General features: G+C 53.5%; 2 protein-coding genes and 1 non-coding gene across 6 annotated transcripts; 2 read left to right on the top strand and 1 right to left on the bottom strand.

Annotated features, from left to right (window-relative positions):
* The first annotated feature begins 4,715 nt into the window (after positions 1–4,715).
* On the top strand, positions 4,716–4,788 carry TRNAG-UCC (transfer RNA glycine (anticodon UCC)). The gene has a single exon. It is a non-coding gene; the product is annotated as a tRNA-Gly (tRNA).
* Positions 4,789–20,958: 16,170 nt separating this feature from the next.
* Positions 20,959–86,044, top strand: PACSIN1 (protein kinase C and casein kinase substrate in neurons 1). 3 transcript variants are annotated; one of them, XM_061397961.1, is made up of 10 exons: positions 20,959–21,182; positions 77,439–77,562; positions 78,491–78,647; positions 79,782–80,017; positions 80,415–80,570; positions 80,666–80,841; positions 81,176–81,296; positions 81,400–81,527; positions 82,638–82,825; positions 83,337–86,044. In XM_061397961.1, the coding sequence occupies exons 2-10, from the start codon at positions 77,455–77,457 to the stop codon at positions 83,444–83,446; spliced, it is 1,380 nt and encodes a 459-aa protein (XP_061253945.1). In that variant the 5' UTR covers positions 20,959–21,182; positions 77,439–77,454; the 3' UTR covers positions 83,447–86,044. The 3 variants fall into 3 exon arrangements, with proteins under 3 accessions (XP_061253945.1, XP_061253947.1, XP_061253946.1); XM_061397963.1 differs by lacking the exon at positions 20,959–21,182 and adding an exon at positions 56,456–56,530; XM_061397962.1 differs by lacking the exon at positions 20,959–21,182 and adding an exon at positions 56,591–56,822.
* A 2,891-nt stretch (positions 86,045–88,935) lies between these two features.
* Positions 88,936–106,338, bottom strand: SPDEF (SAM pointed domain containing ETS transcription factor). Of its 2 annotated transcripts, XM_061397964.1 has the most exons (6): positions 105,901–106,338; positions 95,914–96,372; positions 93,480–93,677; positions 91,755–91,802; positions 91,493–91,639; positions 88,936–89,606 (listed from the first exon to the last, which is right to left on the bottom strand). In XM_061397964.1, exons 2-6 carry the CDS (start codon positions 96,347–96,349, stop codon positions 89,428–89,430), a joined length of 1,008 nt encoding a protein of 335 aa, XP_061253948.1. In that variant the 5' UTR covers positions 96,350–96,372; positions 105,901–106,338; the 3' UTR covers positions 88,936–89,427. The 2 variants fall into 2 exon arrangements, with proteins under 2 accessions (XP_061253948.1, XP_061253949.1); XM_061397965.1 differs by lacking the exon at positions 91,755–91,802.
* Positions 106,339–134,427: the final 28,089 nt, after the last annotated feature.

Genomic DNA, 134,427 nt, shown 5'->3' on the forward strand with positions numbered 1-134,427 from the left:
ACAGTCCATGGGGTCACAGAATCAGACCCGACTGAGCACCACCATCCATATCTTTTATCTTCTTGGCATGTCTTCTGATATAAAAATTTTCCCTCCAAAGTGTTAGCTGGTCTCTCAGCATCATTTCCTCAATAAGCTATGCTTCGTTTTCTCTGGAATCTCACTGAGTTGTTTATGAGAGATGGATTCAGTTTTAGATTTTGTTGCATTTGTGCCTGTGAGACACACTGATGAAAAAAATCCAGGATTATTTTAGATAAAGAGCTCAGAATTTGTCCTGTGAGAGAGAGCTGGGTTAGATTAGGTCAGGGAACCATCTAAGACCCTGTGAGGTTCTGAGATCACCTAGAGAGGATGTGGAGTGAGGAGAGGATGTGGAGGGACCCCAAAGCACCCCCGCTTGCTCTTGTTCCCCGCTCATCCATCCCTGGATGCAGCCTTCTCGAGGGCAGGGGCCATGCCCTGCTCCTCTCTGCATCCTCTCTAGCAGTTAGCACAGTGTCTCTCATGTGACTGGGGTACTTAATAGCGTTTCAGGAATAAACAGCAAACTCATGGTAAGCAGAGGAGATGAGAGTTTAGTGAATCAGGAAGGAGGACGAATAACAATACCCTCTGGCACTTAGAGAAGATTTCTCAGATGACAGCGGATCCTTGAGTTCACTGAGTTTCATTCAGCAGCAAGGCACTGAGCAGCTGGGGCAGGTGGTGGGGCAAGAATGGGGGCAAAACATACTCCCATCCACCAGGCAACAAATACCTCTGTCATGTGCTGGGTGCTATGAAGAGAGGATCAGGGCATGGTGACCCAGATCTTGGGTTGAGAAAAGCCTGGAGGAACACTCAGTGAAAAGCCCTGCTTCAGAGGAGGGCTTGAACTGCAAGGCAGCCAGTATGGCCACACGGTGAGCACGGTGAACCCGGACAGCCACAGTGGCCTCAGGAAGGAGGTAGGACTTTCTTCCAAGTGCAGTGAAGAGCTGGAGAAAGGTTTCAGGCAGTCAGGACAGGATCAGATGGATATTTTAAAGAGATCACCTTTGTGTGTGTGTGCTTAGTCACTCAGTCATGTCCGACTCCTTGCGATCCCATGGACTGAGCCCACCAGGCTCCTCTGTCCATGGGGATTCTCCAGGCAACAATACTAGAGTGGGTTGCCATGCCCTCCTCCAGGGTATCTTCTCAACCCGGAGATTGAACCAGATCTCCTGCATTGCAGGCAAATTCTTTACCAGCTGAGCTATCAGGAAAGGCCGAGATTACCTTTATCAACACAAATACCATTTTTATCCCTCCTATGCTGTATTGAATCGGACACGACTGAAGCAACTTAGTAGTAGTAGTAGTATGCTGTATTTCGGAGAAGGCAGGGGCAACCCACTCCAGTGCTCTTGCCTGGAAAATCCCGTGGATGGAGGAGCCTGGTGGGCTGCAGTCCATGTGGTCAGTAAGAGTCGGGCACGACTGAGCGATTTCACTTTCACTTTTCACTTTCATGCATTGGAGAAGGAAATGGCAACCCACTCCAGTGTTCTTGCCTGGAGAATTCCAGGGACAGAGGAGCCTAGTGGGCTGCTGTCTATGGGGTTGCACAGAGTTGGACACGACTGAAGCGACTTAGCAGCAGCTGCATGCTGTATTGAATATGAGATATAGACCTATCACTGGCCTCATGTTAAAGACACACACACACAAAACCCCCAAAAACAGGCTTAGAGAAATAGATGTTTTTTGTTCAAGGTCACAGGACACAGAGGTAGGAAGTAATGGTGTAACCAAAAGTGGGTCCTGCTTGCTCACCGCTCAAGGCCACTTAAAAGCCATTAAAGAGGCCAGGTTGGTGGAAAGGAAAGTTTGCTTTATTTTCGATGGGTAATTGTGCACCTGTCCAAAGGCCAACTCTAGCCACCCCATCCCCCTGCCCCCGGAAATCAGTGGGCAATAGCTTTTATAGGCTGAGTGGCTTGCAGAAACAGTCAGCTCTGACCATCATCTTAAAATTGGCCATCTTGATTGTTTTAAGTAGTTAATCTTCAGTTCCAGGGTTGGTTTGTTTCCATTTCTTTGAGGCCAGTTCTCAGAACTGTGGCAGCTTATGTCATGGCTAGAGTCTGGTCATCATGTAGCTGACTTTTCCACCTGGGGGGGGCTTCAGCATCTATAAGACAGCTCACAGGATATGGCTCAGAATATTGTCTATAGCCCTGGAAAAGGAATTAAAGGTTCTTGACTATGCTTAATGACTAAACTGTTATTATTTGGTCTCCTTTGATTCTTTTTCTTTGTTCCTGCATTTGCTCACTTCTCGGATTAAACTTGTTCTTTGGTTAAAGTTTTTCTACAGACAAGGCAAGCAGAAGACCCGGGAGGACAAGGACCATAGGGTCTTGCTCCATTTCAGTGGGACTGGACTCTGCAGAGCCTAAAGCCTTCCTGCCATCCCAGGCTGCCCTCTGCATTGGGGTCTTGCCACTGGGGCCGAGGTTGGGGGCAGGAAGCCAGAGCCCTGGATTCAGAGCAGTGAGAGGCGGGGCTCTGGCTCCCCACCCCACCCCTGTATTCTTACCCGGAGAATCTCACGAACAGAGGAGCCTGGTGGGCTACAGGCCGTGAGGTCAGACACAACTGAATCGACTTAGCACACACTGCAGCCTGTTAGAATGCTTTGAGAGGCTTTCAAAAATCTATTTACCCAGGCCACACCCCGGATCTGTTAAGTCAGACACTCAGTCGAGGGGTGAGGGGGAAGGCATTAGTCTTCTGCTTCTTAATTTTTCTTGATGTGTGTGGTATACTTCACAATGGGTTTCCCTCATGGCTCAGATGGTGAAAGAATCCACCTGCAATGAGCAGACCTGGGTTTGATCCCTGGGTTGGGAAGATCCTCTGGAGGAGGGCATGGCAACTCACTCCAGTATTCTTGCCTGGAGAAGCCCCATAGACAGAGGTGCCTGGCGGGCTACACTCCGTGGGGTTGCAAAGAGTCGGACACGACTTGAGCGACTAAGGATATACACAGCACATACTTAACAGTGCAGGGTACAAATCTTAGGTTACAACTCCATGTATTTTTACGCATGTGTGTAAACCCATGTTAACTGCCATCCAGATTAATAGAGAGAATACGCCCACTGCCCCAGAAGTCTCCTTTTCTGGTCCACGCCCCACACCCACTCCCAGATGCAGGCGGTTCTGACTGACGACACCACACGACGTTTTGATTTGTGTCTGGCTCCTTGCCCCCTCCGTCGTCAGGTCTATGAGAATCCCCATCTCAGTCATCTGAACATGACTTGTTCATCCATTTACCAGTTGACGGACATCAAAGTGGTTTCCAGTGTTTATAAATAAAGCTGCTAAGAATAATATTCTTAGACATGTTTCCTGGTCCCTGGGCAGCAGCAGTTTTAAAGCCACCAATGTTGGGATCCACCGACTCTGAGGAAGCCATAACATCCTGAGGGCTGCTGCAAGAGATGGAAGTCAGGGTCTAGGACCCCCGGGGGCCCCCTGGAGTTCCCCCAGATTGGACAATAATAAACCATGGCTTGTAGAGATTTTCTAGTTGCTGTTCTTTTCCTTTTGAGATTCCAGAGCCTTGAATAAAATCTCCTGGGTCAGAGGGGAGAGAGGGAGTCCTGGGGAGCAGTCCCCTCTGTGGTTAGTATACTAAATCGCTTCAGTAGAGTCCAACTCTTGCGACCCCATGGACTGTAGCCCACCAGGCTCCTCTGTCCATGGGATTTCCCAGGCAAGAATTTTGGAGTGTGTTGCCATTTCCTTCTCCAGGAGATCTTCCTGACCCAGGGATCGAACCTGGGTCTCCTGCATTCCAGGAAGATTCTTTACCATCTGAACCACCAGAGAAGCATGGTGGCCTCTATTTCTGCAGCTCTGGAAACTGGGTGGAGGGCATCCTCTCAGGGCCCAGGCACCAGGACAGCCCTCAGCAGACGCCGTCTAGAATAGCTCCCTAATCCTGTACATGGCACCTCCCACTCCAGCAGAAACCTCCTCAAAAGAGCCATCTGTGCTGCGAGTTTTCATTTATAGCTCCCACGGCATGTGTGAGTTTGTGATCTGTGACTAGATGGCTGCTGACACATTTCTGGACACACACACACACACACACATGTCACCCACATCTGTTGTCTTGAGGCTGAGGGTGTGATTTCTCCTCTAAGTGGAGCCCAACCCTCCCCTCCACCCGGGCAAACCTCTCCCACAGTGCCTGCCACCTCTTTGCCTGTCATTGTTGGGGCAGCTCCTCTGACCTCACTTGCCCAAAGCTGCCGTGATTATATTTCCTGCATTATCTTATAATGACCAATGTGGAGGTAAAAACAGCACACAGGGTTCAGGGAATGCCACCTGTTGACAGCCTGCTGGATCTGTGGCCTGCGGAGGTGATCCATGCTGCTTATCAAATTGTCACCTGTAAACCTCTAAGCATTTCTTCTGCTCCCTTGTTTTCTTTTTCACAGTCTTTGAGTATCCCTTTTACAGCTGGAAAAGCAGAAGCATGGGAAGGTTTGGAATCTCAGCTCCACAAGGGCAGGGATTTCTGCCTGAGGTGCTCGCGGCTAGAGCCCCAGCAGCCTGGGACAGTGCGTGGCACGCAGGAGAGGCTTGGTAAAGATTTCTGAAGGGAACAAATGAAGCTTGTGATGCATTTTGCTTTGGAAATGCCTGTCTCAGTATCCTCTTCCTGGACTTCCCTGGTGGTCCAGCGGTTAAGACTCTACACTTCCAATGCAGGGGGCACAGGTTCAATCCCTGGTCGGGGAAGTTCTGCATGCTGTGCCATACAGCCAAAAAATCCCCCAAAGTAAAATCAATATCCTCTTCCTGCTGGACCTCCTTCCTCAGCACAGTCCATCAGGACCAGCAGGGCAGCCACACTTTCCTTCCCATGGCCCATCAGAGCCTCTTTACCTCTGCAACTGAGAGCACAGACTCCAGAGCTACACCGCCTGGTGCGGCCTCTGCCACTTTGTATCAGTGGGGCCTTGGGCAAATCTCTTAGCCTCTCCGTGCCTTGGTTTCATCCTCTCTTTGCTGGAAATAACAATGGTACTAACATGGTGGAGTTGTGGGGAAGACTAAAAGAGTTTGTATAAATGATGCATTTGGAGCTGTGCCTTTTGCACATGGCAGATGCTCAAGAGAAGTTACTTATCAGTATTACTTTATTTTTTTTAGCTTTGTTTAAAAAAAACTTAACTGAAGACTCTTTGGTTTACAGCGTGTGTTGTGTCGGCTTCTGCCAAACATCAACAAGTATTGTTTTAAATAGAAAATAAACTTTCCCCTTTGCTTTAATGAGGTATGACTGACAAACAAACATTGTATATATTTAAGGTTTGTGGCCTGATCGTGTGGTATCTTTTCTGAAAGTTCTTTACAAATCTTTTGCCCATTTAAATTTTAAGTTGTGTTAAATATATACACCATACAATTTACCATCTTTTTAAAAAATACATTTTAAAAGATATTTATTTTTTTATTAATGATTTATTTGGCTGTGCCATGTCTTTGTTGAGGTACATGGCATCTTTAACTGCAGCACTCGAACTCACAGCTGTGGCATGTGGGACCTAGTTCCCTGACCAGGAATCAGACCTGGGCCCCCTGTGTTGGGAGCACAGAGTCCTAGCCACTGGACCACCAGGCAAGTGTCTAGTTTCTCTGTGCTGTGTAACGTGTTATCACAAATGCGGTGGGCGAAAACACACGTGCATTATCTCTGAGCTTCCATAGGTCAGAGGCCTGGGCACCCCTGAGCTGATCCTCCACGCAGAGCCTCACTCACAGCTGCAATTAACATGTTGTCAGGCTGCATTTTTGTCTGCAGGCTCGACTGGGGAAGAATCTACTTCTAAGTTCATTCTGGCTGTTGATTCATTTCCTCGCAGCTGCAAAACTGTGGGCCCCAGTATTTCCTGGCCATTGCTTTAAATTCTAGAAGCTACCCCAAATTTCTTGTCATGTGGCGCTCTCCATAGGTTGTTCACAGCCTGGCTGTTTTCTTATTTAAGGCTAATAGGGGAAGGACTTTCCCTGGTGGTCCAGCAATTAAGGCTCCATGCTCCCAATGCAGGGGGCCCAGGTTCGATCCCAGGTCAGGGAACTAGATCCTGCATGCCACAACTAAGAGCCCACAAGCTGCAACCAAGACCCACCAGCAGAGTCAAGTAAATAAATATCTTTAAAATAAATAAACAAATATTTTGTAAGACGACCAATAGAGGAGTCTCCCCTTGCATCTGCTAAGATGGAGTTTTAGATAACAAAAGATGGTTATGGGGCTGCCATCCCATCACCTTGGCCATATTCTATGACCTGCAAGTTGCAGGTTATACCCACCCTCGGGGGAAGGGATTATATAAGGGCACAACTCACTGGGGGGTCAGTTAGGGTATGTTGACCATTCTCCCCATGTCTCCCTGTTTACAGTTAATTTGTTGGACTATCTGGGCTGTTTGACCGGTGGAGTCTCCTCGGTCTAGATTTTGCTGACTGCACACACAGTGCAGTTCAACCTGCTCCTTCGTCGCCTGCATTTCTGGCAAACTGGCAGCTGGGCCCAGAGTGCTGACCGAGCTCTGGTTGGATCCCTCAGGCCACATTCCAGACGGCGGTGCGGGCTTCCCTCAGCAGGCACACCATGTCTGGCTGCCTCTCTTTTGGTGATGTTAGCAGTCGTGGCTGCTCAGTGCTTGTACCAGTTAATTCACAGAGGGTAGCAAAATGGTGATTCTATTATTTCATTTATTGGTGGAAATCATTTTTAAAGCAATGCTTCCTGTCATCTTTATTTGGTTACCCGGTGGCATAGGTCATATAAGGAAGACAGGATAAATGCTTGATTCATTTCTTTTATTTACCAGTTTCTAAGATAATAAATAGCTTTCCTATCAAGAGGACCAAATTAATTTTTAATAGCATTATGAACTTATGGGCTTCCCTGGTGGCTCAGTCTGTAAAGAATCTGTTGCAATGCAGGAGATGCCGGTTTGATCCCTCGGTTGTGAAGATCCCCTGGAGAAGGTAATGGCAAACCCACGTCAGTATTCTCCCATAGATGGAGGAGCCTGGCAGGCTACAGTCCATGGGCTCACAAACAGCCACAACTTGGCGACTAGAGCACCGCCAGCAAGAACCTATAGATTAAAACATATTTGATTAATTTGAATCCCTTGCCATTGTTATCATAATTAAAGCTCACATGGGCCAGTGGGAGTCGCTTCAAACTGGTTTCTTTTTGACATCCTGCTAGTCTTCAAGCACTTCCTGCTAGCTGCTGCATCAAGGTAGTCCAGTCTTCTTTTGTCCTTTAAACCTTCCTGCTCTAGACTTGAAACCAGGCATTTTTCCAAGAAGCCCTGACTTTAAAAAAGTTTCTTCTTTCTTTTTTAAAAATATTTATGTCTTTGGCTGTGTTGGGTCTTAGTTGCGGCACTTGGGATTTTCCTCATGTCAGGCAGGGTCTTTGGTCACGGTGGATGAGTACTCTACTGGCAGTGCTGGGTTCCAGCCCATGTGGGCTTAGCTGCTCGACCAGGGATCAAACCCACATTCCCTGCGCTGCAAGAAGTCTTAACCACTGGGCCAATAAGGAATTCCCCTTTTCCTCTTTCTTTTTTTTTTTAAATAAAATTTCCCGACTTCTTTTCATAGGAAATGTTATTTCAAAACCACAGTTTGGGTTCTGGGGTGCTCATTGCTGTAGAGTTGATCATTGTGTCTTGCTTTCTGGCGACCAGAACTAGCAAATGTATAGAATTCCTTGTGAGCTCCTCTGGTATGAGCAAAGAAAGCTGGCGTGCGGGACCTGAGAGGCAATCAATTCATCACTGGCACAACTAAGGTTTTCTGGCCCTTCCCTTTCCTTCATTTCTGCAGCTCCATTTCATTCACAGTCAGCAGTTTCTCCCTGGTACAGGGAGCCTTGGAGGGGCTCTTTCAGGAGTTTATAGCAGCTGGATGGCTCAGCCCCTCCAAGCCCCTTGCTCTGAGACACACCCCAGTGTCACCTGCTCTTCCCAAACTGGCCACCATGCTTTACCAGAAATATCTGTTGCTTATTTTGGGGTGTTCCTGTTCTCAGGTCACCAGATGCAGCCCCCCGCCCCTGCCCGCCTTGATCTTGTTCTGCTTCTGCCCTCACAGATGCAAGTCTTGCAGCTCTCCCTGCGTTGTCTCCACCCTTGTATTTTAAGCTTCATGGAGACAGCTTATCACCCAATGTGTTGTTAACCTTGCCTCTGGTTTTGGGCCACAGGTCATTGGCTCAGCTGGTGGCTGGGCTAGCCTGGAAGGTCCAGAGGACTCCCCTCGGCATTTCCCCCACGTGGCCTCTCTTTCCCCACGTGGTGGCTCACATTCAGTCACTTAAGCTTCTTTAAACCCACTCCAGTGTTCTTGCCTGGAGAATCCCAGAGACAGGGGAGCCTGGTGGGCTGCCATCTATGGGGTCGCACAGAGTCGGACACGACTGAAGCTACTTAGCAGCAGCAGCAGCAGCAGCAGCAAAGCATCATGGTGGCTTCCCAGAGAGAACAGAAGCAGAAGCTACTAGGTCTCCTAAAAGCCACTCCCATCCCAATGGCTGGATCAAAGCAAGTCACAAGACCCGCCCAGATTTCAGGGGAGGGAGACAGGCCCCACCCCCGATGGGAGGTGCCTGTAGGGAGGAATGGATGGGGCCATCTTTGGAGATTCCGAGTCAGGCTGGTCTGAACTGGAGCCCAAGCTGATGCCTTAGGAGACTGGGACCAACTAAAGTCTGCACCAGCCGCTGAGCGGTGGAGTGGGGCAGCGGGGACGGGTGAGTGGCCTCCAGTCTCGGGAAGGAATTCCAGTGTTTGACTCTGCGGAACTCCACCCAGTATTTAGAGTTTCCACCTGGAGCTGCAGGGCACAGGGGGATGGGTGGTGCCCTCCTTCGCCCTCAGGGTTGGAGCTGTGGAAAGAAAAGGGATTAGCTTTTTCATCTTTCCGCCCTGCCCCTGTCACTTGCAGGCCCTGGAGGGCTGGCAGGACATATGGCCCTGCCAGCGGTAAATTGAGCCGGGAGTCCTGCCAGGGAGGGCCAGATGGAGCAGGAAGAAGACACAGATCAACCCTGCGGCGAAGGCTCCCGGGTGGCATTGCAGCTCTGCGGGCCCATTCCACTGGCCTTGGAGCATCCACGCTGGGCCCCCTCCCTTGCCCAGGCCACCTGGCAGAATAGCCTCTTGCAGTCTGCAGGGCTGAGACAGCTGAAGGGGAAGGCGGATGATTCAGAGACCTGTAAGGGCCTCTCCAACAGTCACGAGTCTGTTCCCACCTTGCTCCTCTCCCCGCGTGGGGCTGAGCCTCCTGGCTGAGTGTGGAAACAAGTCAGCCTGGAGCTCTGACATTGTGATGGACAGAAGGCAGGGCATTTTCCCCTCTGATGCCTCAGCGTTTTTTCTGTGGCTGGCTGGAAGTGCCCGCCAGCCTGATGCCACGTGGCAGTTCCACGGCCTCAGCGATAGAAGTGGATGTCAGCAAATCGGAGAGCTGTTCCAGCTGTCTTCCTTGCCTTCAAGGTGAAGATTTGACTTTCTGCCTCCAGGCAAATTCCACAGGCTCTGTTTCTCATCCTTAAGAAGCAGAAATGGGGAGTTCCGCCTGCCAGAACTCCCCAGATAGCTTTGCTGATGTCAGGAGGATCTGAGGGTGCAAAGATGAGCGTGGATGAGTCCCATGAACTGTGGCACCTCCATGCTCCCTGTGTGTGTCATCTCGTGGGGCTTGTTCCCTGCCCCTCCCCCGTACCAGGTGTCATTGAGTTGTTTTGAACAGGGAAACATCTTACAGCTTTGATTCTCACAGTGTAACCCAGGTGCCACCAGGGAATCACATGGGGAGCTTTATAAAATGTCAGTTTCCAAATCAAAACCACCAATGAAAGGGATAGAATACAGGTAGCTGTAGAAGTCCCAGTAGGGGACTAAGAGGGAAACCTAGGGAACTTTGGGAGACCGCTGTGAGTTAATGGTCCCTTAAAGAAAGGTACAGGAATGTTGTGGAGTGAAGCAGGCTTGCTTAACTATAATATAAAGCCATAAATAAAAGCACGAGATATGCCCCAGGCCATTTGTTGTTTGGGGCTTCCCAGGTGACTTCCCTGGTGGCTCAGACAGTGAAGAATCTGCCTGCAGTGTGATAGACCTGGGTTCGACCCTTGGGTTGGGAGGATCCCCTGGAGGAGGACTTGGCAACCCACTCCAGTATTCTTGCCTGGAGAATCCCTATGGACAGAGGAGCCTGGAGGGCTACAGTCCATGAGATCACAAAGAGTTGGACACGACTGAGTAAGTAAGCATAGCACAGGTGGCTCAGTGGTAAAGAACCTGCCTGCCAGTGCAGGACACACAGGAGACGCAGCTTCAATCCCTAGGTTGGGAAGATCCCTTGGAGGAGAAAATGGCAACCCACTCCAGTATTCTTGCCTGGAGAATCCCATGGACAGTGGAGTCTTGATGGTCTGTAGTTGCAAAGAGTCGGACACAACTGAGCGACTGTGAGCGACTGAGCACGTATTTTTTGTTCTTTCATCTCAAAGGTGTTTCCAGTTCTTTTGTGACCCTGTGGACTGGGGCCTGTCAGGCTCCTCTGTCTCTGGGATTCTCCAGGCAAGCATACTGGAGTGGGTTGCCATTCCCTTCTCCAGGGGATCTTCCCAACCCAGGGATCAAATTGGCGTCTCCTGTATTTGCAACCAGATTTTTTACCACTAAGCCACTAGGTAAGTCCCATTAGGTGAAAGAAAAATGTCACCACCTTTCTAATGATTTGAATAATTGACCTAAGGTCAGACACCCTCCTGCCCAACACAAAGGAGGAGATAGTGATATAAGCCTGCATGCACGGGTGTTAAGTTGCTTCAGTCATGCACGATATTTTGCAACCCTATGTAGCCTGCCATGTGCCTTTGTCCTGAGATTCTCCAGGCAAAAATACTGGAGTGGGTTGCCATACCCTCCTCCAGGGGATCTTCTAGACCCAGGGGTCAAACCCACATCTCTTATGTCTGTTGCATCAGTAGGCAGGTTCTTTACCATTAGGGCCACCTTGAAAGCCCTATGTAGGCCTGACGTCTACTCACAGAGGTAGTCTTTCCCCCTCCCACACATTCCTTTTACTGTAAAATTGCAGCCCACATAATCCTCGGAGCACAGCTCCCTCGCCTGCCTGCTTGCATCTCTTGTGAGAGTCTTATACTAATAAATCTACTTTTTGCCTGTCACTTTGCCTCTTGCTGAGTTCCTTCTGCACTGAGACACAAAGAACCTGAGCCTCAGTCAGTCCAGACATCAGGTGAGTGATTCTAATGAAAAGATCATGAATTCAAGACCCAGTCCGAGTTTTGGCTGGGTTCGAGTCCTGGCCCATGGGTTCAAGTCCCTATGTGAGGTATGCGATTTCACCATGAGATAACACCTGACACCCATTAGGATGGTTACTATTTTAAGAAAAATAACAACAGTGTGTGTGGAGTAATGGGAACCCGGGTGCATTGTTGGTGATGATGTAAAATGGGGCAGCCCCTATGGAAATACAGTATGGGGGTTTCTTGAAATATTAAAAATAGGATTACCCTATGATTTAGCAATCCTATTCTTGGGCATATACCCAAAAGAATTGAAAGCAGGCTCTCAAAGAGACGTTTGTACACCCATGTTCATTCCAGTATTATTCACAATAGCCAAGAAGTGGAAGCAACCCATATGGTCATCAGTGGATGAATGGCTAAAGAAGAAGTGGTAAGTATGTATGTGATGGGATATCATGCAGCTTTTAAAAGAAGGAAATTCTGTCACGTGCCACAGCACAGATGAACCTCAAGGACATTAGGCCAGTCACAAAAGGACAAATACTGTATGATTCCTCTCATAGGAAGTACCTGGAGTAGTCAAAATTATAGAAACAGAAAATAGAATGGTGGTTGCCAAGGGCTTCCCAGGTGGCGCAGTTGGTGAAGAACCCACCTGCCAATGCAGGAGACTTGGGTTCAATCCCTGGGTTGGGAATATCCCCTGGAGAAGGAAATGGCAACCTAACCCACTCCAGTATTCTTGCCTGCAGAATCCCATGGACAGAGGAGCCTGGCAGGCTACAGCCCATGGGGTCACAAAGAGTTAGACACGACTGAGCTCACACGCACAGGTACAGAGTTTCAGTTTTGCAAGATGGAAGAGTTCTCGAGATTTATTGCACAACAGTGTAAACATACTTAACACTACTGAACTTAACACTTAATGAAGATGGTAAAGTTAATGTTGTGTGTGTGTTTTTACCACAACGTTTTTCTCTCTCTCTCTCTTCTTTAAAGGGAGCTAATTTCCATTTGGAAATACAAACATTAAAAAAAAAGCGGGGGGAGGGGCAGATTCCTGGGCTTTGCCAGATCTTCAGAATCATAATCCCTACAGAAGACCCTCAAGAAGCTGCCTTTTAAACAAATCCTCAAGTAATTCTTAAGCCCAGTAATATTTCTTGTCTTAGAGGTCATGCTTAAGAAAACTGGCTCTGAAGGGAGCTTCCCTTGTGGCCCAGTGGCTAAGCCTCCATACCCCTGGTGCGAGGGGTCAGGGTTTGATTCCTGGTGAGGGAACTAGATCCTGCAGCTGCAACTAAAGGTCCCACAACCTAAGACCTGGCGCAGCCAAATAAATAAAAATAAGTTTATATTTAAACAAAAGAAAACAGGCTTGAACTCAAACTGTCAGGCCACCAAAGCAACCCTGGAAAAACACCTTGCTTTCTCTGTGCCTTGGTTTTCTCACCTGCCTAATGGGATTCACGGGAGTGTTGTGAGGATTCAATTAGTTAATAATCACAAAGCTTTTGATCCACGTGTATATCATGGTTATCCAAATCAAGTGTCCCCTTTTGCCTGAATGGAACTGAGGCCAGGGAGGTGCCCGGTCTAAGCTCTCTCCTCTGTGCAGCGCCAGCGTCAGGAGGAGCCGCCTCCCAGGCCACAGTCACGGGGGCCTCGGTCCCTGGGGGCCGGGCCCAGGGTCGGGAGTTCTCAGCTCCTTCCTTGACTCGCTCCGTTGCATGTGGGGCGCAGGGGACAAAGTGGGGTGAAGGGGACAGATGAGGCTCCGCCACTGTGTCCTGCCCAGTTGCAGGGCCGCTGCAGCTTCGGCCATCGGGGAATAGGACCCCAGAGACAGAGCGGAGAGAAGGAAGTGCCACACTCTCCTTCCCAGACCAGACCCCAAGTTTCCAGGAGAAAAGTCCTTCCCTTCAGGAGGTGGAGGCGCCTCCACCCACTGTTTGTGGAGCCCCGACTCTGTCCTCCTAGTATTGCTCATCCTTCTGACAACACAACAAAGTGACCCCATTTGGCCCATTTTTCAGATGGGAAGGCTGAGCCTGGGGGGAGTCCGCTGGGGCCCAGGCTCCCTCTCACGCAGTCAGCCCATGGCAGAATTGGGGTGAGGGCTCAGAACTGCCTGGGCCCAAAGATGTGCAGGCTTATTATCCTGGAGGGCGAGCCTCAAAGAGGTAAGAAAAGGCACTTCATGATAAACAGATCCAGTGCAATCCCTATGAAGGGCCCGACTGTTTTTACAGAAACAGAAAAACTCATCATAAAATTCTTATGAAATCTCAAGTGATCACAAACAAACACAAAAAGAAATCTTGAAAAAGGAGAACGAAGTTGGAGATCCCACACTTCGTGATTTCAAAACATACTATGAAGTAACAGTAATCAAGATGGCACAGTAACCAGCACAAAGTGCGTGTGTGCTCAGTCGCTTCAGTCTCGTCCTTCTCTTTGCAACCCTACAGGCTGTAGCCCGCGGGGTTCCTCCGTCCAAGGCAAGAATACTGGAGTGGGTTGCCATGCCCTCCTCCAGGTGATCTTCCTGACCCAGTGATCAAATCCGCATCTCTTTAGGTCTCCTGCATAGGTAGGCAGGTTCTTTACCACTAGCACCACCTAAGAAGCTCACTGGCATAAAGAAACAGAGCCAAGTGGAACGGAGTAGAGAGCCCAGAAACGAACACTTGTAGACACGATCAAATGACTTCTGACAAGGGTACCAAGACTGCACAGTGGAGAAAGGACAGTCTCCTCAACAAATGGGGTGGGAAAACTGGATATCCACACACCAAAGAATGAAGCCAGACCTCTACCTAACACCATGTACAAAAGTTAACTCAAAATGAATCAAAGACCTAAACGTAGGAGCTAAAACTAGAAAACTCTTAGAAGAAAACACAGGGGAAAATCTTCATGACATTGGATTATTTGGCAGTCATTTCTTGGCTATCACATCAAAAACACAGGCAACAGGAGAGAAAAAAAAAAGGTACATTGGCCTTCATCAAAATTAACAACTTTGGGGAATTCCCTGGCTGTCCAGTGTTAGGACTGCGTTTTCACTGCCATGGTTCAGTCCCTGTTTGGGGAACTGAGATCCCACAAACTGTGCAGTACAGCCAAATAAATGAATAAAAATTAAAAACTTTTGTGTACCAAATGACACTATCAAGAGAGTACAGAAGGGAGAGGCAATATAGGGGAAGGGATTATGATGTGCAAACTATTAGGTATAAAATAAGCTACAAGGATATATTGTACAACAGGACCAATATTTTATAATAGCTATAAATGGACTATAACTTAAAAATTGTGAATCACTATATTGCACACCTGTAACACAGGAGAAGGGGCTGACAGAGGATGAGATGGTTGGATGACATCGCCAACTCAATGGACATGAGTCTGAGCACACTTGGGGAGATGGTGAAGGACAGGGGAGCCTGACACGCTGCAGTCCATGGGGTTGCAAAGAGCTGGACACAACAGAGCGACTGAAGAACAGCAGCTTAGGGGCAGAGGGCATGTGGTCAGCATGACCAGAAATGGTGCTGATGATGCCACCAGGCCATCAGGACAAAAGGAGAGACTAGGAAATTTTTTTTACCACATGCTATAGAAAATTGCTCGAGAGATGATCTTGTCTTAATACCATTTACTCCAGAAAATATTTTCTCAATGATGTTGAACTTGGCACCCAGCACTTGCTTAGGTATTCTGCCTGCATTTAAGGTATAATGCCACTAGGTGGCAATGGTATCAGATCCTGAGGTCCCTTCCAGAGCAGATTCCTTAAGGATCATCGCAAACGTCCTTTTTATACTTAAAGCTGCCTCACCAAGAGAAGGCAGTGGCACCCCGCTCCAGTACTCTTGCCTGGAAAATCCCATGGATGGAGGAGCCTGGGGGGCTGCAGTCCATGGGGTCGCTAAGAGTCGGACACGACTGAGCAACTTCACTTTCATGCGTTGGAGAAGGAAATGGCAACCCACTCCAGTGTTCTTGCCTGGAGAATCCCAGGGATGGGGGAGCCTGGTGGGATTACGTCTATGGGGTTGCATAGAGTCGGACACGACTGAAACGACATAGCAGCAGCAGCAGCAGCAGCCTCACCAAAGGACCCACAGAGCATCAGTTTCCTCACTGGTATAATGAGATAATAGTACTAAGATCATGTAAAATACTCATGTGCATAGTAAGATACTCAGTTACAGTTTGCTTCTTTCCTAGCTGAGTGATTATGAGCCTGCCTTTTGAAACCACTTTGCCTGGGTTTGAATCTCAGCTCCACTACTTACCACTTGTGTGACCTTGGGCAAATTATCTAGCCTCTCTGGGCTTTAGTTTCCTTGTTGGTAAATGGGGTTAGTAATTGTACCTATCCTTGGTAGTTTATAGGACTTCTCTGGTGGCTCAGATGGTAAAGCGTCTGCCTACAATGTGGGAGACCCGGGTTCAATCCCTGGGCCAGGAAGATCTCCTGGAGAAGGAAATGGCAACCCACTCCAGTGTTCTTGCCTGGAAAATCCCATGGATGGAGGAGCCTGAGTTGTACATGACTGAGGGACTTCACTTTCACTTTGGTAGTTTGTATGTCGTGTGTGTAAGGTGCTTAGAAGTGCCTGGTCCAGGAAATGTGCTCTGAGTTTGCCATTGTCTATGTATATGAACATAGACACATACTAAGGGTGAGACACATACTCACCCTTCACCCTCTCTCAAGCATAGTCTAACACTAGGCACCTCCTTGTCAAGATCATATGTCTTTGGGGCATTTTTAACTCTCCTAGCATGAGTCATGGGCAGAGAAAGCCACAATTCCAAGACTCCTGACACCCTGGTCTCTGGATTTGAGACACAGCTGACAACAGCCTCTGTCCACCAGGCAGGTGATGGAAATCAGTTTGCAAGTGTGAAGCCAGTTGGTGGGAAGATAAGGAGGGGAGGATTTTTGTCCCTTGGGGGTGTCCTGCTCACCTCTGTCTATTGTTGGGAGGCAGCTCAGAAAATAAAACACCCTGGGGCTACTGGGCCAGTCACTTTTCCCAATTCATGGGGCCCCACCTCCATGCAGATCTGTGGGGAAGGTAGAGGAATCTGGTGACCACAGCACCTGACCAGAAGTCAGATCTGTTTTTAGCCCAGCTATGTCACTGATGTGCTGTGTGACCTTGAATAAGTCATGTTTCCTCTCTGGGCTTCAGAGTCCTGCTCTGCCAGAATTGGGACACACTTTCTGCCCTTCCTTTCTAACCAGAGATGTGGTGAGACGAGAGGAACTCTTCAAAACATCACCTCCTCCTGGAAGCCTTCCATAACGGACAGAACAAAAGGGAATTCAAATCCTCCCCACTTGCCTCCATCTCTTTCAGGCTAAACGTGTTATTAACCACCAGTTTGCTCATTCATTGATTTCCACGTTCATGTTCAGTGCTGGTCAGCCTTTCTGTCTACATATCCTTTCTGTTTTGCTTGCAAAACACCTCTGCAGTAGACTATGCCTGCCTCCTTGCTCCACATGAAGAGTCTAGCAGAGGAAGCCTCTGAGGGATGGTTTGGGGCTCTGGGTGGGAAATGAGAGTCCCATGGAATCCCAGATGGATCAGAACTTAATGAGACTGAAAATAGCAAGTTTTGGGGAAGATCAGAGAAAAGCACTTCGGAAAAAGCACTTTGAAAAGTGAAAAAGAGGGAATTCCCTGCTGGTCCAGTGGTTATGACTCTGGGCTCTCATTGCTGAGGACCCTTGTCAGGAAACTAAGATCCTGCAAGCCTTACCGCAGGACCAAAACAAAAAAAGAAAAAGAAAACTGAAAAGAACTATGAAAATGGGAGAAAGTCTTAGTCTCTGGATGGGGCACAAAACAGTAAAAGAGGAAGATGGGGAGGGGGTTAGTTTAACTTTGATGAACCTAAGTTTTGTGATCAGAAAATCTAGAAGGAAGCTAGTTTAATTTTAGGAAGCATGGAAGTTCTGTGTCAGTTTCCAAAATAACATTTTATTTTGGATTACACATGAGCGAGAGATGCAGTGTGTGTGTGTTCGTGCATGTGTGTGTGTATCTTCCACTCATTTTTTTCAGGGCTTGGGGCTGCTACGGTCTTCATTTAATGCATACTTTAACTTCAAATGGAGTAAGTCCAGCTCATCCACTCTGTCATCCCCTCTCCCCAATAGCTCCCCACCCCCCATAATCTGCCTGATCAGGTCTCCCCCTCCATGACCCTTCCCATGACTGCTCCAAGCTGGTTCAGCTTCTGTGACCATCCAGTCTCTCTGAGCACACCTCTCCAGAATGCCAGTGCCCCTCCCACTCTTGCCATCCTTCACCAAATGCCCAGCTGCCAAGGGACATTGAATGTTCCATGCTCTGGACTTCGCTGCCTTTTCAAAACTTCCCCTTTCTGGGCTCCATCTACACCAGATCCCCTAATGACACGGGTACAGTAGGGGAGGGGGCAGATGTTCTAGTCTTTCCATCCTGGTTGTACTTTAAGACCCTCTTGGGGAATTAGCCTCTCATATTATGAAAGTTCTAACAGGAATTTCATAGCCCTGGAGGAGACCAAAAGGGAGAGATTTGAGGGTGCGTGCAGTTAGAGACAATATAATAGTCACCAATTATGACACAACTGTTTGGTTCTAGGCGCTTATGCGAGGTGCTTCACATTTTTATCCAATTCCAATTCCAACTGGATATTGAATATCCAATTCCAATATTGAATTCCAATTCGACCAGTGAGACAAGTGTAATTATAATAAAGAAAATAAAATTAACTAAGTACTTACATGCTAAGCAGTTTACCTGGATTGTCTTGTGTAATACACAACCCTTGACGTAGGAGCTGTCATTGTTGCATTTTCCAAATGAGGAAACAAGCCATAGACCAGTTAAGTAACCTGTCACACAGCTATTAAGATGAGGAGGCTGAAACACAGGTTAAGTGACATACCCATCTTCACCCAGCAAACAAGCGACTGAGGAAAGTATATGTTTTTCCCCACATGCTCATCATGCCTCCTCCTGGAGCAAGAAAAAAGTCTAGGTTGAGGTGAGGGCAGCTGGGGACCAGGAACTGCTAGGGTGGAGACGGGAGGGGTACTCTGTCAGCTCCAGACATCAGCATATCCCTGGCATGGAGGGTGTCCAGGAATATTTCAGGACCCCAGCTCCAGGCACCTGCCAAAAGCCCTCTGCTTTTGTGAGCCTCTACTAGTAATCCTTCCTTGGCTCCTGCCCCATCTGATTGTTCCAGCTGTTGTTCAGAATTTCAGCCATCGTTCAGCACCTCCTTGGAATGCTGCCTCCTCCAGGAAGCTTCCTGGATTCCTTTAACCCAGAGCCATCTGACCTTATCCGGAACATTGTTCCCTCACCTGGTGGTCCTGTTCATCCTTGGGGTAAGTACTGTCAACTGGACTTCCAACCAGGTGTTGAGTTCCTTTAGGTTCTAACACCTTATGTGTGATAAGTGGTCAGAGAATTCTTTTTAAGGAATCAGCACTGCACTTGGACATTCCCCTGGGTCACTGGGGTCATGGATTTCAGTGCCTCTGGTGAGGGGGGAAGGTGAGGGAGGGCAGGAAATACAAATGTGTGACGCGTTCAGGTGCCGACATTAGGGAGTGGTGAGGTCTGCAGCAAACTAGAGTCTGCATGCTTACCTGAGGGGCTTACCATCAGATTCAGTCATGCCCACTCCCCACAAATGGCTGGGACCTATTCTCGCCCTGACCCTCCTCACTTTCTTTCCCTTTCTCCAGCTTTATTTTTCTACTTTGTGCATATCACTTTATTTTTAAAGGACTTTATTTCATTTTATCTTAAATATTTATTTATTTGGCTGCATTGAGTCTTAGTTGTGGCACCAGCTTCTCTAGCATGCAGACTGAGTTGCCCTGTGGCAAGTGGATCTTAGTTCCTCAACCAGGGACTGAACCCCCATCCCCTGCTTTGGAAGTCAGATTCTTAAACCACTGGATGACCAAGGAAGTCCCTAAAGCATACTCTATATACTATTTATTATGTTTAACATCTGTTGTCCCTCACAACATGAGTACCTGGGGGCAGAGATTTTGTCTATTTGTGTGTTGTTTTTTTTAATGGTTAGCATTTTTTTTAGCAATAAATTATTTTAAATTAACTTTTATTGGAGTATAGTTGATTTACAATGGTGTGTTAGTTTCTGCTGTACAGCAAAGTGAATCAACCATACAAATACATATTCCCATTACATATACATACGTATTCTATTCCCATACAGGGCATTAGAGAGTATTGAGTAGACTTCCCTGTGCTATACAGTGGATGTTCATTAGGGCTCTATTTTATATACAGTGGTGTGATATGTCCATCCCAGTCCTGTGCTATACACTGGATGTTTATTAGCTCTCTATTTTATATACAGCAGTGTGCATATCGGAGAAGGCAATGGCACCCCATTCCAGTACTCTTGCCTGGAAAATCCCATGGATGGAGGAGCCTGGTAGGCTGCAGTCCATGAGGTCGCTAGGAGTCGGACACGACTGAGCGACTTCACTTTATTTTTTCACTTTCATGGATTGGAGAAGGAAATGGCAACCCACTCCAGTGTTCTTGCCTGGAGAATCCCAGGGACGGGGGAGCCTGGTGGGCTGCCGTCTATGGGGTCGCACAGAGTCGGACACGACTGAAGCGACTTAGCAGCAGCAGCAGCAGCAGTGTGCATATATGTCCATCCGAGTCTCCCAATTTATCCCCCTGACCCCAATTTGCTCTGTTTCGTACTCTGCTGCAGTCCAGCCGCTCATCAGTGCCCTGCATGAAGCAGGTTCTCAGTAGATAGGTGTTGAATAAACCCTCCTTATAAATCCAAGACAGCTGCTTACAAGCCTGCAGTGAAGAGAGCTGCCCCGGCGCCCTTCGTAGTGCCTAGGTTTCCGGAAGCGTGCAGGGTTTAAGTCAGGAAGAGTGCTTCGGAGGTCCCAACGAGTCGCTCAGAGAGCCCCCAGGAGGTGGCCTGGGTGACTTCCCCGTGGGGCCAGTTGGGCATTTCTGGGAGAAGCTGGTGCGGGGTGCGGGGGTTATGGGAGCGGTGCTGGGGAAGGAGGGGTTCTCACTCCAGAGCGCACACACACACACACACACACTCCAGACCTACCCACCGCACACGCCCCCGCATGTCCCCCCCGCCCCCACACACACAGACTCCAGACCTACCCACCGCACACGCCCCCGCATGTCCCAGAGGACGCAGGATTCCGCGAGGCCAGAAACAAACGCGGCGGGAGGAACGTCCTAAAAAAGTGAGAAAAGGGCGGAGAGGGGAAGGGGAGCACTCCCCGGGGTCCACGGGGCTCCCGCAGGGGGGCCGAGGACTAGGGCCCAAGGGAGACCCTCTCGGCGCCGCCCACCGCAGACAGAGCCCCTCGGCCGGGCGCCACGGAGCACCCCCTGGGAGGAGGAGCAGGGCGCCAGCCAGGGCGCTGGGGGTGCTGCCCGCCCCCCCGCACCTCCTAAGCCGGCAGCTGCCGCCTCAGCAGCGCGGCGTCTCCACCTGCGCAGCCACCGCTCCGCCCGGCGCCGCGCCGCCATTGGCTCGCTAAAAATGCCTCGCTAATCTGCGCCCATCTGCGCGCCTCCGCCCGCCGCCTCCCCTCCTCCTCGGCTCTGACCTTCCTCCTTCCCGCAGCCCCGGGCGAGGTCCGGAGGGACGCGGCGGCGCAGCCTCTCTTGCCCCCCGGGAAGTCGATCGGGCTTGAGGCCGGGCCCCCAGACGCCCCGCTTGGCCCCGCGGCGCCGCCGATGGTGCCGGGCGCCCCTGCCCCCAGGTAAGGGGTCTGGCCCTTGGATACGGGGTAGGGAGGGAGCGCTCCAGTCTAGGGGTGCGTGCTGGCGGCGGGCGCAGAGGCGGACAGGGGGGAGGATCGGACAGCTACCTGCAGAGAGGTGAGCGCGCGACCGCGGGTGCTTTGCAAGCGCCGGGGTTGTTGAGCATCACCCGCGGCAGTGTCAGGATGTCCCTGAGCTGGGCCCCCTGGGAGACGGACCTGGCGGAGGCCTTCACCCGAGGGGCGGGGGGTGGGGGAAAAACGCAGGAAGTAGGTGCCTTGGGAAGGTGGGACCCAGGCCCCAGGTCCCATCCAAGGCTCTGGCCTGGCTTGTTCCGGTCCCAACAGGGTGGGTAGGCTGATGCCAGCTTGGTACGTAGGCTGTTTATGGACCAGAGTTGGCTGGGGAGAAATACAGCAGCTGATGCCCGCCCTCGGTCCTGTCTGGTTTACAGTGAAAGATATTTTTTTCTGTCTTGTCTGCCCCCTTTCCCCACTGCTGAGATGGGAGGGGGAAGAGAAGGAGAAGGTGAGGATAAATGGCCCGCACAGACTGCAGAGGCCAGGGTCTGTCTGGCCCTTCTCCCTTCCCCAGCCCCCAGGCCACTTTCTGCCCGTTGGAATTCTCTCTCCTCCTTAGTTTTGCCTATGGGAGGCCTTGAAAAGCTTAAAATGTCATCAGGGTGTGAGGGACACAGTAGCAAACCACAGAGCTTGGCCGCGACCCAGCTTCAAGCCCCAGCCGCCCCCCACTCTCTACCGCCCAGCTCTGCACCCCACGTGCAGTGACACATGTGGCCGCTTTTCTCTGGGCACAACCATAAATAACTCAGGTTGTCCTGGCTCTGGCCTGGCGGGGGGTGCAAACGGAACTGTCTGTCAATGGTCTTGGAGGTTTCATCCCTCACCCACCCGGCCTTCCCATCACAGGTCCATAAGCCACTCACGAGCCCTCCTCCAGGTAGCTTCCTGCTACCCCAGGTGAGATCCGTGCTGCCTGCCCTGCATTCTCCAGCCTAGCTTGCCTTGTGCCTTGGTTATTTATGCCTCTCCCGTCACCCAGAGACTGGAAGTGCTTTAAGACAGGAGTTTGTGTGATTCATCTGTCATCGCCCAGTACCTGACCTGGGTCTGGCACCAAGTACATGTTTGTGGAATGAGTGAATGAATCTACTTGAATTCTGAGAAATAGCTGGCACCCTGAAGGAGGCGGGTGAGCCCCATCTTGGGCTCTCATCCCGTCCCCCAGGACCAAAGAGCTACTGAAAACAGATTCTCCCATTCAGGCCCTTCCTTGGCCTAGAGGTGATGAGCAGCTATGGCATTTAGAGATAGATACTGGGGTCCGAATGGCTCTAGAGGGTCTTTTTGGGCCCCAGGCTTGAGTCCCTGGCTGGTCCAGGCTTGCTGGAAGGCCCTGGTGAAGGTCTGACTTGCCTCAAGCCTCTGGGTTGGCACTTGCCTCCCAGGGTGCTGAGCCCACACCAGGCTCTCTGTCTCTATCCCAGCCCTTAGGAGGGTCCCGGTCAGCATCAGGGCATCTGGGAAGGCCTGAGGCAGGGCATGCTCAGGTTCTGGGGTCCTCACAGCGAGCTCTGAACAGATCTTATGATTGTGTAGAGGAGCCAGTGTAGGCCAGAAGAGGAGGCTGCCAGCAAGAGTCCTGGCCCAGCCACAAGGCCGTGCCTGTGACATGGACATTCTCAGGGCATCTGCAGCCCTTATTGCTCCTTTGACAGCCATGCTGATAAGACAGCAGCAAGATGTCCTTGTCCTCATGTCACAGAGGGGGAGTCTGAGGGTCAGCAGCAGAGCCCAGCCCGGGGCGCAGTTCCTGGCTCCAAGTCCAGTGTTATGTCCACTGCACTTGAGGGAGTGGGGGCAAGGCCCCAGGCCCAGGTCAGTGGGTTGTCCTCAATCCCGTCTGGCTCTGTCCCACCCTCAGTGATGGAGAAAGAAAGGGTGCGATGCTTCAGGGCTGGGAGAGGATATGGAGGATGGTTTGGTTAGTGCCTGCAAGTGGTTGGCCCAGGGGAGGGATGCAGAAAAAACAGTAGAAACCAACAGTGCATAGCATCTGCCAGGAGCCAGGAGGCAGCCCCTTTTTCTATATTGAGTCACTCAATCTTCACTTCAGCCCAATTGGATACTATTATTATCCCCATTTTACACATGAGGAGACTGAGGCACCGAGAGGTCATCTGTCCAAGGTTACACGGTTTGAAACTGGAGGAGCTTGGATTTGAACCGAGACTCCAGAGTCCGTTATTCCCTAATGTATTCCCTAACGCAAGAGCAGGAGGGCTGTGGACCTTGGGGCTGGGGACTCGTTTCCATGGAGACACAGGTTTTAGGTACTCCACGTGGCAGATAGTGTGTGCTTGACTGGTGGGACTGTGATGGTTTCAGAGGCTCAGGGTGAGAACTCTTTGAGCTCCTGCTGTGTGGCAGGCGGAGACGTTTATGGGACGCTCACCTGAGTCTGTCCCTCCCCTGCTCTGCGTTCCTCGGCGGCTCGGCTCCCCTCCCCGTTTCTTTGAGGACAGAGTGCAGTCTCCCTCCCGTGTCCCCGCTGCCCTCCCCGGGCCTGGGCTTCCTCTCCCTCCTCTGCCCTCCAGCTGCTCTGAACTGCTTTCGATTCCTCAAATAAACGACCCTCCTCTCACCTACAGGCCTGTGCACAGACTGATCCCCTGATTAGAGCCGGGCCCCCTCCCGCCTCCCTACCCGGTCCTTCTCACCCTCAGGGATCTGCTGAGACTTTTCCTTCTTCCAGAAGCTTCCACGAATTCCTCCTCCCCACACCTGGCCCACTTCACCTCACACAGTATCCTCTCTGGCTTTCCATTGCCCCCGCCCTACCAGCTGTGGAGCCCTCGGAGGCAGCGTCTGCGTCCTGCTCCCATGGCCCCCAGAGCCTGGTGCAGAGGACCCCACGGAGTTAGCAAATGGTGGTTCCCCTCTTACACTTACTCTCCAATCTCAGGACTTAGCCTCCTGCTCCAAACCAGTACTAAGAACCCCTCCAGAATTTGCATATAGCCCCCCAGCAAGGACCAGCTGGTGGCAGAAAGCCTTCGGTGGAGAAGTGAAACCACCTGTGGGTCTGGCAGGACTGGGGAGGCATTTGGGGTGGGAGTTTGCTGATTTGGCGGGAGACCTCCCTGGGAAAGCAGGTGGGAGGTCAGAGAGGAGGGGGGCTGCTGGGTTGGTTTTACATTTTTCTTAAAGAAAAAAAAAGCTTTTAATATTATTTTTATTATTGTATTACTAAAGTAATATGTACCTGTGTGGAAAAATCTAGAATGTACTGGAAAGCCCAAATAAAAAAAAAATATTAACCAGTCGCAGACCGACCCACTGTGGACACTTAGTGGCCGGTTTCCGATCAGGGGCCTGTGGACCGGGGAGGGGAGGTGGGGACAGGTCTGGTGGGGCAGGCAGGGGAACGATCCCTGGCCTGTGGACTGCAGGGCAAGGAAGGAGAGTGAGTGGAGAGAGAAGCGGAACTCTGGGAATTCTCCAGTGGTCCAGTGGTTGGGTCTCCCCTCTTTCACTGAAGTGGGCACAGGTTCGATCCCTGGTCCAGAAACTAGGGTGGATCCTGCATGCTGTGTGGCACAGCCACAATGAATGAATAAAAAATAGACTTAAAAGTGGAGCTCTGATGCAGGCCCAGCAGAGAGCCCCCCACAGCTTGGGCGCTCTGGAGCTGGAGGGGCCCTTCAGAGTTGCTGTGGAATAGCTGGGCCTGAGGACCTCTGCATCCCTCTGACGCTGGGTATGGCTCAGGACGTGCCCTTGGACAGGTGGCTCCAAAGCAGCCACCATCCCGAAGGGACTGCCAGCACCCCCGACAGAAAGGATGGATGGGAAGGTGTGAGACAGGCTGAAGGGAGAAGAGCAGCAGGAACCTGGCCCCAGATGGCTCTGGCGGCACAGAGACTCTAATCCCAGGGAAGCTGGTGGGGCGTCTCTGGGTGGGGAGCATTTCTGTGAGGGTGGGCTGGATGCCTGTGCAGACCTCGAGCTTGGGGTAGCAGGTTGACTAAAGACTGGGAGGGCAAAGAGGGTCTTGGCTCCTATTTAAAAATCACTTGATCTTCAGACACTGGGTGGGGGCTGTGGTCTGCTTGCCAGATTAACTCTAGGATGCCCAGTCAAATCTGACTTTCAGATGAAACAACACATTTGGTAGGCTTTGGTTTGTTTGTTTTTTGGTATATGTATGTCCCAGATATTGCATGGGACATATTGGTACTAAAAATTTTGTATGTTGTTTATCTGAACGTCAGATTTAACTTAGTGTCCTGTATTTTCATTTGTTAAATCTGGGTCCCCTAGACTGGGCTGAGGTGTCGGGGAGAGAAGGGGAGAGAGGCGGGGAGGGGGCTTAGCGCTCCTAGTTTTCTCTTGTTTTGTATTGAGGGACACTTGTTTGAAGTTGACAGTTTGAAAAAATTAAGATGCCCATTGAAAAAATTTTTGCATGTGTTTCTGTTCGCTGTCTAGAAAGTAATTGTCCATTTATGAATTTTGGTTCCCTAGTGCTGTTAGAAATAAAATGATCCATCCTATTATTTATTCAGGAGGTTTGATGATCAAAGGTGGAGTCACTAAAGAAGAGTAATCCATTTGAGAAATAAAAGTCTTCATCAAAAGAAAGCTCTTAGGTGGCAGAGGGTGTGGGAAACTGGAACTCTCCCATCAGCTGAGGTTGGCTCGACCTCTTTTGGCAATAGCTGCAAGTTTTTATTTGAAAGCCAGCGTTTATTCCTTCAAATACACATAGTTCTAGAATTTTTTACATTAAAATAAGAAGAGAGAGACTTTCCTGTTGGCCCAGTGGTGAGGAATCCATCTTGCAGTGCAGGGAACTTGCGTTCTGTCCCTGGTCAGGGAACTAAGACCCTACATGCAGCAGGGCATCTAAGCATGCATGCCGTGACTGCTGAGCCCATGTTCCACGAGAGAGTCCGAGCATCACAATGAGAGATCTCATGTGACACGACCAAGGCCCACTGCAGCAAATTTAAAAAAAAATTAAGAAGAGAAATGCAAATAAACAGTTATAGGAAAGAGAAGGTATAAACTAGGAAATACGGAAATATTTGTATGTTTATAAATAATAATAGCAAGTACTTGCTGAGAGCTTGCTATGTTTTAGAAACTGTTGTTGAAATATACTGTGATTCAATAAACTGTTTGTACAGTAGAATACACCGGTGAGGTTTTAATGGGGCAGTTCCACGCCCCAGGGCTTCTCCTATAGGCGCCCTCTTGGCATGCAGAGCTGGGTGGAATGGTCCATGTGGCAAAGCTAAATGTCCATCAGGAGGGCTGGTGACATAATTAGGACCTGATGAGAGGCTGTGATTTTAGGTAGCTGTTAGTTCTGTTGTTTGGTCAGTGAATGTGGACTGAATGTCTTCTGTGTGCCGGGCGCTGTTTTAGGTGCTGAAGACCAGAGAAGTGGGCAGAGCTTAATAGTAGGGTGGAAAGATGGCAGGGTATATTGGCAAGTCAAAGCAAATGACTTTGTAGAACAACATGTGTAGTATGATCCATTCAAAAAATGCGTATGGGGACTTTGCTGATGGTCCAGTGGTTAGGACTCAGCGCTTCCACTGCTGGGGGGCACCTTTAGTCAAGGCAAAGTCAAAGTCACTCAGTCGTGTCCGACTCTTGCGACCCCATGGACTGCAGCCCGCAAGGTTCCTCTGTCCATGGGATTCTCCAGGCAAGAATACTGGAGTGGGTTGCCGTTTCCTTTAGATGATCCCAAAAGCCATGCAACTCGGCCCAAAATAAAATATGCATATGTATCTTGTGTGCCTATTTGCATAACGATGTCCCCAGAGCTGTGCGTCTGATGGTTTATCTCTTGGGCAAGTACTGGGAGGTCAAGTACCAGGCAGGAAGGGCAATGTTTGCTTTTTAGCGCCCTGTGCTCTGCGTTTACATCACAATTGTCATTACTCCTACAAAACATAATTTACAAAACATAAACTCCACTTCATAATACCTGGGATTTTTCTTAGAAGTCTCAAAAAATTGAGCATTTAAATTACACTCCCCTCCAATGCGAACTTGATGCCATTGGAGTCAGATGCTGCTTACTTTGGGTTTGAAGAGTTTTTATTTGTAACTGGTTTTGCCTTTTTATTTATTTATTTTTAATGGAAAGATAATTGCTTTAAAACATTGTGTTAGCCTCTGCCATACATCAACACGAGTCAGCCACAGGTATACATACGTCCTCTCCCTCTGGAACCTCCCTTCCACTGCCCACCTCTTCCCACCCCTCTAGGTTGTAGAGCACCGTTTGGGTTCCCTGAGTCATGCCGCATATTCTCAGCGGCTCTCTGTTTTCCGTGTGGTAATGTGCCTGTTTCCACGCTTCTCTCTCCATTCGTCCCACCCCTCCTCCCCCACTGTGTTCACAAGCCTGCTCTCTCTGTCTGTGCCTCCCTTGCTGCCCTGCAAATAGGTTCTTCAGTGTCATCTTTCTAGATTCCATCTATATGTGTTAATATACGACGTTTGTTCTTCTCTTTCTGACTTACTGTGCAATAGGCTCTAGGTTTATCCACCTCATCAGAATTGACTCAAATGCATTCCTTTTATAGCTGAGTAATATTCCATGGTATGTATGTGTCACAACTTCTTTACCTGCTCATCTGTCAATGGACACCTAGGTTGCTTTCATGTGTGACTGGTTTCTAACCGGTCTCCTCATGGGCTTGTGTTCTCCTCTCCTTCCTCCTCCCAATCCTGGGGTGGACAAAACCTGCTGGGCACCTTACCGGTTGTCCAGTGGTTGAGAATATGTGCTTCTACTCATTGCAGGGGCACAGGTTTGATCCCTGGTTAGGGAGCTAAGATCCGGTATGCTATGCAGTGTGACAGAAATAAATAAAAAATGGAAATTTTTAAAAAAGAAACATGCTGGGATGGGAGAGGAGGTAACTGTGGTGTCAGGAGGGCATGGAGAAGTGAGGCAGGCCCTGCAGAGCAGTGCCAGGGGTCCTGAGGGCGTCTGAGGGCCTCTGACATAGGCCAGGTGCTGTTCTGTTTGTCCACATTTATTAACTCATTTAGTCTTCTCAGTAACCTTATGAGGTCATCCCATTTTACAGATGTAGAAACTGAGGTCAAGTGACTTGCCTGAGGTCACACTCGCAGGTGAGTGGCAGAGGCAGGATTCACACCTATGCAGTCTGGATGCAGAGGAGATGACCCCTCCTCCCAGTGAAGAGAGTCCTTTGAAGGTGTGCTCCCAAAGGCTGGGGGTGATTGATTGTGGATGGTCTTCTATAGAAGCAGACCTGGAAGGGAAGGATGGTAGATTCAGAGAGCTGGGCACAGGGGCAGGGGGGGAAATCAGTTCAGGAACCCAGAGGAAGAAGCAGGAGATGAGGCTGGTAGGAGATCCAGGAGCCGGATCGTTAGATGATCGGCCTCACGGGACTGGCTGGGACAGGTGGCCCAGGGCTCTCCCTGCTCCTTGCAGGGTCTGGCAGAGGCCCAGCCGGCCCAACCCCACTCTGTCCCACCTGGGCTTTCTCTGGGCCACACATTCTATCCCTCACCTGCCTGGGTCCAGCCTTGACTGACCTCCAGAGCAGAGAGGCAGCCGAAGTGGGGCAGGGGGAAAGGCTGGGCTTTGGGATGCCCCTGCTGAGGTTCAGGCCTGACACGTATGGACGGGCCTTATGCTGTTCAGCGCCTCCCCTTGGACTTGATTTTCCTTCCTTTTCTTTTTAAACTTTTTATCATGGAAAAGTATAAGCATTTCCAAAAGTAGAATAGTATAATGAACCATCATTGTCCCTAACATTCAGCTTCAAATGCTGTCAACTCATGGCCAAACTCGTGTTTCAGTTCTGTACCCCTCCCTTCCATAATAATTCAAAGCAAATCCCAGGCATGATTTCATCACAAATATATCAAGATGTGTCTCTAAAAGATAAGGATTTCTCCTAACATAATCATAATACCATCATCACACTTAAGAAGAAATCATTTTCTTTATATCGTCAAATGTCCACTCAGCATTCACATTCCTGGTTGTCAGATGTCTTTTTTTTTTTTTTTTCTTTTTTCACATCTAGTTTGACTCAGGGTCCAAATAAGGTCCACACACATTGTGATTGGTTGATAAGTCTTAGTCTCTTTTAATCCATACTTCCCCCCTCCATCTTTTTCTTTGTCCTTGGCAATTGATTGTTGGAGAAGCCGGGTTGTTTGTCTTGTAGGATTTCCCGCAGTGTGGGTTTTGTGGATTGCATCCCTGTGGTGTAGCTTAGCATCTTCCTCAGTCCCCTCTGTAACTTGGTAGTTGAGTTCATCTTCTGAGCCCTCCTCGTGCAGTCACCAGGCTCTGTCGTCAAGATCCCCAGAGTCCCACAGCTTCTCACCACTTACACCGCTGCTATCGCTCTCCCAGGTTACTGCAGCAGCCTCTCCCTGGTCCCCCTGTGCCCCCCTTGCCCCAGCAGCCAAAGAGATCCTTTTAAAACCATTTTTAAATGAGATCATCTTCCTCCTCTGCTCAAAACTTTAATGGCTCCCTCTTGGAATAAAATCTCAAGTCCTGTAAAAAGTCCTCTAGTGGCCTACAAGGCCCTGTGTGATTTGGCTGTCAGGTCCTGCTGGACTCATCTCATGCCTTCCCCTCTTTGCTGGGCTCCTGGCCATTTCCTGGGCATATCAGATATCCTCCTGCCTCAGGGCCTTTGCTCTGCTCTTCCCTATGCCTGGCCGCAGAGGTCCACATCTCTGCCCATGTCACCTCCTCAGAGAGGCCTTCCCAGAGCACCTAAGACAGCCCCTGTCCTTCTCCACCGCCGACCTTGCTCTGTTCTCCTTCATCGCACTCAGGCATCCCTCGTATGAGTCTCGTTGTTTCTGGGCTGTCTCCCCTATCTGCCTGTGAGTTCCCTGAGAGCAGGGCAGCACGACTCTGCCCAAGGAGCAGACTTCCTTTGCCACTTAGATTCCCTGCCTGTCAGCTCATCTCCTTCCAGCATTTTCTGGAAAGCAAAACAACCCTGGACTTGTGTGGGGCACTTCAGATTTTATAAAATACTTCCTGTCTTAGGTCAGAGTCCCCAGAAGCTGTACCCAAGAAGGAGATTCCTGGACCGTGGTTTCCTGCAGGCATGCACACAGAAGGGAGAGAGCAGGACGTCTGATGGGGTCGGGAAGGAGCAGGGAAAGGTGCTTTCAGCTGAGTCCAGCTCCGGTCCCGTAGGAAGCCCTGGAGTGGGAGCAGTAAGTGCAGGGTTGTCTTCCTTTGAGGCAAGGGGCCAGGCCTTTGGAGCCTCTTCTCAGGACTAGGTCACTAGAGCGTGGCCTCCAAGACACCCCTAGCTGAGGCTGCCCACCTAAAGCTGCGGTCCAAACACCAATTCAAAAAGCCACATGCACCCCAGTTTTCGTAGCAGCATTACTTACCATAGCCAAAATATGGAAGCCACCCAGATGCCCATCAGCAGATGGCTAAGGAAGATGTGGTGTGTCAACACACACACACACAGAGACACACTGGAGTATTACTCAGCCACAGAAGAGAATGAAATTCTGCCATTGGCAGCCACATGGATGAACCTAGAGAACATTATGGTTTGTGAAATGAAGTCAGAAAGACAAATACTGCATAAAATCACTTATATGTGGAGAACAGACCAATGTGTATGGAAAAGAGAAACAGACTCACAGATGTAGAGGACAAACTAGTGGTTACCAGACTAGTGTGAGTGTATGTGTGTGTGTGAGTTTGTGTGGGACGGGGAAGGGCAAGAGAGGGGCACAGGGTTAAGAGACAAAGATTGCTATGTGTAAAATAGATAAGCAACAGGGATATACTATACAGCACAGAATTACAGCCATTATCTGGATGTATCTTTTAATGGAGTGTAAATTGTGTAAATACTGAAACCCTATGCTGTACACCTGAAACTAATATTGTAAATCAACTACAATAAAAAATAACAACTCTCTGGAGAAGGGGGCATCTGTGAGCCACCTGCAGTTGCTCAGGGGTGGGTGCCCCGTCGATGAAGGGCTCTGACAGCACCACCTTCACCTCACATCCAGTTTCTGCTTTGAGCCTTGCCATAAGCTGATGAGGAAGGCATTTATTAGTTACCGTTACTGCTGTTTTGATAAGTAAGGAAGCTGAGGTTGGGATGGGGATGACTTGCCTGGGGTTGCACAGCCAGCGGAGTAGACCTGGGATTCGATTTCGGATTCTTGCTGGGATGCCCTCATTAGTTGATAAAGTGTCTTAGTGGCTACTGGGCCCCTGTTTTACTCTCACGTATTCATTCAACAAATATATATTGAGCGCTGTGTGCCCAGATTGAACGGGGCACCGACCATTCAGTGGTGAATGAAACCACCCCGTCCTTGGCCCCTGGAGTTTTCATTCTGTGCCTCCTCCTGCATTTAGCTGATCCCCCACCCTGCTGACCCCTGCTGAGCCTTCAGCAGCCCCGACTTCAGTAATGAGAACACGTGATGTTTGTTGAGCACTTACTATGTGCTGGCACCGTGCCAGGCTCGTTGTGTTGATGAACTCGCTTCACCTTCCCAGTGCCCCATTTTTGGATGGGCAAGCTGAGGCTGCAGAGGGCCCTAAGGCTCCAAGCCCAGGTCCTTCCAGGAGCTGGGATGCAAACCGCCCCCTGAGCATGGCTCTTTCCGCTCCTGCCTCCCCTGCCCCGCTCCCCCCACGCCCGCAGCAGGATATCTGGTGTCACCTCTATCAGCAGCTCCATCGGACGCCAGGCTGCCGCCGCCGCCTGCTCACCAGGTGTTGGGTGACCGGCTGCTGTCTCGCCTGCCCCACTTGGCCCTGCCCCAGGTGGGGCGCTTCTGATGGGAGGCCTCCCCACCCTCCGGGGGCCAGGATCCCTGCCTCCGCACCCCTTCTCACCACTTTTGTCACCGGCCCCAGCTGGCTGGGTGGGACCTTCTGGCAGCCCCAGCTGGGCCTGGGCATTGGGGGCCCCTCTGCCCTCACACCAGCTGTCCCTAGTAAGCTGCAAAGCTGGCTCAGGTGCCCCTGGACAGAGTGAGGGGTGGGGGTCAGCTCAGAGTGGGCTTCCTTCTCCGCTCACGTTTCCCCACACAGGGCCAAGATAAGCCTAGCAGGGAGAATTCAAGTTATGACATTTCCACCCGAGGAGGGTAAGAGTGGGAAGGGACCCCTCTAGACTGCCTTGGAACAGTAGACTGGGGGTGAGCACCGCAGCCTGCATCAGCTCCAGAGATCGGAGTTGCCTGCCCCCTGCTTCTCTAGCTCTTTGGAGAAATGACTGATTGCAGCTCTGAGGAGCCGTAAAACTTCATTCCAGGAAGCAAGGACACTTCCAAAACCGTATGAATGATGCCAGAGTCAACTTCAGGAGGTTCCCACTGACCAAAGAGAGGACAATCTGAGCATCACTGAGAATGACTGAAGGACTGGGACTCATCAAATTTATAAAAATCCATGATGATGATCAAAACGTTAAAAAAAAAATACAAACTCCGAACGACAGAAAAGCCTGCTAATAACCAACTGTCTGCAAAAACAGGGAGCCTGGGCTCCTACACACACTGCTTGTGAGCTGAATTATCTAGTAATGCTAGTGAACATTCCCGGCAATGCAGCAGTTCTGCTCCTGGGGATACACCCTGCAGGACGCACACATATATTTATCCAAAGACATGGATGAGAATGTTCCAAGCATCATTTTTCACAAGAAAACAACATTGATGTCTGCAAACAGTAAACTGGATAAGTAAATCACGATACATTCACATATCAGAACACTGTGCAAAGATAAAAACTAAGGGACTACTCCTGCAAAGAAGAATCTAGTTGCATGATGAAAAGAAAATGTTGATTTTGAAAACAAAAAAGACAGGCATAAAATAATACATCATTCCATTAATTAAAATTCAAGAAGAGACAGAACTATTTGGTTTTGGACGCATACTTTGTGGTCAAACCCAAAACAAAGCAGCTAATAACCCCAGCTATTTAGAATGGTTTGTCCCTCCAGGCTCTCCCACAAACCCACAAGAAGGGCTTGTGGTGGGGAAGTGTCCATGGGGGTCTTTTGGAGCCCTGGCAGTTCTCTATTTTTGACCTAGATGGTGGTGATTTTATATTAATGGTGGCTGTTGGCTTTATAACTTTTGTTCTATACAGTTATGACCAACGTAGACAGAATATTAAAAAGGAGAGACATTACTTTGCCAACAAAGGCTTATCTAGTCAAAGCTATGATTTTTCCAGTGGTCATGTATGTATGTGAGAGTTGGACCATAAAGAAAGCTGAGCACCGAAGAATTTGATGCTTTTGTACTGTGGTGTTGGAGAAGACTCTTGGACAGCAAGAGATCTAACCAGTCCATCCTAAAGGAAATTGGTCCTGAATATTCATTGGAAGGACTGACGCTGAAGCTGAAACTCCAATACTTTGGCCACCTGATGCAAAGAACTGACTCATTTGAAAAGACCCTGATGCTGGGAAAGATTGAAGGCAGGAGGAGAAAGTGATGACAGAGGATGATATGGTTGGATGGCATCACTGACTCAATGGACGTGAGTTTGAGTAAACTCTGGGAATTGGCCATGGACAGGGAGGCCTGGTGTGCTGCAGTCCATGGGGTTGCAAAGAGTCAGACACGACTGAGCAACTGAACTGAACTGTTGGTTTTATATTAACTTGTTAAAATGTATAACCTATTTTATATACTTAAATATTTTAAAACTAGATAAAGTACTCATTGGTCACCTTTAGAGGTTGCTACAGCACCAACTCATTTCTTTGATCATAGAGAAACGATCAAGGGAAGGAATCGAGCCTTTATCCTACTACATATGCCAGATTTCAGAATAACAAAATAGATGAAGAGGAAAATTTCTTTATAGAAGTCTGGCAAACAAAATGATCAAATTAGAAAACTCACCATCTGGTGGGGGAGAAAAATGTGATGGAAAGCTGACGTTAACTTGCAGCAGAGGTGGGATGGCCTCGGCTCTCAGGGCTCTCCTGCCTCCCGGCCGCTGCTGGGCACACAGGCCTCCCTGTGGACCACAGCACTCCAGCCGTCACTGCCCAGCTCAGCTGAGCAATCCAGCCTGTGGGTGGGGCAGGCAGGGGGTCCAAGGAGGCATGGGAGGGGCTCAGAGATCTGGAGAAGTGACTGATGGCATTTCTGAGGGCCCGGAAAACACATTATACATGGAGATATACATACAATTATATTGGGTTGGCCAAAAAGCTTATTCAAGTTTTTCCATAACATCTTACAGAAGAACCTGAACAAACTTTTTGGCCAACCCAATACATACATATACATTTACAAATTTGAGATATAATTCATACACCATAATTTTCACCTTCTTAAAATGTATAATTCAGCAGCTTTTAGCACATTCACAAAGTTGTGAATCGCTGCTTCTAATCACTACTATCACAATCACCACCACCATCTAACTCCAGAACATCTTCATCTCTCCGAAAAGAAACCCATTAGCAGTCACTGCTCAATTCCCGCTTCCTCGAGCTACTGGCAGCCACCCATCTGTTCTCTGTGTCTATCAATCTGCCTATTCTGGATATTTCATATAAGTGAATTTTACCTTTTGTGTCTGGCTCCTTTAACTTAGCACACTGTTTATAAGGTTCGTCCATGTTCCATGTAGCGTGTAACAGTATATGTAGTCATGTATGGATGTGAGAGTTGGACTATAAAGAAAGCTGAGCGCCGAAGAATTGATGCTTTTGAACTGTGGTGTTGGAGAAGACTCTTGAGAGTCCCTTGGACTGCAAGGAGATCCAAGCAGTCCATCCTAAAGGAAATCAGTTCTGAATATTCATTGGAAGGACTGATGCTGAAGCTGAAACTCCAATACTTTGGCCACCTGATACGAAGAACTGACTCATTTGAAAAGATGCTGATGCTGGGAAAGATTGAAGGTAGGAGAAGGGGATGACAGAGGATGAGATGGTTGGATGGCATTACCAACTCAACAGACATGGGTTTGAGTAAACTCCGGGAGTTGGTGATGGACAGGGAGGCCTGGTGTGCTGCAGTCCATGGGGTTGCAAAGAGTTGGACATGACTGAGCGACTGAACTGAACTGAACAGTACTCTATTCCTTTTTGTGACTGCATAATATTCCATTGTGTGGATTACATATTTTGTTTATACATTCAGTCATTGATGGATGTTTAAGTTGTTTTCAGTGTTTGGTTATTATGAATAATGCTTCTATGAGCATTTATGTACAAGCGTTTATGTAGAGATGTTTTCATTTTTCTTGGATATATAATTATAATGGAATTGTTGTATCATACGGTAACTCTATATTTAACTTTTTGGGGAATTGCCAGACTGTTTCTAGACATATACATTCCCTCCTTGCAACGTATGAAAGTGTCAGTTACTCTTCATTTTCACCACACTTGTTATTGTCCTTTTTTTTTTTTTTTCCAATCATAGCCACCCTAGTGCATGGGAAGTAACACCTTAATGTGGGCCTGATTTACATTCTCTAATGACTGATAATACTGAGCATCTTTTCCTGTGCTTATTGGACTTTTGTATCTTCTTTGGAGCAATGTCTTTTCATACCCTTGCCCATTTTAAAATTGGGTAAATTTTCTTTTTATTGTTGAGTTTTTAGAGTTCTTTACGTGTCCAGATACTGGACCCTCATCATATAGATGATTTGCAAATGTTTTTTCCCCATTTCTATGGGTTGTCTTTTCCCTGTGGACCCATTTCCTGGGGAAAGGTCTTTAGAGACTCAGTCTGGGTGTCGGAAGCATTAGGCTGTTTGAGTTCTAGAAACCAACCTAAGGACCCACTTAGAGCCTCAGCAGCTCTAGGGAGTAGGGCCTCGTCTCACAGTGGTGCTGAGACACAGAGGAGAGAGGCGGCCTGCCCGGGGGCACCAGCTGCTGTGCGGCTGTGCAGCACCAGAGTCAGGGCCCCGGTTTAGTTCCCACAGCTTCTCTTGGGGTCTTCATTCCAGCCCAGTCCACATCTTCCAAGCCCCCAAACTCCACTGTTTGCTTTACCTGGGTACCTCCCCCTGTTTTGTTGCTCTCAGTTCCTCTCCTTCAAGGAAAACCCTTCCTGGCTGCCCTAGCCCAGAGGGGTCCTCCTGGGGTGAGCTCCAAGAGGCAGGAAGCTGCACTTGGACACATGATTGTTGTTGTTCAGTCGCTCAGTTGTGTCCAACTCTTTGGACCCTGTGGACAGCACGCCAGGCTTCCCTGTCCTTCACATTGTATCTCTTGGAGTTTGCTCAAACTCATGTCCATTGAGTTGATAATGCCATCCAACCATCTTGTCCTCTGTCATCTCCTTCTCCTCCTGCCTTCATTCTTTCCCAGCTTCAGGGTCTTTTCTAATGAGTCAGTTCTCATCAGGTGGCCAAAGTATTGGAGCTTCAGCTTCAGCATCAGTCCTCCCAATGCATATTCAGGATTGATTTCCTTTAGGATTGACTGGTTTGATCTCCTTGCTATCCAAGGGATTCTCAAGAGTCTTCTCCAACACCACAGTTTGAAAGCCTCAATTTGGGGAAAAGCAAATTCAACCAAGGGAAAGAGTTTTCTTTATTGCAGGACTCGTCCGTGCCTTTAGCTTGCTACTGTGTATTGTGAACATTAAGGAATTTAATTGCCAAAACCCAGAAGCAACCAGGATGACCTGCAACAGGTGAATGAATAAACAACTGGGTATACCCAGACAATGGAATGTTATTCCACGATGAAAAGAAATGAGCTGTCAAACCATGAAAGACATGGAGGAACCTTAAAAGACATATTACTAAATGAAAGAAGCTAATCTGAACAGGCTACTTATGTGATTGCAACTATATGACATTCTGGAGAAGGCAAAACTACAGAGACAATGAAAAGGTCATGGTTGCCAGGGGTTTGGAGAGAGAGAAGGACAAATAAATGGAGCACAGGGATTTTTAGGGCAATGAAACTCTTCTGTATGAGATTAAAGTGGTAGTTACATGCCATTATACATTTGCCCAAATCCATAGACTGTACAACAAGAGTGAACCCTAGTGTAAATGATGGATTTTGGTTGATGATAATGTGTCAGTGTTGATTCATTGATTGCACCAAAGGAACCATGCTGATGAGGGATGTTGAGGGTAGGGGAGTATATGTGTGTGTGTGTCAGAGGGGAAGGTTGCTATGTGGGAATTCTATTTTCTGCTCAGTTCTTCCTGAACCTGAAACTGCTCCGAAAAATAGTCTATTAATTTAAAAAAGTAACATCAGGGAGTGATAAGTGTTACAATGGGAAAATGGAACAGGGGTAGGGACCAGTGGGTGATGGCTGTTTTAGATGAGGCGGGGGTCAGGGACATTGATCTGAGACCTAAACAAGGCAGGAAGCAAGCCCGTGGACATCACGGGAAGAGCTGTCCAGCAGCAGACGCAAAGGCCCTGAGGCAGCCAAGGGCCTGATTTGTGTCAGGGTCGCAGCAAGGACGAACTGGCAGGAGGGGAGCGAGGGGCGGGTGAAGAGGCTGGAGGTAAAGACAGACAGGGTGGGACCCGCCATGTTGGCTGTAGGCCTGGAGGTCCCGGGCAGCTTGTTCTCAGTGAAACGTGAGTCACTAGGGGGTTTCAGCAGGGGTGGGACACATCAAAATTATATTTTACGATGGCTGTCAGGCAAACGAACTGAAGGGGCAAGGATGGAAGCAGGGAGACCTTTTAGGAAACGACACATCTTCCAGGTGAAAGAGATTGTGGTGTGGACCCACTGCCCCCGGAGGGGGGGGAGGGGGGCTGGATTCTGGGTCTGGTGAGGGGAGAATCGTGGGATGTGGGGGTGAGGGAAGGAGAGGAAAGTAGGACTTTGGTTGGAGCATGTGGGTGAATAGAGGTGTCCTTTTCTGAGGTGGAGAAGAGAGCTGAGCAATCAAGAGTTCTGCTGGAACGTGTCTGCCTACCTGTTTAACATCCGAACGGGGGAGCCATTGAGGAGGTGGTTGGGTTTACAGGCTGGAATTCAGTGGCAGGGCTGCGGCTGGAAACTGGAGTGAGGTGTTAAAGCCACAGGCCGGATGAACGCCCCTCGAGAGTGGGCGTAGGTGGGGAAGAGGAGGGACCCCAGGCCGGGCTGAGGGTGCAGGCACAGAAGTTGGAGAGACCAAGGAGTGACTGCAGTGGGGGGTGTGTGTGTGCAGTGTTAGAGAAGCGGGGGTCCACGTGTGTCAGGGCTGACGATGGGGTGGCAACTGAGCACAGGGAGGAGGAGGGCGGGAACTGGGGGAGGCCAGAGCCGGATTGGAGGGCTTCAGGAGGGAGTGGGTGTCCTCTACTAGCCAGGGAGCAAGCCAAGCAGGCAGGAGCTGAGGGCAGCATGCATGCAGCATGGGACTTTTTTTTTAGTGACAGAAACACTGCCCTTTCTCCATATGGGAAAGGTCCCATACGGAGGGAAAACTGGGTCACGTGGGAGAGGGAGAGAACTGTTTGTTGGGGTGATGCAGTTGGGGAGCTGGTGCCGGCGGGAGGGAGGCAGAGCCTGGGGATGGGGAGCAGGCGGGGGTGGGGCCGGGTGGACTGGGATTTTGAGAGGAGTCTGGTGGATTCTGAGGACACTCTGGGTGTTCACAGGGCCTGGATCTCAGTATGTGTCTACATTCCGCTCCCCTGACCTCCCTGCCTAGGGCAGCCTTTCACCTGCAGGGCACACACCAGCCAGACAGGGCGGTGACCGCCCCCACGTCATACAGAGGGACCTGGGTGTGGACCCACGGGACGCCCTGGGAGCCGGACCTGGGCCAGGAATCCATTTATCTCGTGGTTCCCATATGGTCCTATTCTAATGGGGCTGTGATGACTGTCGGGGCCCCTGTGTCTCATAGCCCTTGAGATGCCTGGGTATTTGTGGATTTCTCTTTGCCCAGTTCCCTTTCCCTGATGAATGGCTGTGTCAGCCCCTCTGGGGAGGGTCTGGTGGGAGCATTACCGTATATATTTGTTCTGGGCCGCAGGGCATTTGCTCCCAGGCACCTGGCCTCTCCTTCCATCAGCTGGACCTGAAACCTTGCTCAAGTCTGGAAACTGGGCAAGAAATCATGACGTTTTATTGGGGTGCAGCCCAGGGGTCATCACGCCTTGGTTTCTTTTGGTTACAGAGAGTGGGCCGGGTCCTGGCTGCCCCTTGACATGCCTGGTTTTGGTAGCCATCTCCCATATGCAAAGCTCTGCGGGTCAGGCCCTCCCAGCTGCCCTCTGACCTGCTCAAGAGCTGTGATAACACCGCCCACCTTGTTCTGACCAGTCAGTGCTGTCACCTGGCCTCTTACTTGGAGACCCTCTCACCATCATTGTGTCAGGGTGCCCAGTTCTGTCCCAGCGGCTCCTGGTCTCAGGTCCTCAGAGGACACAGCCCTGAGCTTGTCAGGCTGCTGCGGCCCGCCACCCTGTGGCCAGCACTTTCCTACGGCTTTGGCAGATAGCGATTCCGTCAGGCTGTCCTGCGGAAGACGGACGCCTGGTGGGTTCTCCAGCCTGACGCGCCGTATTCACCCGACGTGCTCACCTCTCTGAGCCTTTTGCCTTCTCTTCCACGGTCTGCAGCCCGGGCATTTCTACCTCTTGTGCCAGGATACCACTTTGTTTTGGCTGAGCCATGGAATCTTAGTTCCCTGACCAGAGATTGAACCTGGGGCCCTTGGCAGTGCAAGCACCAAGTCCTTAGTGGTGGTTCACTAACCACTGGACCACCAGGGAGTCCCCTGTGACCGCTTTCTCCAAGCACCATGCTCGTACCATCTTTCGGGGTCCTTGTCAGTGTGTGTGTGGAATTAACTCTCCTTTATGGGACTCTATGCCCTGCCCCCTTGACCCAGCCCCACCCCCCACCCCCCGGGCCCTCCTCCCCCCCCCCACCCCCGCCCCGCTCGTCCCCCATGGCATCTACCGTGTTCTGGTTCTGCCAGCACTGGGCTCCCTCAGGCAGCCAGCTGAGGTGTGACTTACCTTAGCTATTGCTCTGGTGGTCAGGCGAGGAACCAGCTAGTTCTAAGGCAGGATCCCTGCGTCATCTTCCAGCAGGGCGCATTCTGGACTCCAAGGGGGACACTTCCTTGGACACAGGAAAGAGCAGGACCTGACCTTGGTGCTGAAGACTCATCCTGGGCTGGGACTTCCGCCTTCCCTGACATTCTGCTCTGCTTATAATTAAGCTCCGCGCCTGCTCCTTAGCTTTCCCCTCCCCTCCAGCTGCAGGAGAGGAGGATTTATATGCAGCTAAGGAGGCCCTTGGCTTCCACACTTGGCCTTAAATTAGTGATTAATCACTCTCAGCCTTTTAGAATTGTCTTTCACCAGTGCACGAGAGCCCCAGCAACAGCCAGCCCATTCCATGGGCTTTATCATTAATCACCAGCCACCCGCCCCAGTCTCAAACTCTGGAGAGACTGCCCAACCCCGCAGTGTGCTCCCCTCCCGTCCAACATGGAAAAGGGTTTGCAGCTTCACTGCTGTGCTAGCCCGTGGCCAGTGCTGCTCCAGCTGTGGTCCTCACTGTTGGCCCGCAGTGGGTGACCCAGCTCCATCTGCGGGTTCAGGGGCTGCTTCCGAGAGCTGCTCCTGATGCTGATTCAGGATGGGTTCCTGGGGAGACAGGCTCTGAAATGATTTTTGTGCAGGAAGGTCTAAGGGTCTTGTTCTCCTTGTATGAGGTGAGGGAAGCAGAACAGGGCAGGGAGAAGGAGGGGTTGAATCGACGGTGCACTTTTTCTTTTTTAAGTGCTCCTAGGTTTTTCCTTTATTTATTTTTTGGTCTCACCACTTGGGGTCTTAGTTCCCCCAACCAGGGTTTGAACCCGTGCCTCCTGCATTGAAAGTGTGGAATCTTAACCACTGGACCACCAGGGGAGTCCCTGACAGTGCACTTTTAACACTGGCTTCGCTTGATCCCCTGAGGAGTGCTAAGGCTGAGATGGCACGTCAGGGTTGTCCTGCATTAAAAATCCAGGGATCCAGGCCTGTAAGAACCAGTGATTGGATGTGAGCTTCCCCTGCAAGGGGGCTGTGAGGTGGAGGACAGTCCTTGGGGAAGGACTCAGACTTGTCAGCAGTAAATATTCCTCGGGCACACCTTGTCCTGAGGCAGGGCTTCTGGGGCGGGTAGCGCACAGCCCAGCACACACTTTATTTAGCTTCTCAGGTGCTGGGGGACATTTGGGTTGTGTGGGGGCTGGTGTGAACCCCACCGCCTTGTGCATTCATGTGCATGCCTCCCTGCCTTTTATTTTTTTTGGATCTAATGAACCGGCACTCCCTCTCTTGCAGTGGAAGTACTGAGTCTTACTCACTGGACCTCCAGGGAAGTCCCTTACGTACATGCCGTTTGGTGGCCGTGAGCACTCCTTGCTGTCGGGTGGCCACTCGAGAGTGGCAGGGTTGGTGAACTTTAGTAGGTATTGCCAAATAGTTGTCCAAAGTGGCTGCACTGTTTTATAGCCCCACCAGCAGTGTGCCAGAGTTCTGGTTGCTCTGCAGCCTCATCAACACTTGATATTGTCTGTCGTTTTATTTTAGCCATTCTGGTGGTCCAGGCATCAGTGATTCTTTTTTTTTTTCTTTCCTTTCTCAGACTTTTATTTTTAAAATCTCGTTCCTTGCCTGGGTATATAGTATTTTGTTGTTGTTTTATTTTTTTAAATGAACATACTGTTGTTTTTATGGAAGTATTTTATGGTAATATAAATTCATACCTTTACCAGGAACATCAGTGATTCTTTTGTGCAGTCAGGGTGGGAAACTGCTGCTCCATGGTATGTGGGTGGGTGTGAGATTTGGGGAGCCCTGGGACCACCCCTGCTTGACTGTACCTGATATCCATTTCCAAGGGTCTTTGGCAAAACCAAATCCTGGTGGATACATTAAAAGGTCATCAGATAGTAACATCCTCGTGTGACTTGATTTAGCCATTTCCTTTCAGCCTGAGAGACCAGCTCCAAAGGGCTGTGGAAGGAAACGGGTTCATTTTGCTGTCCACGAGGCCACCTTCTATGAATCTCACGAGGATAGCTGGCAGCAGCTGCAGGGAGGCACCCTCTCTAGTGTTTCACGGTTTCCAAAATGCTTCTCATCTAAACTCCTTTGGGTTTCAATGCTGCCCCCAAAGACAGCAAGAGAACATCGTGTCAGCTCCCTAGGACAGAAGGGGAAATCAAGGCCAGTCACTTGTTCAAAGTCATGCAGCAAGTTAGTGCAAAGTGACCATGAGTCCAGTGGTGGATTCCAAGTCCAGGGCCCCCAGTTTACTGCTCAGTTTCCCTGGCCTGTAGCTCCTCCCTTCCTTTAGAAAGCAACTCAGGACCAGCACCTCAGCACCCCGGCCCCCAGCCTGTTGCCCATCAAAGTACTCTTAGAAGCAGGTATTCCAGGGATTCTCTGGGCCTAACTGTTCCAACCTTGATGGGCTCAGCAGTCTTCTGGAGACCTTGCTCGAAGATTCTGAGTTAGGAGGCCTTATGGGCCCAAATCTGCATTTCTCATCAACTCCCAGTTAATGCCAGTGCTGCTGGCCCATGGACCATGCTTTGAGTAGTGAGGATTCGGACCGATATCCAGCTGAGCACTGTATAGGTGGGTCTCTCTGCTGTACTTGATGTGTCCCATGGAGCTCAGGCAAACATTGGTTCATTACTGTCGGGATTCTGGCATGAGTGTTAGTTACTACAAGTTCAAGTCTCTCTCCAGTTCTTATTATGAGATATACCATTCAAGCCATTGGCTAGTTCAAAGTCCCTTACTCTTAATACCTCTCTCAGGAGCACCTCTTCGCCCTCCCTCTTCCTGCTGTCTTCTCTTTCCTCTTCTATCAACACTCCTAATTCCCACCCAACCCCAAAATGGGCAGGATCTCAGCTAGGCATCAGGCAGAAAGCTGGTTGAGTAAACTTATTTATACTAAAGTGTGAATGACTCACATCTCATCCCTTAACTCTTCCAGAGGTTATTTAGATGTGGGGGGGGGAGGGTGTGGGGAAGGAGCTGTGAGTTATTGGAAAAGTTGGCAATGACGGAATGAACAGGAAATATTCAGGAATTCTTTACTGTACCCCCTAACATTTCCCAAACCTGGGTTGATGATGGACTGCTCGCCCACTCTGTAGTTGTAACTGGCGAGTGGAGAGGCAGCAGGTTGTGCAAATGCAGGAGATTATGCCATGGGACAAAGGACAGCCTGGGAGGGGGATGACAGGGGCCAGAGCACCTGCACTGAAGCCTTGGCCACAATGGCTTGTTGTGAATAATTGCTGTGGTAATGATGAAGACTGCTCAGGCAAATGGATTCCAGTTTACACTCTGCTCCCTGCAAAGGTCATCTATAATTGCCCCATTTCCTCCCTGTGGTGGGTACGAGGCTGCAGTGGGGGCCTGTCAGGGGGTTTCTGGGCTCTGGGCCCTCACTGAGGGGGATGGGGGCTGAGAGCCACTCCAGGTGATCTCTGCCAGCTCGAGGGGAGAGGCAGGAGGTGGCAGCCTCCCCCACCCCGGGTGGTGCTCCAGCTCCCCAGCGCTCTCCTGCTGAGCTGGCTGGGAACAGGGCATGCGGTACTTGCTGACCTGCTGAGCAGTGACTGCTGGTGGCCTCAGCGACCTGTTCTGCCCATTGGTTTATCTAGAAGCTTCAGCCAGATCCCTCTGCCCTGACATGCTGTGGGGCTTTGTGCTCTCAGCCCTGATTCTCTGGGTGTCTTTCTCTGCAGAACAAAGGAGTTGGGCCAGGCACAGTGGCCTTGGGAGGCCCTCTTAGATCTGGATCCCAGGAATCTAGCCTTTGGCCCCCCAGGTTTATGGAAGATTTGTGCATGGGCATTAGAGTCAGAATAGAGTTTGAATCGTGGCTCATTCCTGCTGTGTGACATTGGGCTGCTCACTTCACCTCTCTGACCCCAGTTTTCCTCTTTTTTAAAAAATGGAGATAATGGTAGATGTCTCTTAGTGTTATTTTTGAGATTAAAGACAGTTGTGGCAATGGATTCTGACATAACTGAGTGCTTCTTCTGTGTCAGGTATGGTTCCAGGGGCCTTTCTTTCCCCCCCAGCTGACCTGTGAGGTCGGTGCTGCCCTTATACCCAGTATAAGATGAGTAAAGTAATGGAAAAGCAGATGTGTTTTTAATAGCCATTGGCTTCTGCTAAGCTTTTTTATTTGTTGTTGTTCAGTCGTTCAGGCGTGTCCAATTCTTAGGGACCCCATGGACTGCAGCATGCTAGGCCTCCCTATCCATCACCAACTCCTGGAGCTTGCTCAAACTCATGTCCATTGAGTTGGTGATGCCATCAAACTATCTCATCCTCTGTCGTCCCCTTCTCCTTCTGCCTTCAATCTTTCCCAGCTGCTAAGCTTACTCCTTTTTAAATTTTTCTTTGTTATTTTTTTAATTTTGGGGGCCACACCATGTAGCTTGCAGACTCTTAGTTCCCCGACCAGGGACTGAACCTGTGCTCTTGGCAATGAAAGTGTGGAGTCCTAACCACTGGACCACCAGGGAATTCCCCTAAGTTTGCTCCTTCTATGCTCCTTCGGAGGCTTCTCCAGCGAGGCTCCCCCATCTGCTCCGTATGCACTCACCTCCGCACCTCTGCTCAAGCTTTTCCTCCCCCGAACACCCTTTCCTCCTTGGCCCGCCCAGCTGTATCCCCAGGAGCCCTCCCCGCAGCAGCCAGACTTCTCTGATTTCGTAGCACGGACAGCCTGTCCCGCACCCTCCAGCAGGCGGTTACCATCAGACTCTGTAATCTCTCCCGAGGCCACCCACGCTTCCTGGGGCTGAGCCTGCGGCTGATTCTGCTTCATCTCTTCAGATGTACCTGTCACAGCCCTGGGCATGGAACCCATGTGTCTGAGAAGTTCCAAGGCTATGATCTCCCACACCAGGCCCAGCATAAACCCCGTTGAATACCTCATGGGCCATGCCTTGTACTAGAAAGTGGGGAGACAGACCAACACGAGATGACCTGGGACTAAGAAGGACTAAGAAGTGTGGTAGGGCAGTGGCTGTCAGCCTGGGATGCCCTTGGGCACCACCTGAGGACCTTGGGATTGCTGGTGCCTGGGCCCCACCACACAGAGTCTAGGGTGAGGCTGGACTTGAGTTTTAAAAGTGTCCTAGGTAAGAAAATTGGACATCCACGTGCAAAAGAATAAAGTTGGACCCTTACCTTACACCGTGTACAAAAATGGATCAAAGGCATAAATGTAAGAACTAAAGTGATGAAAGTCTTCAAAGAAAATGTAGGCGGAAGTCTTCATGACATGAGATTTGGCAGTGGTTGCTTGGATATGATGCCAAAAGCACAGGCAACCAAAGAAAAAATAAATACATAAAGTGAACGTGTTAGTCGCTCAGTCCAACTCTTTGCAACCCCATGGACTGTCCATGGGATTCTCCAGGCAAGAATACTGGAGTGGGCTCCCATTTCCTTCTCCAGAGCTCTTTCCAATCCAGGGCTCAAAGCTGGGTCTCCTGCGTTGCAGGCAGATTCTTTACCAGCTAAGCTACCAGGGCGGTAATATATAAATTGGACTTTATCAAAATTTAAAACTCTATCAAGAGAGTGAAAAGACAGTCTACAGCATGAGAGAAAATATTTGCAAATGATGTATCTGACCAGGGAGTAATGTTCAGAACGTATGAAGAACTCCTACAACTCAACAACAAAGAACCAAACAACCAATTTAAAAAATAAGCAAAGGGCTTGAATAGACATTTCTCTAAAGGAGATATACAGATGGCTAATAAGCACATGAAAAGATGTTCAATAATTCCCCAATTAATCATTAGGGAAATGCAAATCAAAACTACAATGAGATACCACTTCATACCCATTAGGATGGCCATTATCAAAAAAAGCAGAAAATAACAAGTGTTGGTGAGGATGTGGAGAAATTGGAACCCTTCTGCATTGTTGATGGGAATGTAAAATGGTACAGCTGCTGTGGAAAACAATTTGATGGTTCATCAAAAATTAAACACAGAATATGATAAAAAAAAAAAAATTCCCACTTCTAGGTCTCTACTCAAAAGAATTGAAAGCAGGGACTGAAACAGATACTGAAACGCCAGTGTTTATAGCAGCATTATTAACCATAGCCAAAAGGTGAAAACAACCCAGTGTCCATTGGTGGATGAATGTACAAAGTGTGGTAAATCCACGTGACAAGTGTTCAGCCTTAAAAAGGAGTGAAGGGCTTTCTTAGCGGTACAGTGGATGAGAATCTGCCTGCCAATGCAAGGGGACGTGCGTTTGATCCCTGATCGGGGAAGATTCCACATGCCGGGGGGCAACTAAGCCCGTGTGCCTCAACTACTGAGCCCACGTGCTGCAAATACTGAAGCCCACGCGCCTCGAGCCTGTGCTCCGAAACGAGGAGCCACCTCAAGGAGAGGCCCGTGCACTGCTGCGAAGATAGTGCCCGCTCTCCGCAACTACAGAAGTCCGAGCTTTCAACAAAGACCCAGCACAGCCAAACAGACAAACAAAAGGAATGAAATTCTCGTACGTGCTGCATCACGGACGAACACTGAAATCATGCTGAGTGAAAGAAACTAGGCACGAACGGACGAGTGTTGGAGATTCCACTTAATATGAGGTGCCCAGACTAGGCAAACCGACAAGCATAGAAGGTAGAATGGTGGTTGCCAGGGGCTGGAGGGAAGGCGGGGAGTGGGGAGTCATTTTTCCTTTAAAGATTTTTTTTTTTGGTGTGGACCATTTTTAAAGTCTTTATGGAATCTGTTACAGTATTACTTCTGTCTTATGTTTTGGTTTTTCGGCCACGAGGCAGGTGGGATTTTAGCTCCCTGACCAGGGATCAAACCCACACTGCCAGCATTAGAAAGCGAAGTCTTGACTACTGGACCACCAGGGAGGTCCCAGACCAGTGGTTCTTCAAGTGGGGTCCCTAGACCAGGAGCATCCGCCTCACCTGAGCACTCAATAGAAAGGCACATTCTTGAGCCCCTCTATGGACATATTGAATCAGAAAGAAACTTCGGGGTGAGGCCCAGCAATGTGGTTTTAACAAGTCTTCCAGGTGATTCTGATGAATGTTCAATCTGAGAACCACTGGCTTAGAGTGTATATCTTGGACCAGTGGTTCTCAGTCTGGGTTGATTTTGCTTCCCACAGGGCATTCAGCAATGTCTGCAGAGGTTTTTGGTTGTTATAATGGCTGGGGGTGGGGTGGGGGGAGTGGGGAGGGTGGGGGAGTGTAGACGCTACTGACATCTAGTGGGTAGAGCCAGGGATGTTACCCAGCATCTGCAGTGTATAGGACAGCCCCCCAACAAAGAACGATATGGCCCCAAACGTCAGTAGTGTCGAGGTTGAGGGCCCCCGCCTTGGGTCCTCATCTTCTTGGTGGTGTGCAAGCTTGGGCCGACCATCATTTCTTCTGAGTCACTTGCTATGTAATCAGGATTCTGGTCAGCATGAGCCAAAGAGGAATGGCTGTTGGTTAGACAACCAACAGTGTCTGCTCCTGGAAATTACTTTCACAGTGAATCAGACATCCCCTCCATCTTTCCCACCCTACCCCCTGGTGGAGAAGCCTGTTCTTTAGAAATAGAGAGACACTACAGAATGCCAAGTATGGGGCTGGCAGGGTCAAAAAGGTTTCCATATGTCAGGGTGAGCAAACACCCAGCCCCTCCTTCCCTTCCTTTTTTGGGGGGGAGGTGGGGGATCCTGGCGGAGGGATGTTGACAGGGATCATACTTGGTGGTTTACTCCAGATATTCTTAGTAATGCAGTTTTGTCAGGAGATTAATCATCTCTCTCTAAACGTAGCACATGATTTTAAAGGTTGGCTGCATCCCTGAGTGATTTTTGCAGTACTTTGGAGCCAGTTTTTTTTTTTTTTTTCTGTTGGAGAAATGCAGCCCCGTTGTGTCATAGGAGCAGGGGAGCAACTAGACTGTAATGTGTAGAGAACTCGTTTTGGGGGGCCCCAGTCAAGTGTGTGATGCCAGGCACACCCCATTTTGCATGAAGCAGACCTCCTAGCTCTGTCTGAATTTTCTGCAGTGGTGCAAGTGAGCAGTTTCGACACTAAGGTGGTAGCTGTTAGCCACATGCAGCTGTTGAACACACGAGATGTGGCTAGTACAGCGGAGGAATTATTTTGTTGTTGTTGTTTTAGGAATAGTATTTTCAAATGTATTTGATTCTATTTAACTTAAATTTGAATAGTCAAATGGCACCAGTGGCCACTGTCATGCGCTGTGTTACCTTAGATGCCCTGAGCTGTCCCCATGGTGCTCAGCAGTGTGCTGCCTCGTGGCAGCTCCGAGAGGTACTGACCACATAGCTTGCTTGGAGTTGGACGGGTTCTTACTTAGAGGGCTCCCCGTCCAGCCGATCTCAGCTGGCACTCCGCCCCCCAGCCCCAGATTCCAGAGAGAGGCTTGGTTATTTTTTTAAAACATATTTCTTTTTTAAAAAATTATTATTATCTTGGCTGTGCTGGGTCTTCTTGGTGGCGTGCAAGCTTTCTCTAGTCGCCACGTGTGGGCCTAGTTAGCCCGCGGCACGAGGGACCTACTTTCCTGACCAGGGATGGAATCCACGTCCCCTTCATTAGAAGGCAGATACTTAACCGCTGGACCACAAGGGAAGTCCTGAGGCTTGGTTATTTTGGGGGTTTTTTTGGCCTTGCTGTGAGTTTTATGGGATCTTAGTTCCCTCAACCTGGGATCGAACCTGGGCCCTTGCCAGTGAAAGCACGGAGTCCTAACCACTAAACTGTCAGGGAATTCCTGAGGCTCGGTTGTTTTGAATGTTGCAAAAACCTGTCGCCTTGTTGAGCATTTCCCAGTTGAGGCAACCCAGCCCATCCAGTACTTCAGAGCTCTTTGCTTTTGGTGAGAATTTTCTCAGTTTAGCGTGGAAATGTTGATTATACCATGCCGGTCAGAAGCTCGACCTGATAATTGAGTAAAAAGTAAATTTGTTTTCCAATTGAAAAACATGTGCAATCTGTTTTATAGATTAAAATCTTTCAAAATGGGGGTTTCCTTGGTCAAAAAATATGTAAAAGGTCCCTGAGTGGTGCAGAGGTTGGATAGTCCAACCCTCTCACTTTGAAGGAGAGAGGGGAGACCCAGGTCAGGTCTCTGGGCTGGAATGGGGCCAAGATAGGACCAAAAGCCGGAGCTTCAGATTGATGGGAGAGGCCAGTGCCTGAACAGCCTTCCTGTGTGTGTGTGTCTGCCCTGGGCTGTCCGCCCCCTAGAACAGCGACTGTGACTGGCATTCCCTTTGATCGCTGCTTGAACATTAGGGAGATGTAAAAGCCTCTTTGATCACAGTGTCATGGAACAGGCATTACAGGCTAGGAGCAGTGCTCCAGGTGTGCTCCCTGGGCTGTCTATCATAGTGGGGAGCTACCTGGAAAGAAGGTTATAAAAAAAAAATGCAAAGTCTTGGGTCCCATCATAGACCTATCCTGGTACCCTGGAGCTCCCCACCCCCATCTGGAAACCCCAGCTCTTGTTACTCACACCCTGGTGTAACCCTCGCCAACCTCCCTGCACGGACTCTGGGCTTGGCCATTGGCTTGCTTTGGCCAGTGAGATGTTGGCCAGCATGATGGAAGCAGAGGCTTGAGAGCTAAACGCTCACACCTTGGAGGACTTCGCAGATGGCTCAGTGGTAAAGAATCTGCCTGCCAGTGCAGGAGATACAAGAGACTCGGGTTCGATCCCTGGGTCGGGAATATTCCCTGGAGTAGGAAACAGCAACTCACTCCAGTATTCTTGCCTGGAAAGTTCCATGGACGGGGGAGCCTGGCGGGCTACAGTCCACGGGGTCACAAAGAGTTGAGCACGACACATGCACACGTTGGAACTTGTCCGTTTGGCCTATATGCTCTTGAAACCCTGAGCTACCATATAAGTAGGGCCAGGTACTTGGTGGGAGAGACCACATGGGGATAAGGGCAGGGAGGGGAGGGGGCGAGGGGCAGAGACAGGTACTCAGCCAGCTGCCGGCCACCCCGGCATCTCAGTCCTGTGAATGAAGAAGCTGCTTTGGACATTCCAGCCCCAGCTGAGGCACATGGAAATGAACCACCGAGTGGAACCCAGCCAACTCACACCCTCGTGGTGGGGTGTTAGTGACCAGGGTTCTTGATCTTCCCCAATCAATAGAAATTGACTAGCGCCAGACAAGAAATTCAGACAGGCTTTAATGGGGACCTCTGCTGCAGCAGAGAGGGGCAGCAAGAACAAAACAACAGATTCCCTTGCTTGTTTGCTCCCTGAGGGCGGTGAGCTTGTCCCTTATATGGGGTGAGGGTGGGGGTGTGTCCAGGGGTCTGGCCAGAGGGGTCACTTAGGTGTTTTGCCCACCCTTAGGTGGTGGTGTGTGCAGGGAGCATGCATAGTAACTGCTTTTGCTCCCAAGGCCCTGTTTTTGCTTCAGGCTCTTCAAAAGTCACAGGTGGGTTTTTTGGTCTCTGTATCTTTTGGTCCAGAATTTGCCCCAAGTCCCATACAGTTTCATTGTATTTTGTCGCTCAAGGAGCGGTGTGTCCAGGTGCAAGCATTGCAGCGCTGCAGCAGAGGGTCCCGGGTCCCAGCCTGTCTCAGGGGCTGGGGTGCTGGTTACTGCCAGGCAGGGCTCCCCACTCGACCCCTGCTCATGGGAGTGGGTAGGGCTGGGGTGCAGTTTTCTCCCATGGTGTTTGGCTACAGTTGAGCATTTCTTGTTTTAAAGATTTTTATCTTGCTAAACTGCACCTCTCCTAATTCTTTGGCTGAAGAGAGGAGGCTTTTTTTAGGGCTGTTATTGTCCATACTCATTGGTCTTCCTGGGTTGCTGGCTTCTCCAGCCGCACACCTGTGATATATCGGCTGAAAAGAAAACCCAGAGAACTCACTGTCCTGTCATTCTTTGGGTTCCAAGGTCTCTAGTCGGCCTGTCTTCTTTTCTCCCCTTTTAGAGTCTTATATTTGTTTATGTCCAGGACTTTTAGCTGGACTTTGCAGAAGGAGGAGGGACAAGTACATTTACTCCATCTTGCCCAGGAACCAGAAATGTATGATTTGCCTGTTCTTGAACTTCATATAAATAGAGTTCGTTAGTGTGCTCTGTTAAGTCTGGCTTCTCTTGCTCACCATGATGTCTTGAGATGTTTTCCATGTACTTGTGTGTAGCTGGGTGTTTTCACTGCTATATAGTATTCAGCTGTGCAAACAAACCACACAGTAGAATTTGCACTGTGGAGTCCTAGACAGCAGTGAAAAAGCAAGTGATCGCAACTGCATGCAATAACCCCATGATTTATTGATCAGTCCCTCTGTGGATATGCATTTGGGTTGCTTCCAGTTTGTAGCTATTATGAGCAAAGCTGCTACAAGTGCTCTTGGTCATAGGTTTCAGTGGCCACACACACTCATTCCTGTTGGGAGTAAATATTGCAAAAGCCTCTCAACTGGTCTCTTCATTTCAGCTGTTGCCTCCTTCTAGCCGGTTTTCCACGTCAAAGCCGCAGTGACCTTCTGAAAACATTAACCGGATCTCTTCCCCACCCTCGCTCAAAAATACCAGTGGCTTCCTTTCTTGCTTAGAATGAAATCCAGGTCCTCACCGTGGTCCACAAGGCCCTACAGGACCTAGCCCCGGCCTGTTCTCTGTTCCTACCCCTAGCCACCCACCTGTCCCCATCCATTCAGTTTTGGGTGCCTTCAGTGTGCCTAGCTCGCTCCCACTTCAGGACAATGTGACAGAGCTGTTCCCTCTGCCAGAAACATTCTGCCCCCAATCATCACATACCTCCCTTTCCCTTTTATACAGGTCTTTGTTCAGATGTTACCTCTTCAAAGAGGGATTCAAGGGACTTCCCTGGTGGTCCAGTGGTTAAGACGCCACTCTTACTCTGCAGGGGGCATGGGTTTGAGCCCTGGTCAGGGAACGAAGATCCAATATGCCATATGGCATGGCCAAAAAATTAAAAATTAAAAAACTAAGTTAAAAGTCAAGCATTAAAAAAAAAAAAGGATTCTAAAATGGCCCCCACTCATCCTCTATTCCTTTACCCACATTATTTTTCTTGATGGTACCCAGAGCCACTTGAACTTTTACTGTATTTATTGTGTGTCTCCCGCTTTGGCGTGAAACATCCATGGGGTCATCTCATGGTTCTGTGTCCCACTGCCTAGAGCTGTGCTGCATGTAGTAGGTGCTCAGGAAACATCTGTTAAACGTATTAAAGACACTGACATGGGATTTGGGCACATGCCTCTGTTCTGACACCAGCATCATCTTCAGGCTGTTTCACAGGCCAAGTCCCCAAGACTCTAATCTCCTGGGACCTTGTGACAATGTAGACTCTGATCTGGAGGTCTGGGGTGGGACCTGAGAGGCTGGCGGTCCTCCCAGCTCCCAGGGGATGCCCAGGCTGTGGGGTCTGAGACCCAGGCTTTGAATAGTGAGGCCGTTACTGCGCTGAACTGGTTTTCACATCTGTTCATTGTGGAAAGCAAGTGGTGATGTGTGGAAAGCACGGTGCATGGTGCCTGGCCTTAGCACACTCTCAGTAGGTTTCAACTGCCCCTCCTCTGGGGGCTTTCAGGGTCTGAAACTTGAAGCGCCTGTTGATTTTCTGCCTCTGGTCATCCCCACCCCACCTTGTTTGGTCCCCTCCACTAACCCTCAGCAGAGCCTTGTCCAGGTTATTTCTCCATTGCTGGCCAGCCCCACCTGTCAGGGGCAGAGGCTAGGGGAGGATTCTGGTACTTTGACAGTCATGAGGGCATTATGCAAATGAGATGCAAAGCAGCAGTTAATGAGCCCTGATTGTGTTTGCGCAGCACTGGGGAACAGGGAGGATTACTGCTGGGCTGGGGCGGGGAATGGGGTTTGGGGGGGTGGGGACCACGATGCTCTTTCGGGTTGGAGAAGGAGACGGTGACAAAAGGGATTGGCTTCTCTGGGGGCCACGAGAGCAGCTGCCCTGTGGCCTGGGCAAGGCCCTCTCCTTATTTGTAGACTGATCCAACCTGTGGGACTGGAACACGATTAAGGTCCAGGAGGTCTGGCACAGGGTGTATGTCTGTGTGTGTGTGTGTGTACATGGGTGTGTATGTGTGTGGATTAGGGAGTGTCCCTGGGCCTGTCTGGGGCCTACAAGTACAGTAGTGGAGGCTGCAGATGGCAACTCCTTGATGTTTTTCTAGCTCAAGTAACATGCAGAGGAAAGTTGTCACAGAACCGACAGAGACTTCCCCGGCAGTCCAGTGGTTAAGACTACGTTCTTCTACTGTAGGGAGTTCAGGTTCGAACCCTGGTTGGGGAACTAAGGTTCCCCCCAAAAAAAACACCAAAAGACAAAAAAAATTGGCAGAGGACAATTTTCCCCTGAATGGGGGTCCATGTGGGAAGAAGGAGACAAGGAAGGTAGGAGATAAAGATGGGGCAGTTTCAAAGGGCACAGGCTGACAGGTGTAACCTGTTACCGGTATTTTTGCTGCTTTGCTGCTGCTGCTCCTGCTAAGTCGCTTCAGTTGTGTCCGACTCTGTGCGACCCCAGAGATGGCAGCCCACCAGGCTCCCCCGTCCCTGGGATTCTCCAGGCGAGAACACTGGAGTGGGTTGCCATTTCCTTCTCCAATGCATGAAAGTGAAAAGTGAAAGTGAAGTCGCTCAGTCGTGTCCGACTCTTCGCAACCGCATGGACTGCAGCCTACCAGGCTCTCCATCCATGGGGTTTTCCAGGCAAGAGTACTGGAATGGGGTGCCATCACCTTCTCCGTTTGCTGCTTTAGGGGGTCTCTTATCAATGTCAACTTTGACAAAAATTAAGTCTGTCCAATCTTGTTGTCTTCTTCCCTCATGAACCTCTCTTGGGGACCCTCCCAACAGCGGATGGGGCCGGATCAGGCTGATGGAGGTGGGCGGGGGGCAGCTGTCTTTGATATCCCTGGTTGGAGCTGGCTGTTTAGGAGAAAGATGATCCGAGGCTGGGGGCTGGCAGGCGAGCCGGGGGCTCTGCTTACAGGGCCTGGGAACTCAATCCCTCCCTGCCCGCTAGCTCTCCTGGGAACCTCTCCTCTCAGGCACCAGGCATCCCCGCACTCTTGGCCTGGATGTGGACCTCAGTGACTACTGAGGACCTCCAGGTCTGGGGACAAAAGCATCAGGCTTTTGGCCCAAGGAGGCCAGGCTGGAAGTCACCTCTGAGGTTGTTTGGGGGGATCCTCACCCATGTCCACTCTTTGACATATTCTAGTACATATGACCCTGTCTTGCCTTGATCTAAGGATGAGAAGCATCCTCTTAGAAAATGGGTGGCTGTCACCATGTTTCACAGTCAGAGCTTTCCTAATGGAACCCAAGGGATACGCCTGGCAGGCAGGGAGTTCAAATCCCAGCCCAGGCATTTTCTGCCTTTGTCCTCTTGGGCAAATTGCTCAACCACTCAGAGCCTCTTTCCTCCTCAGTCCTGGAGCCTCACAGAGATGCTGCAAGAGAAGAAGGGTCCAGAACATCCACTAGCCCGTCACCCCTGAGGGCAGAGACTTTGTTTTGCTGGTGGCCTGCATCCCAGCATGTAGAACCCCAGGCACATAGTGGGTGCCTAGTCAATATCCGGTAAATGAATGAAGTGCTCCATTTCATCTGTTCCAAGATGATTTCCCCCTCAATTTTGACATCACTGATATTAGGGTGCTTCATACAATCTGTATTAATAGCATGTCTTGGTTTAATTGGCAGCAGACTTATGACCGAGAGGGTTTTAGATGGGATGAACTGTGGAAGCAGCTGTCACTGTATTAACAGGCACTTTTTGGCTTAATTTTTGGTGGGTCCACACACTTTCTGATTGTGTGTGCCCTCTCTGGGCTGTGCGGGATCCCTGGGTATTGCCCTGGGGCACGGGGCCTGCAGTGACCCTGCCTGAGGTCTTTCTGAGGCTGTCCTGGGCTGAGGGTAGCGCTCCTATGGGGAACACTGTGTGTCCTGGGCCCCTTTCCCTTCTTGACCTAAAGACCCCCTCCCCTGGCCCCCATTGGATGTTACCTATCCCTCCTGGTCGGTGGCAGGACTCTTTGAAGTCTGGAATTCTTTTGGGGGAAGGGGGTCTATTTTGTTCAATCCTGTCTTGATTCCAGGTACCAGGACTGGACAACAACTAGGGGGATGGAGGGAAATCTGTGAGCTGTCTAGGCTGAGGGGCTGTAGGTGGGATCTAGTCTGGACCAGGCAGAGGACTTTTCAGAATGAGAGAGAGGGAGTTGGGGAGGTGGACCCGTCTCCCCACCCTCCCACAGTCCCCTCCAGGCCCCCCACAGCAGACCGAGAGACGGAAGGCAGATTAGTGTCCAGAGGAGCAGACAGATCCTCTCCTAGAAAGGGGCTCGTTGTTCAGTCCCCTGGCTGGGACACTCACTTGTGTCACCAATCCCCTCCCATGAGGCCAGCATTGGGGGCTTGTGTGTACAGCTGCAATTTTGTGGGGGAAGAGTTTATGCATTGTATGTTCTGGATTCGTGTAGATGTGTGTACACATGTCAAAGATATGTGTACACTGATAGTAGTGTTACAGTATATGTATGTGTGTGTTATCTGTACACGTATAGGTAAGTACACAGACGTGTGGAAATGCACATGTGCAAATACACATAATGAGTGTTTGTATATGTAAGTGTGTCATTGGCATGCACATGTGCATGGACAAGTATTGGTGTGGATGGGTCATACATGTGCAGTACATGTTTGCTGTGGGGCATGTGGGACAGTGCTGGCCTGTGGGAGCAGCGCCAGAATTAGAATCACAAGGCCTGGCTGCCAGTAAGGAGCCTGGGAGCCTTGGATGCCCAGACGGGTGGTTTTACTACTATGGGCCTCAGTTTCCAATCTGTAAAATGGGCATGGAATCTCTTGGAATGTAAGAACACTTGGCCTGACCCGGAAAAATCTCAAAAGTTTGAAATTGAGAAGTGATTGAATGAGAATAAATGATTAAGCAAATAGAAATGTTCTGCAGAGCGACACGCGGTAGCATTTTCAGGACCTGAGGGGAGCATGTGGAAAGGACGCAACTTCCAGAGTCTTGAAGTTGGGAGGCAGGGTCTTGGGGACCCCGTCCCCTCGCCCCGCCCCGGCGCGGGGCGTGGCTGCCAGAGCCCGGGAAGATGAAGCATGCGCGTGCCCGCCCGGGGGTGCGGGCGCAGCGCAGGAGGCGGGCGTCCCCTGGTGTCCGCGGGAGGGAGGCTGTCTGAGCCAGCATTGCCCAGTTGCCATGGAAACGAGCAGACGGAGGTGGGCGGCAGGAGAAGGAGGCGGGTCGGGAGGAGGGACGGGGAGGAGGCGGCGGCGGGCGGCAGGCGGCGGGTGGCGGGGAGCCGGTGTCTGCAGCCCTGGAGCCGCCGCGTTCGCGAGCGAGTGGTGGAGGGAACCCAGGAGGACAGAGCCCCCGGCCCAGGCGTCAGGCCCTCTCCCCGCCCGCCGCCACGGAGCAGGAGGAGGGCAGCCGGCCCCTCCGGCCCCGGCCTGGCCCAGCGGGGGCCGCGCGCGCCTCCGTGCCCCGGGCTTGGTGCCCAGACGGGCCCAGGTAGGCATCTCGGTGGGGACAGCCGGAAGAGGCTGTCCGGAGACTGGGGCCGGCGTCCGCTCCTGCCTTCCCACCGGCAGGACCGGGCGGCAAGCCCTGGGGCCAGTGGACCTGGTGGGGCGCAGCCTGCGTCCCCAGAGGCCCTTTGCAGAAGCTGGGTCCTCCCCATTAGGAGGACTGTCCCTGTTACTGCCCCCTCTGCGCTTCTGTCCTGCCACAGGTCCTTACCAGAGAAGTGCCCCTTCCCTCGCAGAGTGGGCCCAGGGCGCCAGAGCTTCCAGGAGCCCGTGGTGCTGCTGCTTCCCAGGCTGAGGCTTGGAGGTCGGGGTGGGGGTGTGGATGTGGATGTCCCCCACCCCAGCTCAGGGCAGTCCTAGGCCCTGGCCATAGGGAACCAGCAGGCCCACCTCCTACCGCCACACCAGCAGCCTCCCTGCTGGCCCCGTGGTCTCAGGGCCTGGGTTAGACCCCGGGTCAGGGAGGAGACCTGTCTTTTCCCCCAGGCTCAGGCCCTTCCCCTCCTTTCTCTCCCTGTAGACCCAGTTCCCCCAAATCTCCCCAAGGGCCCTGTCCCACCTGCCCCATTAGCAGGCCCAGGGTCTCCATGCTGGGTAGGGGCCGGCCTCGATGGGGTGGGGTGCCCAAGGCCCTCCCTTCCCCTCTCTGTTCCTCTGCAGCGTGGCTCCCGGGATGGACTCAGACGCTGCTGGGGGAGCTGGGGCACTGCAGAGGAGCCTCTGCTGCTGCCTGGGAGGGGGTGGGGCTGGGCCTGGGGAGGAGCTGGGTGGCACTGCCGGGCTGTGGGCACAGAGCAGGCAGGAGGGCCTGCGGCAGAGCAGTGGGCGCAGAGCACCGGCCTGGGGATGGGGGAGGGGAGCCCTGGGCCACAGCTGAAGGGCCTCGACCAGCATGGGGGGAGATCCCAGCCCAAGAGGGCAGGGGGTGGCGTGTCAACCTCCAGCCTGCCCTGGGGCTTAGGACCTGAAGGGTCTGCCCTGTTCTCCCGCCTGCCCTCCGTCCCCAGCAGCCCCTGAGAGCTGGGCTGGCTCCTTGGCTGGGTCTCGGCACCGCGCTGGAGCTCCCCCTTCCATGGGCACCCCGGAGGGCGAGAGGACCTGGGACAGGGCCTAGGTGATGGGGTCAGGGGAAGCGTGCTGAGAAGCTCCATTCATTCATTTCTGCAAACCACAGTTGCACTTGCTGAATATAGGTACAGAGGTCTCCTACTTTGGAGTTAAAGGCCCAGGTGAGAGGGTGGGCCTGGGGGTGGCAGGAACTGGGTGGGGAGCTGCAGATTTGCTCAGAAGCCAGCAACCCAGTAACTCGTGTGCACCCCCTTGTCTCCGAGCCCTGGCACTCTCCTTCCGACCAGCCTCCATCCCATCCCCATCAGGACAGGAGCCAGTGAGGCCTGGTGGGCAGACTCTTTTGGCAGAAGTTGGAAAGAGCCGACCCTTCCCCCAAAGTCCCACTCCTGTTTGGCCTTCTCTAGGCCACAATCCCCTTCACCATTTTCTCTGTCCCGCGCGTCCTGGGCTCTGTGTTTGCTCGCTCTGTCTCTCCTACACTGTTGCCCCCAGACTCTGGGGCAGTCATCGCATAGGAATGGAAGCCCCATCCCATCACACCTAGTGGGCTCACAGCCCAGGGCGCCCGGGCCCCACCCCCCTGCAGCCTTCCCTGCAGTGGAAGCAGCTGAAGCGTGGCTGCAGGAGCATCAGAGGTCCCGGGACTGGAACAGTTTGGCCCGGGCTGGCCCTCCCCTCGTGCCCCCGGTGTAGGAGGTCTGGGGAGAGGAAGCTGAATCTCCACTTGGCTCTCAGGGCTCCAAAGCTGAGCTCCAGGCTTCTTTAAATTGGTCCTTCCGCTGTGCTCCCCATCTCAAGAAGCAGCACCCCCTGCCCCTGCCAGGTGCTCAGGCCCAAACCCCAGCACCACCTTGACCCCTCACTTTCACATCCAAACCATCAGCAAATCCTCTTGGCCCCAAAGTCAGTATCTCCCAATTCCAAGGACTTCTCGACAGCTTCCGACATTACTGCCTTGCTCTGAGTCCCTATCTTCCATCACTTGGGTGGTGGGGGGCTGCAGCTGCCTGCCAGCAGGTGCCCCCTGTAGTACACGCTCCCCCTCGCCTCCCCCAGCAGCCAGGGATCTTTTGAAACCCAAGTCAGGTCACACCTCACCTCTTCTCACACCCTGCAGTGGTTCCTGTCTCACTCGATGGGGGGAAGTCACAGGCCCCCCTCTGACCTACAAGCTGCCACGTGTCTGCATCACCTCCCAGTCAGCCTCCCTGACTTCAGCCTTCCCCCTCACTCGCTCTGCTCCAGCCACGTGGCCCCCTTGTTCCTCAACCCTGGCAGCTGTGCTTCGCCCCAGGGCCTTTGCACCGGCTGTTCCTGTGGCCTGAACACTCTTCCTCCAGATATCTGCGTGGCGCCCTCCATTACCTCCTTCAGGACTCTGCTCAAATGCCACCTTCTAAGAACGGCCTTCTCTGACCAGCCTGTGTAAAACAGAACCACTCCTTAGCCCCCACCATCCCTCCCTGTCCCCTGTTCTTCCCCAGAGCTTTGGTCACCTTCTTACACACTTGATCATTTACTTTTTCGTCCAGTTTCTTGTCTTGCCAGCCCTTTAGAGTGTCAGCTCTTTGAGGCACAGGGGTTTCCAGCTTGCTCACACTGTAGCACGGAAGTGAGTAAGTGAAGTTGCTCAGTTGTGTCCGATTCTTTACGACCCCATGGACTATAGCCTACCAGGCTCCTCTGTCCATGGGATTTTCCAGGCAATAATACTGAAGTGGGTTGCCATTTCCTTCTCCAGGGGAACCTTCCCGACCCAGGTTTCGAACCCAGGTTTCCCACATTGTAGGCAGACGCTTTGCCATCTGAGCCACCAGAGCTGCACAGAAAGGATCAGGGCTGCAATTAAAGCCATGAGTCTTTGGTTCAGTGGCTGGCCCCCTTGCCTCTGCAGGGTAACGAGGAGGTGGGTTTCAGCCTCACAAGGGAAGGGATGCAATGCCCACTGCCCACCCCGCCCCCCGGGGACTGGGCAGTTGCCCCAGGGCATCGAGTGGGACAAGATGTCCTTCAAGGACTGAGTGTGCTTCTTACCTTTCTCTGGCCCAGCCGTGGCCGGGAGAGCTCTCCTCAGCCAGGAAGGGGCAGAGAGCGAGCTGTGTGCCCTCCACCCCTGGTGCTGCTCAGGGTGGAGGGCCCCTCCTTCCTGGTCAGAGTTCCGTGCCTTCGGGAAAACCCTGCATGCCCCAGGAGTATCACTCCCAGAGGGGGCAGACCTGGTTCCTGCCCCTCCAGGCTGGAGATGCGGAGGGCTCGGGACAGGACACACCTTGTCAGGACAGAGCGTCTGCCTGTGGGATAAGTGGTGTCAAGGAGATGCACCCACAGCAGAGAAGATGGGGCCCTGTCTTCCCACCAGCTCCCACCCCGTCTGTGGAACCTGAGTCAGGGCTGTGATTATAGTGGGTCACTGGGAGGTGGTCCCTGGAAACACTGAGTGTGTGGAGGTGAGGCAGGAATCGTTCTTGATTAAGCAGGTTTCCACTGTGGGCAGCGGCAGCTCCATCCAGCGGGCCCCTCAGAGAAGCAGTGTAGGACGCGCCCCAGACGAGCCCCCAGGAAGGCAGGGAGCCGGGGTGTGTGTCTACCAGGTCAGCTGGTCGTTACCTGAGGCTGCCCCAACTTCCCTCCTTCCTACTTGCTTTTCTTTAACTGTTGTTATCCTTAATCATCTGATGAGCGATATTTATCCACTGCTTGGTCTCCTGCCTGCGCTGCAGTGTAGGCCCTGTGCGGGAAGCCTGGTCTCCTTCCCTGCCGAGCCTGCAGCACCCACAACGGGCTTCCAGGCTCCCTAGAGATGGGCAGGCCTAATGAGATGTCGCCCCACCCGCTTGGCCTGGGAGCTGGGCGTTCGGAGCAGAAGGGAGGGCCTGGGGCCTGGTGGGGCTGGAGGAAGAGGGGAAAGGCTGGGGAGGGTGAGGTGCTGAAGTCTGGGGTCTGAGGAGCGGCAGGGAGGGGAGGCCAGGCACGGGCGGCTGGGGTGGGTCCCTTCCACCCTTCCCCTGGGGTGAGCCCACCCATTTCCTTCAGCTCCATGTCTCTCGGGGGTCTGCCTTCCTCAGTCTCCCCATTTGCTTCCACCCCTTTCCTGCCTCCCCACCTTGGGGTTTATAGTTTCTGTAGGCAGGCCCTCTGGGGACTGTCTGGGGCACCCACCTCATAGGAGATGGAGGTTGGGTAGTCTGGATTTTAGATCCAAAGAAAAGAAGGCCAGACAAAGCCAGGTCTGGGACCTTCTCTTCCCCACCTGGAGACCTGGGGTTCTAGATGAAGCCCAATCGTCTCCTGGAAAGCAGTCTTAGCTGGGCTGCTGTAACAGACCACCACAGACTGGGTGATTTAAACAGCAGACCCTGATTTCTCACAGTCTGGAGGCTGGAAGGCCGATATCGATGTCGGGGCCCTGGTGAGACCTGTCTTCCAGGCTTGTCGATGGTGGCCTTCCCGCTGTGTCCTCACCCAGCCCCGTGCTCTGCTGGAGCCCGGGGAGAGGGCGCGGCCCTCCCTTCCTCCTCTTAGCTTGGACTCCGATCCTGTTGGATTAGGACCTCACCCCCGTGAACTCATTTAACTTTAATCACCTCCTGAAAGCCTGTCTCCAGATGCAGTCACTTCGCGGGGACAGAGCATCACCGTATAAATTTTGAGGCGGACACAGTTCAGTCCCTAGCAGAAGTCTATGGGGATGTTAGTCCATAGAGGTGAGACGGAGAGGAGAAGGCATCCGGGGAGATGCTTCCCTGTGGCTCAGAGGGTAAAGAATCCACCTGCGATGTGGGAGACTTGGGTTTCGTCCCTGGGTGGCGAAGATCCCCTGGAGAAGGGAAAGGCTACCCACTCCTGTATTCTGGCCTGGAAAATCCCCACGGACAGAGGAGCCTGGCAGGCTACAGTCCATGGGGTCGCAAAGACTCAGACACGACTGAGGGACTAACACCAGGGAGATTACCCAGACGGCCTCCTGTTTTAAAAGCTCTGACGCTCTGGGAAGTATGGGTAATAATACCCACAGTAATAATAACGCTGAACTCGCACCAACTCCATGGGGTTGGGGGTAGCATCACCTCCATTTTGCAGATGAGGAAACTGAGGCACAAAGCGTTTAAGCCGTTTGCCAAAGTCACACCATCCGTAAAGTGGCAAAGCTGGGATTTGAACCCACTCGCCCTGTCCGGCCCCGAGGCAGGGCCTGTAACCAACCTGCTCTTGGTGCTGACCTGGGGGAGAGCAAGCTGCCTCCTGAGACAGCGAGGCATGGTTGATGGCTGGCGTTGTCGAGGAGCCGCACCAGGGTGTGGGATGAGGTGGGCCTCAAGGCAAGCCGGACAGTTTTGGGGAGAGACGATTGTGGGAAGGAGGACGGCGTGCACCCCAGGCAGCAGGGAAGGTGCGAACAGAACCCGGAGTCAGCTTGGGGGTGGTGTCACAGGGAGGGCCGGAAGGGGAGCATGTTCCAGCTGACCTGGACCCTTCCTGCTGCCTCGGAAGCCCCAGCAGGGCCTGGTGAGGGTCCTTGTGTGGCCCCAGGCCAGGCACAGTGAACTCGTCCATGTCTGGGTGACCTGAGGGTTGGGGAACTGTGGGAACGTTTGTGGAAGCTGAGGCCCACCCTGGGTGAGGGCACATAGCTCTGGCTTCGCGGGGCCCCGCCCAGGTTTGAGCTGAGCTGGTCCCTTAGGCCAGGAGTGCTGGGGTGACACCCGTGGAATGACTCTGGACCGGGCACCGGGGCAGGGAGGGGCAGGGAAGGGACTCACCCCTGGGCCTGCATCTGACCCTGCCTTCTCCCTGCTGTGTGACCTTGGACATGTGTGGATTATTATTAGTCCATAGAGGTGAGACGGAGAGGAGAAGGCATCCAGGGAGATGCTTCCCTGTGGCTCAGAGGGTAAAGAATCCACCTGCGATGTGGGAGACTTGGGTTTTGTCCCTGGGTGGCGAAGATCCCCTGGAGAAGGGAAAGGCTACCCACTCCCGTATTAAAATTATTACCCATGTCTCAGAGAAGGCAGAGAAGTCACCACCTATTTCAATGTGTTTTTTTAATTTAAAAAATTTATTTATTTTAATTGGAGGCTAATTACTTTACAGTATTGAGGTGGTTTTGCCATCCATCGACATGAATCAGCCACGGGTGTACAGGTGTCCCCCATCCTGAACCCCCTCCCGCCTCCCTCCCCACCCCATCCCTCTGGGTTGTCCCAGAGCACCAGCTTTGAGTGCCCTGCTTCGTGCATGGAACTTGCACTGGTCATCTGCTTTACATATGGTAATAGACATGTTTCGGTGCTGTTCTCTCATATCGTCCCACCTTTGCCTTCTCCCACATCCTCTAAAAGTCTGTTCTTTAAAACGGTGTCTCTTTTGCTGTCTTGCATATGGGGTCGTCGTTACCATCTTTCTAAATTCCATATATGTGTGTTAATATACTGTATTGGTGTTTCTCTTTCTGACTTAACTTCACTTTGTATAATAGGCTCCAGTTTCGTCTGCCTCATTAGAACTGACTCAAATGCATCCTTTTCTATAGCTGAGTAATATTCTATTGTATACATTTTGGGGTTGTTATGATTCACTTATATATTTAATGGGTTGTTACGAGGATTATAAATAGAGTGTATGAAGAGATTGGCACACAGTAGGCACTCAAAAATGGTTGTGGTTGATATGAAGGAAGAGTGAAGCGGGGGGTGACCGGCTGAGAATATTGACACCTATTCTGACTGTACTTCGGACCCCTAAGGAGGGAGGGCACCACCCAAAGGGAAGAATCATCACGGGGAATCAAGGAGGGAGAGACCGTGGAACTGGACCCGGAGGGTTGACCAGAAGGAGAGGAAGGGGGCCAGAGACAGAGGACGGGAGGGATCTGGGACCTCCGCTCTTGTGGGAGGATGCCGGCTCCTGGTTGCGTCTTCATCATTTATTGGACATCGGCTGTGTGCAGGTGACTGTTTGATGCTTGAGTACAGAATTCAGTGTTTCTGCTATTTACTGAACAAATGTTGCAAAAGGGTGACATTTTTTCCATTCATTCAGTAAATAAGTATTGTGCACTTACTGTGTGCCAGGCACGGCCCTGGATGTTGATAAAATATAGCGGAGAGTCAGACAAAATCACTAGGCTTACAGAGTTAATGTTCTAAGTGGGAGAGGAAGACAGTAAGCACGATGACTACTGTGATGAGAGGCTGTCGCATGGTAACAAGTGTTATGCAGACTGCAAAAGTGAGGAGGAAAGGGAGCAAAGAGGAGAGCCGGGGTGGAAAAAGAGTTTAGAGTTGAAATGGAGGGAGGTCAGGACATTCGAGCAGAACTGGAAATCTGGGGGTGGGGGTGGGGAACCATTCCTAGCAGGTGCAAAGGCCCTGGGGTTAGAACAGCAAGGAAGTCAGTAGAGCTGGAGGAGATAAAGAATGATAGGAGGTGAGGCCAGAGGGGCGAGGGGAGGGCCAGCAGGTCACGCAGGGCCTCCTGGCAAGGAACTAGACTCCTCAGCGGAAATGGGGAGCCCCGGGAGGAACGTGAGTAGTGCACTGGAAGAATCAGATTTAGCTTTTACCAGTTTCCTTCTGTCTGATGCCTGGGGAACAGACCAGGGTTGGGGAGAGACAAGCAGGGTCAGAGGCAGGAGGACCAGTGAAGAGGCTACTGTAGGCAGGTGGAGGCGCTGGGACCAGGGTGGCTGAGAGTAAAGCTCAGGACCTGCTGCTGGGCCGGGTAGAGGGTGGGAGGAGAAAGCGGAGCTGGATGACTCCGAGGGCTGTGGTTATTAGTGGCTAAAGCCGTTCAAGTCCACACCGAGGCGTCCACACCAGGCCTGCCCTCCCCACTCCACCCCCGAGGCTCATGTCTAACTCTTCTATCCCTTCTCCAAGTCAGGGGTTCAGGGAACATGACCACAGCCTCTGCCCTCAAGGTCTTTTAAAGGCAGCTAGCGGTGGGCTTGGGGCCTGAGGGGAGACATCTTTCGCCCTGGGGCTCCTTTCTCTCTAAAGGTGAGGTCAAGGGCAGCATTGAAAGTTCAGATTTTCACAGGGGTCTGTGGTTTTCAAAAAGCTTACTGCCCTTTTATCATTTGATCTTTGAAGGCTCAAGTATTGTTTTCTCATCATATGAGTTCGAAAACTGGGATCCCCGTGGCGCAACCTGGCTGAGACCTCACTGGTCAGCAGTCAAGCTGGGGCCAGAGCCCCTCAGCCTGATGCCGCACCTGTGCCAAGGGCTGCACCGTCCTTGTGGGCGGAAAAGGCCTGGCACCTTCCCTGGCTCCACAGAGAGGTTAGTGTTGGTGTTAGACACACCACTCAGTCGTGTCCGACTCTTTGTGACCCCATGGATCACGGCCTGCCAGGTTCCTCTGTCCGTGGGATTCTCCAGGCAAGAATCCTGGAGTGGTTTGTCATTCCCTTCTCCAGGGGATCTTCTCGACCCAGGGATCAAACCTGGGTCTCCTGCATTGCAGACAGAGAGGGCCCACCCTGAAAAGGGACCCCCACTCCCATTCTAGCAACAGAGGTGACAAGTCAGTAGTGAGAGCTGGCAGGCTCCTGGAGTCAGATCTCAGCCCCTGGGCGCTCGTCTGCACCATGGGGGTGACGACAACCCCCGCCTTCCAGGACTGCGGTGGGGGTTAGAGCCGTCCAGACGTGCAAACAGGCCTTGGCCCCAAGTCTGCTGCACAAATGCCAACTGTTGTCATTAGGGATAAAGGGCTTTCTGGGCCTCACAGCTTTACAGCCACAGTGAGAAAGGTCAGATGGGCGCTGTGCCCGTATGATGGGCTGAGGAGCCCTGAGCGCGGATGGGGCTCAGCCACCGGGAGCAGCGGATTCTGGCCACAACGGCTTCTTGACCTGAGAGATGCCGCGCTCCATGGCAGCAGCCCCTGACCGCCGTTCAGGGAGGCCCCGGCGTTTGCCAGAGTGAGGCCTCCCGCCTGCACCCTGGGTGAGGGTGTGAGGCCGATTTGGAGGAAGCAGGGGCGAGTTGGGGTGGTGTGTCTGGCCACGCGGTGCTGGGGGCTCCCACGCCTCCTCCCACTTCCCCGTCCTGATGCTGCCTGCCTGGCCTCCTGGGCCGCCTCTGCGGGTCTGCCCCGGGGTTAGACTGGGCTGGACCCTCTCCTCTGTCTCATCTAATCCTTGAGTCTGGTTGCATCGTTCCCATTTGCCAGCAAGGCCCAGCAAGGCCGTGTGAATTGCCTGGCATCACACAGCAACTTGGTGGCAGAGCAGGGACCCCAAGGCTAGAACTATTTCCACTGCACATTCTACATCAGCCAGGAGCCAGGAGACCCTGCCTGTACCCAGGGTGGGACCACAGCCAGCTCCACCCGCCCTGGATTGGACAGGGGGAGAGTGGCCTCTGCTCTCATGCATTCCCTCCTAGCCTGACTTGCCAAGTCTTGACTGCTGTCCCCTCCCTCCAGCTTCAAGGACACCATCGTCCTGGCTCCCAGCTTACTCAGCTCTCCTCTAACACCTGGATCCTGGAGGCTTTTTTTTTTTAATTGTAGGATAATTGCTTTACAATATTGTGTTGGTTTCTGCCATACGTCAACATGAATTAGTCATAGGTGTACATATATGTCCCCTTCCTCCTGAACCTCCCTCCCACCCCATCCCGCCCCCTAGGTTGTCACAGAGCTCCCTGAGTCATACAGCACATTCCCACTGGCTATCTGTTTCACATTTGTAGTGTATATGTTTCCATGCTACCCTCTCCTTCCCCTCCGGTGTCCACAAGTCTCTTCTCCATGTCTGCACCTCCCTTGCAAGGCTGGAGGCTTTTTAAAAAGAATATGCAGTTTATGCAAGGCAAAACCTAAAAGGCACAAGAAGACCCATGGTGAAAATGCCTGCTCCCATCCCCCAGCCACCCAGTTCCCCGAAGGCAACCACCATTACTCAGCTTTCCAAAAATACGCTCTGCTCCTATATTTCCCCCCATAAAAATGGAAGCATCCAGGCACACAGTGCCAAACCTGGCTCGTTTTGCTTTAGTGACATGGCTTGGAGGGTTCTTTCCATTCAAGACCAGAGCATTCCGTCGCAGGCCTGCATTGTAATTTACTTAACCGGTCCCCTGTGGCCAGGCATTTGGGTTGTTTCCAGCCTTCGGTTCTTATAAGCAGTGCTGCAGTAAACAAATTGGGCGGCTTCAGTTCACCTAGCTAGCTGGAAAGTAGATGCCTACGGTGCATTTCTCTCCAACAAGGTTGTACTGAGTCCCTTCCCCACCACCAGGGGTGGGTCCAACCGCTCCTAGGACGGATGTCCCTACCCCCGACCCCGTCCCTGCCCCCACCTCCAGCTGCTGACAGTTGTACGCGCTGGGATCCCAAAGAGCAGAGCTCAGTGACTCCAAGGGTTCTAGGTGGGCTCTGACCTCAGGATACTTATTTACCTGCCCCGGTTGAGGGTCTTTCATTAAACATGCCTGCCCTTTACTGCTCCAAACCTAAATTCAAAATGTTCTTTATGAAGCGAGTACTGCTTTCTAAGTGAAAAGTGCCAAATTAAGAAGAAAAAAAATCAGACTCATTTCTTTGTCCCTTGATGAATTCAGCTGCCTTCCCGCCCACCCACCGCTGCTGTGCATGAGTGTGGGAAAGTGTGTCTGAGGCTTTGCCAAGGTGAAAGGAACAAGATATATTTAGTGCCTGCGAAAAGTAGGGAGGCAATACTGGGTGGTTACTGGGAAAAGAGCACCAGGCTCTGGACATATGGGGAGGCTGAGGTCCCGGAAGGGGAGGGCCACCCTGCGCTGAAGCCTGTAGAGACTAGCCTGCCCCTGCAGTCCTCACTGGCCAAGGCTCAGAGTGTCCGAGGTGTGCCCTGCTCGAGGTTCACAGCTGCTAATAGGGTTGTTACTGAAAGTGGGGGTCCGGCTGCTTGCCACTCTAAAGCCACTAAAGAGGCAAGGTTGGCGGAAAGTTGGCTTTATTTTGGAGGCTGGCAACCTCGGTAGGAGGGCAGACGCTTGTCCATAGGCCAACTCCCCGCCACTGACAATCGGGGGGCAAGAGCTTTTATAGACGGAGGGAGGGACTACATGCAGAAGCAGTGGGGTCAGCTCTCACGGTCATCCTGAAACTGGTGGTCTAATCAGCGTCATCTTGTTTTTTTATATTCTGTTGGAGTGCAATTGATTTACTGTTGTGCTGTGCGTTTTAGGTGTGCAACACAGTGATCCAGTTGTACATATATTTATTCTTTTTCAGATTCTTCACTCATATTACACAATATTGAGTATAGTTTCCTATGCTCCATGGTAGGTCCTTGTTATTTTTTTAAAAATAAACTATGTATTTTTATTTTATTTTTTAAAATTTGATTCTGTTTTACTTGTTGGCTGTGCGGGGTCTTCATTGCTGCAGGCAGGCTTTTCTCTAGTCGTGGCAAGCGGGCACTGTTCTGCCGGCAGCGTTCAGGCTCTAGGGCACACGGGCTCCACAGCCATGGTGCACAGACGTGTGGAGTCTGTGCTACACGGCGTGTGGAGTCTTCCCGGACCACGGTTCCAGTCCGTGTCCCCTGCATTGGCAAGTGGGCTCTTAAGCACTGGACTGCCAGAACCTGGTTATCTATTTTATATATAGTAGCGTGTGTATGGTAACCGCAAGCTCCCAATTTATCCTTCCCTCTCATGTTTCCCCTTCGGTAACCTTCAGTTCATTTTAGAACTCTGTGAGTATGCTTTTGTTTTATAAATAAGTTCATTTGTATAATTTTTTTAAAAATTAGGTCCCACATATGAGTTACGTATTTTTCTTTCTCTGACTTACAGAGCGAGACAATCTCTGGGTCTATCCATGTGGCTGCAAATGGCATTATTTCGTTCTTTTTACGGCTGGGTAGTATTCCGTTGTATATGTATACCACACCTTCTTTATCTGCTCACCTGTTGATGGACATTTTAGTTTGCTCACATGTCCTGACTATTGTGGGTAGTGCTGCAATGAACATTGGGGTTCATGGTGTGTTTGAAGTACGGTCTTCTTTGGATATATGCCCAGGAGTGGGATTGCTGGGCCATATGGTAGTTCTATTTTTAGCTTTTTTAAGGACCCTCCATACTATACTCTAGAGTGGTTATACCAATTCCCACCAGCGGTGTAGGAGGGTTCCCTTGTCTCCATCCACACCCTCTCCAGCATTTATTGTTTGTATTTTTTAATGATGTCCATTCTGACCAGTGTGAGATGATACCTTATTGTGGTTTTGGTTTGCTTTTCTGATAATTAGTGATGTAGAGCATCTTTTTGTGTTCTTTTTGGCCATCTGTATGTCTTCTTTGGAGAAATATCTGTTTGAATCTTCTGCCCATGTTTTAATTGGGTTGTTTGTTTTTTGACATAGAGCATCTTGATTGTTTTAAGTACAGTTCATCTTTAGCTTCAGGGTCAGTTTGCTCCCCTCTCGTTGAGGCCAGCTCTTGAAACTGGCAGCTTATAACATCGCTACAGTCGGTCATCATGTAGTTAACTTCTTCCACCTGGTGGGGGCTTTATCTTTAAGTGTCTATAAGACAGCTCACAGGATATGGCTCAGAATATTATCTATAGTCCTTGAGGAGGAACTAATGGTCCTCGACTATGTTTAATGACTTGACCATTATTATTTAGTCTTGTTGAACTTGTTGACTGTTTTCCTTTGTTTCTGCATTTTCTCATTTCTCTGATTAAATTTACTCATTGGTTAAAGTTTTTCCGAAGACAAAAAGCAGGCTGAGGACATGGGGGACAAAGACCATAGGGTTCTACTCCATTTAAGCACCCCCTTCTCCTTGATACTCCTCAGTCTTGAGGAGGGACAGGTACAGAAAAAGGAAGAGAATAAAGTTTTGGACAAAGAGGTTAATCACAGCTCTGGCAAAGGAAGTCTGTTTTAGCTCCATTTCTGTTGCAGTTTCCCCAGAGCTTTGAGGGAATGGGCTGACAACTGCTATGGAGACTTTCTACTGAAGTGGGGCGGGTGTGAAAGTGAAAGTATTAGTCGCTGCATCATGTCCGGCTCTGCGATCCCATGGGCTGTAGCCACCAGGCTCCTCCATCCGTGGGATTCTCCAGGCAAGAATACTGGAGTGGGTAGCCATTTCCTTCTCCAGACGATCTTTTGACCCAGGGTCTCCTGCATTGCAGGCAGATTCTTTACCATCTGAACCACCAGGGAAGCCCAAAATGGGGCATCGTCCTCCATAATTTTGGGAATGGACACAAAGTTGAAAATAATCTCAACTTCCAAACTTAGCATCCACAGTTTGTATTGTGAAAACATTACCTCTCTCTTTGATTATTTTGTCATAATACCTGGACAAACGTTTGAAAATCAGTAGACGTATTACAATGAGGATGATAATCAAAATGCATCTTTGTATTATTCTCTGAATGTGTTGTTTTCCCCTTAATGGTTAAAGCAGATATACAATGTTTGTTTGTATATCAAACATATATACAGTGTTTGTTTACAAGATATACAGTGAATGTTTCCCCCTTTAATTACAAATCTTTCCATAGAAAGCATTGATAATCAATACATTTTTCCAGCATTGCCAGACATGGCTCAGTTGCCTGCCCTGGGTCCTTCCAGGTCCCTCGGGGCTAGGCCTACTTTTTGTTTATATGTTGGCCTAGTTATCCATGATGGGGGAAAACTAATCAGATCCACCAAACAAGAACAGAGGTGTGCTGACGGGGAAACATTTGATAGGCTATACATTTTAGCACTGACACTCAGTTGTAACACAAGCATTGAACATAGGCTTTTTGTTGTTGTTGTTCAGTCACTCAGTCATCTCTGACTCTTTGCAACCCCATGAAGTGCAACATGCCAGGCCTCCGTCCCTCACCATCTCCCGGAGTTTGCTCAAACTCATGTCCATTGAGTCGGTAATGCCACCCAACCATCTCATCCTCTGTCATCTCCTTCTCCTGCCTTCAATCTTTCCCAGCATCAGGGTCTTTTCCAATGAGTCGGCTCTTCACATCAGGTGGCCAAAGTACTAAAGCTTCAGCTTCAATATCAGCCCTTCCAGTAGATATTCAGGATTGATATCTTTTAGGATTGACTGGTTTGATCTCCTTGCTGTCCAAGGGACTCTCAAGAGTCTTCTGCACCACTGTTTGAAGGCATCACTTCTTTGGCACTCAGTCTTTTTTATTGTCCAACTCTCACATCTGTACATGACTACTGGAAGAAATCATAGCTTTGATTAGATGGACCTTCGTAGGCAAAGTGATATCTCTGCTTTTTAATACACTGTCTAGGTTTGTGATGGCTTTTCTTCCAAGGGACAAGTGTCTTTTAATTTAATGGCTGCAGTCACCATCTGCAGTGATTTTAAAACCCCAAAAAATAAAGACTGTCACTGTTTCCATTGTTTCCCCATCTGTTTGCCATGAAGTGATGGGATCAAAAGCCATGATCTTCGTTTTTTGAATGTTGAATTTTAAGTCAACTTTTTCACTCTCCACTTTCACTTTCGTCAAGAGGCTCTTTAGTTCTCCTTCACTTTCTGCCATAAAGGGTAGTGTCAGATAACCGCATATCTGAGGTTATTGATATTTCTCCCAGCAATCTTGATTCCAGCTTGTGCTTCATCCAATCTGGCATTTCTCATCATGTACTCTGCATATAAGTTAAATAAGCAGGGTGACAATATATAGCTCTGATGTACTCCTTTCCCAATTTTGAACCAGTCCATTGTTCCATGTCTATTTCTAACTGTTGCTTCTTGACCTGCATACAGGTTTCACAGGAAGCAGGAAAGGTGGTCTGGTATTCCCATCTCTAAGAATTTTCCACAGTTTGTTGCGATTCTACACCGTCAAAGGCTTTAGCATAGTCAGTGAAGTAGAAGTAGATGTTTTTATGGAATTCTCTAGCTTTTCCTATTATACAGTGGATGTTGGCAATTTGATTTCTGGTTCTTCTGCCTTTTCTAAATCTAGCTTGAACATATGGAAGTTCTTGGTTCACATACTGTTGAAGTCCAGCTTGAAGGATTTTGAGCATTACTTTGCTAGCATGTGAAATGTGTGCAATTGTGTGGTAGTTTGCACTTAAAGCCAGCAGTGATACACATCATAAATAATTGTACTCTATGATAACTCCAGTAGACAATTTTTTCCATCCTGAACATTGGGGTCAAAAATATGGTTTGAAACAAAACAATAACTTTCCATTGTGCGTGCTCAGTAGCGTCCGACTCTCTGCAACCCCACAGACTGTAGCCTGCCAGGCTCCTCTGTCTCTGTACCAGCAAGAATACTGGGGTGATCTGCCATTTCCTACTCCAGGGAATCTCCCCGACCCAGGGATTGAACCTGTGTCTCCTGCACTGGCAGGCAGATTCTTTACCACTGACCCATCCGGGAATCCCAGCTTTCCATTAGAATTCTTTAAATTTCTTACCTAGTTCAGCAATATGATCTGAAAGTTATTAAATGTTGTCCATATTATTTAACTTAACCAAATAATCCTAGTTAGAGCTTCCCTGACAGCTCAGCGGGTAAAGAATATTCATGCAGTGCAAAACACGCAGGAGATGTGGATTCTATCCCTGGGTCAGGAAGATCCCCTGGAAGAGGAAATGGCGACCCATGGACATTCTTGGGTTCTTGTCTGAAAAATCGAATGGACAGAGGAGCCTAGTGGGCTACAGTCTATGGGGTTGCAAAGAATTGAACATGACTGAGCAACTAAGCATGACAAATCCTAGTTACTTCACTATTTCTTCTGAGTGTCTAGGAGACCTTTAGAATACTCAAAGTTAGCTAGAGAAAGAAGCTTGAAGTCTGTTATTCAAAGGAACTCGATATTCTAGGAAAATTTTGGGGAGAACAAAAACCAAATTCTAGTCTTATAGTAGCTTACTATTAATAACAAAGATTCATTTAAATCCAATCTAATCTTAAATCACTCCTGACAGCATACAAAAGTCTTTTCTCCAAGTACCCCCTCCACTTTTTTCTGCAAATCTTTCATCACTTTTTGTTTCCATGATTCATCCCTTATTTTTCCTCCATCTGGAAACAACTAGCTCTAGGACAAAGCTATTATAATTTTTTCTTTAACAAAAATATCTGCATTCTTTATGCTTTTTCTCATTGACAACAGATACCCTACTTGCTTTACAAACTGAAATGCTTCATTTTTAGTAGCTTTCATTACATATTTCAGTTTTTAACCTATAAAAACCTTAACAAAGCCAAGAAACAAGTAATTGAACTGTTATACCAGCATTTACTGATTGGCAAACTTAAGAACATTTTCCATAACCTCTAACAACTTACATTTTTCTCATAACCTAATTTCTCTTTAATATGGTACAAGATGCATGTTTAATAAACATCTTTTGAAGTTCTGCTAATTAACCCAAGGCTGAAGTCTCAGGCAAAGTGGGCTTTGTTTGTATTTCAATGACATGATGAAAGTTAACTTCAAGTTTTCTCCCAGAAGTATTTTTGTTCTCTCAGAATTTTGTCAGAATTCTGAAAACAGTATTTTATCAAGCTAGCTTACTCTACATATGCAAAAAGAACAAGAATAATTTCAAAATTCTTTTGGAATTTCAAAAGAGTTTCATCTCAACCAATTTTCTCCAGAGGCTAAAGAATACTATTGTCATATGTTGTTTAAAAAAATTATCTTTGAGACTCTCAGTTCAGTTCAGTCTCTCTGTCTGACTCTCAGTCTCACTCTTTGCGACCCCATGAACTGCAGCACTCCAGGCTTTCCTGTCCATCACCAACTCCCAGAGCTTGCTCAAACTCATGTCCATTGAGTGGATGATGCCATCCAACCATCTCATCCTCTGTCGTCCCCTTCTCCTCCTGCCTTCAGTCTTTCCCAGTATCAGGGTCTTTTCCAAGGAGTCAGTTCTTCGCATCAGGTGGCCAAAGTATTGGAGTTTCAGCTTCAGCGTCAGTCCTTCCAATGAATATTCAGGACTGATTTCCTTTGGGATGATGGGTTTGATCTCCTAGCAGTCCAAGGGACTCTCAAGAGTCTTCTCCAACACCACAGTTCAAAAGTATCAATTCTTCGGCACTCAGCTTTCTTCACAGTCCAACTCTCACATCCATACATGACCACTGGAAAAACCATAGCCTTGACTAGACGGACCTTTGTTGGCAAGGTAATATCTCTGCTTTTGAATATGCTATCTAGGTTGGTCATAACTTTCCTTCCAAGGAGTAAGCATCTTTTAATTTCATGGCTGCAGTCACCATCTGCAGTGATTTTGGAGCCCAAGAAAATAAAGTCTGCCGCTGTTTCCATTGTTTCCCCATCTGTTTGCCATGAAGTGATGGGACCAGATGCCATGATCTTCATAAAATTTTCTGAATGTTGAGTTTTAAGCCAACTTTTTCATTCTCCTCTTTCACTTTCATCAAGAGGCTCTTTAGTTCTTCACTTTCTGCCATAAGGGTGATGTCATCTGTGTGTCTGAGGTTATTAATATTTCTCCCGGCAATCTTGATTCCAGCTTGTGCTTCATGCAGCCTGGCACTTCTCATGATGTACTCCGCATATAAATTAAATAAACAGGGTGACAATATACAGCCTTGACATACTCCTTTTCCAAATTGGAACCAGTCTGTTCCTCCATGTCCGGTTCTAACTATTGCTTCTTGACCTGCATACAGGTTTCCTAGGAGGCAGGTAAGGTGGTCTGGTATTCCTGTCTCTTGAACAATTCTAAGACTTTACTGGTGGTCCAGTGGTTGAGACTCTGTGCTTCCACTCCAGGGGGCACAGGTTTGATTCCTCATTGGGGAACTGGGATCCTATATGCCATGGTGTGGCCAAAAAATTTATCTTTTTCCTAAAAATACAAATTAAAATGAACAAAATCTTTATGTTTTTCTTTTAGTAACCTCATTGCTAAAACTTTTCTGTTCACACACATGGAATATGCACTCACACACCAGAAGACAGAACTGTCACAAATCTTCCAAGAGGATGACATGGAGTCCCAAATAAATACTTTCCCAGCACAAATTGTCCTCAGCCTCAGACACATGTCAGAACCAATTGGCAAAATGTCCAAAAAGCAGTTGGAGCTGAAAAGAGAAGTTTGCCTGGGTGCACACTGGTGGACTTCTCAGTCTTGGAGCCTGTCGGCGGGTCTAGATGCCCGTTCCACCCAGGAGAAACATACACTGGCAGCCAGCGCTGAGCAGGGGAGAAATAGGGCAGATCCCCGAAACACATGGTTTCGGCAGCTGCTAGGAATGTCCCTCCAGACGCACCTCCTGGGGCCAGCTGGCCACAAGCAGCGGGTTCCTCACAGCCACCCCAGTGTGTGGTCATGGGAGAACCCCAGGGAGCTATATACTGTGAGAGTGCAGCGGCCCCACGGTGGGGGCCAAAAACTGTTATCAAATGTAGGGGTCTGGCTGCTTGCTGCTCTAAAGACAGTAAAGAGGCAAGGCTGGTGGAAAGGAAAGTTTTCTGTATTTCTGAGCCGGCAAACTGGCAGGGAGGGCAAACTTCTATCCAAAGGCTGACTCCTCACCCCTGACAATCAGTGGGGAAGAGCTTTTATAGGTGCAAGGAGGGGGCTACTTGCAGAAAGAACACAGTCAGCTCTGACAGTCATCTTGAAGTTGGTCATGTGGTGGTCTGATCAGTGTCATCTTGATTGTTTTAAGTACAGCTAATTTTCAGTTCCCTGGTGGGCTGCCATCTATGGGGTCGCACAGAGTCGGATACGACTGAAGCGACTTAGCAGCAGCAGCAGTAATCTTCAGTTCCAGGGTCAGGTTATTCCCTTTTCTTTGAGTCCAACTCTTGGAATTGCGCAGCTTAGGTCATGGCTTAGAGAAGGAAATGGCAACCCACTCCAGTATTCTTGCCTAGAGAATCCCGTGGACAGAGGAGCCTGGTGGGCTGCCGTCCATAGGGTCACACAGAGTCGGACGCAACTGAAGCAACTTAGCATGCATGCATGCATTGGAGAAAGAAATTGCAACCCACTCCAGTATTCTTGCCTGGAGAATCCCAGGGACAGAAGAGCTTGGTGGGCTGCCGTCTATGGAGTCATACAGAGTTGGACACGATTGAAGCGACTTAGCAGCAGCAGCAGGTCATGGCTACAGTGAGTGTCTATAAGACAGCTCACAGGATGTGGCTCAGAGTGTTATATATAGCCCTTGAGGAGGAGCTATATGACTTTGAGTTTGCTTAAAGACTAAATGATTATTAGTTAGTCTTGTTGGACTTGTTTAGTCTTGTAGACTTTTAGTTTTGTTTCTGCATTTTCTCGTTTCTCTGATTAAACTGATTTGTTGACTGAAGTTTTTCCATAGACAGAAGGCAGGCTGGGGACATGGGGGTCAAGGATCAGAGGGTCCTACTCCATTTCAGGGTCAGGCCCATCCTGGACTCACTGCCCCTTTGAAGACCAGGCCCCTGGCTCTCTGTGTCCTGTCTCCTGACTACTGAGCCATGCTTGTTAGAGGTAGCAGTATGGGCTGGGTAGGGGTGGGAGTAGGGCAGCGCCTGGCCCGGCCCGGGGGCAATACACGGCCTAGATTGGAGAGCCGTGATGCCTGCCGACAGATCCAGGGCACACAGAGCCACCCCAGTGTTTGCACAGACTGCAGTGGCCTGACTTGTGGGCCCAAAGCCACATGTCTAGGACTCTTAGGAGACATGTAAGTGGCTAATGGAGGCTTTGAGACTGGGCACCAGGGCAGCCAGAAGGGCATTTCCAAGAGCCCCACAGCTCAGAGAACTGAGGAGGTGCTGAGCCTGGGCCCAAGGAGGGAGGTGGCCTGCTACCAGGCTTCGTGATGGGCTTGGGTCCAAGTGCTGGGTAGGGGTTCAGAGAGATTCTAGGAGCTGAGACCAGGGGTTCTGCATTGATTGGGGATGGCGAGGCAGGGCGGGGAGGGGGAGCTGAGGTGGGTCTGTTGAGCCCAGTGCAAGGATTCAGCTGTGCCAGGTGGGCAATGCCAAGGGGACAGATTGAGAAGCCTTCTGGGGTTCATTTGAGCCCCAGGGGGCCCTAACAGGGTGTCCAGTCCTGGGGAGGGGGTGCAGGACGTGCACAAAAATAGATGTGGTTTCTGGCTTTGAGGGGCTGTGTGTGTCTATGAAGCAAACCGCAGATTTATGTCAAGCAAATATGCAATTATGTGGCCCGAGGTTTTATCTGTAAGAGTCCAGGAGCACAAAACCCTTGGGGACAGCATGGTTCTGGTGAGGAGGTGGTCTTCTGAGAGGAGGTGCCCACACTGGAGCTGGAGGACGGACTTGGGGGAAGGGGAGAAGGAGAAGGATATGGCACGAGGGGCTCGTGGGGGACCAGCTGGGAGGTGGGAATGAGGGGTGCCACCTGGTGGATATTGGGGTTACCGTAGGGACGAGGAGCCAGTCTGTAGACAGGAAGCTCCCAGCCAACTCAAGGCTCGTGCCTGTGGAGTCCCCGTAGCCCGTTGGGGCCCTGGGCCTGGTGTGGGGCACCTGGGATGCTTCCCTTGTCTCCAGGGGACTCTCTCCTGCCCTCCTAGCGCGTGAGCAGCCCGCATGCTGAACGCCACCACCCACCTGTCCACCGCACCACCCCGCACTATGTCTGGCTCTTACGACGAGGCCTCGCTAGCTCCAGAGGAGACCACCGACAGCTTCTGGGAGGTGAGTCTTAGGTGCTCCATGGGTCCTGGGTACCCGACAACCTAGCTGCGTGGAGACCCAGGCTTCCAGCCACCCACAACCTCAGCCCTTGACCCTCAAGCCCTTGGGGCCCCTCGGGAGCCCTCCATGTTCAGCAGATGGTGGTTGCCATGAAGTGGTCCCTACAGACCACCGCTGCCCCTGCAGAGACCCTGTAGAATTCACAGTGTGGAGCAGGGCCCTCCTGACCCTGCCCTGGGGGCCCTGGATCAGACTCCTAGTAGTTCACAAGGGCAAGTGAGCGCTTTACAGCTTCCTGGGGTTTCACAGCTGCACCCCGGCCCCCACCCGCACACCCCCTGTGCCGTGGGCAGGGGGCGGGGCACTGCTGCCAACATGTTGTGAGCTCTGGGGACCCCACAGCCAAGAGGGGAGACGAGCCAGCATTACTGGAGCCTCCCAAAGTATTTGAGACCCAGAAAGACATTTTCCATTGGCTTCCAAAACCCAAAGCGTCACAAACTGCCAAAACCAAAGCGCCACAAACTGCCAAACCTAAATTAATAAGTGTTTAATGAGATGTCTACAAAACATAATATTATGTCAAGAAGCTGCAGCTCAACTCAACGCTTATATGACTCTATATAAATATAATAGATTTTGCGTGGCAAGAACAGAATGAATAATTCATCTGAGTCCAAGTCCAAATTATAAATATTCTTCCGCACTTGGTGACAGCGAGGAAATTCTATTTAAAGCGGGACGAAGGAGAGAGTCCAGACGGTGGGGAGTGAGGGCTCGGACCCCCAGGGCGTTAGAGCAGGGCGGCCCGGGAGGCCTGGCGGGCGCCCCCCACCTACCCCTGCGCAGGACGCGGCCGCCACGGTTGGCGGCCGGGCCGGGGGCGCTGGGGGCCCCGCGGGAGTCGTGCTCGCTACTCCGCCACCAGGTGGGGAACTACAAGCGGACGGTGAAGCGCATTGATGACGGGCACCGGCTGTGCAACGACCTGATGAGCTGCGTGCAGGAGCGCGCCAAGATCGAGAAGGCCTACGCGCAGCAGCTCACCGACTGGGCCAAGCGCTGGCGCCAGCTCCTCGAGAAAGGTGCCGCCTCTCCCCTCCGTGCCCGGCCCAGGCGCACACCCAGGCGCAAACCGGCCCTCCACTGCCCAGTCCCGGGAGCACCCCGCCCCTGGATGCTCCTGCAACCTCTCATCACTGGGCCTTTGCCAGCGCCCGCCCCTCACACGCACTCTTCGCCTCCCAAACTACCCAGGCCTCCCTGTCGCTGATCAACTCCGCTTTCTGCAATTTTGGATTGAATTTAGAGGGGAAAAAAGACTTTTTTTGGTTGTGCCATGGGGCTTGCAGGATCTCAGTTCCTTGATCAGGGATTGAACCCCAGGTCCAGGGGGCAGTGAAAGCCTGGAATCCTAACAACGAGGTCACCAGGGAACTTATAAAACCTTTTATTTTGAAATAATTTAAGCTTAGAGAAAAATTTCTAGAATAGTACAGAGAATTACCTACCTTTCACCCAGACTCACCAGCTCATATTTTATCGGGTTTGTTTTCTCACACCCTCTCTTTTATAGGCCTGTCTTTTCTGAGCCATTTAAGTTGGAGACATGCCCCTTCACCCTAAATCCTTCACCTTATTGCTGAAGAATAAGAACATTTGTTTATGTAATCGCTGAAGAATAAGGACATTTGTTTATGTAATCATAGTTCAACTATCAAATTCAGGGCGTTTAATGTGACCCATATGCAAATTTTATGATAGCTATTGTTTGCCCTGGTGCAGATCCTGAGGGTTGTCTGGTTCCAGTGGCTTCCTGTTACGTCACCAGTTGGTTCTTCTCTTTTACATTTACATCAACATTCCTGGAGCACCAGGAGCTGGCCTGTGAGAACTCATGGGGTCCAGGCTGTCCCCCATGGGGCTCACAAGCTAATGGAGGCGACAGGGAGCAGGCCCAGAGGCAGATGCTACATATAAGAAGAATTATGAGGGCTGCTGGCAGAGCTCTGTGAGGATAGAGTGTTCAGAGAAGGCTTCCTGGAGGCGGTGGCTATTCTTGGGCTGTTCTGGAGGATGGATAAAGCTATAGGGAGAGCAGAGGAGGGCGTTTCTGCTGCCATGGGAAGTAAGGGGAAAGCCTCAGAGAAAGGAGGCGTGAAGGAGGCCTCTGGGCAGGGGGTGACAAGGACCTGGTGACCCCCCGGCCGTTTCCTCAGGCCCACAGTATGGCAGCTTGGAGCGGGCCTGGGGCGCCATAATGACGGAGGCCGACAAGGTGAGCGAGCTGCACCAGGAGATGAAGAACAGCCTGCTGAACGAGGACCTGGAGAAGGTCAAGAACTGGCAGAAGGACGCCTACCACAAGCAAATCATGGGCGGCTTCAAGGAGACCAAGGAGGCTGAGGACGGCTTCCGCAAGGCCCAGAAGCCCTGGGCCAAGAAGATGAAGGAGGTGCCTGGTGGGCGGGCGGCTGCCACGGAAGGGGCGAGGCCAGGCGGCAGGGCTCAGGGGGGCAGACTGAGCCAAGAAAAGGCGTCTACAGACGCTGTAGGCAGTGCGCTGCCCCCTGGGATTGTGCCCACAGGGAGCAGCACTGCCTGCCAGGAGGAAGCATCCGCAGATAGGGCCGGCCCTGCAGGGCCTAACAGGAGGGTGTCTGTGGGGGCCGGCAGTACTCAGGTGGGTGGGCACTGCCCCCGAATGTCTGGAGCCGGGGCCTGCACCGCTTCTTCCTTTTGAGAATGTATGCTTGCAGCTCCCAGCGGAACGGACAGGAGGGACGGGTGGACAGTGATCTCGGCTCCTACATACGAGTAGGCGCCCTGCCCCCTCGCCTCCCTCCCCACAGCTAGAGGCAGCCAAGAAGGCCTACCATCTGGCTTGCAAAGAGGAGAAGCTGGCTGTGACCCGGGAGATGAACAGCAAGACGGAGCAGTCGGTCACACCCGAGCAGCAGAAGAAGCTGCAGGACAAAGTGGACAAGTGCAAGCAGGACGTGCAGAAGGTTCCGGCTGGGCTGGGGTCTGGGGCCCCTTGGAGTGGGTGGCAGCTGGGAGCTGCAGGCCTGGGTCTCACTCCCCTTTGCCCTGGTGCCCGTAGACGCAGGAGAAGTATGAGAAGGTGCTGGACGACGTGGGCAAGACCACGCCCCAGTACATGGAGGGCATGGAGCAGGTGTTTGAGCAGTGCCAGCAGTTTGAGGAAAAGCGGCTGGTCTTCCTCAAGGAGGTGCTGCTGGACATCAAACGTCATCTCAACCTGGCTGAGAGCAGCAGGTAGCTGGGGGTGGCGGCGCAGGGGCGGGGTGGGGGAGGTGGGCAGCAGGGTTTCCTGGGCCCTCATTCCAGTTGCAGGAAGGGAGGGCAGGGCTGCAGGGGCCGGTGGTTGCCTGGGTGAGCGCTGAGGCAAGCCAGGCCCTCAGGAAGCCTTGGATGGATGGGCAAGCGGCTAAGATGGGGATGGAGAAGGGCATGCCTGGAGCTGCCCACTCAGAGATCGCGCTTAGAAAGCCACCTGATTCCTGGCTGCCGGCACCCTGCTCCTCTGGACGGGCCCTCACTGAAGCTTGGGTGCATCTTGCCCTGAACCGCCCATCCCCTCCACGCACAGCTACGTTCAAGTGTACCGGGAGCTGGAGCAGGCCATCCGGGGGGCCGATGCCCAGGACGACCTCAGATGGTTCCGCAGCACCAGTGGCCCTGGCATGCCCATGAACTGGCCCCAGTTTGAGGTGAGGATGTGTGGGGATGGGGTAGAGGGATCCCAAACTGCTGGAAGGAGCCTCTGGGGGCAGCCCCTCAGCCTGACTGCTCCCCTCCCCTGGTGCCCTCCAGGAGTGGAACCCAGACCTCCCTCACACCGCTGCCAAGAAGGAGAAACAGCCCAAGAAGGCAGAGGGGGCAGCGCTGACCAATGCTGCTGGCGTGGTGGAGTCCACGTCTCAGGCTGGGGACCGTGGCAGGTGAGTGCCTCCTCTGGAGCCTCCTGGGGGCCTGGGGAGCCCCCACACTGGGGCCACTGAGTTTTACCTTAGAAGATAAGAAATGGTTTAAATCAGAACAGCCTTGTGCTCCTCTCAGAGATAGAGGTAGCCAGTCTGTGAGAGCTCCTACAAAATGCGAGGTGCTGTGCTAACTGTTTTCCGTAAATTATCTCGTTGAATATTCCCATTTTACAGATAGAGAAACCGATACCCAGAGAGGGTAAGTGACTTGCCCAAGGTCACACAGCTCGTTTCGTAAGCCTCAGAGCCAAGATATGTTGTCTAAGAGGTCTGGCTCCAGAATCCTCACTCACTTATATATATAGCTTCCCTGGTGGCTCAATGGTGAGGAGTCCACCTGCCAGTGCAGGAGCCTCAGGTTCAATCCCTGGGTTGGGAAGATCCCAGTCCAGTATTCTTGCCTGGGAAATCCCCTGGACAGAGGAAGCTGACAGGCTATAGTACATGGTGTCACAAAAGAGCTGGGCATGACTTAGTGACTAAAAATGAGCTTGGCTCATCTCTTTTTTTTCCTTCCAGTTTTAATGCGATATGATTGACATACAGCACTAAGTTTAAGGTGTACAAAATAATGATGTGACTTACAGACATCATGACTTATAGACAGGAATGATTACCACCATAAATTGAGTAAAACATCCATCATCTCCTATAAATTCAAGGTTAAGGAATTAGGAAAGAGTTGTTTTCCTGGTGGTGAGAGCTCAGGATTTACTGTCTTAATGTTCATAGATAACACGCAGCAGTGTTGATTTATCGTGTTGCACATTAATTAACATGATGCTCCTCCTACTGGAATGCTCACTCTTAGTCACTGGGTTGTACTGCCCCTCTCAGATGGGGGGTCAGATGTTCTCTGGGGTCTCCTTCAGCACCCACTCACTCCAGGGCTGAGTGATGCTAATAGTCCTGCTTCCCGTGTGTTTAAAGAGCCGTCAGTGAGGGCTCCCTCTTACAAGGCCTGCTCCGGCTTCTGTGGGATTTGGGGTCAGCACCCTGGTTGGGAGGGGGCAGCCCTAGGGACCAGATGAGGGGCCGCTCAGGCCGGGTCCTGTCCCTGCGCCTCAGTGTTAGCAGCTACGACAGGGGCCAGACTTACGCCACCGAGTGGTCGGACGATGAGAGCGGGAACCCGTTTGGGGGCAGTGAGGCCAACGGAGGCTCCAACCCCTTCGACGAGGACGCCAAGGGAGTGCGCGTGCGGGCGCTCTACGACTACGACGGCCAAGAGCAGGACGAGCTCAGCTTCAAGGCCGGTGAGGGGGCGGGCCTGGTGGGCGAGACCAGGGATGTGACCCGTGCCCTGGGGGGCAAGATCTGGGGGTGACCCGTGCCCTGAGGGCAAGACCTGGGGTGACCCGTGCCCCAGGGGCAAGACCTGGGCTGGAGAGCCGGGGCGGACTCTAAGGATGGCAGCGGGGTGCCAGGGGTGGGATCTGGACCTGAGAATAGGGTGAGGGAGGGCCGGAAGGCCGACTGTGGGGGAGCCTGAAGGCAAGGGGGGCCGGGGGAGGGATCGGAGCGGGGAAATGAAGCTGGAGGTGTGGCCTGGGCCTCCCAGGTGGAGCTGAGACCCAGATTAGCTGGTGGCTGGGCCGCACCTGCATGTCGAGGTGTGGGTGGAGCTGGTCCCCGGGGGGGCACTAATGCGGGGAGGAGGATGTTGGGGTGGGCCCAGCCTAATCAGAGGGCTTCCGGGGAAGGTTGGGGTGGAGGTCCCACTGAGGCTCAGGTCAGTCAGCTCCTCCGTGTCCTCTCCCTCCCTAGGAGACGAGCTCACCAAGCTGGGCGAGGAGGATGAGCAGGGTTGGTGCCGCGGGCGGCTGGACAGCGGGCAGCTGGGACTCTACCCCGCCAACTACGTGGAGGTCGTCTAGCGGCCCCGCCCCCCCCCCAGCCCAAGCTCCTCACCCGCCGCCCCCCTCCCTGCCGCCTCCCGCCCCCCTACCCCCTGCCATAGAGTTCCAGACATATTTTCCGATCAAGCTTTTATTTTTTTAAAAGTCAAAACAGAACAAAACAAAAAATATAAAGAGACGGAGCATTTGCAGGGCTGCCTGGAGGCCAGGGTGGTGGGACTTGGGGTGATGGCCCCAGGGCAGGTGAGGGTTTAGAACTTAGCCCGACAGCGACATCATCACATCTGCTCTTCAGATCCCACCAAAGAGTCTCCTGCACCCGAAGGGGTGTCTCCTGGACCCTTCCATCCTCGGTGCCCCCAGCCTTTCCTCCCCGCCACGCTCATCCCCACCCCCGGCTGCCAGCGCCTGCCCCTAGTCTCCAGGCCTGGTTTTCTTGCCCTCTGCCTCATGCCCCACCCTGCTCCCCTCCCACCACCTACTCTTAGAGGCCTCCTCTGAAGACCCCCGAGAAGGGGGCCACCCCTTTAGTCTTCCACTCTGCCTGGGGGAGTGCCCTTCTCCTAGCCTCGTCCCTGAGGACTGGTGGGGCTGGAGGAGGGACGGTCACCCCCCTCTTCTCCGACAGAGGTTTCTGGGGTCCCTAGACTCCTCAAGACAAGCAGAGGCATTAGCTGGAGTTGCGGACAGTGCCACTGGTGTAGGAGGAGGGGTGAACAGGGATGGGGTCGGGGAGGGGATAAGACCCCACTGGGGCTCTTTTTTCCAGCTGTCGGCAGGTTGGGCCCAGTCTCTTCCCCAGAGCCAGACACCGCCTCCCAGTCACTAGCAGAGGCCCCATCCCGCTCTCAGGCAGCAGGGAGGGGGCCCCAAAGCCCAGGGCAAAGCCAGCAACAGTAGCAGCCTCCTCCCGTTTCCTGGGGAGGAGGGCATCTTGCCCGCCCTCCCTCCCTCTCTCTCTCTCTCTCCCATCTCTCCAAGTCCACCGAAAACTGTAGATCCACCAGGCTAAACCGGCCCCTCCTCCCTCCTCCCTCCACGCCCCTGCTCTGGTCTGCCCAAGGAGGCTCCGCAGAGGATCAGGCAGGGGAACGCCTGCGGCCGGCAGGGAGGGCCTGGGTCTGCAGGTGCCCTGGCCTCCGGAGCAGCACCGTCACCGGGTCTTTCTTCTTGTCCCCCACCCCCGCCAACTCCAGCCCTGGCCCCTCGCAGCCCCTCCCGCTGGTGGCCCCCATCTCTGCACTCCTGGGTCTCAGGGAAAGGACTCCCGTGGGCGGGAGGGGGCCAAGGGCCTCCCGAGAGCAGCAGTGTCTGCTGAGGCAGGTGGACGGAGGCCGTGCCGGCCTAGCAGGTGTTCGCACCAGGGCGCAGCCAGCCTGGCCCATAGAGTGGGGAGCCGCCCGGGCAGACCAGGACCCCCAGGCCGGGGAAGGACGGGAAGCGGCATCTCTGAGGCCCTGGGACTTCCTGCAGCAGCAGGGGAGGCCGCTGCTCAGGGCGCCGAGCCTTGGGGCTGCGGACACCCCACGCACTCTGCCCTGGTGGCGCTTGGTCTCCAGGTAACGACAGCACGACCCCCGGCCCCTCTGCCACCCTCGGTCTTCTTTTGCTCCCTGCTGCGTTTGCCCAGAGCCCACTCAGGAGGTCCCAGACCCCAGCCTCCAGGCCCTGTGCCTAGTCCTGTGGGCCCAGAGGACCCTGGCAGAGGCGCTGGGGCAGGCCTCCCTCGGGGCCAGGGGACTTTGGGGCTGTGAGGACCCCCCCACTTCAGCACCCCTGTTCTTGTCCCTGTCTGCTCTCTGCGCCTCTGCTGCAGCCTGAGCTGTGACCCAGGCCCCTGAGAGCCTGAAGCAAGATTTCAGAAGCCCTCAGGCCTCCAAACTCCCCAGTTGAAGCCTCTTCAGCTTCTCCCCCAGGCAGGAATTGGGGTAGGGGGCCTCTGTCCTCGCAAAGCAGGAGGCCCGCCCGTTTGCACCCTGGGGCCTGGGCTCCCCTATCCTGGCCCGCGGCCTCCGGGCACCCAGGTGGGGCTGTGGCCCTGGCTGGACCCCAGGCCCATCCCCCTCCACACTCCAGCTGCCGGCTCCAGGGCGGGGACTCGAAACCCTTTTCCTTCTGAGCAACCACCTCCACGGGCCCACTGGGGACCCCTTTCTCTCATCCCCAGGCTCCTCAGGACCCCAGGGAAGGAGGGTCTCCCACCCGAAATCCCCCTGAGCCCCACCTGTCAGTGCTGGCATCGGGCACTCAACACCGAGCGTGGGCGCCCACACCCACTGCCTCTTGTAGCACCCCCCCCCACCACCAACCCCCTTGATGCTGCGCGGACCGCCCCGCGGGGCTCGGGGCTCGGCGGCGAGTACTGTGTTCTGTCCCCAGTGAAGCCCCATTTCTGTGGTCCGGCTCTGCAAGGAGCCAGGGCTGCCCCGCCGCCCGCCACCCCAGGCTTCCTGACTCCATTAGTCCAACACTTGTGAAACTCCGAGAAGTGCTGTGGTCTCAGCAACGCACCTGTTTTGTACACGATTGTGTAATTTAAAGGTGTATAAATACAGATATATATATATATATAAGTTGTGATTGTACAACTGTGGATAAAGTCCAGAACTGTGTCAACCTGGCTGGACATGTGTCCTTTTGAGTCTTGCGTGTCTCAGGCTCTTGTGAGTTCTCTACAGCTGGAGTCCGTTGGGGAGGTGGTGCCCCAGGGTGCTATCCTGGGGGAGCACCAAGGGTGGGGGGCCCCGGGGCCTGTCTATGTAGGGAAGCTCACCCTAGATGCTCTCTGAGGCGCCAAGACTGTGGCCTTTAGGGTCCTGGGCACCTGGTGATGAGCACTGGCCAGGAGAGCTGGGGCATCTGGGGTCCCAAACTTATGGTTCAAGGGTGAATTTGACTCCCAAGTAGGTTCAATTTTTAAAGCGAAATTCTAAAAGTGACTACGGAGGTCTGTGGCTCGTGGCTGTCCACAGTCCCAGGCTCCCTGTGCTGTAATATCAGGCACGCTGCACTTTTGCCTGACCTCGGACTGCATTTCTGTGTGGGACCCCTCCAGGGGCCAGACTGGGGCTCTGAGCCCCTGGCTCCATCCCAGCCTCAGCTCCAGGCCCGGCTCCTGCTCCAGCCTCCCCCACTCCAGCCAGACCCCCTCCGGGGCAGGCAGGAGTCCCAGGTCTAGTCCCAGTCCGGCCGTCGGTTCACGGTGTCCCAGTCACCAGCCTGGGCCTTACCCCCGTTGGTTAGATGTCTCTCTGAGGCCCTTCTGGCCCCGACAGCCTGGCAGGGTCCCGACACAAAACCATCGTTCAAGGCAAATACACTAGAGTCCCGTCACCCCCCACCCTCACTGCTTTGCCCCAGCCTCAGGGCATGCTCATTTGATCTGGGGACACTGTCTGCTTCTCTCCCATATTCTTCATCCCCAGATCCACCTCCAGGGACACGCCCCTGGTTTGAGTCGAACAGAGAACTCTTCAGATAAAGGCACGAGTTGACCTCGAAGTATTTGGACAGGCTGTTCCATGCAGAGCCCTGGAGGCGGGCTGCCCTGAAGAAGGTCAGGGAGGAGGTCCTAGGCTAGATGGGGCTCTGACGGGCAGTGTGCGTGCAGGAGGAAGAGGCTTCTGGAGTTTGCTGCCAGCACACGGGGTGTCACCGGATGGGTGTGTGCCCGCCAGGGACCTGTGTGCCTCTGTGCCTCGTGGCAGATCCACCCAGCAGGGAATGGCCCCCTGCCCCCCCGCGGCGCGGGTGCCATTCTGGAGCAGCTCCAGCTCCCCACTCCTCACCCTGATCCCTTTCCCCCCTTCCCTCCAGCCCCAGCCTGCGATCGGAGGCGCTCCAGTGCCTGCTAGGGACCTGAGAGCAGGTGGCTCGAGGGACTCCGGTGGGGGTGGGGGGCGGGGGAAGGCTGGAGACAAAACCAGTTCAGCAAAGCTGAGCTGGGTTCTGGCTGGGGTCCCAGCCCGCCCCCTCCCCAGGGGTGGGCAGACAGCAGGGGCCCAGCGAGGCACCGGCCTGGGGCAGGCCCCCCACCCCCGCCTCCTCAGGTGCAGTCCCAGCTGACATGCCAAGGTGCTGTTTGCTCACTGCCAGGAGTAAACGTTCTTCTGGAGACAATAAAATTGCTGAGGGCACAAGGTGCAGCACAGGCAGCGTTTAACCCTCAGTGGTCGAGGCGCCGCTGGCTGGCTCCCCATCCCGGGAAGCTGAGCCTTACAGAGGCGAGGGCAGGAGCGGGAGGCAAGGAGGGGTGGAGAGAGCCCTGTCCTTGTGGGCTCGGTCCGGGTTCTGCCGCTGATCAGCCGTGTGACTGGGAGCGAGCGCTTAACTGCTCTGAGCCTCAGTTCCTCAGCTGCAAAGTTGCGGGTGGGGGTAACCTCACAGTTTCTGTTGAGCGTCCCTTGGATTGCAAGGAGATCCAACCAGTCCATCCTAAAGGAAATCAGCCCTGAACATTCACTGAAAGGACTGATGCTGAAGTCGAAGCTCCAGTACTTTGGCCACTTGATGTGAAAAGCTGACTCATTGGAAAAGACCCTGATGCTGGGAAAGATTGAAGGCAGGAGGAGAAGGGGATGACAGAGGATGAGATGGCTAGATGGCATCACCAACTCAATGGACATGAGTTTGAACCAATTCTGGGAGATGGTGGAGGTCAGAGAAGCCTGGCGTGCTGCATTCCATGGGGTGGCAAAGAGTCAGACACAACTGAGCAGCTGAACGACAACAAATGGCAAAAAAGCCGTCGAAGCACCTGGTCAGCCCTCAGGACACCTGAGCTGGATGAATAAACGTGAGGCGGGGTGTGAGGAAGCTGAGTGCCTTTGCCCAGGAGAAAGGGTCCCATCTCCCCCCCAGCTCACAAACAAACACTCAGACCCGCCCCCTCCCATCATGGGCTCTGGCCTCTGACACCCCACTCACAGGGCTCACAGCTTCAGTACCACTGAGGCCTCGAGAGAGGAACTGCCCACAAGCCAGTCTCTCTTCCCCTGTTCACTACAGGGCCGGCGTCCCAAGAGGAGGGCTGAAGGCCCCGCTCTCCCACAGCACGGCTGCCCATCCCAGAGCCCCCAGGTTGGCCCAGCAGCAGCCAGGCTGTGGGTCCCCTCGCAGGAAGGGCAGCCCTCAGCCCCTCCGGGGGGAAGTCCTGACCCCCGACAGAGCATGAGGACAGAAGGATGCCACCACCTCTCCAGTCCTGTGGGAGACCCTCCTCAGCTCCAGCCCACCCCGCTTCCAGCTCCCCTTTCCAGCACCCCCTTCCAGCCCACACCAGGCCAGGGGAGACGAGGGCCCCTCCAGCCCCTCGTGGGCCTTGAGGACTCACTGCCTTTCTCCCACTGCTTCTACCCATCAGCTGTCCCTTTCCTGTTAGGCTCAGCTCAATGCCGTCTCCTCCAGGAAGCCCCCCTTGACCACCCCAGGTCCCTGTGACCACAACAACTTGAGTATGGATGGCCTCCGGGCTGTGCTTCACACTCACTGCAGACACTGGGACCACATCAGTTCCCTAGGTTCTTTATTATCCGTCCCCAGGGCACCCCTGGCTTCCCAACTCGGGGGTCCAGATGTCTCCTGGCACCATGCCAAGCGCAGTGCTGGACGGGCAACAGAGGGCACTGGAGGGCAAGTGGCCTTGGCCAAGTCACTGCCATTCTGTCGGCTCTGCTCCGGAACATCTGGGGTCAGAGGCTGCAACGGAGTGTGGGGCCCTTCCCTGGGGAGCCATGAACACCGAGGACAGCCCTACCTCCCTCCATCCTCCAGTGGACTGGCCGTGGAGCAGTCAGGCCCAAGGGGGAAGCACCCTCTGACCCTGGGGCTCTCTTCCCAGAGAGCTCACTGACATCTCTGGGAGCAGTGGGGCATCCCCTCCCTGACCTTGAACTCTGGATGCCACAGACTGCCCTCTTTCCCAGCTCTGGGTGTGGCCGAAGCAGGGCAGGCAGGAGGGAGGTCTGGCAAGGGCATGTTTCAGGCCCGGGACCCGGCGCTCAGATGGGGTGCACGAACTGGTAGACTAGGCGCTGGGAGATGTCGGGCTTGCGGATGATGCCCTTCTTGTAATACTGGCGGATGGAGCGGCTCAGCTTGTCGTAGTTCATGGCGGGGCGGTTCTTCCGGATGCCCCACAGCCGGGCCACCTGCGCGGAGTCCTCGATTTTGAAGATGCCTGGGGTAGCGGGGGGCCCAGGGAGAGCAGGAGGGAGAGAGACCAAGACCAGCAGATCAGCCTTGCAGAGTCAGGGAAGCCGGGGTCGCCCCGGGGCCGGGCCAGGCTGTGGGGCCACAGACTGTCTCCCCTGGGTGTGCTGAGGGTTAAATCAACGTGTGGGGAGGTGTAGCACAGGGCCCTGGAAGTGGGGGATCCTACTGTGGACGCACAGACCTCCTGGGTTCAGGGTGAGCCTGCAGTGGGTGACTCGGGGCCTTGAAGGCCTGGCCCTTGCCAGCGCCGGCTCCTAAACACCCCACACTGAAGTCCTGTGGGGCTCCAGGCTGTGGACACGGCTCATTTCACAAGGTCACCTGTGCAGTTTCCCAGCCTGCAAGACCTCTGTGGGATTCTCAGCCGCTTCGGCCCACACAGCCGTTTCTGGCAAGATGAATTGGTAAGAGACGGTTGAAAGAGTGGATTGGGAACCAAGCCCACCTGGGTTGGAATCCTGGCTCAGCCATTTTCCAGCTTTAGAAGCTGAGACCCCCTTTTTCCAGTCAGTTAGAGGGGTTTGTGGTGACCACCGTCTTGGTGAGTGGTTATAGAAAGTCCTTGGAGCAGAGCCAGGAGGAAGGGGCTATTACTAATATCCCCAGTTCTCCATCTAAAGCACCTGGCAAAACCCAGGTCAGCACACCCTCTCCAGGCAGGCTTCCCAGATCACCCCGCGTCACACCTTCTCCAGGCAGGCTTCCCAGATCACCCCTCCGTTCCCTGATCTCCCTGTCTTCTATCGTGAGATGGTCTCCCTGGGGGACCGGCTCACTCTGTCTCAAATACACACACGGGATCACCACACCTCGTGTAGGAACTTCCCCAGCCCTCCTAAGCCCTTTCCCTTCCCGAGCTCTGCACTCAGCCCCAGGGTCGCTCCTCTCTAAGGTCCTCCTCAACCCAGGTACAGCTGGTCCCATCACAGCCAGATGCGTTCTGCACACCAGCTCATTTTACTGCTGGTTTTCCTATAAGACTGTAGGTCCCTAGAGGATGGGGTGTCACTGAATCCTCCCCACAGCTCCAGGACCCTATAATCCTCCATAAATGTTGGCTGAGCAAGTGTGGAACCAGAGGAAGTGCTCAACGAAGGCTTGTTGGATGACTGAATCTAATCTGTTTCACAAATACGAAGATTGGAGTCCGGGTACTCATAGCTACTAACGGCAGAATGGGACCTAGAACCCAGGTTTCTCGGCTCTGGGCCTTTTCCAAAACACACACCCGCACACCATCCAGCCCTGTGCTGTCCAGGGCAGTCACCACTAGCCACCTGTGGCTGTGAGTCCTTGAAAAGTAGCCAGTCTGAATTGAGATGCACTGTAAGCATGAAATACACACCAGATTTGAAAGACTTAATAAAACATCTCATTAATAATTTTATAGCAACTATATGTTGAGATTAGAAGAATGTATAATATTGGATTAGATAGACGTATTATTAAAATTAACTGTACCTGTTTTTAAGCATTTTAAACTGTGGCTACTTGAAAATCTAACACTGCCTGTATGGTTTGCTCTGTATTTCTCACGGGACACTACCAGCTTCCTCAGTGCAGCTCTGAGGTTTTGAGGGTGGAGACTGTGTCCCATGCTCAGCAGAGTTGTACGGCCCTGCTGTGTCCTGGGCATGTGGCCGCTGGGGACCCTCAGCAGGCAGAGCCTGGCAGGGGACAGGTGTGGACACAGATTGCACAGACCCTGGGCTGGTTCAGGGTCCAGTGAGAGTGCGTGTGTGATATTCAAGGCAAAGGTGGGGGCGGCTGCAGCCCCCTGCCCAGCGCCTGGCAGGACCACAGCTCCCCACCATCTCACAGCCTCCCTGTCCTGCCCCCAACACCACTCACCCTTCTCCTTGTTGAGCCACCGGATGAAGCGGCCGTAGCTGTGCGGCTTCAGCAGCAGCTCCTTGAGAAACTGCCAGAGGTGGATGGGCTGCCCGGAGCAGGACGAGTCCACCTCGCTGTCCGTCCAGCTCTCCTCGCTGGTCGAGGCTGGGCGGTCAGGGGGTGGTGGTGAGAGGGGAGCCCCAGTCCTCAGTGGCCGCCACCCCGTCGCCCCCCAGACCCGGAGCTCTGGCCGCCTGCCTCCTTGCCCTGCCCAACTCACCGCAGAAGTGAATTGCCCCCGGGGACGTCCTCTCTTTCATCCAGGCAGCTGCGGGGCAAGGAGGGGAAGTTGGGACCCCAGAGAGACGCCCCCCCAAGGGAGGAGGAGGGCGTTTGGGTGGAACTGTGGGGTTATAGAAGCCCCACCCCACCCCACCCCACCCCCGCCCAGTGGCTCTCTCCCTCCTGCCAATCTGAGAGACAAGCTGCTTACAGAGCTGCTTCCTGGAAGAAAGTTTAGGATTTGGCAGCTGAGAGGGGCCTTCTGCGTGCGGCCCCTGGTTCAGAGAGGAGAGCGCATGTTGAGCCCTGCTGGTCAACTGTGAAACGGGCCTGGGACACCCCCTCACAGGTCTTGCACGGATGCGTGGTGATGAGGTCTGCACGGTGTCCCACTCAGAACCCAGCATAACAAAAATACTCCCTGCCCTCCAGCTGCCAGCTCCCTGTACCCCTCCACCTCTCCGGCTTCCTACCTGCCTCCCTCCCTAGAAAAGGCAGTGGGAGGCGGAGGCAGCCGCCTTCTGCCCACGCTACCACCTGGCTCTCAGCCTGGCACTGCACACTGTTCTTGCCAGCCCCTGGCAGGTGGCCTGGGCTGGGGGCTGGACACTGGTTTCTGATCGGGCCATGAGAGTGGGACCTGTCCCTTCATTCATCCTGGGCCCCAAGGGGCAGGGCCGTGACTCAGGGAGCAGGGGACACAGGTTTGATCCCTGGTTTGGGAAGCTCCCACTTGCCACAGGGCAACTAAGCTCATGTATCAGGGCTGCTAAGCCTGTGTGCCTTCGAGCTCGAGCTCTGCAACAAGAAAAGCTGCAGCAGTGAGAAGTCCGTGCCCTGCAGCGAAGAGTAGCCCCACTCGCCACGACTAGAGAAAGCCCACTGGCAGCAATGACAACCCAGGGCAACAACAACAACAACAATTAATAAAAACAAATGAATCAAAAAAAAAGGGAATTCTCTGGCAGTCCAGCGGTTAGAGCTCTGCGCTTTTGCTGCCAAGGGCCTGGGTTCAATCCCTGGTTGGGGAACTGAGATCCCAAAAGCCATGTAGTCACACACACACACACAAAAATTAAAAATAGGTCTGCTGTACAAACAATGAAGGGGAACAAGGTCCAAGATACACTGTCCAGTACAGAGCAGCGTGATACTCAAACTATTTGTGTTAGGAAAGGGTGGAAGTCACACTTATTCTTGCTTCTATACGCATAGACTTCCCTTAGCAGGTATCCGAGAAACGGGCCACAGTGATTGCCTCAAGGGAGGGGGACTGGGGGGGCCAGGGGAGGGACGAGCGAGGGGTACCCCCAAGGTATACTGTGGTTCACAACAGTCTGTTTTTAAAAAAATTCTGTACATTTATGCCTTATTTCTGCTTTAATGAACTACAACACAAACACGACATTTTTACAAGACAAGGAAGGAGGACTTCGGAGTATCCAATGTCCTGCGTCCTCACGGTCTAAGTTACACTTTTAACTTGCTGCGTGTTCTGTCCTGGGTTCTGTGGCCTTGATCAGGGTAGGCAGAGGGTTGGGGCTGGAGGGCTCACCCAGGGTCCAGGGAGGCAGCGGTCACTGGGGCCAGGATTCAGAACGGAACCCAGGTTGGCACAAGGGGCTGCTTCCCCCGTAACCCACAGGCAGGCATCCTGGCCTAACTTCTCCCCTGATGTCCCCGGCTTGGAGCCTGGGGGTGGGGTGGGGGGTGCTCCACCCACCTGATTTCCAGATGTCCAGATGGGCGTGCAGCACGTCCCCGCCCAGGGGCGAGCGCTGGCGGAACTGCTCCTCGGACATGGCACACAGCTCCTTGCCCCCCAGCTCCTGGAAGGCCTTGCCCACGGGGGGCAGCCGGTACTGGTGCTCCGTCCACAGCAGCCACTTCTGCACGTTGCCAGGGCTCCAGTCCACAGGGTCTGAGCAAGAGACACTCTTTCAGCCCCGGAGTCTGCTTGAAGGCTCTGCCCCCGGGGGCCCCCTCTGCCCTGATGGAGCCCCCCGTGGGAACCTATGCTCTCCTGGAATGGCCTCCAGGCCAGACAGAGGCTTGAGGGGTTCTGTGGAGGGGGGTACCCAAGAAGAGAGGGGATAAGGGGAAGGATCCAGGGCCCCAAAAGCAAACATGGCTCAGGGCAAGGGTGGGGGGCTGGAGCTTCTGCACCTCCATCTCACCTGGACCTCAGCTCCTTCCAGACACCCCCAGTCCCTCCAAAGGGCCCTTTGGGGAGCCCCAGCCCTGGAGGGGACAGTAACACTATACCAGAGACACCCCAGCTTCTTTCCCAGATTCCTCTTGCCCTCCCGAAACCCTCAAAGGACCAGAGAAAAACCCACCCAGGGATGGGCCCCACTGCCGCCTCACACCGTGTTCCAATGAGGAGGAAGCCAAGACACTGAGGGGCTCCCTCCCCTCGTCCAGCACCTAACAAAGGGCTGGCTGTCAGGGCGCTGCTCAGCCCACGTGCACCGAGTGGGCGAAGGGCAGGACGCAGGGTGCTCGTGGGACCGAGGCCCAGAGGGGCGTCCCTGGCTGAGCTCCAGTCGTCTCCCTGGGGAGCCGCCCTGGGGTGAACCCAGCAGGGCGCTTGGGCGGGGACCCAGCTGCGGCTCAGACACAATGGGGCCTCCAAGTGAACGCCACGCTCTAAGCGGGTGACCTGCAGACCGCCCTGCCCCCACCTAATAAACCCATTTTCCTCCCCAGGGTCAAAGCCATTTGTTTCTGTCCCTATTGTTCACAGGGCAAGGCCCTCCCCAGCCCTGGGCGGGAGCGGAGGCACCGTGGGAAAACCTCCGAGGTGGGGGCTGGCTGCGGCGCTGGGCCACTGGGGGCGGGGGCCCTGGGCACGGGCTGCCTCAAGGGGGGCCCCTGCTGAGACTATTGTGGGGCAGGGGCTGGGCCCAGATGACTTTGGGGAGGAGGAGTTGGGCCTGAGGACCTTTCCTGTGTGGGAGGCTCAGACGCCAGGGCGCGAAGGCCAAGGAGATACTTCAGACACACCCAAAGCTGGAGAGGCAAAGCGGGGCCCCAGCAGCCCCTCAACCGGCAGCATCAGCTCTGCAACCATACCCTCCCAGACCCGGCAGACACACACACACACACACACACACACACACACACGCCTCACCTCCTCAAGCCTGCACCCCCACTGGACCAGAGACACATTGATCTATTTATCTATGATCTGTTTCGTCACTGTAACGTCAGCTTCATGAACAGAGGAGCCTTTCTGCTGTGTCCACGCTGAATCCCCCATATAAGGGATAAGGGCATATTAAGTGATTGTGTGTTGAGCATCTATCAAGTCCAAGGTACCATCCCAGGAACTGGGGGGGTGTGTGCGTGCTCAGTTGCTTCAGTCGTGTCCAATTCTTTGTAACCCCATGGACTGTAACTTCCCAGGCTCCTCTGATGGGATTCTCCAAGCAAGCATACTGGAGTGGGTTGCCTTGCCCTCTGGGGGATCTTCCCGACCCAGGGATTGAACTGGCATCTCCTGAATTGGTAGGCAGATTCTTTAGCTGAGCCACAGGGGAGGCAGGAGTTAGTGAAAATCCCTGTCCTCGGGGCATGTACATTCCATTGAGGGAGACAGGCGGGGAACAAGATAAACATGCTGCAAATCAGACGGTAGGAACCTCGAGAGAAATAGAGCAGGTTGGAGGACTGAGAGGTGGGGGTCTGGGCAGCAGTTTCAGTAGAAGGGTCAGGAAAGGCCTCTTCGAGATGATGCCATTTGAATCAAGGCCTGAAGGAGGTGAGGGGTGAGCCAAGTAGATATTTGAGGGAAGAGCACTCTGGGTTGAGGAACTAGCGAGTACAAAGGTCCTGAGGCATGAGCGTTGTGGGGATGGCAAAGAGGCAGGAGAGTCTGAAGTAGAACAGGCCGGGGGACTGTGGACTGATGTGTGAGAGGAGGTAGGCCAGATGGTGCAGAGCTCGTATTAATTCACCAGGTGCCTGCCACGTGGGGACACCAGGCTGGCGTGGCCGGGGCGCAGAGAGGCTGAGAACCTGGGCTCCCAGGCTTGCCGCTGCTGTGTTAGGGGCTGGCTGCACGTGGAGAAGCACCAGCATCTCTGGGGGTGACCATGGTGCGCCAGGCGGCACCCTTGCCCCTCCCAGTGGCCTCCGCTGGCAGAGGGGCTCACCTGCCGTGATGTTGAGCAGCTTGCAGGCCGTCTCGATGTCCTTGAGCACCTCGCCCACCACCATGGACTGCACCTGCTCCAGCGAGTGCTCCTCCAGGGTCAGCCCGCCTGGGGCCAGGTCCAGGCTGCCCCCTAGGGCTTGGCTGTCGATGACCGGGCACTGCTCGGGCTCGTCAGGCGGCTCCACCCGCGTGCTGGCCCCGGGGCCCTTGGCCACCCAGCTGCTGTCCTCGGGGTACAGCATGTCAAAGTAGGAGAGGTAGAAGGTGGGCAGGCCCTGCTCAGGGGTGGCAGGCGGGCTGGGGCTCCAGTCCCGCCGCTCGGGCCCCGTCCCCGCCGCAGCCGCCTTCTCCAGGCCTGTCCGCAGCGCACTGTCTGGGGGCAGTAGGAGGCGGCCGGGTGGCCCGGGGCTCAGGCCCGGGCTGGCGCTGCCCATGCTGCTCGGGCTGGCGGCTGTGTCTACAGAAACAGAAGAGGAGAAAGAGTCAGGCCCCGGTTGCTTCCCTGTCCCCGTGGGGGCCGCTAAGCTGGTTATGGAGATGAGGAGCCCAGTGGGCAGCGGCTGGGCCTGGGAGAGAGCCGGGGCTTCCGGGTCACTGGGCAGCTGAGACGGGGCTGGGCAGACGAGCCTTGTGGCTGAGACGGGGGGAGGTGCAGAGCTGCAAACAGACGGCTCCCTCACTCCCCAGGGAAGCCGGGGTGCTGGGAGCAGTGTATTTTTACGCAAGTAACCTGTTTAAAACAATCTCCTGAGGTGCTTGATCTCATTCGGTCCTCACAAAGGAAGGCACAATTAGTTCCATTTGGCAGATGAGCAAACTGAGGCCTGGACAAGGCGGCTGGCCCCTGACCCAGATCCCAGTCTGCTGTCCGGTCGAGGAAGCTCCTTCTGTGGTGCTGGTGGTGGTTTGATTGCTAAGTCGTGTCCGCCTCCTGTGACCCCATGGACTATAGCCCCCCAGGCTCCTCCGTCCATGGGATTCTCCAGGCAAGAATACTGGAGTGGGTTGCCATTTCCTTCTCCAGGGATCTTCCTGACCCAGGGATAGAACTTAGGTCTCCTGCACTGCAGGCAGATTCCTAATCTTTTCTGCTGGAGCAGAGCTTGTTTTCTTTTATTCTGCCCTTGAGGAGGGTAGGGAAGGGAAAAGGTCACCATACTCTCCCAGGGGGCCAGGTGAAGACAGCAAGGAGCAAGTGAGGGCGTGGCAGGGCGAAGCCCCCCCAGATCGGGTAGGCGGCCCCCTGCCCCTCCCACAGGCCGGTTTTGTGAGCTCTGTTGCTCAGTCGTGTCTGACTCTTTGTGACCCCATGGACTGTATTCCGCCAGGCTCCTCTGTCCATGGGATTCCCTAGGCAGGAATACTGGAGTATTCTTGACCCAGAGATTGATCCCGGGTCTCCTGCACTGCAGGTGGACTCTTTACCACTGGGCCACCAGGGGAGCCCCACAGGGTCACGTGGGGAGTATGGATAAACGCCCAACGCTGCTGAGGGACCCCCCCCAAGGAACACAGGTACGGGTGTGCGCGGCGCCACCCCCACTCAGGGCCAGGCTCCCGGTACCTGCCCCACCTCGTCCTGCCCTGAAGGGTGCTGCCACAGCCTCTCCCAGCCCCCGGGGACCTCTCCTCTCCCCTCACACCTTGGAGGAACTTGCAGCTCCCAGCTGGGAGGTGCCCACGTGTAAGTTTACAACAGCCCACTTTCCCCACAGCTACTGGGGCTGGAGAGAAGGCCGAGGCCCAAGGGGACAAACAAGGCCCTCGGCAAGTCACCCCCACTCCTCCTGGCCCCACCAAGGCCACCCAGGGGGCACCGCTTGGCTTCCACGCGAAGAACTAGAGGCCTCCCTCCCATCGGTCTCCAGGCTCTGCTGCCCTCCACCCAGACCCTTTTCTCTAGCCCCACGTTGGAGCACAGCACTGGGACTCCATATTGGAGGTTTGGGTAAAGCAGGGGACTTGCAAGGTGTACGTATATCAAAGAACTGGGGGTCCCTGGGATACTTCCGTGGCTTAAGAGTCAAGAATACATCAGGACAGATGTGGGAAATGACCAACAAATACATGCTCCCCGTAACACAGATAAACCTGATAAGGGCAAGTTCATATGTGTCCTTTCTTGGGGGTATTTATACTTTGAACAGTGTTCTCAAAATGTGCCTGGATCAGCAGCAGCAGCAGCATCTAGGAGCTTATGAGGAACTCGAATTTTCAGGCCCACAGCAGAGCTACTGAATCAGAAGCTCAGGGGTAGGGAGGAAGGCCCAGCAAGGCATTTCTTTTCTTTTTTTTTTTTCTGGCCACATCTCACGCTTGCGTGAGCTTGGGCTTCCCTTGTGGCTCAGCTGGTAAAGAATCCTCCTGCAATGAGGGAGACCTGGGTTCAATCCCTGGGTTGGGAAGATCCCCTGGAGAAGGGAAAGGCTACCCACGCCAATATTCTGGCCTGGAGAATTCCATGGACTGTATAGTGTATGGGGTTGCAAAGAGTCGGACACGACTGAGCGGCTTTCACACACTCTACACTTGTGGAAACTCAGTTCCTTGACCAGGGATTGAACCTGTACTCCCTACGGTGGAAGTTGAGAGTCCTCATCACTGGATTGCCAGGGAATTCCCAGCAATGTGTTTCAACAGGCCCTTTGATTGTGATGGGGGTTCAAGTTTGAGAACCGCTGCTTTGAAGGCACCTGGCCAGGATGAGGGGAGGTTTCACTAGAAGCTCTGTAGACCTGCTCAGCTGCAATGTGCAGGTGGGGTAGAGAAAGAGGCCCGTCTGGAAGGTTCTGGCTTCTATACCTAGGGCTGCAGCTTCTGCATGCAACTCAGAAAATAATGCCCTTTCCTCTCTGGGTAGTGTGGCTTGGCGAGTGGAGCCCAAGTGGAACTCAGCTCCCCCTTGTCCCTCACCCTCGTGCAGTACCCAACCTGCCCAACCTGACTTGGCAGCTCTGCTCTTCCTGTGGCACAGAGAATGCCAGCAAGAAAGAAAGGTGTTCCCTTTCATTTCAAGTCTCCCTTTCAAGTTCCTTTAAGTGACAAGGAAGGAAAGGTCGGGGTGGGGTGGGGTGGGCAGGGTTGGGGGGGCCAGGATTGCGGGGGACAGAGGGCAGGCCTGGAATCATTTCAAGTCCTTCTGTGCAAACACACATGTGTGCTGTGGGCCCATATTATTTACCCAGGCAGAGCCAACAGCCCGCTCTGCCCTGAGTCCCCACCCCGGCCTGTGCCCACACCCTACCCCCCGGGGAGCCCCACCCCTGGAGAGCCCCCTCAACCCCACTCTTCCCTCATCACCCCCCTGCCTGCCTCCTGCCCCATCCACGTCCCCAGAACTCCCTGACCTGCCACGTTAGGACAGTCCCTGCCAACACCTTGGGCCGTGTGCCAGGGAAACGGAATCTTTTCCAACAGGCAGGAGAAATTGCCTCCCTCATGGCCCTCCTGTTTGCTTGGCCTCGGTCACAGGTAGGACGGGGGCACAGTGGCGCGAGGGGTCAGTGAGGATGAATGGCTAGGGCAGGGGGCAGCATTGGCCAGGCGAGGACATGACGACACATCCCTGACACATTGGTCAAGCAACTTCGGAAGTCCTCGCCTTCGCCCCCTTCCCGAGAGGGCCTGAGCACTCATCCCTGCGCTGCGGTGGGGAACTGAACCACTCAGAGGCAGGTCTTCTGGCTCCTGGCCGGAGGATCCTTCACCAGCAGAGACCTCCCGCCTTCTCCTCCACACCCCACATTCCAGCCCCCCGTCACCTTGCCCCTAAATGCCAAGGAACCTGCTCTCAGCCAAGGCTTGGTCCCAGCTCCAACACCTCCCTGGTGAAAAAGAAGTTAATGATTAACTGTGTGGCGGGAGGAAAGAGCCCATGGCCTGCAGGTGGGACACAGTATGGAAGGCTGAGCCCAGCCCAGGGGACCTGGGTTTTCTGGTCAACGAGCTGGGGGCTGGTATGCCCAGCCTGCAACTCTTGCATCTTCTCCAGGCTCTAGGGCTGAACCCGGGAGGGCAGAGAACGCATGTCAAGTACCTCCTATGCCCAGGGCATGTGTACATGTTACCCTTTTACTACCTACAGGGACTCAGGAGCCCTGTTTTGTGGATGTGGACAGTAGAGCTCAGAGAGGCCACGCAGCTTGCCCGAGGGCCCCAGCTGGCCATGGGTGGCCTCTGCTCTTGTACCACGTGCCCTCGGAGGCTCCTGCTCTGGCTGGTCCCATCTCCCCAGGGCCCTGCCCACCTCCTGATTGGCCAGCTTGGTCCTCCAAAGTCCATTCGCACCTCCTATCCACTCACTCCACTGCACGGTCAAGCTCGCTTCCCTCCAACATCCTTTCATTGGGCAGCCCTGGGCTCTAGAACCTCCCATGGCTCCCCACCGCCTGCCCTGCCTGATCCCAGGGGCTGGTGCCCACCTCTGAACATTGGAGCTCAGAGCCCAGAGCGGGAAACAGATTTATTCACTGGTTAGGGGCAGGGTCCGGAGCAAAGCACATATCCTGGCTCTGATGGGAACCGTGTTTCTCCCTCGGACCCTGAGCTGTGGGCCTGACTCGGCTTTTCTTCTCTATTTTCTCTTGTTTTCGCTGGTCCTCTGCCCACAATGCCCCTTCCTTCTCATCACAGTTCAGCCCAAAGTCCTCCCCAGCCACTCCCTCCTCTGACTTCTCAGTTCTCCCCATCTGTGCAGTTCAGCCGTGAGTACATTCGTGGGTGATGGTCTCCACACGGGGATACTGGGAAAATAGGCTTGGAGAATGGCCGGGAGGTATCTGTAGTCACACAGCACAGCCTGGATCACTGTGCCCTAGGGTCCTGCGACAAATCCGGGCTCTGTCAGGTCCTGGTCCCTCCCAACAGCCCAGGCTCAGGGGGCTGCCCGTCTCCTGAGCGATGCCTCCAGCTCCCAAAACCTCGAGCTGATCTTTTCTGGATTAGGGCTCAGCATGTCCTGGTTCCCTCCTGCCCAAGAGGCACTGGCTCTGACTCCAGACAAAGAAGTTTGGTAACAGCTGGTAGAGGCCAAGACCCAGAGACAGGGCAGACTCACGTGGCTGCAGCCGGAGGGATTACCACCTTGGCCCCTTCTCTCCGCACCTCGTGGTCCCCCAGGAAGACAGAGAAGGGAGAGGGGGCAGGGGGACCCAAAGTCAGAGATTTACAGCAGCTGTTTCCTGCCCCTCGGGACCACCTGGACATTAGAAAGATGCTCAGACAGCCCCGGGGAGTCACCAGGAGGTCTTTACTGAGGCCTGGGAGGTCATGAGGGTGGAGCCTGTCTCTCATCCTGCTCAGATCTTACACCCAGTGGGCTTGTGCGGGGGAGGGCAGAAATATGCCTCGAGCCCTCACCTCAATCCTGAGACACAACCTTAGTCTGCCCAGGGCCCAGGATTGCAGGCCCTGGGAGGAGAGGGGAGGGGCTGGGGCAAGGTGTGACAGGCCTGCCACTCCGCCCAGAGGCTCCTTGCTCCGGCACCTGGGGGCAGACCGCCTCTGGTTTCCCCACTATCGGCCCTTCCCTCCCTCCATCCCAGCCTCTGGGTCCACATAAATGGGTCTGAATCAGGGGGCTTCAGGAGTGCGCCTCCTGGGAGCCCTGCAGAGTGGGCAGGGACCACGTGGGCCTGTCCCCTCAACCCGTAGGCAGTCGGTCAGCACCTTGGAGAGAAGCCGGGCCTGCCCAGGCCAGTGCCCAGGGCCCGCCTGCTGCAGTCTGAAGCCTCCCTGCCTCTGGCCTCGGCCTTCCTGCTGCCCTAGACAGGCCCTTCCCGCCCTGCCCACTGCCCCCGTCCAGCCCCCCTCACTGCTCCTGGGACAGCTGCTACACTTCCAGGAAAAGGCAGCTCCCCTGCCTTCCAAGACTGCTCTTCAAACTAGCTAGATCCAGGGACTTCTCTGGTGATCCAGTGGCTAGGGTTCCAGGCTTTCACTGCTGAGGGCACAGGTTCAATCCCTGGTCAGGGAACTAAGATACCGCACACCGCACAGCGCAGCCAACATAAAAGAGAGGAATGAGCCGGAAACAACCAGCAGGAGCAAAAGGTCGACCTGGGGAGATCTAACTTGGGGAGCCAGCCCACAGGCCTAGGGAGGCCTGGGAGCAGGGTCGGGCCAAGCAGCAGGAGGATGGGGGCGGGGAACAAAAAGAGTCAAGGGACATCAAGGAGCTGTGGTCAGCTCAGAGGGTAAAAGTGTCTGCTTGCAATGCGGGAGACCTGGGTTCAATCCCCGGGTCAGGAAGGTCCCCTGGAGAAGGAGATGGCCACCCACTCCAGTGTTCTTGCCTGGAGAATCCCGTGGACAGAGAGGAGCCTGGTGGGTTGCAGTCCATGGGGTCGCACAGAGCGACTTTGCTTTCTGTGTTGCCCACCGTTCCCGTGGGCAGCCAGGAGCCCGAGGCGGGAGTATGTACCAGCACTACCTCCCATTCGTTCCCGCATGGGGGGATCACAGGCATCCACTTCCTGTCCTCCCCCATCCCGCCTCACCGACACCACTTCCAGCCCTTCCAGGGACAAGGTGAAGGCCAAATAAATAAACTGCTTGGGCTCCCCCACGGTCTCCTGGGGCAGCCAGGATTGTTCCCACCTGACAGGCAGGGGCGGTGAGTGCCTGGGGGCATGTGTCCATGGTGACCGGGCAGGGACTGGGAGTCAAGGCTGAGCTCCGCCCTCTTTCCTGCTGAAGTCTTGGCACCTTCCAACTTCTAGGGTCACCCCTGTTGCCTTGCCCAGGCTACCTGCGGAGCAAGCCCCACAAAAGTTGCATTGGGGGGGGTCTGGGTGGCATGGATGCCTGAAGCCTGCAGGTACAGGGATCCCCCTCAGCCCCAAGCTCAGCCCTGTATTCGAGTTTGCTCCAAAGGGGTGGGAGGCCTGGAAAGAACTTGAGGCCCCAGCATCTGGAGACGGGGATTCATAATCTGCTCTGTTTCCACCATATCTGAGGCCCTGGGCAGCCCCTGGTCTCCGTGGCCTCAGTCTCCTCCTCTGTTCTCCCAGGAGGTAAGTCAGCTCCCAGAGCTCTTCTGGTCCAGACACTGATTGGAGTCTGTGACCCCCATGACCTCCATCGTGCCCGCCAGGCTGTCTTGGGTTGGACATCAGAGGCAGGAAGAACTGGTCCCAGCAGCCTTCAGGCCAACTCGCTGCTGCAAGAGCAGAGACCTGGGCCCCACCCTGCTACCAGGTCCAGGTGCTGGGACCCTAACCCAGGCGGTCACCCCCAGACCCTCTCCTCAACCCCAGAGCTGGAGCGAAAAGGAAGGGCCCCTTGGATTCTGGCGGGCCCATAAGGACCTCATCAGCCCTTCCTACAGCCCAGGAAGGGCTCTGGCCCATGTGACTCCCTCAGAGTCCCCCTCCGGGCCCTGGCCTAGGAGGAGTGACCTGGAGGAGTCTGGAGGCCCTGAAAAGCGGGAGAGGAGAATCTGGCAGGGGGCATCTCCTGTACTGGGAACATGCAAACGAGGCAGGGGAAGGAGCCTGGCATTAAATGTCAGGAAGGGCCCAGGGCAACTCAGCTTGTGCAAAGTTTGCTTTGGGAAGAGTTGTTCCACCTGACAGGCCACTCTCTTGGCTGGGGGTGCAGGGTGGGGCATGGAACAGGGTGGGGGCAGGGGAGGGTCCCACACTATTTTGAGCCCTAACCCTAGCTCCAGCAGTTGGGCAAGAAACTCAGTTGAATGTCTGTTGAATGGGCTGTTAATAGCAGGTCTTAAAGGGGTTGTGGAGATTGAGGGGGACGGTGGATGGAAATTCCTGGCGAATTACAATGGGCTGAGCTTTCAGGAAGGTGGCAGGTGAGGGGATGGGGCTGGAGGAGAGGGAGGGAAAGGTAACAGGGTGAAGAGTGAGGGGAACCAAGGAAGAAGCAGGTGGTGATGCTGGACGGAGGGGCAGGCCCGAAGGGTGGAGTCTGGGGGAGAGTTGAAAATGGTGATGGGAGAGGCCTGGAGCTTGCCCCAAGGTCAGCCTGCTCTCTAGCCTGGTCCAGGGCAGCTGCTGGCTTCACTCACTTCTCCACGGCCTCTAGGAGGAGCCCAAGCCAGAGGCCCCCACTTCCCCTGACCTCAGCCTAGGAGACCAGACTGAGAAAGCACACAAGCTTCACAAAGCAGCAAATCCCGCCAGCCAGCCTGCCTCCACCAACTCCTACACAGCCTTCAAAACCCCACTCCAGGTTGCTCCTTCCATGAAGCTTCCTTTCACAGAGGAGGCCACCTTGTCTAACCTGCTGCAAGCGCAGGGAGTCAGAGTGGCTTGCCTGAGGTCACACCTTGCGGGTTCTGACCGGTCCCTTCTTGCCCTCCGCCAGAGGGCCTTGAGCCCAGTTCCATTCAAGCTGCACCAAGTCGGTCGGCACACAGTTGTGCTCTGGTTTGTTGCGGGGTTATTCCCTTTATGGCTGCAACCACCTCCGTAGCAGGAAGTGGGCTCTCCTGGTTCTTCCACTCACTGCCAGGGTCACACTTTCTGAGCATTGATTGAGCACCTACGGAGTTCTACCCTATTTCCTCAGGCTCGGTTGACAAGAGAAGTTTTGTGTAATCCAGAAGCTTATGGCAACCAAGTGACACAGCACCTGCCAAAGTGTTTTATAATCAGTAACACAATAACCGAGTCTGGCAGGGGCTGAGTTTTCAGCTCTGGGCCCCTCATGCTGCCTATTAGGCTCTCAAAGGGGCAGGTGGTCCCTGACCCCATGAGAGACCACCTCCTCCACACCCCAATCTCCCGGGAACTCTGAATTCTGAATTTTGGGGGAGCTCTGAGCAGCTGGGTGGGGGGAGTCCCTGGCTCTGGCCCTCTCCCCAGTGATCAGGGGTGAAGGGACTGGCTGGCTGAGCTGAGCCCTGGCCTGGGCACCCCGTCTGATGGGTAATCTCCTGCCTGCCACCTGGGGCCTGGGGCAGCCCCAGCGCCTGTTTGCTCTGTTACTCAGCCGAGCAGCTGGGAAGATGGTTGCTTTACTGGGGGGTGGCTGTGAAGCTGTTTATCAGGGAGGTAGGGGCAGGAAGTGAGGCCAAGTCCCAGCCCTGGCTAAAGAGGAGCAGAAAGGCCATGGCTGTCAGGCAGGGGATAGCCGGCTTGAGGCCTGGCTGCAGGCTGCTGGGTGGGCCCAGCTGCAGAAGAGAGGGGCCCCGGGCTAGCTCAGGTCACTGCCCCCACCCTGCATGCACGCGTGCACACACACCTTGTCCAGCTCCAGGGGAGGTTCCAGCCACTGAGACCCTTCAGCCCTCCACATTGTCAACCCCACCACGCAGTTACTTCCCTCCCCACAGGAGGCACCTGGCAAGTCCTAGAAAGGGGCACCTCCAGGTCCCCCTGCCCTCACCCGCACTGTTCTCCCCACGTGCCCAGAGGCACTGTGCCTCCCCAGGGACCCAAGGCGATCACTCAGATCCCCTGGTTCCCGTGCTCACCACGCCCGTCCCACCCCTCCAAGCCCCTGGGCTCTGGGACCGTAGCCCCTGCTCCAACCCCAGACCCTGGCCCTGACCCAGAGCCTCCAGGTTCCAGCAGGGCCCTGCCCACTCGTGACCAGGCTCTGAGAGACCCTGCCCCTGGCACAGCGGCCGTGCTGGCAGCCACAGAAAGGCTGCTTGTGTTTCACTAGCCAAGCAGAACCGGCCTGGTCTCGGGGCCCAGGCTCCGCACCTGCAAAGCCGCCTCCCCTCAGGCTGCGCAGGGTGGGCTCAGTGTGGAGCCCAGACGGGGTCATCACAGAGGTGGGGCATCACAGGCCGCCCTCCCCAGGCCGGGGGCTCAACCGGGCTCTATGGTCAGCCTGGGGTTGGGGGCAGACCAGGCAGGCAGCATGCACAGGGATCGGGGCTTCTGAGGGTAAAGGACCCAGATCAGGGTCATCAACATTTGGGAACCCGGTGTTGAAAGTTCCCTCCACCACCCACCTCCTCAGAGCTGGCAGGGGAAAGCCCCCATGGCCGGGCACTGCCCCCCACCAGACTTACCCGTTAGCTGCCTGGTGCCCAAGGTGTCGTCCGCAGCGGCGCCAACCTTGGGGGCCAGGGGGAGGCGCAGGCAGCTGGGACCACTGCTGGGTCTCAGCCAGGCATCTGGGGTGCCGGCGGTACCAGGGGCCGGCAGGACTGAGGGCAAAGGTGGCACTCGGGTGGGCCGCCGGGGGCCTGGCCACCCTCGACGGGCAGCTCTCTGAGGTCTCAGGGCTGCGCACCCCGTAGGGAGCCCCCCTGCCCCCAGCTCAGGGCCACTTGCTGGCACTGTGGCAAGACCCAGCCGGGGGGCTTACAAGAGAGGCTGCAGTGGGCTCAGGGGACCGGGTCTGCGGGGCAGTGTGGATGCGGGCGGAGTGCAGGAATGTGCTGGGAGGAAGTTAGGCGGCATGAGATGAAGAGTTGGCCGGGGCCTGATTTCCCATTATAAGTAATCCTTCCGTATTTACCTGAACAAATACGCTCCCTGCTTACCTCAGACCACAGACGGGCTCCTGGTTAACCCTTGCAGGCCTCCCCCTCCTCGCTGGGGGAACCACCCCCTGGCAGCCCGGGAACTCATTCAGTCACTCATTCATGCATTCACTCACTCACTCATTCAATAGTTGATATATCGTTACCTAGTTCATCTTACGTGCAAGGTACAGGGGTCAGCTGAGGGCAGGGAACAGATGAGCAGGCAGCACTGGAAAAGGCCCAGTGGAGGGACGTGGGAGAACAGTGACGGTGGGCATCTGGCAAAGGAAGTCAGCAAGGACTTCCTGGAGGAGGCGCTCGCTGTCTGGCTCCCCAGGTCAGGAATGGAGACAGCTTTGGGGAAAGAGACCCAAGGCTCATAGGCCCACCCACCCTAAGTTCTGTGTGCCCCACAGGGCCTGGCACAGGCCTGTCGTACCCTGGTGCTCAGGAAGGACCGGTAGCTCACTTTCCCAGGCCCGGAGTGGTGGTCAGCCAGCAGCAGCTTGCTCTCCACAGTCCTCGTCGGGAGAAGCACAGAATCTCCAGCCCCAGCACCCACCCGGGCTCCTCCACCTCTGAGAGACCAAGCAAGGCCACGTAGCCGAGCTCTCAGCTTCTTCCTCAACCTGCCAGGTGGGTTGAGGGCTGCCCTGCCCTCCAGGGACTCTTGTTCTGAATCACCTTGGAAGGGCACCTGGCATCTGCAACCCCCATGCTGTCAGATGGAGGCATTTTAGAGAGTACATATTGTTATTTTCCCATTTCAGAGGTAATTGTGTGACAATCTACAGTATGACTTTTCTAGGGCTTCAGGAAGATTCCAAGGTCTTCAGAACTAGCCCCCTCACCATAACTGTTGCCAAAATTCTCTTCCATATGGTTGTACTTTTCACCCTGGAGAGCCTGTGCTTGGCTGTTAGCTATCACAGGTGCCTTGGTAAGCAGGAATTATGAGTCATTTCCCTGAGAAGGTACAGGTAGGATGGAATGGGAATCGGGGAGGTAACACGAGTTCCTAAGATGACTACCGTCAACCATCCCAGCCTTCCAGAACCAAGAAAAAAAGGAAGACCTCCAACATTCCCAGGCGGGACCTTCTCTCCGTTCTCCCAGAAGCTTGTGCTTATATCAGCACTAATAGTAATGGCCACCGAGCACTTACTAAGTGCCAGGCACAGTTTATTGCTCGCAAGACGCTAAGGTATTGATCACATTATAAGTACTGTAACATGGGTAAGTACAGGGAGCATCCAATAAATGCTCATTGAATGGATGGGGTGTCATAGATAGTTACCCCCAATGTCCATTCTCTTTTCCTCAATAAACAACCCCCTACTTTACCTGGGAACTTGGCTACCTGGAATTAAGACTACTTCAGGCTCCCTTGCAGCTAAATGTGACTGTGTGACCAAGCAGCAGTGTCATGTGTCATCTGCTATGACTCTTTCTTAAAAGTAAACTATCAAGAAAAAAAGTAAACTAACATGTATGATTTACCTCCTTCTTCTTTATCCTTCCTCTGTGTTACTGCCTGGGATGCAGCTGTGATGGCTGGAATCTTGGCTGCCATTTTGGACCATGAAAACAAAATGGTGGAGCAGTGAGCTGGAAGGAGCTTAGGTCTTTGAGGACTGCATAAAACCTTCATACTAGCTTTGGATTGCATGCGTCAGGACTTTTATAAGAGAAGCAGACTTTTGGTTTTTGTTAAGTGGTATCTTTATTACTCAAAGCCAAGCCTGATTCTATATGAGACAGAACAGAAGATGGGTAGATAGAGGAAGACAGAATACTCTTGCAGCCAGAGAGGGCATTTCACTGCTGGGTGGCATTGAGAAGGGAACTGGTCATACCATAGAAAACCTTGACCTTGGGAAGGCTGCTCCTTGAATGCTGATACAGCTTTGCCTTGGGCCCAAAGGAGCATTTCATAGGTGTTCCCAGGAATGGTGGGCCTGAGTGGATGGACCAGGTTAAGCTGTGCTGAGAATGGACAAATTATACCCACCCAGGCCTGGAATAAGGAAACAAAGCTGCCTTTGGAGGCTGGAAAGACCTAAGAGGTAGCAAGGAGAGGGCCCTCCATCCATCAGCTGGGGTTTACATGGACTGCAGTGCTAAGAGGCTGCTTGGGGGGATGTCAGTGGTGGGTTCAAGGCAGGTTTGGCGCTCACCTGGGGCAAACCTGCCTGTGGGCTCTGGGGGGAGGGAGGGCCAAATAAGGGGCTCTGGCTAACACGTACCCCACCAGCACCTTGATCCATCCAGCACGGTGTTCTGACACCAGCTCAGGGTTTGAGCCAAATACACACCCTCGTTCTGTCACCTTCCACCTTTGCAACTTTGGCTGGAACCTGCCGAACTCCCCCTCCCCGTCTCTGAGGAATTCTCAGAGCTGTGGTATTAGTGTTACTCACTCAGTCGTGTCCAACTCTTTGCAACCCTTTGCACTGTAGCCCACCAGGCTCCTTTGTCCATGGGATTCTCCAGGCAAGAAAACCAGAGTGGACAAGGAAGCTAAAAGTTTCCTTCTCCAGGGAATCTTCCCAACGCAGGAATCGAACCGAGGTCTTCTGCACTGCAGGCGGTTTCTTTACTGTCTGAGCCAACAGGGAAGCCTAGAGTTCTGGTGAGGGGTGAGATAAGGTTGTGAAAATGCTCTGCAAACCTCAACGCCCTGTCCCAGGGCCTTGCTGATGGCCAACCATAAAGCCATGTCATCTTATTCCCCATAGCAGCCCTTTCAGGTAACTTACTGTGCCCATTTTCCAGGTGAAGAAACTGAGGCCCAGATGTTAAAATGCCTTGCCTACGGTCATAGAAGGGAATCAGATATAAGCTCCTATCTGAAGTTTCCTTGATCACCTTATGCCTGACAGTCCCTCTTACTAGCCACCTTATTCCCTTGGGGTCAAGTCCCAGGTCCTTGGCACAGCTCACCGGGTCTACTAGAGTTTCCTTCTCCTGCTCACAGGTCCCCAAGGCTGGTCTCCCCTTCAGTCCCCCTCAGGCAAGCCCCTCGGGGGTGAAATCTGCCCCTTCCTGTTCCCCTCACCTCATCCGTTACGGGCAAAGCCTTTCCCACGTCCACCCACTGCCGACCTGGGGTCCACACACACCCACTCCATCCTGGAACTTTTCTCTGACCTACTGAGATAACATTCTCTGCAGCCACTGGGGTTTCTCAGGCTTCAGCGTGTACACTGGGAGCTGTCACCCCCTCGGGCTGTGAGCTCTGACAGCCAGAGAAGGCGCCTGGTGGAGCCATCACCCCTTGAACACCCGGATGAACCAGGAAAAGTCCTTTTCCTGTTGTTCAAATGGAGTTGAGTTTCTTCTACTTCAATTGAAAGAACCCTCATCTTTTGAGCCCCAACTCAAGCGCTCTCTACTCCAGAGAGTTTTCTCATGTCCCCTCCAGCCCCCACATGTCCCAATTCTTTGTGCTCCGTTTTCCAGTGTTTCTTTCCTTCCCAGGACTCTAACTCCTTGAGGGCAGGGACTTCGCTCAGCTCGAGCAGCCTCAGACTCAACACAGACCGTGATTTCTGGAGCAGCTGGCTTCAGAGCTTTCCTGCCTGCATCCAAGCCCATCAGAGAGTCAAAAGCGTGGATGGGAGGCAGGGCCAGGGCTTGGCTTGGCGCTGCCAGCGCCTGGCCCCCTCTGGACCTCCATCACCTCCCCTGTGAGATAGAAACAACACCTGCCCTGCTGATCCTGCTGGCAGGGCCTTGTGACGAGTGATGAAAAGTTGACAAAGGAAGTGGACGTACTTTGGAAAGGGCGGTTGGTCTGTTGGTCTGTCTCTGTCTGTTGGTCTGTTGGTCAATAGACCGCTGCTCCCATGTCCTTGGGTCCCGCTCTCCTAGGAGCTGTAGCCTGGGAGTGACAGTGAGGAGAAAGCGGGGACCCGTGTCAGCCACAGAAAGACAGTGTTGCCAGTGGGTCCTTGCCCTGCCCCCCTGGCTGACACCAGGCCCTGCCCTGACCCAGGCTCCCGCTATGAGAAGGGAAATGGCTTGGGGAGGGGCTCGCTTGCTGAAGAGTCTGGGGTTGGTCACCCAGATGGGGTCACTCAGTGAGGGCAGGAAGCCTGGTTTGTGGGACCCAGAGACCAGGAGCCTGTGCTGTCCAGAGGAAGCCCCCGAGACCAGAGAGGCTAGGGAACAGGTTTAAGGACACATACCAGCGCGGCATCTGAGTCCAGACCCCAAGCGTGCTTATGCGCTATTTCATCTCACCAAGAAGCACCTGGGGGCTTCTCTGACCTTCTCACAAGCTCCAAAGTCAAGGCTGGCAAGTGGCAGAGGCAGAATTTGGGCCGCGTCTGCCGGCATTCTCTTCCCAGGACATGTGCTGCAGCTGGATGGGGGGCCAGGGGACTAGAGACAGACTGGGGTCAGCTGCGGGGGCGCTGTGTCCTCAGGCCCATGAATCCAAGGATTCCCACCGCCTGGAGCACGCAAGGCCCCCGGGCCGCGACATGGTACTCCGGGCAGGCCAGCAGGCATTCACTGAGCACCTACTCTGTGCCAGGCCCTGTACGTGCGCGAGGGGCAGGGTGGCCGGGCACAGTCTGTCCTGGAGGAGTTCAAGGCCTGGTGGCCTCCGAGGGCCCAGGTGACCTCCAGCGTCTCTCCCAAGGCTAGCCATCTATGGTCACTGGTTTCATGAACACATACAGTATGCGTGACGCTCTCCACTCTGGGAAAAACCGACAGGAGATGCCAAAGGCTTTTCCTCACCAATGCCATCCCTCCTCCTCCCCAGACATTCCCCACCGAACGGAGGCTGAGCAGATGGACCAGTCTTCCCTGTGTCTAAGGTCTTTGGTGCTCACCCCCCGACACACTCCTGTCTACAGCCTCATCCATCCACACCATCGCCGATTCACACCTGGGACGCAGCTGAGGAAGCCTCACTCCACCCCAGGACCCTGCATAGCTCTCAAGAGCTTCTCTGGGAACCGAGTCACACAGGGCTCCTGCCAAAGATGGGCTCCAACCCTGGGGAAACTTGCAGGCCTCCCTGGGGGTCAGAGAGGATACACAGACACACATATACACGTGAAATATCCGCTTCTCCCCTACCAGGCCCCTGCGATGGTAGAGCATGGTGACGACCCAAGATACAACCTGGCCCCGGGCCATCCAAAACTAGTCACTGCACACATGTAGGCTGCAGGCCTACTGTGGGCCAGGCAGGGCTCCCCGGGATACAGCAGCCAACTTTGGTTGGTTTACATTCTAGAGGAGAAAGATAGCCGGTCAACAGGAAAAGTAACAAAGGAGTGAATTACATAGCAGCTCGGGGCTGATGAGGGCCATGAAAAACAGCTCTCCTGGGTGCTGGGTGGGACGCAGGGGGCAACGTGAAACAGGGTGGTCAGGGCAGGCCTCCTTGGAGAGGTGAGATCTGAGCAAAACCGTGAAGGAGGTGAAGATGTGAGCCCTGAGCCCCGAGGTATTCGAGGCGGAGGCAAAGCTGGAGGCTGGTGAGGCTGGAGCAGAGGACAGGGACAGGAGGGGGATGAGGCCCGGGGCGCAGGGGGACTAGGCGGCAGCCTGAGAGCCTCGGCTCCTCGCTTCCCAGGCTTTCCTGCCCAGCACTTACCCTGGCTCCCTGCGCGCTTAACTCACGGCAGTGTCCCCACGGCCCTGGGAGGCATCACGTCTCCCCTCCTCCGCCCAGGTTAAACCGCACGGAGGAAACTGAGGCAGGCGGAGGGCGCGGAGGCCGGGAGCCAGGAGCCCAAGCCAGGCTCGGCCCCGCGACGGCGGCCACCCCCGCCTCCACCTCCGGGCATCGGTCGCCCCTCCCGGCCCGCTCCGCGGGGGCGCCAGGGACAGCCCCGGCCCGGCCCGCCGTCGTGGGGGCTGAGGGCGGCGGCCCGCGTCACTCCCTTGCCCTCGAGCCGCTGCCTTTCCCCCATTAGTGCGGGCCGCAGGCAGACCAAACCGCAAACCCAGATAAGAGCACAATCGAACCTGTTTTGCTCGCAGGCCGTCCTGGGGGCTGGGTGGGAAGTCGGGGAGGCCCTGGCAGCGCCCCGGGCCTGCTATCAGCCCCTTTGAAATTTACCCACCTTATCAGGGCCGCGCTTTCCGAGCGGGGCAGAGAGGGGAACCGGGAGGCTGCCTTCCTTCCTCGGCTCGCTCTGCCCAGAGGAGGGTATGGGGGCACGCCCTGGGAAGGGCCGCCCCCCACCAAGGACTCAGACCCCCGGAGCCTCCCGTCCTGCCCTGACCCCGCACCCCACGCCTGCAGCACCCACTCCCTCACCCCCTCCCCAGCCGGGGGCGCCTGTTACACGACGACCCCCATCACACCCTCGGCAAATGTTTGTTTGCTGAGCACCTGCTGCTAGCGGAAGGAACACACCAACCTCTCTCCCCCACGGAGCTGACACTGGAGCTGGGGAGACAGTAAATAAACACAAATAAGTAGGTAAGAGAGTGTGTCCACAGGTGATGACCCCTGCGGTGGGGCAGAAAGGAAGCGAGGGTGTAGGATGGGGAGTGTTGGGCAATTTTAAGTGTGTGGTGAAGGGGGTGAGAGGTCGGGGAGAGTCTGAGAAGGTGATGTTTGAGTCAAAACCAGAAGGCTTCCAACTCTCTCCCTGGGGTTAGAATCCCACAGGAGGGCAGAGCCAGGAGGAGCAAGATCAGCCAGTCCTCAGAGATCCCTTTTTACTGAGGCTCAGAGAGGGCGATGAAATGCCGAAGGTCACAGAGCACCATGGCAGCAGAGCCAGGCGGAGCTCGAGCCCAGCCAGCACCTTTCTCCGCATTCCCGTGGCCCCCGGCCTGGGGCCGTGCCAGGGCCCTGGGCAGGACAGTAGGCCCCTGCCAGACAGGGGGGCTGAGCCTGGAAGTGCAGTGTCGACGCCGTCTGACTCTGCCTTTTGTAGACCAGGGGCCCGCCGGTGGAGTTTGAGGCTGAGGGTCAGGGCTCGGCCCATTGCTGGTGTATGTGGATGCCGTCGTGGTGGGGACCCAGTGCCCGGGTCCTCTGGCTCCCTCGCCAGCCCTGCTCTCCACTGACCCTGGATGTCCAGGTCCACAATGGCCCAGCCTGGAGGGTGAGTCCTTCCAGGAGGAGCCCCTCTAGCCTCAGCACTCCCTCCAGACACACTCTCGCGCTCCTGCAGTGAAGGGTGAGTGGCCTGGAGGGAAGAAGGGGCGGCACGCAGACCACCCGCACAGTGGCCGTGGAGTCCAGGAGGGGCAGACCCCGGGGCCTGGCTGAGGCCCGACAGGCTCTAAGGAAACAGATGAGAAAACAGAGCGGAGGGGGCTCAGGGCCCTGGGGTGGTGGGGGAAGCATCCAGAGACCCTCTGGCACGTTTTTATGGAGCTGCAGAAGCATCTGGGAGGAGCAGAGCCTGGAGACTAAGTTTAAGTCCCAGCTCTGCTGCTTCTGGCTGTGTGACCTTGGGCAGGTCAGTTTCCCCGCCCAGCCTCGCTTTCTCTTCTTACTGAAAGGGGAGCAAGAATTTCTTCTTCAAAGGGATGTTGTAAGGAGCGAGCGAGAGAACATGCGAGTGCCTGGCACACAGCCAGGACTTGTCGACAGTGGTTCTCCCAGTGGGGACCTCGGTCTCTCTCACCTAGATGGTGGCCAGGGTTAGGGAACATTGAGTAGGTGTCAAGCACTTCAGAGGCTGTTTTTAGGACCCTTGTTAATTGGATTGACCATAATCCTGAGTTTATGACCCACGCTCACCAGAGACCCTCTCGGTTATTAATCATGTAGTGAACACAGGGACCCAACTGCTAACCCAGGGTCAAGGTTTTTACCAGCCATGCTACTGAATTATTCACGTATTTCTCACATTAATCCTCCTGTACTGATTTTTTTTTTCAATTTTATGTATTTATTTTTATATTTAATTTTTGGCTGCTCTGCGTCTTCACTGCTGCGCAGTGAAGGCTTTCTCTAGCTGTGGTGAGCGGGGGCTACTGTCCAGTTGGGACGCTCGGGCTTCTCACTGTGGTGGCTTCTCTTGTGGAGCGTGGACTCTGGGGCACATGGGCTGCAGTGTCTGTGGCTCGTGGGCTCTGGAGTGTGGGCACCATAGCTGTGCTGCACCAGTTCAGTTGCCCCATGTCATGTGGGATCTTCCTAGACCAGGGACTGAATCCATGTCCCCTGCATTGAAGGTGGGTCTTAACCTCTGGACCACCAGGGAAGTCCCTCTCCTAGATGTTTGACCCCAACGTGTCCCCATTTTACAGCTGAGGAAATTGAGGCACAACTGAAGATTCAGTACATCCTGTCCACTGATGCTAGAGATTCATTTTTCCAGTTGACTTCCTGTTCTGGGCTCCAGAGCCCCTGATGAGGAGTCTCCACATGACACCCCACGATGTGCTCGGGGCCCTGCCACGTTCTGTAGTTCAGCTCAGGGGGTCACAGCCATGGGCTCAGGCCCCGGCTCCCTGCAGGGCCCCACCTCTGGCGTCTGGGGGAGCCCCATGCTCTCTGCAGGCCTCCTCTCCCCGCCCCCCGCCCCCCACGAGTCCCCTCCAGCCCAGCTTGGTGACACAAGAGCCTGGTGCTCCCCAGGCATTCTCTGATCCTCCTTCTGGGCGCCCAAGAATAAATGAAGGAAATGAACAAGTGAATGAATGAATGAAGATGCTGAAAGGGGGAAAGGGATATGGAGAGAAAAACACAGCATTTCTAAGAGCTGAGGGGGAGGGGTGGGAGGAGCCTGAGGCAGGACTTGGCATTGAAAGATGCCCCTTTGCCAGCTGCTGCACTCAGGGAGCCTCTAAGTGTGGATCTGATCCTCAGATCCTGCTGCCCAGGCCTTGACCCTGAGTCCTGCCCCTCCCCCATGGTGACTTCCCAGATACAGTGGCAGCTGCAGAGTTCCCAGAACCATCCTAAGCTGATACAGCTGAAGCCGCTCTAGGGGCCAGGACTGTGGGTGGCACACCCCTGCCGGGCAGCCGCACCACCAGGCAGGAAGTGCTCGGAGCCCTTGCCTGCTGCCAGGAATGGCCAGCTCCTTGACGTAGGGTTGGGAGGGTCTAGGGTCCTGGGCAGAGTCAGAGTCAGGTTACGATTGGAAGGTCCTGAGGCCTGACCTATCTCAGCCGAGTCCAGACGCAATGCTGAGGAAGCAACCTTCTTCCATACACACATGGGTCTTGACCTGTGAGGGAAGCTGGTCACTCTTGAGAATCTATTTGAGAATACACACACAATTCCAGGGGCTCACAGACCCCCTGCAGCCCCTCCATGAACCCCAGATTAAAAGGCCCCATCCTCCTAGGAACAGAGTTGCCATATGACCCAACAATCCCACTCCTGGGTATATATGCCAAGAAAACTCTCATTCAAAAAAGATACCTGCAGCCAAGACATGGAAGCAACCCAAATATGCATTGACAGATGAATGGATAAAGAAGATGTGTATACACAGTGGAATATTACTCACCATGTCCTGTCCTATGAGCTCAGTCATGGCTGACTCTTTGCAACCCATCGAGCCTGCCAGGCTCCTCTGTGGAATCCACCAGGCAAGAATACTGGAGTGGGTTGCCATTTTCTTTCCCATTTACTCACCATAGAAAGAATGAAATAATGCCATTTGCAGCAACATGGCTGGGCCTAGAGATGATCATACTGAGTGAAGTAAATCAGAAAGAGAAAGACAAATATATAATATCACTTGTATGTAGAATCTAAAATATGTAACAAATGACCTTATTTATGGAACAGAAGCAGCCTCACAGACATGGAACTGTGAGTTCTATGGTAATTTCCAGTAACCAAAGAGGAAAGGGGGTATGGGAGGGACAAAGTAGGAGTTTTGGATTAGAAGATCTAAACTACTACATATAAAACAGATACACAGCAAGGCCCGACTGCATAGCACAGGGCACTGTAGCCAGGATCCTGTAATAAGCCATAATGGAAAAGAATATGCAAAGAACATATATATATATAATATATATATATATATATGTAAAACTGAATCATTCTGCTATATACCAGAAACTAACACAACATTTGGAAAACTCAGCAGTGGCCACAGGACTGGAAAAGGTCAGTTTTCATTCCAATCCCAAAGAAAGGCGATGCCAAAGAATGCTCAAACTACCGCACAATGGCACTCATCTCACACGCTAGTAAAGTAATGCTCAAAATTCTCCAAGCCAGGCTTCAGCAATATGTGAACCGTGAACTTCCTGATGTTCAAGCTGGTTTTAGAAAAGGCAGAGGAACCAGAGATCAAATTGCCAACATCCGCTGGATCATGGAAAAAGCAAGAGACTTCCAGAAAAGCATCTATTTCTGCTTTATTGACTATGCCAAAGTCTTTGACTGTGTGGATCACAATCAAATGTGGAAAATTCTGAAAGAGATGGGAATACCAGACCACCTGACCTGCCTCTTGAGAAATCTGTATGCAGATCAGGAAGCAACAGTTAGAACTGAACATGGAACAACAGACTGGTTCCAAATAGGAAAAGGAGTTCGTCAAGGCTGTATATTGTCACCCTGTTTATTTAACTTCTATGCAGAGTACATCATGAGAAACGCTGGACTGGAAGAAGCACAAGCTGGAATCAAGATTGCCGGGAGAAATCTCAATAACCTCAGATATGCAGATGACACCACCCTTATGGCAGAAAGTGAAGAGGAACTAAAAAGCCCCTTGATGAGCGTGAAAGAGGAGAGTGAAAAAGTTGGCTTAAAGCTCAACATTCAGAAAATGAAGATCATGGCATCCGGTTCCATCACTTCATGGGAAATAGATGGGGAAACAGTGGAAACAGTGTCAGACTTTATTTTTCTGGGCTCCAAAATCACTACAGATGGTGACTGCAGCCATGAAATTAAAAGATGCTTACTCCTTGGAAGGAAAGTTATGACCAACCTAGATAGCATATTCAAAAGCAGAGACATTACTTTGCCAACAAAGGTTCGTCTAGTCAAGGCTATGATGGTTTTTCCAGTGGTCATGTATGGATGTGAGAGTTGGACTGTGAAGAAGGCTGAGCACCGAAGAATTGACACTTTGGAACTGTGGTGTTGGAGAAGACTCTTGAGAGTCCCTTGGACTGCAAGGAGATCCAACCAGTCCATTCTGAAGGAGATCAGCCCTGGGATTTCTTTGGAAGGAATGGTGCTAAAGCTGAAACTCCAGTACTTTGGCCACCTCATGCGAAGAGTTGACTCATTGGAAAAGACTCTGATGCTGGGATGGATTGGGGGCAAGAGGAGAAGGGGACGACAGAGGATGAGATGGCTGGATGGCATCACTAACTCGATGGACGTGAGTCTGAGTGAACTCCAGGAGTTGGTGATGGACAGGGAGGCCCGGCGTGCTGCGATTCATGGGGTTGCAAAGAGTCGGACACGACTGAGTGACTGATCTGATCTGAACACAACCTTGTACATCAACTATACTCATAATGAGTCTCAGTCCTGGACTGTGGGTAATGTGTGGGCAGGACTGTTCAATTCATTTCCATCTCCCAACAAAACATCTGGCATGCAGTAGGTGCTTAACATGTGCTTATTTCCACAAACCACCAGATGATATGGACTTGGCTGAGAGAAAGGGCAGCTGCTACAGGGCTGATCAGAAGATTAGATCGGGGAAGGGAATGGAGGGTGAGGCGGGTGTCCCTGGGCCGCTTATGGCCCCCGTGGCCCCCTACTGCCCTCAGAGCAAGTGTGTGGGGTCTCTGGGGCCCCAGAGGCGCCACATGGTCCTATCCACTAGCACCCACGATGCTTCAGCTCACAGGCACAGCGGCCGCTTCAGCTCCAAGAGCTGTGGGACGTTGTCCCCAAACACTGTGACTTGTTCCAACACCTGCTGAGCACCAGAGCAGGAAGTGGCAGCCCACTCCAGTGCTCTTGCCTGGAGAATCCCGTGGACAGAGGGGCCTGGTGGGCTACAGTCCATGGGGTCGCAAGGAGTAGGACAGGACTGAGTGACATCAGTTTCTTTCTTTCTGTAATTCCTTTTGGAGAAGGAAATGGCAACCCACTCCAGTGTTCTTGCCTGGAGAATCCCATGGACGGAGGGGCCTGGTGGGCTGCGGTCTATGGGGTCGCACAGAGTCGGACATGACTAAGTGCGCACGCACGCGCACACACACACACACACACTGAGCACCAGTTGCACGTTACGCTGTTCCAGACACTGGTGACCAACAGTGAGTGCAGCAGGCCCTCACTGACAGACTCGCTTCCAGACTTCTCCATGTGCCCTCATACTTAATCACTGAGTCCAGCATGGGCATCAGCTCCCCTGAGAAGCCTTCCCCGATCCTGCCAATGTCGGGGGCCCTGGGATCTGGACACAGATCTCACCTTATCAAACAGTCTTTCTGCTTCTCCGTCTCCTGCCCTGAGCAGGGAGTCCATAGAGACAGAAGCTTTGTCAGATTTTATAGGCATCCGTGGCCTCGAGTGCAGTGTCTAGCAAAAAGCTATGCGTGGAGTAAAGGGATGGATGGATGGATGGAAAGATGGACTGATGGGCAGCTGGGGGCCCCAGCCAGGGAGTGGGAAGGAAATGGGGTGGGGCTGAGGGAGGCCTGGGAACGTCCCTGGGGAGGGCAGAGGGTGTGGGGAGGGTGGAAGGGAGGCTCCCTCCTCCTGGTTGAGGCCTGATTTCCTTGGAAACAATGGCCGCAGGTGCGGGGAGGGTCAGGGGAGGGCTGAAGGAGAGTAGCATTTGCTTCCTGGTCCGGGGTTTCCAGTCGGGAACTTTGAGCTCTTACCTCCCTGGGTTGTGACATCTGTGTCACCAGGTCCAGGAGGGCCCAAGACATGGCCTAGTCTGCGCTGACCCCAAGACAGGCTCAGAGAACGGGGGGTCCCCCGGCCTGAGGCTCCCCAGCTGTCAGGGCTCGGTTCCTGGTCTCTGCTGTCTTCATTCTTGGGCAAAGCCTGCCTGACTCTGCTGAGCCAAGGAGGGGACTCCCCTGGGGGTTCCTCCGTCCTGATGGAGGGGGCAAGCCAGCCCTGCCTTGGTAGGCACCCTCCCGGGTCAGAGGGGAGCAGGGGCCTGCCCACCCCCGGGGCACAGAGAGCAGTGGGAACCGGAAAGAGAGCTGGTCGGAGGCGTCTATCCCCTCCCACTGCCCCAGCCTGGGCTGCCTCCCTGCTCCTTCACCGCCAGCACCACCCCCTCCTCTGGTGCCTGTGTCTCTCCTGGAACAGGGGAGAGGAGAAGGGTAGACAGGGGCTGAAGAGGGACCCTGCCCTCAGGGGTGTGAGGACCGAAACAGTGGGGATCGCGCCTCCACTCCCCAGAATGGCAGACGTCAAAGCCAGAAGGAAGGAACCTCAGGCTGAACTAGTCTAACGATTCGTTTTCCAGGGGTGAAGCAGAGGCCCAGAGAGGGAAGGGACTTGCTGAAGGTCACACAGCACTATCTGAACTGTTTTCTTGGTACTCCACGAAGGCACTCTTGCAAGCACTTGACACAAATTAACTGCTTCCAGCAACCCTACGGGGACCGGTGTGCTATTATAATCTTCATTTTACAGATGGAGAACAGGAGGCACAGAGAAGCTTAGGAAGCTGCCTCAGGTCACCGAGCTTGTGAGTGGCAGGCCATTAGCCTGACTCCAGGGCCTCGTGCACAGCCCCGCGCTTTGCCACCTCTTGCTAAAGTTACCAAGCAGGAGTCTTGGTCCCTCCTCAGCTCTGCCTGCCGTGTGGCTTCAGTTCAGTCTCTTGTAGTCTCTGTTCCTGTGACTAACAAATAATGTGACTTTTTGCACTTGCAGAAGCTTTTCGGTGGTGCAGGCGATGGGAACCGATGCCCTTTCTGCATAGTGTCATATAATTTTCATCATCACCCGATGGGGTAGGTATCACACCTCCATCTGAAGATGAGAAAGCCGAGGCAGAGAGGTTAATTAACTCAGGGACACGCATCTAGTAAGAAACAGCCAGCATGCAAAGCCAACCAATCCGGCCGGTACATGGGCTGGGATATTCAAGGGGTCCCAGAGTCAGTCAGTTCCCAGGAGGGCGTTCTGTCCAGACCCTCCCTCCACCTTAGTGGGCATCTTGCCACGTGCAGCCTTTGCTGGGCTTGGCAGCTTCAGGGCCCCCAGAAGCCGCCCTACCCCCAACCAGTGACCCTTGCCCCCTTTGGCCACCAGACATGGCTTCTGCGTCACGTCGGGGAAGCTAGGATCCCCGCACCCAGCCTTGGACGCAATTGGCAGCAGCTGCAGGAAGCGGACTCGCCCAGCATCTCAGGTGTCACACAGGAACCTTCACCCTGAGTCCAGGCTCCCCGCTTGCTCCCCGCACCCCCGGCCCCCCCACCATGCTCCCTCACCGCTTCTTACTCAGCCCTAACTGTGTGCCCAGCTGAGCGCCGTGGCCTTGGGGAACCCAGGCTGGCCGCCATGACGGGCAGACAGGAAGGATTCCGGGGTGGGAGGACGGGGCTGGGACTCAGGCCGCGGGGACAGGCGAGAACTTGGAGAGGAGAGGGGGGAAGGTGCGGAACTTTCCCAGGGGCCCCTGAGCTCGGCTCTCCTGCATGAGCAGATGCGTGAGTGCCCGGGAGGGCAGACGAGCGTTGTGATCTCCGGCGAGTCCGCCCACCTCGCTGGCGCATGGAGGGTGGCGAGTACCGTGTGTGTGTGTGTGTGTGTGTGTGTGTGCGCGCGCGCGTGCGTGTACCATGTGTGTACTGTGCACGCGTGCGCGCGCGCGCGTGTACTGTGTGCATGTGTGCTGTGTGTGTGTGTAGGGTGTGTGTGTGCCGTGTGTGTACCGTGCGTGTGTGTGTAGGGGGTGTGTGTGTGTGCGCGCGCGCGCGTGTGTGTGTGTGTGTAGGTGGTCACCTGATGGGCACCCACAACTATCTTGCGCGCAGTCGTCGTCTTACCCCCATTTTAGAGAAAAACAGAGACGACCTGCCCATAGCTGGGCAGTAGCAGAGCTGTTTAGAGCAAGGATTTACCTAACCAGGCGTCTTAGAGCATTTGAGGTAGGAGTGGGTGGGAAGCATGGGGGTCGGAGGGGAGCAGAGGCTGGAGACGCCCTCTTCCTCCTCCTCAGGGTGGGCGGGTCAAGGGCCTGGGGCAGGGGCTCGGGATCCGGCTGTAGCCCCACCTCTGTCTGACTTGCTGTGCCACCGCCACAAGTTCCTGTCCCTGTCTGGGCCCCAGCCTGGTCTTCTGAAAGCTGACTAGGTCCCTGTGGGCCCTTAGCGCTGTGCTGTGCTAAGTCGCTTCAGTCGTGTCTGGCTCTTTGGCACCCCTTGGACCGTAGCCCGCCAGGCTCCTCTGTCCGTGGGGATTCTCCAGGTAAAAATACTGGAGTGGGCAGCCATGCCCTCCTCCAGGGGATCCCAACCCAGGGATCCAACCCAAGTCTCTAACATCTCCTGCCTTGGCAGATGGGTTCTTTACCACCAGAGCCACCTGGGGGTCCTCCTTGTACCTGCCCGCAATCCCCCACTATTGTGGGAGGGGACCCCTGGGCCCCGTCCCTGAGTTTACTCCCCGTCAGCATCCTGAGCAACACTCACGGTGACCGGCAGGCACTTCACGCACGCCCTCTCGTTTCATCTCCACACACCCCCCCGAGAGGAAGTTCTTATTTCCTGTTTACAGATGAGGAGTCTGAGACCCAGAGAAGGCAAGGGGGCAGCCAAGGCCCCACCAAGGGGAGGTAAGTGGGTTGAATGAGGGCCCCTGATCTCCACGCCTCCCAGAGTAGGTGGCCACCTGGCCCGGCAGAGTCCACCACTGACTTGTCCTCTGACCACCAGGCCTTCACTGACCTGCATGCTGGCCATGCATGCCTGGGGCCGACTTCCCATGGCTCAGCCTTTCCACACGTAGGGGCTGGTGGCAGGCATCAGAGTGAGCCCTCTGCAACCAGGTGGAGGGGAATATTACTCCTGAGACCAGGCAAGACCCCGTAGGTTCCCAGCAGTTTATGCGTTTAATGTTCAAGCTGAACGTGGACCCTATGAAATGGGCACTTCTACCATCAAGCCCATTCTACAGATAAGGTAACTGAGAGAGGGGAGGCCACGCTACCTCCTGGTAACAGAGCAGCAAGTGTGGAGTGGGGCTGCACCCTGGCATCCTGGCCTGAGAGCCACTGTGCTCCAGCCCTCCCAGCACACAGGAAACAGGAAAACAATAGCGGCCAGGCGGCCCGTAATTGAGGATTTCACTGTACAGGACAAACTCTCTGTGCCCGAGGGAAGCTGAGCACGGAGGTGATCAAGGTTTCAGAGAAGAAAGCCTGAGTCCTGGGGAAGGGTGGGTCGGGGTTGAGACACTGGTCTTCCCATATAGGTGCCTGATCCATTTGAGACACCGGGGGCCCCACCCTAGCCCACCTCCCTACCCCCACACCAACCTTGCCCCTCCCATTGCACAGATGGGAAAACTGAGGCCTGAGCTCTGTCCAGCAGGACCCTCTGGGGGTATCAAGCTGAAGGGAAGAGTTCCTGGGGGGCCAGATGGAGGGGACATGGGCCCTCCTTGCCTGGCCTGGGACCTTTAGCTCTCCAAGCTTCCAGTCTCTGCCGATCCAGGGAAGGCTTACCCTTCCCCCACTCCAAACCGCCACGGGCAACACGAGGGGCCAGGGCTGCCCTTCGCTAGAGGCCTCCTGAAGCATGCTTCAGCCTCCAGAACCCGCCCAGGGAGGGGGCCACTTCACCAATGGAGGAACTAGAGCTCAGAGAGCGTCAGTGAGGTGCCCGAGGTCACACAGCAGAGGGGAAGTGGGTCTCTCTTGAGAAGGGGGAGAAGGACCTGAGAACAGGAGGAAGGAAGGTGCAGAGGAGATGGGGAGGGGGCGGGCTCAGGGGTCCTCCTCCTTACACTTCCCTGCCCTGGCCTCAGCCTTCCAGGTTGGCTTTCCCTCCCCTTTCTCGGGGAAAAAAAAAAAAAACAGCGGGCAGCTGGCCCTGAGTGGCTGCCCTCACCCCGGGCAGGGACGAGGTGTCTTCCTGGTGAGGCTCCAGTGGGGTGTGGCCTCTTGGGAGGGGCCGGGAAGGGCTGTTTGTTCCTGGGCAGCCCAGGTTCGGGATGGCTTTATGGTACCATCTGGACGATGTGGCTCGGGCGGGCCTCGCTGGCCGTGGGCCAGGGCGGGGAGGGGGCACTAGGGCACACTGAGGAGCTGCCCCCCAGCTGTTGCCTGGCCCCACGAGGAGGGTGGGGGCCTCAGGTGGCATGAGCCCGGCACTGTCTGCAGAAGATCTTGTGAAGCAGGAACTAGCCGCATTTCAGGGGTGGGGGACACTGAGGCCCAGCGGATCAGTGAACTGCCCCAAATCACACCTGGCCGGGTGTAAGTGACACGGAGCCCACGTCTCACCCATCCACCCGCCTCTCAGCACCGTCACAGGAGTGCTGGGCACCAATGGCAGGCCTGGAACCAGAGGACGTGGCCCAGATGCCCTGAAGCCTTGGGCCAGAATCTCCACCTCCTCAGCGTTCCCTTTCCTGTACCGTCAAATGGAGATACGATACACCTTCTGGGCCAATCGATGGGAGAAATGGGTGACAGTATTTGTGCGTGAGGACAGCAGTCCCCGGGATGAACATGGGTTTCCAGTGGCTGACCCCACAGGGTAAAGCCCTACCTCGGCATCTAAGACCCTTGACAGCAGAATGTAGCTCAGGCCTTTCCACCTCCATCCTTGCCCCTTTCCCTCTGGGGAGTCTGGGTAAGTCCATCTCCTCTCTGAGCCTCAGTGTTTCTCCTGCATCAGATGGAGTTGGAGGGGGTAGATAACGTTCTCGTAGGGGGTCCATGAAGGCTCCAAGGAGCCCCTGTGGGAGAAAAGACATTATAGACATAGTGTCTTTATTTTTTGGGGCTCCAAAATCACTGCAGATGGTGACTGCAGCCATGAAATGAAAAGATGCTTACTCCTTGGAAGGGAAGTTATGACCAACCTAGATAGCATATTAAAAAGCAGAGACATTACTTTGTCAACAAAGGTCCATCTAGTCAAGGCTATGGTTTTCCCAGTGGTCATGTATGGATGTGAGAGTTGGACTATAAAGAAAGCTGAGCACCAAAGAACTGATGCTTTTGAACTGTGGTGTTGGAGAAGACTCTTGAGAGTCCCTTGGACTGCAAGGAGATCCAACCAGTGCATCCTAAAGGAGACCAGTCGTGGGTGTTCATTGGAAGGACTGATGCTGAGGCTGAAACTCCAATACTCTGGTCAAGTGATGCGAAGAGCTGACTCACTGGAAAAGACCCTGATGCTGGGAAAGACTGAGGGCAGGAGGAGAAGGGGATGATAGAAGATGAGATGGTTGGATGGCATCACTAACTCGATAGACATGAGTTTGAGTGAACTCCGGGAGTTGGTGATGGACAGGGAGACCTGGCGTGCTGCGGTTCATGGGGTCGCAAAGAGTCGGACACGACTGAGCAACTGATCTGATCTGATGTGAAGGGCCTCAGAGATGTAATGTGAGACACAAGGTCGGGGACAGCAGGGTTTTCAGAAAGGGACTTGGGGAGCCAGCCGGGTCTCTTTCCTCCCCCAGCACCCTGAAGTCGCTCTTTCTAGGGACAAGAGCACTCAGGGCCCAGCATCTCTGCCTGCAGTGCTGAAAGCCACTTCTCTTACATGGCTGGTTTGGGGGTAGGCCGGCTCCATCCAAGCTCGCTGGGCTGCCAGGAGGTCTGCCTGGTATGTGAGGGTCTGGGGCCTCCTGGAGTCCATTCAGCCACACATCTAAGACCTGGTCTGCTAGGGAGGGCCACTCAGAGGAACCCACGGGGTCCACAGCCTTGGGCCTTCGACATTCACTAGGTGTCTGGACCCAGCAGCGTTTCTTTTTTTTTTTTAATTTTACTTATTTAATTTTGGGGCTGCCCTGGGTCTTCGTTGCTGAGCACGGGCTTTCTCTAGTTGTGGCACGAGGGCTTCTCATCGTGGCGGCCTCTCTTGTTGCAGAGCACAGGCTCAGAGCTCATGGGCTTCATTCAGTAGCTGCTCCCAGGCATGCAGAAACTTCCCAGACCAGGGATGGAACCTGCGTCCCCTGCACTGGCAGGAGGAATCTCAATCACTGGGCACCACGGAAGCCCTCCACTAGCTTTTCTAAACAGCTCTGGTCCTGCGCAGGACACCTCCCCTCCACACACACTCCCCTGTGAGATTTCTTGGTCTCATCTCCAGGCTTGGGCCAGGCCCCCTGGGCTGAGAGTCCCAGCACCTGACACCTGCCCCGGGGCTTTTCATCTGGAGCCGTGTTCATCCCCTGCCCCTCAAGGGTCTACAGCCTTTGGAATCGGGGCCACTTTCCTGAGGGCTCCCTTCAGCACACTCACTAAGTGCGTGCCTGGTGCTCCCCGACCACCTGCTTAATCTCTATCTACGCCCTTTCTCTGATTTATCTTCTCAGTACTTAGGGCAGTCTGAACTGATCTTCTTTTTTTAAGTGTTTAATTGATTGATTTATTTTGACTGCGCTGGGTCTTAGTTGCGGCATGCAGACTCTTAGCTGCGCGGCATGTGGGATCTAGTTCCCCAATCAGGGGTTGAACCCAGGCCCCCTGCATTGGAAGCGTGGAGTCTTACCCACTGGACCACCAGGGAAGTCCCTGAACCAAGCTTCATTAGGTTTGGGTCTGTATGATGGCTGTCTCTCTCCCTCAGAACATCAGCTCTTTGGAGGCAGGGCCTGGCCTGGCTTATCCACTGCTCTGATCCCTGCCGAGCAGGGGGTGGAGAGGCCTTACCACTCCCTCTTGATGGATCCCAGGGCTGGTATTCTGTGTTCTGAGAATTAACTCCACCCTCCCCCTTTCACTTGAGTGACCCCCAGGAGCATTCTGTTGTGGCAAGCCCAGTAAGTTCAGAAAATGTACCATGTGCTCCTTACCAGAGACTAGATGACTGTGGGGTGAGGGCGGAGGACTCCGCAGGAAGAGGCAGGAGCACAGTTTGTCCGTGTGCACGTGTGTGTGCGCTGTGCTGGGTCTTAGTCGCGCCACTCGGGAGCTTCGATCATTGTTGCAGTACGCAGGATCTTCACTTGCAGAATGCTGTTAGTTGGCATGCGGGATGTCGTTCTCTGATCAGAGATTGAACCCAGGCCCCCTGCCTTGGGAGTGCGGAGTCTTAGCCGCTGGACCAGCAGGGAAGTCCCAGCACAAGGTTTTTCAAGGTAGAGATGGACAAGTTCAGGGCATATACAGAGAAGAAAGTGTTAACTGTCTCCCCGGTATCCATTCTCTTCTTTCTTACTAATGGAATCCCAATTACCTTGGATGAAATCACGCCAGCATTTCTTGGAGACAGAAGGAAGTTAACCAAATTCTGGCCAGGGGGATATAAATAAGTTCTTGGGTAGGGATTCCAGGACAGTTCCTTTAAAAGGGGACTGAGTCCATCTTTCCTCCTTTCTGCCTGGAATGGGAATGTGATAGCTGGAGCTGTGGTGGCTACACTCTGCCAGAAAGATGGCCTTGAGGCCAGAAGCCAGCCCTGACGTTAGCTCCAGACTTCTGCACTTAACGAGAGGGAAGTAAATCCCCATCTTGTTCAAGCCACTGCCGTTCACGTCTGTTACTTACAGCTAGTTGCAACTCCTAAATAACTCAATAGGGCCTGTCATTATCTCCTTCTTTGCCATTTCCTTCTTTGTCTAGATGGTCTTGGGTAAGCATTTCCCTTAAGGAGGACTTCGAGAAACTAAAGGTGTTAAAGGAAGGGAGAACAGGGCCAAGACATGAAGCCAACCTTGGGAGGTGGTCAGGGGGTCCCTAGGAGAGAGATCCTCCAGAGACAAGCCAGGCCTGGGAGTGTCCAGGGAGGGTGGCGTCTGGAGGGACCCTACTGTCCGCTGTTGCATTCAACAATAAATATGCAAATAAGCCTACGGCGTATGTTTGGGACATGACACCCAGGGCGCACACAAATCCCAAGTAGCTCCACCCCATTCACCCAAACACACACAGCTTTGTTTGGAAATGCTGTAATATCCCGAACTGTGCCAGCGCCTCCCCGACTGCCACCCTGGCCCCTGCATCTAGAGCGGTCTGGTCCCGGACCGGAGTATGTGGCCAGCCCTGGAGTCGGGTGGCCAGGTCCCAGGGCCAGAACTTGGGTGGGCAGAGATGCCCCTCTGCTGGTTAGGGCAGGTCCATGAGGACGGAGTGCGCAGGTGGACAGGGCAGCTCATTGTCGAAGCCTCACCTCCTACGGGTGACGAGATGGAGCCCAGAGAGGAAGAGTTGGCCCACCAAAGTCACACTGCCCCGATGGGCGAAGGGTTCAGATGCCAGTCTGCACTTCACAGGACCCACAACTGGCATCTAAAAGGGTGCCATTATTTTGTTTTGGCCATTCTCCTTGCCTGGAATGCTCTTCCAGATAGCTGCAAAGCTGCTTCGTATCCTTCCTTAACCCTCACCTTCTCCATGGGGACCACCTGTTTAAAGCTGCACTTCAGGATTCCCCTGGTGGTCCAGTGGTTTAGGGCTGCCCTTCCACTGCAGGGGGACACAGGTTCAATCCCTGGGCAGCAAACTTAAGATGCCGTGTGCTGCATGTTATAGCCAAAAAAAAAAAAAAGTTGTATTCCCCCCTCTCATCCCATCCTTTCCTGCTTCTCCCTTTCTCCTACCTAAATGCCATGTATTTCACTGTCTGTCAGCTCCGTGATGCAGGCGTATTCTGTGTTGGTTTCACTGTTGCATCCTCAGTACCTAGGACAGGGCTGGGCACCGGGTAGGTAAGTACTTACTACATACCTATTCACAGAATGAATGGATGAATGAATGCATATCAAGCTTTGCCATGAGTGCTCCTTTGATGGAAGGCACGAAGAAAGTGTTCAGGTGGCTTCTTTTGGGGCAGAAGTGTTTTCAAATGCATCTCTCGCCCCATGGATACACGGTGCCCCAGGGCAGGAGCAGCAGCCCTGAGCTCACAGAGTTCACTGATCCTTTGATCCTTCCTGAGCCAAGTTGTGCCCTTTTAAGGGCAGATTGAAAACAAAGCTTAAGTTGTCTCTGCTGCTTTCCTCATGGAAAAAACAAAATAGGTTCGTCCACCCCTCTATGACCATGGCCCTCTATCAGTGTGAGGTGGGCACTGTGTAAGAAGAGCCATCTATGTGGTGTGGTGGTCTGAAGTCAGAGCCTCCAGTCTGGCCACTGCTGAGTATGCGACCAGGAGCCTGAGCCTCAGTCTTCTCATCTCTTAAATGGGAATAATAATGATACTTATTGTAACAGGACACTGGCTTCTCTTGTGTGGCTGTTGATTGACAAGGCACACAGGTGAGCCTCCTGGGGGAGTGGACACGTTCTAGATCTTGAGTGAAATGACAGTTATGATTCGTGCACTTAAGAAAGAGTTCATTGGACTTCCCCTGGTGGTCCAGTGGTACAGAACCGTCTTCAATTCAGGGGACATGGGTTTACGATCCCTGGTCCGGGAAGATCCTATGTGCTTTGGGGGAACTAAGCCCGTGCATCACAACTGCTGAGCCCTTGGAGCCCAAGAACTGCAACTACTGTGCCCATGTGCCAGAACTGCTGAAGCCCAAGTGCCTGAAAACCTGTGCTCTGCAACGAGAGGCCACCGCAAGGAGAAGCCCGTGCGCTGCAACTAGAGAAAAGCCTTCGCACAGCAACAAAGATCTGGTGCAGCCAAAAAATTAAAGTGAAAAAAAAAAAAGTTCATCAAGCCAAATCCATCGAGTTTTATGTTCTTTTACTGTGTGTACAGTACACACCAATGACAAAGGAAAAACCGTGCTTCAGAAGTTTGTTGTGAGGATCGAACAGAACTTCAAACATGCCTGACTCAGAGCGAAAATGTAAAAACCATCAACTATTATTGAGGATGAATGTGGGAAACAGGTGTGAACTTTGGTGTGGGCACATGCTGGTGTGAGAGGACGTGACCCCGAGGGCGTGTCTGTGTGTGAACTAAGGTCGTGTCCCTGCACGCGTGTCAGTACATGGAGGGCACAGATGTTGTGTGAAGACACGTTCCTGCGTGTGAGTGGTGCACAGAACTGCACATGTATGTTGGATCACATGCTGCGAGTGTGGGCATGCGTGTGCAGCTGTGCAGACGGCTCTGCTTCTCTGAGCCCCTGTGTTCCACACAGGACAGAGCTTGAATGCTGAGCCGAGGGCACTGGGACTCAGCTGAGCTCGTCACCCTGGGTGAGGTGGTGGCTGGCTGGCACAGGGCCTGCTCCCCCACGCCCACCCCATCCAGAGGGAGGCGGGAGACGGAAGGCCTGACTAAGAGCTCCTGGCGCCCACTCCCTTCCCACAGCTAGAACTTCTCAAAGATGCAAATTCCACTTAGGTCCATGCAAACGAATCCCCAGAGCCAAGGCTGCCTCCCCTGGGGCCCAACCACCACCACGGCTGGCCTCACTGGATGCCCCCAGCCTGGATGCCTGGCTTGGGGATCGGAGCCAGCCAGAGTCACTTCCTGCTTCCCAACCTCTCTCTCTTCCCTGGGGGACCTTGGCTCCCCCACTGGCTCAGGTGTCCTGGAGGCAGCCGGGTTGGGGTGCAGCTGACACTGGCCGGGGGGCCCTGGGGAGAGAAGGCCCCTTCTCGCTGGGCCCTTTCCGGTCTCACCTTTGGGGATACACTGAATGGTCACTGTTCCCAACCCAAGGCACTCAAGGGAGGGCTGGCTCTCTGAGACCCTCCTGCATGGGCTCCTCTCACAGGACACTCAGCCTACCCCACTCCCCACCATGCCCACTTTGCCCGTCTCCCTCTCAGGGACGTGTCTTCATCAGCCCTGGAGGACTCATATCCAGGGTCCTGGCAGAGGCTCAACACACGCACACACACGGACAGCCCTCTTGACCTATCTTGGTAACCACTGCCCCGGCCCTCCTGGTTAAAGCATGCTCAACTGCCAGGAAGCCAGGATGTGGGGAGAGAGGTAAGTGAAGACAGAAGCGTGCAAGAGCTGGAGATGCTCAGGGGGTCCGGGTGCCTTTGGAAGCAGGAAATGCCACGAGGGTGGGATGCCAGTCTATCTTGGTGCCCACCTGTGGCCGGGCCTGCGTCCCTGGCCCTGATACAGTCCTTGCAGGCACCTGGAAGCAAATGTGTGAGCCCCGGCGCTCCGCCCTTGGAAGTGGTAAACCACAGCGGCCGAACCAGTTCCCACAGGCTTCTGGGCTGTCGTTCTCAACCTTGAGCGCACCTGTGAGTCGCTGACCCCTCTCTAGGAGCCCCCACAGTCTGAGGTCTGCGCTGGACTAAGCAGTGTATGCCTGCAGAAGTCAGGCCAGTCCCACACGAGGCTGTGTCTCCTACACAAGCGGTCGTTTCCTCACTCAACAAGCGTGCTGAGAGCCCCTGAGGACCGCCTCCTCCCCCTCGAGTCTGTTCTTAGAGGGAGCTGGACCTTCTTCCAGAACAGTCCTTTCCTGCTTCCCAACTCCCACCCCGACCAAGGAATACCCTCAGGGCAAGGACTTGCTGTGGTCCTGGGAGAGACTCCTGAGCAGGCTGTGGATTTCTTGGACTCCGCCTCCCAAATGCCCAGGGTCCCAGTCCCCTTCTCCTTGGGAGCTAGACCTCCATCTGGAGGGTCACAAAAATAACAGTGGCCACCACATACTGGACACTCACCTGCGCCAGGTATGCAATGCTAAACTTTTACGAAGGGTTTTGATTTTCATGATCCCTCTGGAGAAAAAGAACTGTCCTTGTTCACAGGTTAGGACATGGAGGTTCCGAGGGCTGACATACACTTGAGCGATCACAGAGCAGAGCAGCAGCAGAGCCCGGGTTCAAAGCCAGGCTCGGTGGGCAGAGCTGACACTTGCCCTGGAGGTGTGAGGATTTGGAAAAGCTATTGGCGCGGGAGCCAGGCCAGGCTGGTGTCTTATCTTTTCCAGACAAGGCCTCGGCCACGTGGTGCCCTCTGCTGGCCACGGGCCCACCCGCACCAGCTCCCAAGTGGCCACACTCCCAGCACCCCGGAGGGCTGCTCCCGCCCTCCACACTCCCCCTTTCTGTCTATCTCTCAGCTCAGGGCTGGGAAGACATCCCTACACAGCTCAGCCGGAGTCCCCTCTCTCCACCGCTGTGTGTGTGGGGGGCCTTGGCTGCTCAGAGGCCTCAAGCAATCACGGTCCAGCCTCTCAGGGATCTTAAGCGTCTTGGCTGTTGGCCGGGGCTGGTGGGCCCGGGGTAGGTGAGGGTGGCACCACAGGGCCCTGCTCCTTGGGCCCCAGGCACACAGCCCCGCCCCTCTCAGACTTCTCCCTTTCCCAAAGCCCAGCTGGAGGAATTCCTAGAGTTGGCTCTGGGGCTCTAGGGATTTAGGCCACAGGAAGTAAGCAACAAGCTCCTGGGGCTCCAATCTCCCCCCAGGCCCCGGCCACCTGGTTCCATCTAGTCCCTCGGTGACTCTATAACCATCCGCAGGGACACAGGGGTCAGGGACAGGATGGGGATCGGATAGGAGAGCGGTCAGAGCGGTGAGTCAGGGGCGGGGGGTGGGAGGTGGGGGCCGTTGTCTTTAAACTGTATCTATTTGGCTATGCCAGGTCTTAACTGTGGCATGCAGGATCTAGTCCCCTGATCAGGGATTGAACCCTGGCCTCCTGCATTGGGAACGCAAGAGTCTTAGCCACTGGAGTAAGAAGTCTCCTTGATCAGAGATCATTGCAGAAGGGAGCTGGGGCACCCGGCAGACTGAGGGAGTGTGACACATGGGGTCAGGTCCGCGGCCACTCCTCTGATGACCTCATCTGGTCCTGAGGCTTTAAATGGTCTCTGATGACTCTGCCACACCGTCTCCTGCCCCAACCTCCCCGCTGAACTGCGGGCTGTGCATCCATCCGCCACCTCTGCACCCTCAGAGGAGCCCCCGGACACCCCTGGGAGAAGTCGAGGTTGCTTACACCATGCTCCCAGCCTTCACACGTTTCCCAGGGAGTCGGAACACTCCAGGGTTACCTGTTCACAAACTGAGCACCAGGCTGGCTGCTACGTCTAGAAGGTTGTAAGGGTTAAATGAGGTCATCCGTATAAACAGTTTAATAGGAGTTGGTCAGCCAATAGTACCATAATTATGGTGGACACTCAGACATTTATTGTTTGTGATGGAAAAACAGAACGCTAGAAATAATATTTAAGGCAGAAATCACAGCCTTGGATAAACCCTGGGAAATGTCGGGGAGCCACGGCCCAGCTTGAACATTACCGTTCTAAAAGATCTCAGCTCCCTCCAATTCTCGTGGGTCTGGACAACACAGCCCTGGCTAGATCTGGCTTGGTCTCCTAGCCCAGGTGGCTGCAGGGGTGGGTGAACCCCTTCAGACCACCACCTACTATCCTCACGTGAAGTGCGGTCGGAGGACTAGCAGAGCCCATTCACTAGGGTGCTTGTTAGAATGGTGGAATCTTGTCCTCTTCCGCAGGATCTACTAAATCAGAATTTGCATTTTTAACAGTCAGGTTTGAGAAGCACTATTCCAGATCACAGAACCTCAGAATATTTTTAAAAACCTGTGAGTTCCACCCAAGTCCTGCTTTCTAATCCAATACATCTCCATTTTACAGAGGAGGTATCTGAGGCCCATCCGTCAGTCACGCTAGCTTGTCAGAATCCATTCTCTGAACACTCTTGACTCCCAAACTCATATACCCTTCTCAAGCAGCCTTGCCCGCTCCCTGCTCTGGTGGTGGTGGTGGTTTAGTCGCTAAGTCGTGTCCGACTCTTGCAACCCCATGGACTGCAACCTGCCAGGCTCCTCTGTCCATGGGATTCTCTGGCCAAGAATACTGGAGTGGGTTGCCATTTCCTTCTCCAGCTCCCATTACTTAATTATTGAAATAAAGGGCGGCCATGAGTGCCCTTGGAGCCTGTTCTCTTGGCCGCCAGACAGGGCTGGACACCACGCGGTGTCTGGGAAAGTGGCCGGGTCAGAGCAAGCAGATAAAGGAGGGGCCTTCCCAAGAACAGGGTGGGAGGCACCCAGCACCACCTGAGCTGGGACAGGGAGGTGGCCGAGAAGACCTGTTTGCTCTGCCTGGAGGGCTGGGCCCACACCACTGCAACCTCCGCCACCACACCCCCAGACAAAAGCTCAGCTGAGCGCCCTCCCTGTCACCTAGCCCCCGTGGGAATGGTTCCGGCCAGGAGCTACCATCAAATCTGCTTCTTTCTCCCAGGGCCTGGTGACTTCTTGACAGGTTACAGCCCCAAAGACAAACAGATTCTGCCAAGCAAATAACTGTCCAGTGGCGGAGGTGTTGGGGAAGGCCTGGGAGTGGGTCTGAGCTGCCAGAAGACCCAGGTGACAGGGTGGGGGCCCTTCTTCTGCAGAAAACAAATAGCCACGGGTACCTGGAAGGAAGCAGGATGCGGGAGCACTCACACGGCACGGGCGGAGGCAAGGTGCTCACCCCAGGGGTCTCTGGGCCAGTCTCCCTCGCACTGGGCTCCGTGTCACGCTATACAGAGACCTTGTGGCCAAGACCGGTTCTTCTGTGGCGCCTCTGTCTCGTGTAATCTGTGGCCACAAGTTTCCTCACCAAACTGCCCACAGGGCGATGGCTGGGGAATCCCCCTCCCCATACCTACATCCTAGACTCTGGCTCAGCGCCAGGGCCACCATTTAGAACATTCAGCTCTGCTAGACAGGGTGAAGGCCCGCAATTAAGTGAAAACGCCAGCATCTGGGAGCCGATGTGCTGGGTCCCAGCCTGGGTGACAAGTAACTCTCTTCCCCCTCTGATCTCACTTTCCCTTCAACATACACACAAGAGTGATGTGGCTGAGGACAAAGCTGAGTTCTGAGCTCCCAAGAGTCATGAAAGCATGGATCTAGTGAGCCCACCATTTGCTAATGCATTTGTCAATTAAGTTTCTTTCATGCTACAGACCTTGAAACCTGCCTCACCATCTCCTAGCCAAGGTCATAGGTCTGTCTCACAAAAGTACATGGGGGTAGGATCCAGATTTGCTTGTCAACTGCCTGGAGTGTGGGCCCTAAATGGTTCTGCAAAAATGCATCTAATCTGAAATCAACCAGAACTACCAAGGAAACACATC

The sequence above is a fragment of the Bos javanicus genome, chromosome 23, assembly GCF_032452875.1.
Source record: "Bos javanicus breed banteng chromosome 23, ARS-OSU_banteng_1.0, whole genome shotgun sequence".
In the NCBI taxonomy this organism is placed as follows: Eukaryota; Metazoa; Chordata; class Mammalia; order Artiodactyla; family Bovidae; genus Bos; species Bos javanicus.

What these genes read in the sequence shown, in the direction of transcription:
- SPDEF (XM_061397964.1), bottom strand. Translation starts at nt 96,349, where the DNA reads ATGGGCAGCGCCAGCCCGGGCCTGAGCCCCGGGCCACCCGGCCGCCTC. An exon ending in GCTGCTCAACATCACGGCAG is followed by an intron (nt 93,678 to 95,913) that starts GTGAGCCCCTCT and finishes TCTCTTGCTCAG; the next exon opens with ACCCTGTGGACTGGAGCCCT. An exon ending in GTGGCTCAACAAGGAGAAGG is followed by an intron (nt 89,607 to 91,492) that starts GTGAGTGGTGTT and finishes CCGCTACCCCAG; the next exon opens with GCATCTTCAAAATCGAGGAC.
- PACSIN1 (XM_061397961.1), top strand. Translation starts at nt 77,455, where the DNA reads ATGCTGAACGCCACCACCCACCTGTCCACCGCACCACCCCGCACTATG. An exon ending in CCACCGACAGCTTCTGGGAG is followed by an intron (nt 77,563 to 78,490) that starts GTGAGTCTTAGG and finishes CTCCGCCACCAG; the next exon opens with GTGGGGAACTACAAGCGGAC. An exon ending in TGAACTGGCCCCAGTTTGAG is followed by an intron (nt 81,297 to 81,399) that starts GTGAGGATGTGT and finishes GGTGCCCTCCAG; the next exon opens with GAGTGGAACCCAGACCTCCC.